This window comes from Calonectris borealis, chromosome Z, assembly GCF_964195595.1.
Source record: "Calonectris borealis chromosome Z, bCalBor7.hap1.2, whole genome shotgun sequence".
Taxonomy (NCBI): Eukaryota; Metazoa; Chordata; class Aves; order Procellariiformes; family Procellariidae; genus Calonectris; species Calonectris borealis.
In genome coordinates this window covers 751,167-891,099 of record NC_134352.1, presented here as the reverse complement: position 1 = coordinate 891,099, position 139,933 = coordinate 751,167, and the positions used below count along the sequence as shown (strand labels likewise).

Genomic DNA, 139,933 nt, shown 5'->3' with positions numbered 1-139,933 from the left:
GCACGGTTGAGACAGGGACGCAGACCACCTCTGAGGATGCCATGCATGAGATAGCGACCCAACCCCCAACTACAGTCGTCACCCCAGTAGTCACAAAGAAGCACTGGGCATGGAGGTGGATGGATCCATACCATCGATTAGTAAGGAAGAGGTGACTCCTTCTGAGCAGCTGTCTTCCCCCTCAGTTTCTGTTTGTGGACTTCCAGCTTAGAGGTGGCTTCACCATCTCACTTCCTCAAGTCCTCCCCCTGGTCATCAGGAAGAACCAGAGGATGGCACCTGGGTGCACCTGGGTCTCCCTTTCCCTCTAGTTAGGAGGAGGAAGGGTCTGATCAGGAATTTGAGATAAAGACAGCAATTGGGAAAGGTAGTGGACAAAACTTGGACTGGACATCGCCAGAGAGTGGCATTGTGGCGAATCTTTTGTTGTTGTAATGTTGTGAGGGGTCAAGTGGTGGAGTTTTATTGTGTGTGTAAATTGTCCACCTTTGTGGTGTTGTGATGATGTTACTTTGATTTTGGTATGAGGAACGTTTTGGTGTGGAGAGAGGCGCCCATGCGGGAGCTGGTTCTCTCTCAGGAACTGTGGCCCGTGGAGAGGAGCCACACTGGTGCGGGTTTATCCTGAAAGTCTGCAGCCCAGGGAAGGGACCCACGCTGGAGCAGGAGGAAAGTGTGAGGAGGAAGGAGTGTCAGAGGGCATGCTATGAACTGACCACAATCCCCATTCCTCATGCCTCCGCACCGCTCGGGTGGGAGGAGGTAGAGGAGTCAGGAATGAAGGAGCGAAGTTGAGTTCAGGATGAAGGGGGGAGGTGTTTTTAGCTTTCCTCTTTGTTTCTAACCGTTCTCCGTTTCTAGTTGGCAATGTTAAATCAATTTCCACCAAGTCACGTCCATTTTGCCCGTGATGATAAATGGTAAGTGATATCCCTGTCTTTTTATAGATCCATGAGGTTTTCCGTCTCATTTCTCCCCTGCCCCATTGAGGAAGGGGAGCGAGAGAGCAGCTGGGTTGGTGTCTGGCAGTCAACCAAGGTCAACCCACCACAATCCTTTTTGGTGCCAGTACTGGGTCTGGCTGGGGTGGAGGTCACTTTCCTCATAGCAGCCTGTATGCTGCTGTGCTTCGCGTTTGGGCTAAACCAGTGTTGGTAACACACCGGTGCTTTGGCTATTGCTGATCAGCGCTCAGACGGCGTCGAGGCTTCTCTATCTCTTCCACCCTGCCCCAAAGCAAGGAGGCTGGGGGTGGGATGGAGGTTGGGAGGGGACAGGGAGATATCCCAGCTGACCAAAGGGATATCCCATGCCATATGACGTCATGCTCAGCAATAAAAGCTCAGGGAAGGGAAGAGGAAGGGGGGACGTTAGTGATTACGTCATTTGTCTTCCCAAGTAGCCATTAACCGAGCCGAGGCTCTGCTTCCCGGGAAGCAGCTGGACATCTGCCTGCTGATGGGACGTAGTGAATGAATTCTTTACTTTGCTTTGCTTACGTGTGCAGCTTTTGCTTTCCTTATTAAACTCCATTATCTCAACCCATGAGGTTTTTTTGCCTTCCTCTGATTTTTTCTCCCCATCCCCCAGGAAAGGGGAGCGAGTGAAAGGCAGGGTGGATGCTTGGCTGCTGGCCGGAGTCAGCCCATTACAATATGCCATTAACATATATAAACGATCACAAAGGTATTGTACATGTTGAGATTTAGGACTTCTAACTTTTAACAGTTAAAGACAGGGGAGCCAAGAAGAGATACAAGACCCCTTCCCTACCTTTACTGTCTCAGCATTGCATGCTGGCGTGTAAGAGAGCTGATCCCTGCAGGCAGTGACCAGTACTCATCCAAGCAGCAAGGAGCTGGGCTGGTGGGGCACCGAGTAAAGTACCCCTAAGCACACACGTCGGGATTACCAACTGAGCATGTCACCTGAGCCCCGCTCTGTGACTTTTTCTTCATATTAAATGCCATGAGGTGACTGCCAGTTATCTGAAGAACTATTTCCTTTATAATTTATAAAAATACCATCTTCAAATGTCACTGGATGATTTATTCTCATCGTGTGTTTGGGGGAAGCCACAAAAGAAGAAGGGTGTATGTCTTAAAAGCAATCTTCCCTAAATCACCTTTCTCATGCCAAACAATCACAGAAATTTCTTGCTCCTGCGTACAAAAGGCATGTTGTGATTTCCCTAACTACCACTGCTGGGTCCAGGAGAGAGCAATCTTCCAGCCTCTCCTCTAAGAAAAGGCAATTCAGGCAGAGCACAGTGCCATGGGATGGGGGAGACAGGAGAGAGGACCAGGGGGGCAAATGAGGCTGATCGTGTAAGCAAAGAAAATTCAGCTCCCAACAAGCTAAACTTAACTCCAGTGACAGCTGAAAACATTAAGCATCTTCCAGGATGACAGTGTGTAGCCACAGGCAAAAATGTGCTTTCTGGGGAATACACTCAACCGAGTATCATTAGAGAGGAGACATAAGAGGTTAGTGAAACCAAAGCAAATGCATAGCAAAATCAAAACAAACGCATTTGAAACTTCAGGCCAATCATCTCGAATAAATGTTTCAGTAGTTGCGCGACAGCCATCAGATTGGGTGTTATTCATAATCAGAACAGCCTAGGCCAAAAGGTGTGCTACCATAACATTGCTGGGAAGCTGCATGGAACTACACGAATAGAAATACTTGTTTTATCTTGAAATTTTATGTAATGTTTAATAAACCTTCTTCCCTGAAATATGCCACTATGGACAGCCCGCTTTTCTAAGCTGCTTTCCATCTCCCTATCTATCTTCTTTGTCTTCTGTCTTCTGTTGTCTGTGATATGTTTGAACAGGACTCCATATAAAGATTTATTTAATCATATTAAAGACAAAGCCTTTTTCAGATACAAGCAAGTGCTTCTAGTTAGTTTCCCACAGATCCAATACTTTGGCTTTGTATTTTATCGTTAGAATCTTCTGAGTTAATAACAATTCCATCTAAGATTAATACCGGCAACATTTCTAGATCAGGTTATCCTAAATAATTTTGTTGGGTATTTTTGCAACAGCAAGAGAATATTTGCAGGTTTCTCTGTATTTTTATATAACCACCATGAAATCCTGTTGCTAAGCAGAAAACAAAATCAATATAGAAGGCAAGCCATACCAGCTCATCTTTGAATTGCTGTAGACATTTCACTTTCTTGTAACCTCTTCTCTTTTAATAGTTTTCTTCCGTAAAAATCTGACATGACTTTGTGACTAGTATTTTGTATTTCACCATATTCTAGAATATATCACACAAAAAGTTGTGCTATTTGACTAAAAGGTACTATTTTGATGAAACTGCTGAGACAGCCTCCACTATTAAATGACCACCTCTGAATAATGAGTGAAACGGGCTGACGGTTAAGTAGAGATTCCTTCCACTAATCTGCCAATATTTGTACGGCTCTTTCCGTTCCAGTCACATCACAGCAACTGAAACTTTGGTGAAATGCTATATTGTAAAAAATTCCTCATGTTCACTGCCGCAAGAACCGTTTAAAAGCTTACTCTTCGTGTAAAGAAAAAGAAGAAATAACATCTCCTGTTACTTGCATTTAATACCGTTTTGTTCTGCGGGAAGGACTCGGGTGGACGATCAATCTCCTGCCTCGCAGCTCAGGACCGGGAGGGGTGACGGTGCCTCGCACGCGCCTGGGAGGGGTGGTGCAGAGGAGCGGGGCTCTTTCTCGGCGCTCATCCTTCCTCCTTGCGGTGGGTCTGGCAGAGGTGCCCTGCTCAGGTCCGCTCAGCATGCACATAGATCTATTTGCCAATACCCCCAGGAGCTTTAGCGGCGTCTCCTTTAGCGGCAAACGTGTTTCTTACAAGCCACTGCACTTCTGGCATTGGATATTTTTTGTGTGCCTTTTCCCCCTCCCCGCAGGCAGAGCAGGCAGTGCATGCGGACCTGTGTCCATGTCGGTGGGCTGAGGTGCACGCCCCTGCCTCCCGCGGTGGGCTTGGCGACGTCCCCTGACATTTAGGCATTAGTCAGACGGCATCGCTGACTTCCCTCTGGCAATTTGGCTGCTGCCCGGGCGCAGTTCGGGAGCAGGAGCCAAACGGGCACATTCACCCAGGGCTCAGAAACCCTGTTGAGGAGGTGTGCACCAACTGCTTATGGCTACGGGGACGTTCAGGTGGCGCTGGCTGTGCCACGTGCGCCTGCCTGGGTCACCCTTACCCACAGCTCTCACTCTGCGCTGTAGACCTGCCTTAAATAACCTGCCAAAATTCACACCAGCACGGCCAACTGCATGGCCCAGCACGGCCAACTGCATGGCCAGAACGGTCAACGGCATCCCAGCGCCTGGGCTGGTACCTGCGTGGCCGTGCTGCTCGCTCTCAGCCACACCAGGAAGGCGACACGATGGAGCACCGGTGCTGACTATCTGGCACGTCCAAACTCTGAGCTGCAGGACACTTGTGCTATTGTGCGTGTGTGCTTCGACGGTGTGTCACGAAGCTCTAAACTAACCCAACCAAACAGAAACAGCCCTGGTCTACCCTCTCCCTAGGAGAACCATTCTGCTAAATCTTCTCTGCACTGCTGACTGCCAATCTGTGCAAAAATCAACTGCTTTTCTTCTTTAAGCTGGAAATTCCTCTTGGCACTTGTGAAAAAAAGAAAACACAAAAATATTCCATCTTGAATACCCAGGACAGAAATAAATAGCTCGTGATTGAGCAGATATAGCACAGCTTTTGCTGGATTAAAAGGATGATTAATTCATACACTTTATACTTATGAAAGTTATTTTGGAAAGAGCGTGAGCAATATATGCCTGGAAATTCCCAATTAGATTCAAGAGCATGTTGGAGTGAGTAAGCGCACACCCACTGAAGCAGATGTTTGTTTGCACTATCGCAGTGCGTGTATCACCTACCCAACTGACTTCAGAGACAAGAGGGGGTGGTTAAAAGATGCTGCTGAATTCAAAGTGACCGTGTCATTCATTTTGTTATTGCACTTCTCCAAGAATAAACAGTTCTTGGAGAAAGTTTCAAAATAAAAGGCAGACAAGAGAGAGCAGACAGCTCTGAAACCATTTCCCTGAGCAGGGGTTTCTGGGCTGGCACCTTCCTCTGAGCTAAAAAAAAGGTAAAAAAAAAAGGGATGGAAACAGCCCTGGATTTTTCCAGCAGCAGGGTGAAGTGTCGGAGACATTCAAGGAATCGAGTAGGGTGTCAGCCACCTGACATTTTTCTTATGAGCTCTGTGGGATTCTCCGTGCTGCTGCTTGAGCAGGTCGGAGATGGTCTCTGCGGCAATTCCCCAGCCTTGCTGCCCTCCTGGCGCCCAGCTCCCCTTCTGGATTTTGGGGCACTTGCGTGGCTGCTCCTCGGTCTGTGCACCGCTTCTTCCCTTGCCTTGCCTTGCCTTCCCCTCCCTTCCCTCCCCTCCTTTTACTGAGGAAATTTAAGAGATTTTGAATCAGAATCTCAATATTTTATCAGGTTGCTTCCTTCAACGAAAATCCATCCTGTTCCCAGAGTAATAAACGTTCCCAGACAGGCAGCTTAGCATCTCGTTTATCCATGCCACGCTCATCAGGCGCTCGCAGGTCCACACCGTGGCTGCAGAGGTTGGTACTGTGCCCGGCCAGCGCCCGTCTGTCCGGGTGCCGCGTCGGCTGCAGACCAGGGCAGGGGATGGTCTTTGGAAAGGCAGGGGTGGGAGAGGTTGTCAGTCTCCGTTTCTAACTGTCCTTTTGGCTTGCGCAAACAACGGAAGGGGACTAAGCACAGGAGAACACAAAGCTGCCACGCAGAAGCCTCACACTGGTGTGCAAGTTAAAAGAAAAAACAAAAAGCCCCAAAATCTATTCAGACCTGAGTTTCCACCAGCATTTCTAACACCGGTTTGCCAGCCCTTGGTTTGGAAAGAAAGCCAAAAATCATAGAGCTGTTTCAGCTGAAGAAAATAATGACACGTGTTCTGATTTTACAGATGCAAAGAAAATCATCAGAAGACATCCCAATTTTTTTTAATCTGTACTCATGCTCTCACATAATTTCCTTTGGGAGAATGGTAAGTTAACAGATCTAGCACTAATACAGCATGATTCATCAGCTTACGTTTTACAATGAGGAACAGAATTGTTATTTCTTTTTTATGCAGAGGGAAACGGGAGGAACAGGGAGATGCAGTGACTTGCCAGGGACCATGCAGCATGGCAGACAAAATCTAGGCACCCCGCGTGCCAGGCCAGTGCTCTATCCAGACATTGAGTTAACATAAAAAATCCAGAGTACTTTTCATTCCTCGTATCCATTGGAAGTCGGTTTTCAAGCACTGAAATAACTTACTTAGAATGTTCTTAATTTTTCCTCTTGGAGCAAGTTGTCTTTATCCCCCAAAGGGAGGAGAAGGTGGGTAAGATAGTTACTGATAAACAACAACCACCATTGTTCAGAGCTTTTAAATCCCATTCTCTTCAGTCCACTTTGCTGATACCCAACAAAAGTGAACATGTGTCCACAAAACAGCAGCAATAAATTCTACTTTGGGCAAAAAAAGCATTAGTACCTACTGGAAGTGATAAGAGATGATTTAATTTGCAGAAAGACACAAAATTTGTTATGATATACAGAACGCTTATACATAACCTGAACGAGTTCTTATTATACCACGTCTTCAGCATAAATTGCACCAACGCCATTGCATTTACCCTGAGCTTTACTTGCGACTGAGGTGAATAATGGACGGGGACCTGGCACACCTTGCCGCCGCGGCGGTAGGCACGGTGTCTCGGCAAGCCGCCTGCCCAGCGCCGCGTGGGGGTTACCCCTCCCGGCACCAGGGAACACGCATTCCTGCCTGGCTTCAGGGCAAAGCTGAACGCCTCAGGTTGGACTCCTGGTGAGACTGCCTGGAGGGAACGCCAGACTTTATATTAACGTGGCCAAGGAGCACTTGTAAGTTCCCCCCGCTGTTTATGCAGGCAAAGCGGCAGAGGAGGGGATGGTAACTTGTACAGCTGTTAATATAGCTTACTTATAGCTACAGCTCCTTGCCCAGGGAGAGCCGGTCAGAGGTCTGAGTCAGCTCACGCTTGAGACGACCACGACTGCCCAGGTCACGAAAACACCCTCTTCCCCGTGCCGCGGTGAACAGACGAACACGGGACCACAGACGCTGCCTGGCTGGTGAGGTACCTAGGGTATGAACATGGGGATTCATTTACTGAGCATAAATCCAGTTTCGATCATTATTTCAGTACATCTGCATCCTAATTTCTATGATTCCTTAAAAATCTTCTTTAAGCTTTATTGAGGGCAGGAGATAAAATATTGTAGTCATGTCAAGTCCCATCTCTGTCTGTGATCATGTCGGCATCATTTCGGGGAAAAAGTAACACTGGATGTGATCTACCCCTCTAAATGCGTATGCCTCTTAAACAAAGGAAAGCGGTCATCTAAAAATGGGAAAATGCATGGCTCTGCCACTTCGACAGCAATCCTGCACGTTTTTTTCTTGGGTGGCCGCAGGCGCTGCCCACGTGGGTGGGTGTGTGCTCCAAGGAGAGGACCGGGACCCCTTCCCCATCCCCTGGGACGCAGCAGCAAGGCTGCCGGTGGGTTTTGAGGAGCGTGTGGCCCCTCAGCTGGCTGCGGTCCCCGACGCCCCCCCGGGTCTGCGCAGCGGCTGCCATAGGGTTGTTCCCTGCATGCGACAAGGGGCCGGGGCAGCGCCGGGTTGGGGGTCTCTGCTTGACCCCTACCTGCAGAGCCCACTTTCTGTCTGCTGCGCTCCTCTAACGTAAAGAGGTGCTTGATCCTGGCTTTTTTTTTAAAGGGCACGTTGTGGTCCGTGGACACTGTTGTCTCTTTTTTTCCTCTTCCCTTTGATCTGAAACAGATGAGAATCAAGACTGTTCTCTGGCTCCTTGTCTGTGAGAGGACCCAACACTGCTGTATTAAGGGCTGGAAAACAAGGCTTAAGTAGGAGGGAAGAAAAAAGAATTCTGTTTGAAAAAAACAGAAGCCCTGAATGCAAGTTTTTAATGTCGAAACACTTGTTGGCTCCTTGTTTTGAGGGTTTCAATTTAAACAATATACGAAAGGCAGTGGCCTGAATCCTTCCAGGTGGAGCTTTGGGGAGATGAAGTGCCACAGCTGCTGCTGCACTCTGCTAAGATGCTCTCACGATGCTTTTGTTTGAATTTATTTTTAGAGATGGAAACCTCTGCTTTTCTATGATACTCGGCATTGCTGCACCAGGAAGGCTGTCAGAAGGAATTCAGCTTCTGCTCTCCCTTTTCCTGTGACCTTAACATCTACAGCTCTGAGCTCTGCTCGACATTTCCAGCAAAACCTCCAGATTGTCTTGATTTTTTTTAAGCAGTGACGCCACTCATGAAATTTCAGAAAAATAAGATAATTAGTGCTGCTTGTAAGTAACTTATAGGGAGATGTCAGCTGCTCTGCATTCAGCATATGCTGAAGCAGTATTCTTCAAATGCTTGAAATTTCATCTCCAGCTTCCTGTGGATGAACTGGTCACATCCAAGCTCTGTTACGACTGAAGTGGCATCAGAAAATTATAGGTATCAGCAACCTGCAGACTGTGTTAAATACGGAAGGAAATAAGGACGGTGAAGTGAGGTTTCTGATAAGAGCTTTGTGCAGGGAGGACACCTTCTATCACTGATTTTGGGAAGAGTTTATTTACCAGAAATTTTGGTAATAGCCCTCATCTCAGTTCTCATCTGCCGTGACTAAATAGTTAACACTTGTCGTCCTGCCCTGTTCCCAGGTGTGAGCACGGGGTGAGCAGCACCTCTGAGTCCTTTTCGTTTCCAAGCTGCTTGTCCACTCTTTGAAGGGCGCGGGTGAGGGAAGCAAGCCGGGGATGGCAACCCCCCGCGAGACGTGGGGTCACCGCCAGCATCTCCACTGCCCCGAGAGCAGCCCTGTTGGGACCGCGGGCCTGGGGAGCGGCTGCCTGACCATTAACTTCCACTGCGGGATTCGTAAATATTGTCTCGTCCCTCTCAAATGTTGCAGTGGCCCCATGCTCCTCCATGAATCTTCGAAAATTATAAAAGTAGTCAGAAATGACATTCCCAACATGAAGGTAAGAGAAAAATAACAGTTGTTTATTGCTAAGCAAGGTGCCATATTAATAACACTAATTTATTTTTTCAGTGAGCCTTCATTCCGTTGAAATCAGTCGCGAGCTCGAAGGAGGAGAAGATTTTTGTCTGTATATTGAGTTTTCTGTCTAACTGATACAGCTAGCCCATTTCAGGCAGGCTACCTTCCCCCCCGCCCCCCGCACACTCCCCTTGAGAGAAGCATCAGCTTGTTCTTATGAAGAAGCATTTCTCTTGATCTCTGTAGTGCCTCTCATTCTAATTGCAGCTATCTTGTTTCAAATGTCTCATTGTCTTCCCAATTAGAAATCAGCCCCAGGGTTTGATTCCCATCCTCCTTGCTCCCCGGCAGGAGCTGGAGGCTTGCAATCATGGCTTGAGCCTTGTTCCCCGTCTCCCGAACCGGCAGGCTGGTTCAGAGGGTCTGATGAAGGAGGGAGATATTCTTTGTGCAAGGTTCCTATCAGCAAACCCAAGATGCGACCCGCAGACACCCGCCTGCCAGTGCTACAGCTGACAGGCTGTGGCATAATAGCTGCTCAGTGTTACAGTGCTCTCCAGCTCTCTAATTAAAAAAAAAGAAAAAGAAAAAAAAAAGAAAAAAGAAAGAAGAAGGGACGTTTTCTGCATACTAAACACCCTCCATTTCTCAGTGCGGCTGTTTCTAGCTGCTCCCCAGGGATGGGGAGCAGAAGTGCCGCCAGGCACGGCCGCGGGAGCAGAGCCTTGCGAAGTCGCGGGGAGATCGCTCTTCGGACCTCTGCGGGGCGAAGGGCTTGCCCGTGGGCTCCACCCAGCAGAGCTGCTGGTGCCCACCGCGGGAGGCTTCCCCGGGCAGGGGCGTCAGGCTGCATCCTCGGAGGGGGCTGAGCCAGGGGCACGCGCTGCCACGGTATAAATCCAAGGGGAATGATCCCAGAATGAAATTAGAGGGAGAGTAAGCTCACATAAAGATCAAGGCTCTCAGAAAAAGTCTGTTGGCTTGGTTCTTGTGCTCTTTTCTAACTCTCCATTCATTCTGTGGATTTGCTTCTGATTTACAGCAGTGCAAATGCAGGGAGCCCTGGGCACTCTTATGTTAATGGCAATGCCACTGATAACGGTTAACAGAATTGGATATGAGTGATAGAGACTCGGCACTGTCTTCCGGGAGCTTGAATGTTCTGGCTCCAAGGGCTGGTGGGACAGAGCACACTTCTTTGAGCCTTTAGGCAAGAGATTACACACCCATTTCAGTCCAGAGCTGCCTTTTCTCTTTCTCCCGTATTTCCCCTTGGAGTCTGACTCGCCAGGCCAGTTCTCTCATTGCAAGTCTGGCTAGATTATTTCTTTTAAAAAAAAAAACAGAGCAATTTATTTGAAACATACACGCAAGTGCAAGATTTACATATAACCCCAACTACCAAGAAAAAGAAAAAAACCCAACATTTAAAATCAGCTCTTTTCATTGATGTGAACATGGTGCTTAGTATTCAGGACACTGCATCTGAATACATTAAGTAAATTATATGTGCCAAACTATTCACGCATCGCCTGACTACAAGATTTACTCACACAAACAGCCACAGAAACGACATAATAAAAAACCTTCAGCGTATTTCCAGAATACAGATATCCTAGCTGGGGAGTGAGCCTGACAAGAGGGTTTGCTCTCCAGGGAAGAAGCAATCCACTTCTCCTTTAGGTGCTCAATGGGTCTCCAAAATCTGGAGTCCAAGGCAGCTCTGGTGTGTCCTGCCTGTATGACCCAGGCACTCTCTGCATTCAGAAATACCACTTTTTCCTTTCTCCCACTCTTTTTTTCTGCTCCAACAGGCTCCAGACGGATCTGTCAGGGAGGTCTGAGTGAGTGTACGTACCATTTCCCGCAGAGCTGGTAGAGGTAAGCTGGGCTGGTTGGATGCCTGTACAAACACCCTGTTAGTGCACTTCAAGCCACGGTCATGCAAACAAAAAACTCCATGCAGTTTTTTGGAAAGGAAGGTGAGAAAGAGCAGCGTTTTCAAGTAGCTTTCACCAAAAATAGCCGGGATAACCCTGCCTGAAAGGTTCAGTTGCATTTATGGTTAGAGCTCATACTCTGCTTTGAAGTGTTTTACGACCTCGCGGGTTTGCAGGCGCACGTGCGGATTTGCTGTCTCTGATGAGCGTCCCACACAAGTGACAAACAGAGATTGAGGCTTGCTTTGAAGTGGGTAGTCTTTTTAAACTGAAATGAAACTGAACACGGGGCTGAATCTCTTCCCTCGCTGGTTCACGGTGATGATGACCTGAACCAGCCTCTACAGGCACATCGCCTACCAGAGGTGTGACGTGGGAGAGGTGGCTTTACCAGAAACTCCACAGGGATGGCAGCTCTGGTTTCATACTCACCCATGTTCCACATACTCTGGTAAACCGCATTTCCCCTTCTGTACCATTGCACCTGCGTGTAGCTGTGGAGAAGGCTCAAAACCTGGATGAGAAGATGAACTGAGCTGGATTGAAGCGGACTGGCCAGCCTGCGTCTGCCGTCTGAGCTCGTTGCCTCCTGCCGCCCATCCACCAGCACCAGGGAGCTCGAGAGGAGCCCAGCGACAGCGAGCGGCCGGGAGGTGGGTGCCAACAGGATCAAAAGAGCAAGTGGACGGGCATCTACCTTAGTAGATGCGTTACGGTTCAGAGGGAAGGTCCAGGCAGAGGACCAGGGTGCGTGAAGCACCACGTCTTTGCTGTAAAAAGTGGCACAACGGAGGGGATTCAGAAGGAAGGAGCTGGGTTGCGAGTCCGTTGTGTGGTGTGGCTCACAGCATCCAGGACGCATCGTCTCACCCGTATGAAAAACGTACAAAGGATGGTGGGAAAGAAGGTGGCACAGAAATGGGGATAAACACCCCTGGGCAGAGCAGAGCGGGGTTTGTATCACAGGAGATGTCAAGTCTGCATCTTTGTTTTGCCTCAGGCGGGTGAAGCTACAGAGCATTCAGTCCGGTCTCAGGTAACGGGGAAGAAGAATAACCACCTTCACTCCATACATGCACTCTGCATAGCTGCCTGTCACACTTCTTGCATTTATTGAAGCATGATTTTGGTGAAATTTGCTGCCCTGCAGGGAAGCAAAGACTAAACCTCAGATCATTAATCCTTAATACTAAGTAGATGCAGCTTGTTAGTTTGCATTTCACCATGTAATTATCGCTGCTGTGAAATGCTCTCAGAAATGCTGGGCTGCGATTCTTCTGCACATCAACCCAGAAAGTCTGCGAGAGGGTGTCTAGAGGGGACAGAGGCTCCTGTGGGACGCTGGGAGCAATGCTCCCCAGTTTGCAGGGCAAAAGCTCACCCATAAACATTTCCTTCAGAAGCCTCTTTCCTGTCTGTGTCCAGGAGGGTGAAGATGCACTGTCAGCAACTCTGAAAACCAATAGCAGGTTGGGGCAATTAATTCAAATTTAAATACAATATGTTCAAGAATTTCATAAGTAATTTACGATCCTAAATCTGATCTTCCCTAATGCAGTCCCAGTCAACCCCTTTGGGATCCCCAGCCATAACCTCCCTTTGCTGGGTCCATGACTGCAGCACCTGGGTTTGACGCTGTTGATCTTTTTCTACCAACGTGTTTGCTCCTGAATTCATCACACCCACCCCGGGAACCCTCGTGAAGCATATGACACTTAACATGATATGCGGGCTACCCTCCCCCCCTTCATCTTCTTAATTGCTGTATTTAAAGCAGTAATTCAGTTTAGAGTTAAAATGCTTTGTGCAGGTATTTATTAAAATCCCTGTCTTGAAAGACGGTGACAGTTCCACCCGGAGGATGGATCCCCCCCCTGAACAGACACATCCCCGGCAACTTGTGCTGTCTGCTTATGGAAGCGTGAAGACGTGTTCACTCCTGCGGGAAAGTGAGAGTCACCCGGCTGGGCGGGTGAACAGCCCCGGTGCCATGAGCTGGTCACCAGCCAACATTGTCTTTAGCCACAAAGGTCTTTGCTAAACTACCCCGCGGCTCTGCACAAAATCGGTGAACGTGCTCGGAGTCTCTGCTCGGTCCCCGGGCAGAAGCAGGACCCCGGGATGACGGCTGGAGTAGTCGCTGGTGGGCGCAGGGGTGGGAAGGCGGCTGACAGGGTTGCAGACAGCTTTGGAAAGAGGTAGCACATTGACGGGAGCGCAGAGGATCGCAGGGACGAGCGCAAAGCCTGGCACAACCGTCGGTTCGGGCCGGTCAGACCGCGGGTGACCAAACCCACCGGCCCTGGCTGCGGGGCCACTTGCTTCGCTCTCTGGCTGTGGGCGCTTCCCGAGGAGCAGCCGGCCGCCCGCTGGGGCCCCCACATAGGGCAAGATGAAACCCCCAAACTGGAGCCTGCTCCCAGCCGTTCTGGCAACGTAAGGTGCTGGAGGCAGTGGCACGGGCGGCAGAGGGAAGGTAACAAGTCATGAGCAGCCTGCAAGCGGCGTGTGCCACGCCGAGTACACCTGAGAAAGCTGCGGTATGAAAACAGGCGTGGACTCGGTCAGTCCTTGCGAACCGCACACGGGCTGCGTGACCCCGTCGCACCGGAGGGGGAAATTACCGCCTCATCGCTTCTGCAGAGCATCCTCGGTTTTTTCAAAAGCTGTGTTAGCAGCACACTGTCCGTGAGCGCAGGCTCGCTGACGGCTGTGGTGAACACGCATCACCCTGCCCGCCTCCGTTCATCGGCACGTTCTGCTACTACAGAGCATGTATACAAAGCTGCACTTAGTTAATAGGAAATGTAATAGAAGGAGGATAAAAATTATCTCTTTTTAAGAGATCTGTCTGCTTGCCCTGCTCTGTGAAATGAAAACATCAAAGAAAGAAATCTTCTGCTGAACGACTCGGGGGCGATCTGTCAGCATGTTTGTCCCTCTCTGCCCGCCACGTCCACACCAGCCCTCTCACAAAGGCTACCTGCTGCTGGCTGCCGCGTGATGTTCTGGTGAGCTTGCTGGTCACCATCGTGATATAATCTCCTTCCACAGCAATTTAATTAGCACAGTGAAAGAACTGACCTTTCTCAAGATTTTATTTTTTCAACTATGCTAAAAATATCCCGCTGAATATGTCAATAGTATCCTTGATGCACACAGCACTCTAATGCCCTGTTGTAAGGAAAGAAGCATTATGAAAGGACAATTTTATGTAGAACGAGAAAAAGAAGCTTTTAAATGTCCTTTAAAATAGGCAACATTATTTGGAATGCAAAATTACTGCGAATGTCCTAGGTAAAAAAAGGACCACAGATAACAATACACCATGCTTCTCACAGAGCGTTTTATAGTAATGGGTATTACTAGTAATGGATATTACAAGGCATTCTACAAAAGAACTATATTTTTTTATCCATCATGTATGGATAAAGAGGCAGAGAAAATTGAACTGATTTGCCAAAGCCCTTCCCCCAAGCTGTCCATCTTGCAGATTCTGCCCACCAGGACACACCTGAAATCTGCTTCTTCATCATTTATTAATGCCGTCTTTGCCTGGACTGCAAAAGCATCAGCTGATGCTGAACAGCGTGCTCGCTCTCTTTGCGGAGCAGCTATAACATGCAGCGAGCACTCGCCAGCTAAACCCGCCAGCACTCCCCATCCTTCCTGCTCACCCACTCCCACAGAAAAATAAAACCCAGGGTCCTTGGAGACCCCCTGCTGCTGCTGAATGATGGTGTGGGTCAAAGATGACGCACCCCAGCAGATGGAAAGGAATGGCTCTCCTCTCTGTGTCCGTCCTCCCCGTCCGCGCTTGAGTGCAGGGAGAAGTGGGGCTCACACACAAGCAGAAGGAAACGAAGCTTCCCTGGTCAGTGCGTGGGGTGTGATTCTCTCAGGGAGAATGCCCCTTCCTAAAACCATTTAAAAAATGAGAGGCGAGCGCTTGTTTTAAAGCAATATACACTCCAGGCACAGGCTACCCATCAAGCACTGCCTCATGACCAGTGATGTTTTCTTGTTGGAAAGGTTAGTCTTCAAGGCTGACAAGGTAAGTGAAATATTCTGTATTTCCACATGCAGTAAAAACCTGCTATCCTCTTCAGTTGCCTCTTTCTCTGTTTCCTTCTGAAGGAGCAGCAGCTGGGTGCTCTGGCTGGGCTGGGACCCTCCTCTGCCCCCGCAGCCGGTAGCAGGAAGGTAATTCCGAGCTCTTCATCTCTTTGACAGTAAGTAAACACCTCTCTGGAAAAGTAAAGACACTTACAAATGGGGGAAATGCGTTTTCTATAGGGAGGTAAGGGTCCTCAAAGGACACAAGAACGCGGCTCACAGTCCCAAGCCTGCTGAGCCCCCCCAGGCCGGTGCATACAGCGGCCGGCGCTCCGCTGAAGCGGGGGGTTACGTGTCCGGAGGGTGCTGTTCCCAGCGCCTCCGTGTCACTTGTCCCCCCAGCCTCACTGCCTCTTGTTTCTGCGCGGCTGGGGTAGCAGCCCAGGACGCTGGGGGCCGAACAGCCAAAGGCAGCTGGAGCCGCGGGGAGGACGCGGCCGCACGGCACCGGCAGCGCCCGGGGGCGAGTGCCGGCAGCAGGGCCGGAGCCCTGGGCTGTGCCTGCGCGGAGGGAGAGGACAAAGCTCCGCGGCGCCTTCGGGTGGGGTTCGTTCTGCATCCGCCCGCTCCTCTCCTCCCCCAGGACACCTCTGCCTCCGTGCGGGACAGCGGCGTTGCTGGCAGAGGCGCCCACGTTTTAGCTCCCGACACATCCTGCCAGTCTGCCAAATGTTGCCCGCACATCTGCAAGGGATGACCCTGTGTACCACTGTAAAAATACGTATGTTTGTCTGTGTGCGCGCGCATGCGTGCACAGGTATACATGTACACCTGTAGAGAGAAAGAAGAAATACCCTAGCACGTATCTTTTTTGTGAGGGTTTGTATAAAAAGAAGGATGAGGTTAAAAAAAAAAAGGAAGAATGCAAAATATTTTTCCTTGCTTGTGCTTCGGTCTGTTTGAAGTGGCCATTATAATAAAATCAGGCAGTGCTATTTGTAAGACATAACATACTGTTTAGAAAAGTTAGCAAGCCTTAGGGACAGGATGGGGTCTGCTTTATAGGTAAAATAAGCCCAACTTTTCTCCTCCACCCTGTTTTTGAAATCTATGGTTCTTTCCAAGCAGCGTGGGTTAAAAAGGAAGTTGAGCTTAAGCACGGACTTGATCCCGCAGCCAAAATACAATATACACCTACTCTGATCTTGCTACTGGTTGTGCCGTATAGTGTCTATGTGACTGTGACCTGCGGCATTGACTCTCTGGGTCTTAATTGCCAAGGACAATATGAGATATGGACTGAACAAAATCTATAAATCCTGCGAGCACTCAGCTACAAGAGCAATAAGGGCCAGAAAAGTGCCCAGATGGACTACGCGCATTGGAAAAATGGCAAAGTGCCAAACATAAAGGGACTAAATGGTAGGAAAAGAAAGCGGATCCAAGCTTTCAAGGGGTAATTATAACTTTTGGTAAGTGAAAAAGAAAATATTGAATGTCAAAAGTCTGTGTCATGCCCATGTAAGTTATAGGAGTGACTCACACCAGCTTCACCTCGGCATCATAAAACTGGCATGGAGCACAGCAGCCTTCTCCTCTGCCTGCAGCTATTTATAACGCCCTTTTCCCCCCTTTGGCATGACTCAGGGAATAAACCAGCAGTATTTTGACTTTATGTCTTACGTTCTTGCTTCGGATCTTGCAGAGCTTTCGAAACCTGAATGTGCGTGAGACAGAGAGACAGGCAGCGCTCTTTACCGAGAGACAATAAAAGCACTTTCCGTCCCTGGGAGAGCAGCGAGGCCACAGGCACCAGGAGCTGTCACCGGGCTGCTTGGGGAACGCTTCCCCTTGCAGGCTTCAGGCCACGCAGGAGCGAACCACCACCCCAAACCCGCCTCCTTCTCGGGGTTTGCGCTTTCCTGAGCCAGGCAGGAGTTCCGCAGATCGGATGCAAAGTTCCCGCCTGCCTGGTCCTGGTGTCAGCAGTCGTCCCTTGCAGGGGCACAGCCTCTCAGAAGGTTTTACGCTGATCGGCCCCCAGAGTTGCCGCTCTCTTGGCTGGTAAAACAGCCCAGGCAATTGTGCTTTTTTTGCTGCCCAGGCTCCTCTGCCTCCTGAAGTAATACAAGAAAAGTAAATGTTTGTATTTTCAATGCATCCAAAATGGATAACATTCTTTTGATTTTTGTGGCTATTTCATCAAGGTTACATAGCAGTATATAGCAAGGTTATACGGCAGTATATAACGAGTCTTGGTGAAATTACAGCATCAAACTAAATAAGGATTTTAGCAGCTATAAAACAAATGAAGGATTAATTTGCATATGAAGGATTAATCCACACTGAAGGATTTGCACTTCTCTTTATGCACCATCTGAGTTGTTATGGCAGCCTGAAGACACACTAGCCGTAAGTGTTAATGACAGAGTGATAAAATATGTTACATGCATAAACCATAACATCACATTTTTTGATATGTTTTGGAGGGGATATGGAAGAGTCTATTTCTGAAGGTACTCCCATTTTTCCTGGTTGACTGAGACCTCAGTGGCCCAGTGGGGCTACAAAAAACCCAAGACGGTGTACAAGTGAGCCCACCTCAACGGGAACACTGTACACCGAAAATAAGAGGCTTCCTCCCTAAAGCGAGGGAGGATTTGCAGGTGACGGGTGCCGTGGAGGCGCCCAGCTGCGGCGTTACCAGAAGCGCCTGGCGAGGCTCGCGGGGCTGGCGCGTGCATTCGGCGCCCTGCGGCTCGCTCCCCGGTGCACCCCGCGCTCCCTCGGGACGGGCACGGGCTGTGCAACGCCTGGCTGGCTTCATCCGCGGGGACGAGGGACCCGGCAGCAGAGAGAGAATCACAGAATCATTTAGGTTGGAAAAGACCTTTAAGATCACCGAGTCCAACCGTCACCCTAACGCTGCCAAGCGCAGCACTCAACCATGTCCCAAAGCACCACGTCTGGAGGTCTTTTAAATACTTCCAGGGATGGTGGCTCAACCCTTCCCTGGGCAGCCTGTTCCAGTGCTTGACAACCCTTTCGGTGAAGAAATTTTTCCTAATAACGTGCCAGATTAAAGACGTGCCAGAAGAGCCTGCTGCTGGATACCAGCGGGCGGGGAGAGCCTTCGCTCGGGCGAGGAGACGCCTGCTCCATCCACCTGAAGCCAGGAGCACCCCCGTGTTCAACGGTTGCATCACACCGAGCAGTACGCGGCGGACCCCCGGGAGACGGTCAACTCTTCGGCACTGACTTTGGCCGGCTCCTGGTGCAGGTGCAGGATAAATGATGGTAGGACCAACACGAAATGGAAACAACAGGGTATTTGACAGGAAATTATGGAGGCTCATTTGGTGTGCCGTTGTGATACTTTTAATTTAAAATTAAAATGGGAACTGATTTTTAATTTACCCTTCAGTGCTTTCCCTGAGGATTGATAGCACCCTGCAGGCTTGAAAGACCTGCGAAAGCAATTCGTAACAATAACTGTCACCCAACAGCCATAATTTCCAGGGTAACGTTGCAACTCAAAATGTAGCCTATCCAAAAATAGAAATATATGGTTACCTTAGCAAGGTACACCTGACCACAGTTTCATTTATTTCCTGGGCTGTTTCTCAAACTTTTGCTTGAAGGCAGAATTTGATACAAGAGTATGTAAAGTACAGAAAATCTTCATAAGCAGGAAAAGTAAGTGTCATGTAATGAGGATAAGTAAAGGAGACTGACGTAATGATGATTAGTCATTTTTCAGCTGTCCTTTGCATCGCCATTTTTTCAATAATACCTTTATTGTGTTACAGATTGGAAACTTTCACAAACTATGGAAAAAGATGGCTAAAACCATCTTAAAGTCATTTTCAAGAACGTTTAAAGAACAATTCACAAGACAGAGCATTGAGCGGGGATGGCTTGCTGTCCCTGCAGCAGTGGTTGACGTCCTGCAGCACTCCCTGACCTGCTGCCATTTGCAGACCCGTATGTTAAGTAGAATAAAAAAGGGTTCTTGCTTACTTCAAAATGAATAGAAAATGCAGTGTTTCCCAAGCAGTTTCACAGACAGCTTAGCCATCTCTGTATCTGGCTCAAGTGAATGTGGGCTGTAGCCTTCTCACCTGTGGGATGGGATGGGATGGGATGGGATGGGATGGGATGGGATGGGATGGGATGGGATGGGGTGGGGTGGGGTGGGATGGGAGCCCTCATGCAGGCTCTGGTGACGTCTTACTGGGAGCACAGCAGTGCCATGTACATCCAAAGGGACAAAGCCCCGTCTCCTGAGGAAGCTCCACCTGTTACAGAAACCCTGGAACAATCCAGGTGACCGTGAGTACGTCAGATGTGTCCACCCTTGGGGGAACTGCGTGTGCAAGGAGACTACTGCAGCCGATGTGGGTGGAGGAGCTGATGCACCGTCGCTGCAGGTTGATGCCAGCTGCAGCTCAGATCCCTCCTTTACCCCTGTAGGGCACAAACGTGAGCGCACACGTGGACAGCCAAAGAAAGAACAGATAAAGCCAAGCTCCTGACACCCGTGAGCAGAACCGGTCTCTGGGTGAGCTGGCTTCCTCCAGGCTGGGAGGCAGGTTGTGGACAACCAGACCTCAAAGGAGCTGTAGCTGGAAGGTGTCATTTCAGGAAAATGTCTTTTCACCAATTTTTCCTGCACGACCTCCATAGCTCTCATTTAACCGGCTAAGTCAAAAGGTAAAGCTAATGCTTGGTATTATTTTCAAACCTTCCTGCAGTTAACCAAATATGATAAATTTGCTATAGGCCACTGAATCAATGAGAACAAATTCCAGAAAAATGTGAGCATAAACAGAAGTCAATTAAATTGCACCAGAAGAACACAGGAATGGCTGTACGTTGCACAAAGTGTTTAACGAGCAATCAATTATTTAAATGTGTGATCACTTTTTATTTCTTATTTCCGTCCATGATATCATGGTTAAAGCTCTTGAAAGCTGAAATAAATTACTCCTACTGTTTTTATCATTATTTTACTGCTGAAGTGATTTGTGCTACTTTAGAGTACACAAGTTGTGCTTGTTTTCTCACAAATACTCTAGGTGATGGTACAAGAAATACTTTTTTCTATCGCACAAGATTTTTTAAATTAAATGTATTTCTGTTTCCTGAATGGCTATGAGCACACTGTCTGGTTTAAGTCTGTGGGTTGCACTTGTGAAACCACGTGCCTAGAAGGCAGGCAGTCTGGCACTTGAGCATCAACGGCAAAGCGCCCTGCAGGGTCAGCCGCTAACTATGAAGACAGCTCGAACCTACGGTGCTCTGACCTATATGCATTTATCTAATGAAAATGGCAGACTAGAAAGAAGTCACACGTCGTCTTGTTCTTTTTCTATGCCAGAACTGGAGGGTTCGGTTGCTGCTGTGGAGGAAAAAAGTTTTAAAAATCACAAAGCCTTGCGTGCAAAGAACAAACTGATTGCGCAGGTTGCTCCAGAGCTGTAGCGGGGAGGCACCGGCTGCCCGGTGCACACCGCCGCGGCGCGGCTAGCCACCTGCTCGAGCCAGGATGCGACCCACAAGCTCACACGGGATCCATCCTCAGATGATTTAATCAGCACCAGTAGCCCTCTCCCACTGCGACGCCAGAGCTGCCTAGTCACTCATCTCTGATTAAGAAACAGTGAGTCACTTTCTGACTCTTCCCTGGTGCTTTTGTCTGCAGAATAATTTGAATTAAATATTTATGAAGAGCTCTGCATAGTCACAAAGTTATTATAAAGATCAAACATGTTGGAAAAACTGTACAACGTGGTGAGGGCTCTGATGCTGTGGTTGTGTAATGTCAGGTAGTCCTATTGAAAAAGGGTATTCTTAAAGAACAAATTGTTTTAATTCCCCATATCCAAGAGGATGGTTGGTAATCCATTTAGATGGTCATCACACTCCCTGGCTACCCAAAAATTCAAAGATCAAGACATACGCTTTCTCACATGATGCGTAATAAAGAATCGCTTTCTCTTAAGCCAAAGTTATATTTGATTTGACTCCCAAAAAGCCCCCCCGTGAATGTTGCTTTCACAGCAAGGCTGCTGATGCAGATCCCGTGCCCGGGACTGTACACGTGCATAGCCTGGTGACAGGTTGCCGAATGAGACTGCCCATAACCGCCTGCTAACCTCAGAATTCAAAAGTGGATTTTTGCTTTGTTTTCTTTGTAGCCCTCCTCTGTTTCTGGATTACAGACTTTATTTCTGGATTATAGACTTTATTGGCTAAAATATCTTAGAGTACAAAGATTTTTTGCACTTATTGGAGACTATACTCTTCTCTGTCATTTTACTTTATTGCTAGGATTATAATCTGCTATATTGTGGGTTTCCAGGATCTTTGGAGAAATTCTTCATCTGTCGGATATATAACACCAGCTTTTTCTGTCACCGCGGCTGCTAGATGCACCCTGTACTTTCCTTTTTAGGATTATTTGTGGGGAATGGTTTTTTCCCCCTAGTAACTTTTTTATTATTTTAATACTAAACTACTGAGACTTGTATTTCTTATGAGGTGTGAGAGCATTCAAGACCACCTGAGAGCACAATTAAGGTTTTTTTCAACTATTTTGAAGCTGTTCCCAAAAAAAGCCCTGAGGTTATTCTGTTTCTTCTACTGTGCACTCTGGAGAAAAAATGAAGAGTAAAAGACAAGTTATGCTTTAACAAGGAGCGTTTTTGCTGTATGCACACTTCAAATTAATATCAGGTAAATGAGCAGTACTCATTTTGCTCTGCAGGTTAATTTCACCTTGGTACAAGATTTTATTAGAATAAATCTAAATCTCTTCATTTTCCTGGTGGACACAAATTCAGTAACGCTCAACAAGCATAAAGTTCCTTGATGAGCAGGAAATCAAACGAGCGAACTGATCTCATTACGTACACCCTACTGGGTGTACACCCTGACGCAGAATAGACTCTGTTGCACTAATTATTTTTATCAAAGTATACAACAGAATCAGGCATTTTCCCAAGGCAGAATGCAATGAATGCAAATCACACATTTACATGATTTAGGAGATGCACGTAGAGAATTAAATTTCCTTTAATTGCCCTCAAACTATGAGTCTGTATCTCCACAGATACACAAATGGAGTCATGAGAGGTCGCAATCAACGTGGGGAGATGTTTTGTTATCATGACTGTTCTCTGGACCCTTGTAGGACCATCTAAAAGCGTCTGCTACGTGGCCCACCAGGAAGGCTGGCTGCCCTCACTGTTAAGAGCGATAAGGGATTTGGTGCCATCATGTCCAACCAGTAACCATTTTTGTATGAAATGGATTTTATCTTATTAAGGGGTGGGTTTGCCCTTGATAAGAAGGGGTTGGTTTCTGTTCTGAACATAAGAACGGCAGAGAGATGGCTGTGGCTCCTCTACAGCCATCGACTTTTGTTGCTGATGATGTGTCTTGTATCTCGTGACATGAGGGCAAATGCTGTATTTCAGTACACGGCCTTTATTAACCAGATTATTCAGGGTAGGTTTGTTTATGCTAAAGTGAAAGGAATTGTTGTGCCTTGGGCGTGGGGGTCAGCAGAAGAGTTTTGTGTTGCACTTGGCCACGCGTGCCTACTTGGTATGTGTGTGGAGTGAAGACGGGGGGAGCGGGAGCAGGAAAGGGTGACTGCCAGTCCTAAGAAAAAAGGTATAATGAAAAACTTTAGAATGCCGACATTGACATATGTGTTCATTTTCATTAATATTAATAGAAGGAAAGGAAGGTATACGGTTACCTTCATTGATGTTAATGGCAACAGAGGGCTAGGTGGATATCCTAGCTTCCCTATGAATATTAAATAGAGCAGCTTTTTTAACTCCCATGAAGACCCCAGGTAAAATGCAGGCGGGAGGACACCGATGATACCGCTCTCAAACAAATGTAAAAGATAGTAACATTTTAGCTTGCTAAGCATGTCTATTGCTTTCCCAATATTACATCAATAAAATTCCCATTTGCCTGATGTAGAACATTCATTTCCTCATGGGTTGTTGCCAATTATGGGAAAGAACTGATCAATAAAGTAAAGTGATGGGATTCATGAATGTTAAAAAGTCATGCATAATTTACAGACCATGTTTAATTCCAGCATGCTGGAAGGGAGGCTGCTGTAAAACAGCGTAACTACCATGTACTGCAGATGGGAAAAACAAGTCAAATTACTGCATTTGGTCAAGGTATAGAAAGTATTGTCCTGATATTTTTAAAGCAATCAGGAGATACGGACATGGACAAAGATTTATGACTGTGATTATCTTTTTGCTTGCTGACGTAAATTAGCCTTCTGGGAAACCTAAGTTATTTCTCAATATGCTCTTAATGGTCTGAGTCAGAACTGCAGATGATCTCTCTCCTACAAGGGATTTATAGTAAAAACAAAGGTGAGAGCTTCCGTTGCAAAGGACAATGGAAGTGGGAACAGAAATATTTCATGGGTGTGAGCTCATCCTCCAGTCTGTCGCAGGTGCTGCTGCTCAGCAAACACGGCTCTAGCCATGAAAATAAAGTGTTTACTTTTCCAGCTGGATCAGGTCGATGATTATTCCAATCATTGACATTATTTCTGCACACAAGGAATTATGCCTCAGACTGGCAGTTCAGGGTTTTCAAGGTAATGGAAGCTGCTTTTGTCTGAGATCGTCCCTGCGTTCCCGACCCCGTGTCAAGGGGGTGGAATGACTGATATACCCCCGCATCTCTTCTTCTGGTTAACGGGCTTATCCTCCCAGCTCTGCAGCTGGTATCAGCCCAGCGTCCCACCCCACGCAGCCCAGCCTGGCGGCAGATGCTGCTTAGTGCAGAGGTGCCGATTTCGGCAGCCAGGACAAAGCTAGGAAAGGAGGGAGCCGTAACGCCTGGGCAGTCCCATGCTCTGGACAAGACCAAGAGGTTTCCCTGCTGTTTCTGCTTCTTCATGCTCTAACTAGTCTATGTATAAGTACAGTAAGTACAGCTGCAGCTGTGGCTGCACAAACAGGCTTGTAAGGCCACCCGTAAATAAACTGAATAAAAAGGAAAGCCCCCAGAAAGCATTTAGATATGCTTATCTTTTTGCCAGTGGACATTTGCTCTCACAACAAAGTTCCTGGATGGTTTGCATAGTATATAGCCTCGGCGTAAAAAGGAATAGCAAAGGTGATAACCAGATGCTGGAGCAGGATGATACCTGGGAACATGGGTAATTTCTATCTGACCCCAGATGTTGCTGTTATTTGCCTGCTCGAAAGCAATTTTTTTAAAAAGAAACAGTGCCAGGGTACTTCTGCAAAGTTCTTCTGTTGCTCTGAAATGTCATAAATGGGCTAGAAGAGACGAATGAACTTCAGATTTTCATGTTTTGGCTTAAAACCAGACAATCTGACAGCCCACACTCTCACTCATTGGTGCAAGAGGGCTGACTTGAGCTTTGGTGCAAGAGATCTCCAAAGGCAATCAATGCCCCGCACCTTCTCTTGTCTCCTCAGGTGGCTCCCACAGATCCTGGTGAAGCTGTGCTGCCTACACACCACGCGGCCCGTGCATAGCTGCCACGTCCATAGCTTTTACAGTGAACGGCCAGCACGCACATCATGAATATTCACACCAACAGAGGTGCTCCTGACATTGGCTACTAGACTCTAACAAACAATTATCTGTGTTTACGAATATTGGGTTCTCCGTTGGTGCCTTCAGATGAGCTCTTTGCTAGTCAGAACTTTCCCCTTCGCTCCTTCTGTTTGCTGCCTGCCTTGCAGAGCCAGTGGAGGTTGCCCACAGACACTCTGCTTGCAGCACTGCCCAAGGGTAGTGCCATGCATGCGCTCAGATTGAATTAACCGGTTCTCATTTATGCAATAACTTCATGAGGTCTTTTCTGTGGCATAACATGTTATTAACTCCTCTCGCAGCTATTTTCATGTGAAGAAACCCTGTTTGGGCAAGAAATACATTTGCTTGGACTCTTAATGTGTTTTCATGCATTCAGACAGCAAGTTTACATCCTGTCCCTGCAGAAAGTACTAGGTGTTTTAAAAGCCTGCACTACAAGGAATGGCGACAAATTCAGCTCTCAAGAATTTTTCTTTTCCTGAATTATTTATTTTCACTTATTTCTCAGGAAAAGAAATGGAGATGTGCTCTGCCCACCACCTACAGAGTCGCTTCAAACAGAACTCCTCCTCCTCTCTCCTTCTGCTGAAGCTGCAGCTGAGCAAAGTCACAGAGCCGTCCACTCGCCTGCCAGACGTTTCCCGACAGCACCCACCTGCCCTGCGAGAGGTAACGGTGATGACACCTCTCCCAGGTTATCCCAGCCTTTGTGCAATAAGCCCAGTGCATCCCGTTATGGAGCTGGGTCCTGCGATGGCACTGCATAGGGCTGGGAGAGAAAATGAGGCCCAAAAATACTTATATAAATTCTTAAAATAGAAATTAAAAAAAATATATAAATTCTTACTGATCGTACTAATTGTTTCTATTCTGGAATAATTTCTTCCTTTTCCTGTCTCATTTTTCCTTATCTTATATAAATTATGCCTCCTCCAAATCCCCATAAAGCACGTGACAAAGCTTTCACAGACTTTGATGGACTCGGAAATGGAGCAATTTTGAACACAGGAGCACTAATTAACCCATTATTCAAATGAGGCAGGAATGCTTCCACTGCAACTGGGAGCACAGCGACGCTCCCGGGTGCAGCCAGGAGCCAGGTTTGCAGCCCCTTCCCCAGGCTGGGAGAGAAGGGTCGGGGCTGCGGCTGGAGAGCGGCCGTACAGCTCCTCGGCTGCTGCTCTTCCCGCTCCGGAGAGAGTCCGGGGAGGAAAGTCGGCTCCGACAGCTTGTCTGTGCTGCTGAGGCACGAGTCAGGAAAACGAGTGACTGTAGAACAATTCAGTCCCTTCTGGCCAGGTTCTTCAAAGTGCTGCAGCGGTATCTTCACAAACAGAGCGTACAGAGAATAAACCATCTCATGGGGAAGAAGAGCTTTCCTAACCTAATTTTCTATAGATATTTTTAGAAAACACTAAAAACTGTTTTTCAGTACCAAGCCTCAGAGGCAATGTTGAGAAAACATCAGCAGAAATGCAGCAGTGATACCTGTCGGGTCCTCCTGGTCTTCCTAGAGGCAATGGGATGTGCGGTATGGATTTGGCAGAGCCAGTTTTACTCAAGGTTTGCAACCCAGCGGTAAGCACTGAGCATCCTTTTCATGGCACAAGCGCAATTTGGCCGTACTCTGTAAGATTGTGTAGCTTTGTCTGAAACGTGCCTGGAAAGGGTAGGAAAGGACACGGATGTTTTTGAGATGTTTGCAGCTTGACAGAACAGAGAATAGAGTTGGACAAGCCGGCAGACATCTGATTGCTGCTTTGCAGAAGATCATGGGAGATCCGAGGCGACATAAATCAAACAGGCATGGAAGGGATTATGAAATAGGATTACTGGGCAGAAACATTTTCTGCACAGAGAGGAACAAACCTTAAATGAAATCGGGATAAAAGGCATATTAACAGAAGAGCAGCAGAGGCGATAGGCAGTGCTGGAAGGCGTATCTCAGTGGCCTGAAGGATGATGTTAATATCCCGCTTCCATGAGTTCAGAAGCAAACCTTTTGCTGGCTTCAGTTGGGCCAGGACTCCCTTTTTGAACTAGGCTTAGCAAGAAGCAAACTGGGCTTGATAAGTCATCCTCAGCATGGAGAAACTGATTTTCACGGTATTTTTATCAGGGCTGGATGCAGCTGTAGCCAGAGGGACTGCTCGGTGCTTATGCTCACACCTACACAGAAGAAGGCAGGACCACCACCCACGTAACTGCACACTGGGCTTCTCCAAGTCCCTCCACGGTGCAGGTGATCCCACTCAGCAGTGCTGTGTCTGCTCATGCGAGGATGAGCCTGGCCCTTAGAGTCTGACTACGACTAGGGCTGTCCCGAGATTATCGACCCTCTGTGCTGGCTGCTGAAACTCCTCTGATCCACCCGATTTATTTTCAGATGTTTGGCTGCCAGTACAACGGGAGGGAAGCCAACGCAACAGCCCGTTTTTAACAGAAAAGTTGTTTGCACATCATCCTGGCTGTATTCAAAGCTGCCGCAATCCGTGTGAAACAGCCACCTCCTTTGACTTGCACACAGCAGAGAAGTTCATCACATAACCTCGGGGGCAGTCGGTGACTCTAATTAACAGCTCTCCCACGGCCGTTTAGGGAAAGGGCTGGAGGAGAAACCACTGCGGCAGGCTGACAGCTTGCAGAGAGGCAGCCAGAGCTCTGCTAACAAGCCATGAAGGTACCCACTGATTAAAAAAAGACTGGTGAGTAGAACAGATTATTCTTGCTCCTACTTAGCAAAATGATCGTCTTTCCAAAGATATGACAGCAGGGAGGTAATAGCTTCAATCTTCCAGGATAATATCTTCTACAAAAAAACATGAATTGTTTAAGGTTTTATCTCCAACAACAGTCTGGAGCATTTGCAAAGATCCGGGGCATGATGAAGAAAAATTTTTACAGTTTGGCATCAGGCACTCAAAATAGTAATATATCATGGGAGATATTAAAAGTGGAGGAGAAGTTGGAAAGGAAATACAGCATAATATCAGCTAGGATTGCTCAATAAAATATTTGGTACTGAAGGAGATAAATTACCATTAACCGTGGGGAGCCCTGAGGAAAGGATTCAGGATAAAATTTATTCTGCACTACTGTCCCGATAGCTGCAAAATACAAATGACTTGCAGACCCAGTGATGAAATTCCCTTACTCTCCAGTTGTGTTGCTTCTGTAAGATGCAAATGATCAGTGAAGCTTCACAACAAAACCTGCAATGGTGAATAATGCAAAGCTGACACAGAGTTAGGCACAGCAGTTATTTACACAGTCAGTAGGAATGTCACATCATTTGGGAAAGCCTCTGCTTTTCAGGGGAAGGCATGATGAGAATCGATACCAGATTTATCATCATGATTTGAGCAAAATCTCTCAAAAATTAGGTTTATGCAAGGGAAGGCGGTGCCACATATTGATGCTCTTTTTCTGTCAGAAAGACCTCTGTATTTCTGCAAATGATAGAAATAGGCAACATCATTCAGCTGTAGCTCCAGGACAGAGTTCTGAGAGATCAGCAGCTCTGCTTCATCACCATCCAGCCGCAGCAGCTCGGGGTCTTTTTCTCACAAGGATGCTGAGAAGTAGCGTGGCCCCTTTCGGGGGACACACGCTGTCTGTACTCTCAGGGTTAGGGGGGATGCTGAATTTGCAGATGTAACACCAACACCTTTGGTCACAGAAGCCACGCTCTATGACCTGCTTTGTTTAAAGATGCAGAGAGTTCACGTATGGCGAAAATGCTGGTTTAAGCCTCCTCTAAAAGACAGACAGCCAATACCCAAAGCAATGCTGGAAACCATCTGAATCTTGTCCAAGACACTAATCATTACTAAATATATCAGTTTTCTGGGCTATTATTTTCCTAAAGCAAATGCTAGCTCATGTTTTCAGCATAGATTCCTAAAGAGCTTTGAATCATGTGAAACTCTCTTTTGAGGGTTTTTTCTAGTCGTATAGAAAGTACAACAGATGCAGTGACAGAAGGCCACGTAGACTGTCCATACTAGGAATAACACCCGGCTGTTTTCAGTCATTGTAACTGGTATTAGTGGAAAGGAAAACTTCTTTCAGAGTTCGTGAGATGTTAGGCACTAGAGGACCCTCTGCTTAGTTTCTCTCCTAATTTTTTTTTGATGCTCAGAAAGGCATTTTGGTATCTAAAAGGCTGAAGCCTCTCCAGATGTGTCTCATGGTATCTTCAGCATATACAGCTTTTAATATCTAGCAAGGTGTGTCCTTCTGCTGAAACCGTATTATAAGGCAGTAGGAAAGAATCAACTAGAAGGCACAAATTTGTAGCGGACGAGGCACCTTCCACTCCCAGAACCATGAGCAACTTGTTTTACTGGATTTCATTTGGGAAAATTTGTCTTAAATTTTAAAATTCTTTTTTCTGTTCCTCAAGAGAACATGCACTCTTGCTAAAATGAGCAGAGCATGTGCTTTGGTCAGTGCGTTGCCTTCTCCCTTGCTGTGGGACTTCCCTTGTTCCTGCTGAAGTGCTGACCCTGGGTAGTCACAGACACCGGGAGGAGGACATTCGCCTGGCCCTGAACCACAGTGACCAAAGTCCATCCTTTGTGGATTTGTAACCATCCTGACCAGCCAGGAGATACGAGCCAAACAAAAAAAACCCTGTACTTCTCCTAGATTATCACAGAGTGTCACCCTTGCTCCATGTGTTACTCTGCTAGGTTGCATTTGTAAGGAGCTAGAAAGGGCTATGAACCAGCTGCGTAGCTGCATGAGTAGTTTTCATGTTGGAATCTGACCTTCCTCATCGCTGGCTGGCTTGCTCTCGTTCAGCTGTTCTCTCCAGGAGAATGTGCAAACACTGGAATAAGAGCTCAAAAGTCCTTACATGTCTACTGACACTTCCTTGACCTCAAAGCATCCAACTAATTGCAATAAAGATAAGATATCATTATAGATTGCAAGAAAGGGACAAACATAGAAAAGGTTGGCATGTAACCAGGACCCAATACAGCTGCCGTGCGTCCACTGGAATCCAGGTGTCTCACCTGCACGTTGGTGCTTGCAGTGCAACCACAAAACCAGAGTGAAAGAATCTGTTTCATGACTGCACACAAATTGTTTCATGCAAATTAGATGCAAATTTAGCTTCAATGCATTGACAAGCGGGATGAGGAGAACTGTGATGATAGCCTGAGTTACAGCCACTCTGGGGGAACAGCCTGTGTGGTAGGACGATGTGTTGGTATCACCTAGTATTGACAATGTATGTGGCTGTTCATCACTGCAGCTGTTTTCTCTTTTGTTCACCAAGAAAAGATACCTGAGAAATTATCTCATTTTAATTACTTTGAACTATTCACAAAACAAGCATCTTATAAGGTTTTAGTTTAGGAGATAATTTGATTTTTATATTAAGGACCAATGTTGATTGGCATAGTGTTTGTACCCACTGAGCTCAAATGCCTCTGAGGGAAAATGTCAGCTTTCATCTGATTTTTGAACACCGATCTTTGAAATTGAATCAATATACTCGCACTGGAAACATGGTTATGATTTCCTCCCCTTTGCTATTGCATAGCAGTGAGCAGATATATCTCTTAATGGTCACTAAATAGAAGTAATGCCACAGAAAGTCTAGGAGTGTAAAGGAAATTACTGTTAAAATATGAAAAGGATCAAGCTCACTGATGATTTAAAAAAAAAAGAAGTTATTCTATGCTAAGTAGAGACTAGACTTAATTTCCTGGCATGCTATAGTTACAAAATGTTTTTACACTGCTGCACGCCTCTGGTGACTACAGCCACAGATATATGGTAGTTCACAAGATACAAACAGAGCCAAAGCAGAAGGCACACGCCTCTTCTGCTCTATGTGGTGGCACTGATAATCTGACCACAGACTCCTCTCTTTAGAATAATATAACATCATCTTATGGATTGCTATCTGTTTTACAAGTGTCATCTCTTTTTCAGTCCAGTCTCCCCTTCCCCTCTCCACTGTCGTTACAAACGTGAATCTGGAGATGAGCCTTTTTTCAGGGATGTCGTATCAGCAGAAACAGAGCTTGGTATGAAACCCAGGGGCAGGTACTTACGCACAGAAGTATCAGTACTGCAGACTGTGAGCAACGCAGATCTGAGGCTCCTGCGCAGCCTTTTTTTGGCTTACGGAAATGGCTGCACTGCAGGCGCGGCATTGCCTCTTCCAGCAAAGCCGGAACGGCTCCCCAGGGAGCAATGTGGAGACTGGAGCTGCGGCTCCTGATTACGGTGATGCTTTCGGGTAGCAGGAGATGAACTGCAGGAGGGGTGCGGCAGGAACAGAGCCATGCCTCCCACCAGGCTGCTCCCGCACCCGCTGGGGTTGGGATGTCCCTGTGATTTCCACCCATCACCTCAGGTCCCCTCGAGCCCTAAAAAGGTGCTGTCGGATCAAGAGAGCGTGGGAATTTGCTTTTCCCTTACATCCTCTGTTTCCTCAGGCCCTCAGGACGAGGACTCCTCAAGGCAACAAAAGGAGAGGGTCTGGGCTGCCCATATGAATGAAGAAGATAAACCTATTGGAAACCTTAAGTAATGGTTTTCATTAAGAAATCTTCATTAAGAAATTTTCACTAGGGAAGGTTGCTTCCATAATGAGAAGGTGTCTTAAAGGACAACCTGAGTAGTGCAGGGTATAACAAATGTCTGTAATAACAAACAACTGCAAAACGCCTAGGAGCAAAATCACAGGCTGCATGACTCCATCCCTTTAACGCCTTTAAGCTTGCTGCTGGAGCAGGATCAAATACCTTTTTCATCCCAGAATATACATCTTAACATGAGACTTTCTGAGACAGAGAGGATATGCACTGTGGCACAGGGCTGCTTGTGACAGCAGCAAGCCCAAATGTTGATACGGCCCTTCCGAGGGGAACGCTCCCATTCCCCGCCTCAAATTTAACTTGGCGTCTTGTTCAGCATCTCTGGCCCCACAAGCGGGTGTGGGAGCAGCCCATGAGAAGATGCTGCAGCCACACATGAGGGGATGCTGCAGCCCACGCGGGGATGCTGCAGCCCACGCACGCGGGGATGCTGCAGCCCACGAGGGGATGCTGCAGCCCACGAGGGGATGCTGCAGCCCACACACACGGGGATGCTGCAGCCCACGAGGGGATGCTGCAGCCCACGCACGCGGGGATGCTGCAGCCCACGAGGGGATGCTGCAGCCCACGAGGGGATGCTGCCTCTCGGCGCGGGAGGGAAGCCGCAGGCAGCGCCAGCTCCGGGGCCTGCCTGCGCCTGGCAGCGGGTTGCCATGGCTACAAGGTAAGCCGCTTTGGGGGAAAAAAGGGAAAGATGAGCTCTGGCAGGGCTGCCCGTCGGCAGCGTGGCCTGCCGGCGAGTCACAGCTTGTGCGGGGCGGACAAGGGCAGGAGAAGCTCCGACCCCTCAGAAAGCTGCTGCCGGCTCCAGGGCTCCCAGCTTGTGCTGTCGAACGCGAATTTCTCCATGCGGAGGGAGCCGTAGGAAAAAATAATTAATTCAGATCTGATTAGTTGGTTTTCCCATTCCTTCACATGCACTCCTTAGCCCTTCAAATTTAGTTAAAAAGGGAAGAAGAAAGGTTATGTCGTCAATAGGGCATAACACGGTCTTCCTCACAGCAAACATGAGAATTTGTGCTACAAATAGGGAAAAACAGCCCCTGTGTCACAAGGCAGCAAAGACCCTGCTCCTTCCCTGTGCTGGGCGTCCAAGCCTTGTATGCTGCTGACTCTTCAGCAATGCATATGTTCCAGATTGTTGTGGTTGTGGTTTATTTTAATACTGCATTTTTAAGTATTTTGAGTGCCATGAAAACAGCCATGGCATTCACACAGAGTCTTTCAGTACAGAACGGGCACATACAGTCCGTGGGACGGGAGCATCACCAAATGTAAGACACGATCGGTGCCAATGAACGGCAAATGAAAAATGCCACTTTTCCTACTCGTAGCAAAGGTCGGTAAAATCCCTCTAGGTTACCTGGACTGAAAACCGTGCCGTATTTTGCCATTGGGCCCCAAGGGCTACCCTTCCTCTCTCTGCCTCGGCTCCTTCCCTGGGCACCCCAACCTCTCTCATCGAACCCTTTTTGCTACGGGGTTGAACAGGGGGAGCCCTGACCTCCCCACAAAGCAGCACAAATTGACCTGGGGCTCCTGGCAGGAATTTCAACCCCCTGACTGAGTGCGGCAGTGGGAGACCACTGCCACTCCGCTGCAGGCGAGGGGCAGAAAGTGGAGGAGTATGAAGATACAAAGATTACAGCAGTGGGGATTCGAAACTGTTTGAGGGAAAGATTTCAAGACTACCATCCATCAATCAGCAATAAAAAAGAGGTAAAACTCCAGGAAATCTTTTCATCTGATGAAGGAAAAGGCAATGGAAATGGCTATGATACCATAGCAGCTTTTCAATCCTTTTTTCCTTTTTCCTCTCTTTTCCTCCTAACCAGGAGTTATTTGGACCCTGGCTCTCCTAGAGCATCCACCTCCATTCAGGCTGGAAGCAAAGCTCCCTCCGACATGCACAGACATTTATTTTCTTGCTCCTTTACTGATCTTCTGTGAGTGAGAATGCGCTGCCCTTAAATATTCTCTTTGTAAACCCTGAGATTCCCCTCCGAAAACCCCGCTCAGCAGAGCCAGTGCTTCCCTGCATATTTCTTAAGGACTGAGATGGATTACTTCACATCACCCAGAAATAAATCTCACTTTTGTCACTGTCTTATTCATATTTGATAGCATGAATTGCTAACAGGCTTGTATTTGCATATTAGATTAATCAGATGCTGTCTTCCTGGTCTTGCCTGAAAAACTTTATGATGTGTCAAATTAAAGTCTACACAGATTTGTTTCACGCTCGAGACTTTTTGTAACGTGTGTTTAATTTTCATTTTACTAGAAATTAATTAACGCTGAGTACAGAGCAGGCAGGTGACAGACACATTGCTGCGTGCGAAGGGAGGATGGCAAGTGATGCAAAGCACGCATTTCTCACCCAGACCCGCTGTTTCTGCAGGTTGCAAGGCTCACACCGGCTGGGTGGATGCCAATATACCTGTGTAACCTATAGAAAGGTTGTGTGGCTGAAATCACAGCGCTGCCAGCAGTACCCTGGGAGCACTGCCTGCGTCTGGCAGGAGGGTTGCTACAGCTGCATCTCCGCTGCACTGGCTGCCCTTTCCCCAAGACTGGAGGAGCTGGGAGCTGATGCACCCCCGTCTCCCATTCCGTGCTTCCCCAGGCTTGTTTTCACCCAGACCTGCTGACTCCATGGCTCGTACAGTAGCTGACCGAGGGTAAATGTTTCCCTGCATACCAACACACAGAAATAATCCCAAAAATGCAGAAAGCAGGAGAACCATGGAGGTCTGACACTAAGCTAAGACAAGAGGATTTTATCCCCCTAAACAGGCATTTTTCTAGAGAGTTTTTCCACTGTGAATTTGTATTCACATCATGTAGATAGTCGCTGCCACTACTCCTCTAATGGTCAGGCGGGACAAGGTTTGGGCACAGCAGTCTGTCGCTTTTGACAAAGCATCACAACAAAACACTAAGGCTCTGTCTCACACCTTGGTTTGGGCTTGCATTAGTTGACAGTTCAGCTAGCCATCTCTCGGCTTGTTTGTTTCTGGAAATCCTTTGGCCATGCCTTCACTGCAGGACAGCTCGTAGCTACTACTTCTCCCCAGAAGTCCTTCCTGGGGGGCAGGTCCTGGGGTGGCCAGTTTCCCCCCAACCTATTGATAAAGAATGTCGGAGAAACTCTGATTATTGCATTGCAAAGAGTCTGGGGAACGTAACCCCAGAAGTCCTCCAGGCACACAGAGAGGAAGGACAACGTGGTCAGAGGGTTTCCAGTGCTGCTGGTCACCTTGGGCAAATGCTCAAAATGGGCTGCAGATTACATGAGAAGGCATGGCGCTGAAAAAGTATTCCTTATTGCCATACTGCCTAGGAGTCCACACATCTAAAGCAAACTATAATCTGTACGTATTTTTTAATGGATTGAAAAGAACCTTTTTTCAGTTTTAGGCTTTTAATAAACCTTTTACCTTTAAGGATATGGTGTAAGCACAGGCTCTTTAGAAAAGACCACACTCTGTTGTGATGCTCAACCTGACACAGAATATCAACTGCTAATAATAATAATAATAATTCACAAGGTCTTCTCTTCATTGATTACATGGGGCAGATACTAGCAGACCCCATCACTTAACCACCGTTTGAAGCGGTGAGTAGTTTAAAAAAAGGATCAAGAGAGGACCAAGACTATAATGCCACATTTCTAATACAGTAACTGAGAATGGTCAGGCCTGTATGAAAAGGTCTGTCTGGTGGTCCAGGGATTGCTTTTTCTTGGATGGGGGGACCAGCACATCCTCCTTCCAGAAGCCTTTTGCTATGTCTTAGCTGCCATTCTGAAGGAAATACAGGTTTTAATGGAAGTCCTCCAGGGCTGTTACACAAAGAGAGAAAACCACATGGTCTTCAGAGGGCTCGTGTCCCACAGTCATCCAAACCAGCCGGTGCCCTGGCCAGCGCCTGGCACTGAAGGAGCGGTGCCTGTCCCCAATCTCCCGGGCACCACAAGAGCAGAAGCACAGCGAGGGTCTCCTTGGGCCCCAGCCAGAGCTCTGCCTCGCTCCCCAGAACTGCTCAGCAGGATCAGCGCTCCCCTCACTCCAGAGCGCACTTCTGCCTAAATGCTTTTCTTGGCTCTCTTCAGCAAGAAACTGAAAGCATCGCGTCAGGGATGAAGTGTGTGCACACGCATAGCTACACGTAGGAATCTGTTGGTCATGGATTACTTTTTAGCTGTTTGTTCTGCCTCCAAAAGGAAAGAAAAAGAAAAAGGAAAAGAGAAAGAAAAAGGAAAAGAGAAGAAAAAAGAGAAAGGAAAAGGAAAAGGAAAAGAAAAAAGAAAAAGGAAAAGAAAAAAGAAAAAAGAAAAAGAAAAAGAAAAAGAAAAAAAAAGAAAAAGAAAAAGAAAAAGAAAAAGAAAAAGAAAAAGAAAAAGAAAAAGAAAAAGAAAAAGAAAAAGAAAAAGAAAAAGAAAAAGAAGAAAAAAGCAAACAAAAGCCATGACCTCACCAGATGGCACATGTTTCAGTGTTTCAGGAGAAAATAAGGAATGAACCAACAGACTCTGCCAACATGACTTAATGTGTCTTCTGCCAGTTCGGCTCCTGTTTATAATTAGTAGTAAATGCATTAAAAAAAATGAAACGGGCTCTGCATTACTGGCATTTCAGCTGTGTCCTCTCATGTATAGTAGGAGAACTGCCTCCCTCTGTGCATCAGATTTTAATTGCAATCAGTCTTGAAGTTGGAACCCTGCAGATAAATACGTTAGCACAAACATCCCCTCCAAAGAGTTTTCAACCTTGAGAACCACTCCTCAAGGCACCTTGCAAGTCTGATCGATTTATTTGGAGGATTCCTAAAGAAGTGAGGCACCCCATGTTCCAACTGGAAAGTTTTAATTCTCCCAGGCAGCACAAAATTACACAAATGCACACACGCTGAAGCACAGTATGGCAGCTCACACTGCTTCAGCCTCACATCTGATCACATCTCTGGTGTTTTTATTTGTAGCAGTGAACCATCACTGCTACAGTGCCACATGTCTCATCTATTAAAACTGAATTGAAGGCTGGGAAAAAATAGGATGCATCTGATAAGAGTCAGCAGCAGTTTGTTGTTTCTCAACTATAAGGACTGCAAATCCATAGGACAGGTAGTTTCCAAATGTGTCTCTTTCCACACGACCCAAGATCAGCCTGGGCACTGACTTTGCAGCCCGACTTCCATTTCTGTACCCTTTCACAATCCTGCTGCGTTGTGCATTAGGCCCAACATGAAGCAGTCCTTCAATTCCAGCCGCAGTATCCATGAGTGCATCTCTTTGGATGTGGCAAGGTCTAATGACTCTTCACAGAAGCACAAAAAACCATTGGCACATCACCAGAGGGCTACTCAAATAGATGAAGAATTGAAAAAAATCCACCCAAGAAATCCGTATTTTCCCCTATAGTGGTAGGAAGCCAAATCCCAGAATTTAGTTATGCTAAACAGCGATTGCATAATTTTAAGATTCCTACCACTCAGTTTTCTTTGCCTTCTGTCCTAAAATTGACTCAATAAATAATGACACAAACTGTATCTGAGTGACAGGTTGTCCTGGTTCCGGCTGGGACAGGGTTAACTTTCTTCCCAGTAGCCTGGGGGGTGTGCTGTGTTTTGGGTTCGGTGTGAAAGGAGCGTTGATGTCCCATTGATGCTTTGGCTGTTGCTGGGTGGTGCTTGCACCGGGAGGGGGGAGCACAGCCGGGGTGGTGGACCCAGCTGGCCAATGGGGTATTCTATACCATGTGACGTCATGCTCAGTATAAAAACCAGGGGTGTGGGGGGGCTCGCCCCCCGTTCGTGACACGCGGTCGGCAGTCTGTGAGCAGTTGCATTGCGCATCGTCAGCTTTTTGTATTCTGTTATTGTTGTTGTTCTCATTGTTATTATTACTGTTCTACTTAGTTTTATTTCAATTATTAAACTGTTTTTATCTCAACCCGGGAGCTTTCCTACTTGTGCCCTCCCGAGTCTCTCCCCCATCCCACCGGGGGGGGGGGTGGTGAGCAAGCGGCTGCGTGGGGTTTATTTGCTGGCTGGGGTTAAACCACGACACAGGTGAAAATTAATCTAAGAAAGGGAGGAGGATAACTAAATCCCAGAAAGGATTGTTTCTTTGGCAAAGAAAGGATCACATATCTTTAAAAATATGAAGACCGGATTTCTGCTTGTGCTGTGCATGTATGAGGGAATCGTCTCTCACGCAGAGAACAGGAAAATGTGCCCCCCAACCCCTGCCAGTTCGCTTTCGGGAAGCGCAGCCCTCACTGCCAGGACCCCAGCAGGCAGCACTGCCAAGCCAGAGATGTCTGCCCTTACTCGCCACTTAAGACGTTAATTTATATGAAGATTTTGATACTGAAGTTTGAGGCTACTTTACTTTCTGAGTTATTAGAGCCAGTGCATCTCTGCATGTTTGCACAACAGGAATATAAAGTGGCTCTGTATGCAGATAACTGGATTTTTTGCCCACTTTTCCTTACACATCAGACTGTATACGAAGCCTCACCAAGGTGCCCACAGACAAGGCTGTCTGCGTACTGTAGAAAAAAAGGCAGGATTTCCAACAACGTGATAGCTTCACTTGTTTTTGTAACAAGTTTTGCTGCTGCAGAGGGGAAGAGCAAGCCATGAGCTTGGGCAGCAGACAGGAGGAGATGAGCCATACGAGGAAATGAGTCACGGCCCGAGGCAGGCGAAGGGAGTTCCCGAGAGAAGAGGCAGCAAAAATCAAAGCCTGTCCCCTGACCGGGGCATCCTGAAGAGGAGGAGTGGCCAGCCGGGGCCAAACATACCAAACCCGGGGCCATCATGCCACTGATGTGCGGAGCCATTTTAAGCAATGTCTATGTCTTACAGCTTAAATTCCTCAGATTCTGTCTTTCTGCCACAACTTAGAATATTTCTCAGGACAGGGGTGCTTGAGACTGCCAGATGTCATCAGAGTATCAGTAAAAAACGTTGAATAATATTATTTAACCAAATCAATAAATGATGCGTAGTTGACGCTGTTTTGATTCCCAGTGGTACTGCGGTACTGCGGAGGTACTTCACAGACCACTTCTGAAGGACCTAAGGGATGCAGAGCAGCATGCCTATGTACAGCAAACACTAACCTACGTATGCATCACCTTGGAAGAACCTGCACTGCTGTAGGACATTTTTAAGCATCCATCAGTCCAAACAGAGGTGAAAAGCACTGTGGTAAAGTTTATTTGGCAAAGTCTAGAAGGGTCTTAACAGACAGCTGCGACTGTGAAAGTCAAGGGTATAAAACCTGGTACCTCAGGTGGGGATGTCCTGGGTAAGTTGCGTAGCTGATGGCTTTTCGGGCGGTTTGCAGAGCCCTGGTGCACGTGGCGGGGAGGCAGCACAGCCCCTCCGACGGGCCCGAGATCCCTCCCCAACAGCGTGAGCACAGCAGTGTCCGACTCGCCCCAAACATGCTGTTGCTCTACGCTCATAAATCCAGAGCCAACCCAAAATGACTCTTGCGAACCTTTCCGTACAAGATTTCTGGGAAGACAAACAAGAAAAACAAGGAGTACAATCGCAGGTCTGTGCAGAGGGACCCAGCTCACCAGCAGCGTCAGGGCACGGAAGGGAAGGTTTCGGGTTTAACAACCCAGCACTGCGATGGTCTCTGCACCGCCGCGGGTGAGTCATGCTTTGTGCATCTCTTCAAGATCTGGTCTGCAGCCCTGCCGTCAGTAAACACGCCAGAGCACAGACAGAGAGGAGCAGAGGAGAACGGCAGCATTGCGCTCAGAGGGAAGAAAATCAACTGGCAGCCACGCACCAACTCCGGCAAACCCTGGAAACGGGGCACAAACAAACTTCTCCCCAGAGACATGTCATCGTCCTGAAAGAGCGGGGCTGGGTCGAGCAAAGGGCGATGCTGCTCCCCACTGTCACGATTTCTCCCAGCCCTTCCGTGCTTTGGGAGCCCAGCTTTATGGGTGTATTTAGTTCCCCCCCACCCAGCCCGGGGTGTCCCCAGGGACAGGGGATTCTCTGGCACGTGAAGCATGTCCCTGCCTTTAGCTGCAAGCCACGTGCTTTGGCAGCAGAGGCAGAGGATGTGGAGGAAATGTCTGCCCTGGCTTCACCGCACAGATACAGGCACACTGGCACTTAACTATTTGTTCACCACAAATACCAGCTTGCCAGCAAGCTGCTGACAGCGGGTTTGCGTGTAGTAGTCTATTAAAAAGGGTCCAGTATCTTCTGACAGCAGTATGCAATGCTGGCAGAACTTTCTGGAGTTTTGTTTAAAAGGATAATGGACTTTGGTGTCCTGATTTGTACACTTTCTTCCTATTTCTCCCCTACAGGGGGAAAAGGGATTTTCACACATGCAGATTTCTGGACCTGGCTCATGTAAAGTACTGTTACCATACTTCAATGTTGCAGCACTGTTGCAGAAATAATGTTTTTGGACTTGGTCTAAAACTCACTTGGGGCAGTGGGAAGCCATTACTTGCAGTGAGGTTTGAAGCAGGTCCCTGGCAAGCGCAAATGACCACATTTCCTCTAGTTATGCCAGATTCTGAGCAGTGGAGGAGGATTTTCATTTCCCCAGGAGGTGGGCACTTGTGCTTATATACCGTTTGCAAAAATCTCGTCTGAGTTTTCAGGGTCTTACAGCAGGGAGCATTTGTTTTCTCATTCCAGGCCATTATTTTTGCCACATTTAATAGTTACACATTAATTCTTTAGCTTATTACTCCACCACGAAGCTACTGTGCAGCTGGCCCGGGGCCTCACGAGAGCCGAGCAGGACGGATTTGTCATTGCGCTCGCCACCGGTGAGTCACAGCAGAGGCATGAGGGGAGCAGCAGGCACGGGTGAGGGTGCGATCCACCTCCCGACACGGGTGCCAGTGGTCTGGCCCCGCTCCCCTGCCAGGGGGCTTTTCTGCCCCTAGACCTGGAAGTTGGGAGGTAGCCGGGGAGCCTGGGGTTTTGGAAATGGGAAGGGGGTGCTGGGGAGGGTGCTGGGAGCAGTCAGAGCACACCGCCGCCGTGAGCCGGGGCGGCCAAGCTGGTTTTGGTTTTGGCAGGACAAGCCTGGGCACGGCACGGCTGTCCTGGGCAGTGTCATCGCAAGTCGCTCCACGCCAAACAAACATATTTCCTCAAGCAGAGTACTTCCCCTCAGGTGTTCCGGCTTTGCTGCCCCATGGTGACTTTGCAGCGTTCGGGGTTGATGCATAGAAAACATAAGTCCCTGCGTATCTCATATCACAGCCGCTGCACACTTGCCATCCACCACTGCTGCAGTCGTCGTGTACGTGAAAATGGAGTTCCTGTTGCCCACACCTGGGGGGCCCGGGGCAGCCTGCGCTGCGCGGCAAGGGGCAGCGTTGGGATGGTCACTGCCCAGAGGAGCCGAGCGTCGCCTCGGCTGACCGAGCTGGCTGGCTCCATCAGCCTGCCTCGGAGAAGCAGCACATTCCTCCGGGTAGAAATGACAGATTTGGAGTTTTGTGGTGTACTCTGGACTCTGTTACCTCTCATAATGATGTGCACATCAGCTGCATTTAAATTGTGCTGGGTTGCTCTGCCAAGCAGTTTCTCTGCAAACCAAGTCCTCCGCACTCCTGCACTGACACGTGGTCCTGCACGGAAACAGGTCTTGCTGCAATCAGGGCTACCCCACCGCACTTCTCAGCAGAAACATGAAACTAATGCATGGCTTAAAATAGAAAGGAGACCTGCTCCCCAGAGAGAGCCGTGCGTGCTGAGAGGAAGTTACCCGCACCTCGGCTCCATTAACGCCGTGTCGCTTTTCAGAAGGGCGTGAGCAGGAAGAGGAGCTGTCGCAAGCAGGGTTGTCCCCGAGCAATGCACTGCAGAGGCTCTCGCCCTGTCACTGCCGCTTGGCCACTCAGGCTGTCCTGGTTTCAGCTGTGATGGAGCTGATTTTCTTCCTATTAACTGGTATAGTGCTGTGTTTTGGATGTAGTGTGAGAATAATGTTGATGACACACTGATGTTTTAATTGTTGCTAGGTAATGTTTATGCTAGTCAAGGACTTTTCATCTTCCGGTGCCCTGCCAGATGTGCCCTCGGGGCTGGGAGGGAGCACGGCCAGGACAGCTGGCCCAGCTGGCCAATGGGCTATTCCATACCATATGACGTCATGCTCAGCATATAAGGCTGGGTGAAGAAGAAGGAGGGGGGGGGCGTTTGGAGTGATGGCGTTTGTCTTCCCAAGTAACCGTTATGCGTGATGGAGCCCTGCTTTCCTGGGGATGGCTGAACACCTGCCTGCCGGTGGGAAGTGGCGAATGAATTCCTTGTTTGGCTTTGCTTGTGCGCAGCTTTTGCTTTCCCTGTTAAACTGTCCTTATCTCAACCCACCAGTTTTCTCACTTTTACTCTTCTGATTTTCTCCCCCATTCCACCGGGGGCAGTGAGCGAGCGGCTGGGTGGTGCTCAGGTGCCAGCTGGGGTTAAACCACGACACAGGCGAATCAATGGTTTATATTATTGTGCTATTTTGCAGCTACAAAATAGCGGCAATCAGTTACCCGGGTGGGAGCAATGCATTTAGCGCACAGTGAAAAAAGCAAAGGGTGAGGGTTTTTTTACTGCTTTGAGCTAAATGTCAAGCCAAGCTGCACCGAGTGCTGTGGTCCTATTTCCAGGTGCTCACTTATCTCTGGTTCTGCTCAATGTTAGTTCAATTTGCTTTCTTTTTTAACTATGAAAAATGTATACTGCATTCAAAGCAGCATATAGCTGTAAAGTATTTTCCATGTTACTCATGTTTCCCTTCAGACCAATCCCAGTTTCTTATTTTCTCACATTTCTGAAACAGGAAAGAATTTCCAGCAAAGCAGTGTTGCAATTTTCCATAAAATGCTTCTGTATCAGTCTGTACTTACTTTGACTTCTGTCCTGGTTTCGGCTGGGATAGAGCTAATTTTCTTCCTAGTAGCTGGTACAGTGCTGTGTTTTGGATTTAGTATGAGAAGAATGTTGATATCACACTGATGTTTTAGTTGTTGCTAAGTAGTGCTTATAACAGTCAAGGACTTTTCAGCTTCCCATGCTCTGCCAGGTGCACGAGAAGCTGGGAGGGAGCACAGCCAGGACAGCTGACCCAACTGGCCAATGGGCTATTCCATACCATATGACGTCATGCTCAGTATATAAGCTGGGGGGAGTTGGCCCAGCAATCACTGCTATGGGACTGGCTGGGTGTCAGTCAGTGGTGGTGAGCAATTGCATCAGGCATCACTTGCTTTCTGCGTTCTTTTTTTATTATTATTACTACTATTATTTTACTTTGTTTTATTTCAATTATTAAACTGTTCTTATCTCAACCCACGAGTTTTCTCACTTTTCCAGTTCTCTCCCCCATCCCACTGGAGGCAGGGAGTGAGCAAGGGGCTGCGTGGTGCTTGGTTGCCGTCTGGGGTTAAACCGCGACAACTTCCTTTCTGTTGCTTTGACTGGAAGTTGCGCTTGTTAAAAGGCACAAAGTATAGTAATAACCTAACAAGAGACCTGTGAGACTCAGTCTTGTAGAGAGCATACAGTCGCCAGTGATGAAGGAGAGCTTGAACTACGCAACTGAGAAAACATCTCAGCGGGGAAGTAATGGCAAAGCAGGAGATGGCTATAATGCATTCAGGGATGCCACACTGTAAGCAGAGCTATTTTTTGAAGACATGGTTATTAATATGAATGCAACTTTTAACATGTTAGTCTCACTTTCAGACGAGGCACTAGTCAACCAAGCTAAGTACAGGATGAACCAGATGCTAACAAGGCTGCTAAATGCACAACATCAACCAACCCTGATCCAGCCAATCTGCAATTACTCAGCAATGCAATGCTCTCCTAAGGAAAGGTATTGTCTGCTCTTATCCCTGTTTCCAGGCATATCATGCAACTGTGATTTGAGTATTTGACAATGTTTTTTTCTAACTCTAGAGTGTAATTAATAAATTATTTGTGTGTGTATATATTTAAAATGTGCATGTGATTGTGTGAATGTGCGTGTCTGCATACAAATATTATGCCATTACGCATGAGTGCACCCTTAGATGAAAGCCAGAGTTAGGTTTCTCATGGCTGGCACACTGGAGAGTACAAGCTATATAATAACTTTTCTTCATTGTTAATACAGCCCTGTTTTTAAGCTCAATAATCAGATTAGAAATGTGGTGTGACTGAAAGGATTATGCATAAAGAAAACTCAGGGTCAATGACTTTATCTGCTACAAGCACCCCATGCAACCCCAGACATCCCTCAGTCCTCCTGAGCCTCAGTTTACCAGCAGCAAAGGCAACAGCCTCCCCAGAAATGCAAACAAAAGCCTGGGGTCCTCAAACCCTGCCGTCGCAGGGGCTGCATCCCTGCAGGAATGGCGGATGTGTTACAACTCACGAGAGCTGCCAGAGCCTAGCACTAGAAGTTCCTTCTCTCTCAACAGGAATTTCTTGTTTGCCAGAAGCTTTTTCATAACGTGTCACAAGTGCAGAGGGAAATGGAAGGACTCTTGTAATTGCTGATGTCTTATTTCATAGGCAAGCTGCTGAAAGTATATGAGAAGAAGCATCACTGCACAGCCAACACAGCATCGGGGAAGAGTTTCCAAAACTCTGTGGGAAGCAAAAAAGATATTTAGCAGTGTTGGCAGAAGAGCATTTAGTGTTGTCTGACAAGCAGTAGTGTCCAGCACTCTCCCAGCAGCATGCTCCCACAAGGCCCCAAGAAACAGCCACAGAAATGACCGTCTTCCGTGGTATTAAAAGTCATGGCCACTGTGTGCTGCTTGTGTCACTAGTAGCTACAGGTGACATGCAACTAAAGGTCATGCTGTGGCTGCCCCTTACGAAGGCTGAGCGGAGGCAGGTGGAAGAGATATTTTTCTCCCTTTCCTGGCCCTAGGGATTCTCGGAGGTTTCTATCAAAATTCTGTCTCAAGCTTAATATTACACAACTTAAGCTTAAGTTGTGTAAGTTCAGTGTAAATTAATTCTATCTTTCAGTGGTCTTTTGCTTTAAATTATTGTGCTTTAATCTTTAGTCATTAGTCTTTTATTTTACCTGGGAATCATGGGAATACTGAGTAGTGATACAGTGCATTACATCACATACTTGTACCAAACAGCTGTGAGACAGACATACAAGTATGTATGTATGTATGAATGTATATACACACTATATATAAAGTAGTCGAGCGTTGGTTTTGTTTTTCTTTTGGATTAGCTGTAAACTGTACTTTGATCTGTCTTGGGCTTCTTCAGCCCTAATTGCATTTGTATCTATGCATGGGTAAGACACTGAGAAAAAGCAAACATAAAACAAAATAGAAAAAGAGATGTGGTATCACACAAAACCTTTTCTTCGTTACCCTGGGACGACTCATTGAAAGTCACCCACATAAATGATTTACTGCATCTTTGCAAACGAACACAAACAATTTTTAGCTTGTTTTACAGGATGTATTTTAGAAAAACCACAGCTATTTTTCATAACCCTTCCTCTGTGAAGCCTCTGTTAATACCAAGAATCTCAGGATTAATTTCATCTGAAGGTGACTGGGGGTAAATGCAGCATCGCACTGGAGGGAATACTCTTACTCTCAAGGAAATCATTGGTTCTGTGGCAAATGGAGATTAAGTGAGAAAATGTCCAAGAAGTACACAAAAGTTTTAATCTCGTGCATGGCTTCCATGCCATAAGTTACTAGACACAGCATTGACACAAATAAAAACATTTTGCTAACTTCTGCATGTTGAAAATTTAAACTGTGCTTAAAAGGTATGTATTTTATTTTATTAGTATGATTTTCTATTGATTCTGAAACTTTCTAATGTATGAAGACTTTAAAATTTACTTCTAAACAGATAATTTTTTTTTGTCTCACCTCACACAGAGCTCTCCAAAGTTTTCTTTATCTGCAGTTTCCAGTTACAGACTAATCTAAGCCTACAGTTTGAGAATCTGAGAGAGACGGTATTGTCATTTTCATACGTATAAACCTTGCATTCAGCAGAGTTCTTCCAGGTTTATAAAAATCAGAAATGTCTAAGACATACATTTTGCTGTAATTTCATAATTTAGTGTATACTTCAGAGAATATACCTCATCTCAGGGAAGTTCTTTTTAGACAACACCAGCAGACAGAAATGAGCGGCAGGTTAGCCACTCCTACATAGCCGCAATGTTTGACATTCACTGGGGTAACGCCTAGCTCATCATGCTGTACTTCCTTTTGGACCTCACTTTGGAGTCATAACCTCGCACTGTTTGTATCTGTATCCAGTCCAGAGAAATGCCAGTGATTTGCTAAAAGCTGAATTTATATTGAAACAAAACAATGATTTGAAGCACACATTCCTAAACTGTTTCCAAACCAACAGCTAGGGCTATTCAAGGGATACAGTGGTCTCACCTTAGCTGCCTTGAGTTTCTGCTAACTCCCAAAACTGACAGCACTGTTTGGCTTCCCCAGTAGAAACTGGCTGTGGAGAAAAGAGAGGAGGAGGAAAAAAGCCCTGTATGATGAAGGCTACAACATACGTTTTTCTCACTGATGGTTTTATGTGACAGATCCTGCTGAAGCTTTGGGATTTGCTATATTTCAGTGTAATGAAATAGAACATCTGGATAAATAACAACTTTTGTACATATCACCCAAATTCAGCTCCAGTAATTATTCAAAGTTAATTTCAAAGTTAATTTTTTTAATTAAAGCCCAGCTCAGTATTTAGGGATTTACAAAATAACAAAACCCAAGGAAAACTCTAATTTCCTTGGTTGGTGTCAAAGCTTGGAATTTCTTTCTGTGGAAAGGAAACTTCCATTCAGCAGAGGGATGGAGTCCAGCAGGAAATATTCAAACCACACCAAACAAGCAGAGGACATACTATTTATATGATAAAAGAGAACATGTTTATAACATGTACAAAAATATGGGTATCAATATATACAGAAATAAACCTTTCTTTTCAATAGCGAGGATTTGAATTATTGCTTTATAGAGCAAGCATGTTATCAAACTATTAGCTCTTATCAACAAATAGGATATTTCCATAACTGAAAATTTCCATTTCCTGAACACTTTGTGAACAAAAACAGTGGAAGAAGAAATGAAATGTACTTGTCCGTCTTTGTTACTGTTGGTGTGTTCAAACAGGGTGGGACTGCATGCATCACATTTAAAAAAAAAGTAAATCCTGATGGGTTTGATTTTGGGAGGAAGAGAACAGAATGAAAACTTGTGACAAGCTTCTTGGTAAACCAGGAGAAGAGGAGGAAACAGATTAAACAACCAACCTATTTGACTACTTTTTATACTTGCTTTTAGACTTTTTTCAAACTACTCTAGATAAAAATCCAATTACACAAGAGATTTTGTACTTTATTTTGTAAATTTGGTGAATGACTCATAAGCTTGTAGTAGTACTATTATGCAAGTTATAATAAAAAATATGTATGCTTGGCAAAAATTTCATCCAAACCTGCCAGAATTTTGAGCACCTTTTTATTCAGAGGCATTTGACATCAACTAGTGCCCTTTGGAGACAGAGACCTACCGTCTTTTTCCCTCCAGAAGAAGGAGTCTCTGATTCTGGATTCCAATTTTAGGCCCGCAATACCTTGAATTACATATGATTGTATCCATGAAATGTATCTCTAAACTACTATTAAAAGCATACAAAACATTTTAAAATACTTGTTTACATTACACATTATCACAGTAAAGAACCTGCGTTCCTGACGTGGCCACCGTTGGTGGCTGTTGCTCCAACATTGATACATTGAACAAATCGTATGTCTGGACTATCCATCATCTCCTGCATTTGTTTCTGATCAGTCCTGTCCAGAACTCCACTAGCAATGCCACATAAAATCTCAGCAGGCTTTAGTGCATTTATTCACTTGCAGATGCTGTGAAGGAGTAAGTAGAAAACACAACAGAAAACACAATGTGGCTTTGAAATTACATACCTGTACGCTACTGAAAGCTGCAAGAAAAACTTATTTTTTCCTGATTAAAGATAGTAGTGACAGACTGACTTGGATAATTACTAGCAACTCCTCCACTCAAATACCCAAATGTTTACCCAAATGAGCAAACTGTTGGAGTGGTGCTTTGGCCTGCAGTAGTTCAAGAGCTGACTCAGGCACCCGTCAGCTGAGATCACTTCTGTTAGTGCAACAAGCGCCTGCTTTTCAATCCCATGGTAAATGTGTGCTGTCGACATCCTTTACATATAAATGTAATCTGAACTAGCTAAGAATAAATTTGTGCAGAAATTGCCAATAAACAATGCTTTCCTAAAGCAGTGGCAAACTAGAGGAACCTTCTAATACAAACAACAGTGCCAACCCCTTCGCCCAAAGCAAGATTTCCTTGCAAGGCTGGAGCCCAGTCAGTTTCCAAAATACTGCAGAAGCATGCAGCGGCTGCGGGAGCTGGACGGCTCTCCTCCTTCCTGCAGCTATCCAGTGCTCAAATCTCACCGATATACCTAACTTCTTACTAGGAGAGCTTAGAATTGATGATGTGCTTCTGGATCAGCAGAACCCTTAATGCCCAGCATGATACAGACTGACATCACCAAGGACTTCATGTATTACTGCCTCATTACTGTGCAACTCCACAATCTCAATTACTGTCAGCTCCGGTTGCTTGTCATCAGCAGTGAGGGGGGTGAAGCGCACTGAAGGCTTCCTGGAGCGCTGTGTCAGCAGGGAGGGTCCACTGCCTGCAGCCAAGGAATGCAGTACGAGCTGCTAAACCTGTCAGAGTGACCCCAGCTAAAACAGCACACGAGAGCCTTGTGTAAAAGTCATGCATTAAGCACGTCCCCTTGCTTCGGCTCCTCCAGAGCACCTTGCCTAGATGCACAGTCTTATAAGCTGGTCCCATGTAACTGCTTTACACTTCCATGGCCAGATGCAATACAGAGCTTGGGTAAAGGCTGGGTATTTAACATTTTAGGCAGGTCACCCGTCGAGTGCAATGCAAAACCCATACATGGCACAGGCTGAAACACTTCAAAGGCCAGCCATAGATCTGCACGGAGCTAATCAGACAGGGAGAGCAGGGATGGCTTTAGGCAGGCAACGTCTGAACCATCCGTCCTCTCTGGAGGTAAAAGCCATGCCCCAAGGCCTCAAGGGGTTCACTCTTGCCCACTCGTCTCCTTCTCTCTGCCTGACAGGACAGGGCATGAGCACTAATCGGGTTTACAGACTTCCCACTAAGTGACATAGTCTTACTGCCTCTTCCCCGGAGAAAGCAGGGAACAGCTGCTTAGCTAGCACTCCCTAAAGACTCAGACACTTTTGCTTCCTCCTGCTGATAGACACGGCCTCCTCGCATGTGCTTGTGTCCGGGAATCGCTGCTGCTGGGACCTCTTTGGAGTAATACAACTCATCCAACGGCTGTTCCATACAGCCAGCCTAAACCTGGGATCCCCTAGCACAGAACACCCCAAACGCCTGCCTCTTTCATTTAAGCTGTGCACAAAGAAGACCTGGGTGAGACAAAGCCGCTCAGCCATGCCAATCCCTGCACGCAACCCCTGTGTATGAGTGTGTGTGCACCTACACACAGCTAGGTAACTATGGCATTTTGAAGCCCTTTCACTGGAGGTTGACTTCATGTTACTAATCACATCGTTCTTGCCATAATGCCTCAAGAATATTTGCTGCACCACTTCAGTCGCAGTGCATTTCTTTACCGAGGTGGCCTCGGAGAACTGCTCCTGCTAAATGATGAATTTTTCATTCCAGTTACACATCCGCACGAACAGGAGACTTGCCCAAACCGGGCTCACGATTGCACCATTCCTATTCACGGAGGATTTTCCAGCTGTTGATCAGGGTGATTTGGCTGTGCTTAATCTTCCTCCAGCTTTGACTGACCACTACCTGGTCCTGCGGCGTTTTGGAAGAGCCGTCAGTGCATCCTGGGCAGCTCATTTGTGTAAAGACTCACACGGACGGGGACATTCGGGACTTGCTCTTAAAAAAACATCAGACCTTGAAAGCTTTCCCATTTAATCACCCGAGCTCCAGTGAACCCTCTAGACGCGAGCGTTACCACCACACCGGCCCACAGGATACGTGACCGACTTCAACACCGAGGGCATTCTCGTGGCGGGAAGGCGTCCCTTGCCTCTCCCGCCGGTTCAGGCCGGGGTGCCAGCCAAGGCCGGCGGCTGGCGGAGGAGCTGGGGCTCCGGAGCGGGGTGCGGAGCAGCCGCAGGCATCTTCCACCTCGGGGAGGCCGTGACGGGGCAGGACCCCCGGCGGCAGCTGCCTTGGCGCCAACCTCCAGCTGCGCGTCGGGTGTCCAAACCCAACGCTTTTCCAAGGGGAAAAGCTGAGGGACCGACTTTCACGAGGAAAAGAAAGTGTCTGTGCGGGTTTTTTTTTCCCCCAAAACCTCTTCTTTTTAAGGAAAGCCACTCTCGTTTCGGGCAAGCGCCGTCCTGCCACTGGCGCTGGCAAGGCGAGGGGCGCTGGTGGCTGCCGCCTCACGCCCAGCACCCGCCCGGCCGCCTCAGCCCGGGCCCGCGTCACAGCCGCCGGCTACCGCCCGCTTCCCCCGCGGGCCCCCTCGGCCCGGCCCCGGCCCTGCCCCGGCAGGAAGGGGAGGGCCCGGCCGCCGCGCGGGACGGCTGTGGCGCTGGGACCGCTGCGCGCCGCCACCGGCCGCCCCCCGCTTCCCCGGGGCCCGCAGCAGCGTCGGGAGCAGGCGGCAGGGAGCCTCGCCGCCATGTCGCAGCCCGGGACGGGGAGGCAGCCGCCCCCCACGGCGGTAAGGTGGGGCGGGACGGCGGGGGCCGAGGCCCGGCGGCGGGGGGGGGGCAGTGGCAGGCTGCGCCAGAGCCGCGGCGGGCCCGCGGGCGCTGCCCTGCTGCGGGGCCCGGCGGTGGGAGGCCGCTGCCGCGGCGGGTGCCGCCCTGGGGCGGAGGCGGCTGCCGGGGCGCGGCCCGGGCCGTGCCGTGCCGGGCGGTGAGGAGCGGCGGGCAGCGCCATGGCCTTCGCGCGGTGGTGGTACGCCATGGTAAATACGGGGCTGCGGCCGCGGGGCCGGGCGGGCGGTGAGCCGGGGCCCCCCTCGGCGGCCGGGGCAGCGGCCCGGAGCCCGGCGGGGGCGGGGAGGGCTCCCGCGGCGGGGTGCCCCGAAGGCTCCCTCCCCTCTCTGGCATTAAGGCTTAAGAAGGGATAAGGAAAGGATTTAGTGGTGCCTGGCGGCGAATCAGCGCTTTTTTTAAACGCTCGTGTAGTGTATTTCAGGTCAGGTGAGAGCTTGGTGTTCTCTGGATGTACTGCCGTAATCCCGCCACAGTCTTTTACAAGCGACACTGAAAAACGGGCTTTTTCGTGCTGTTAGCTGTTTTCGTAATCTTCTGAATAATGCCAGCTCGCTAGCTGACGAAACGGTACCTTGCAGTCAAAACACAGTGGTTTGCAACGTAAGGCAGAATTTATATGGGATTGTTTCTCCTTTGCAGCGTACCTTTTTTCAGAAACATGTTCTTAACTGCAGGTAGGTGGTGGAGTTGCCAGGAATAGTCGTCGCTTGCCAGATACTCCCTAAGTAAACCACAGCTCTCTGATGTCTCCGTGTGGTTTGGCTGGACTTAGGTCGCTACTCATTACTGTGACGAACCTGCAATTGCCTTGAAAAGTCTTCTTTATAATTTATTAGTCATATGAGGAAACAGTCGGTCTCTATGGAGTAGTAAAAAAAAGGTTGCATCCTGTTGAAGTTTTACAGAAAGTATGCATCGTGTAAGGTGGCTTTCAGAGAAAACGTTACTTTAGTGTGTTTCCTAAATATATAATCATGTAGATGAAATCTGTTGAATTTATAACTGTACTTTTAAGTTGCCCTAAGTAGCTTGGATAGGTGTTCAGTAACGTTTTCAAGTACCGTTCATTGTGTCAAGTCAAATCAGTGATACAGCGTGGTGGAGGTGACACAAAGTCACAAGGAGGAAAGTTTGGGAATTGCTGCACTATGTGATGAATGTTAAAGGCCTCAGTAGTCCTGGGTCACTGAATCCAGGGTAAGAAGAGACACTAAGACAACGTGGCTGCCTGTGATCAGGTAAGGAAACTGCTCCTCCTCGTGCTCCGTTGTAAACCTGTCGTTACAGTTGCTGGCACCAGAGCAGCACCTGCAGGCCTCCACGTGAGGCTGGGGTCCTCTCTTGTCCCGTGCACGTGTATCACACAGGTCAGCTTCTGCCTGGAAGATCTTATGGCCTAAAGGACGAGTAAGCAAAGCAAAAAAGGTGGGAGAGAGGAACAGACGCAAAAGAGATTTGCTGGTTGCTCAACCAAGGTTTTTACTGGCTGGTGTATTTGAGGCAGAATGGGATGGCTGTAAGAAGAATCTGGTTTTCACCTGTCTATTCCTTACATTGCTTGATTGTAGTTCCTCTGACACCTTTCCATCTGGCAGTTTTCTGACCAGCATCAAAGATCGCTGTGTTCTTCCCAATTTCAACTGAAAACAAAGTTTCCTATCTGCATAAAATGATACGTCTCCTTTAATATCTGTAATGCAGAGTTGGTTGCCTTCAACTGAGAATCTTGCAAGGAGACTTCCCTTCTCACCCAGTTACTGGCATGTCGTCACTGCAGTCCTCTGAGATGCTGCGCAATGGCTTTGAACCAAAGGCTCATAAGTGCTAATGGGGCTCCCGAGGTTTAGAAGGAATTTCTGGAAGCAAGACCTTTAGCTGAGGTCTGATTTTTGGAAGCGTGGGCTGAGAATGCAGTTGTGTGTTCAGTTGTTAGTATTTTGCTCTGTGCTTTTCACCTAGGCAAGTTACTTTCTAATTTATGAATGCTCTTTGAATCAGAAGTTAAAGGTGTGTCTATAAAACAATAGTGTCGTGACATTTTGTGTGCTGTAGAAGAGGATGAAGATCTCAGGATAAACTTTCTTGTTCATGATTCTTCTTTGTGTGTTTTGTGAAGATGTGATTATGGGTGAGTTTGCGTGTTTTGTTTTTAGTTAGTAAAGTTAGAAAATATTTTGGGCCAACTTAACAACTATAAGGAATTGTTGTTAGCTTGTTAGTTGAACTAGAAATGTAACACCAACTGTATGTCCACTCCTGGTGTGACAGAGCTGGAGCTGCTCCTGTCCACTGGCTTGGTTATGGGTATGTTTGGCATTGTAAAGAAAGAAGAGCAGAAAAAGGAAAGACTGCCCAAAGGAAGAGTCAACTCTGTCATTCACTTGAGCATGTAAAGGAGCGACGCATGCATACTGTTCCAGAAAACCTGTGCTTAGTCTCTTGCTAAGCAGATTGATTTATTGGCTTTGTTTTATTTATATATTTATTTTTTTACTAGACGGTTCAAAGCTCACAAATATAGAGCAGAAAAGAGCTGTTGAAGGGCATTTTTGAAACAGGATCCCTTCTCATATCTTAAGCATCAGCTGTTCAGGGAACCAGCATGGTCTTCTCAGAAGGTGTGTTAGAAGTTGTGCTTTCCAAGGTTACCTCCTCAGGATGGCAGACTTTCAAGTGAGGTAGTACTTTCATAGGCTGTTTTATTATCTGAGGCCAGAGAGTGTCAGCGCTTAATGTGTACACAGTGCGTGACTCCAACTTACTGGATAAAAAATTACTTTGGTCGGGCCATACGTGCTTTGTTCCCACGGTTAAAATAAATGGTATTTGGCCTTTAAGTCAAAGTCTCTTTATTATAGGTGCTGTTTGATATAGCTCTCTTGAGGGAAGATGGCACGCGTTTAATCTCTCTCAGACTTGAGTTTAGGGGTGGCAAAGTTGTGGTCCTTGTCCTGGTCCATTCCTTGTCCTCCCTGGCCAGTGAAGCTGCCCTGCGGTCCCTCAGGGACGTGGAGTTGATACTCTGCTTGAAGGGTGGTTGAGGGAATCCTGGCAGCCCCCTTGTCCTGCACTCTACAGGCAGCACAGACCACTCTACATGACTGCCTGGTCTGGGGGTGGGAAAACTGGAGAAGAGTCTGCCGAGGCAGGCAGATGCAGAAGCCTTGACAGCCAGGAGGGGACGCTCCAAGCTCCATCCACCCACTGGGACACACAATCCTGGGACTGGGTGCCCTATTGATGTTGTGTCCTGTCTTGTACGGGTTTCCTTGGTGTGAAGACGAGGAGATGGACTTGGGAAGGAAGGGTAATGCTGGGTTTGGCCCTGGTAAAAGTCTGGCACACTCAGTAGGAACTAAGTAAGCCTCCTGCATTCTGTGACTTAGTTTAATAATGGAAAAAAAAAAAATCTGGGCTTTAATTGGTGTTGCTGCTGTTAAAGCTATATCCAAATTTGAAGAAGCAAATGAATAAAAGCAATAAAATACATGCAATGTACAGAAAGACATGCTTGCTTTATTAGCTGAATTAGCTGGATTTAGGGTAGCACTTGGCTTTTGGAGTGTTGTGATGCTGAGGGTATCCATTTAGGAGGAGAGCCCGCACTACACAACCTACTTTTGCTGGGCAGGAGCTGTACCTCCTGAGCCTTACAGCAGTGCCAGCTCTGGAGTTACTGTTTTGTCAGCAAGAGCACACTCACCGACATTGCTTTTACTGGTATGTATGTGGTGTGCTTTTATTGTAGCAGTAAAAAGCACAGATAACTGGGTTAATTGTGTCTATACTGAAAGTGCTATTACGGGGCAGTGAATCAATTCATCTCTTACCTGAAAAGACAACCTACGGGGCTTGTTTTTCCTCTGAAGAGGCACAATTGGAATATGAGACTAGCATTTTCAATTTTAAAACTTGTCAAGTATCTTAGTCATGCCCAAACCCATTTTAAAAACTTGAATTATTAGAGGTTGTCTAAAACAGTTTTTGAAATTTTTGTCGTGTACCACCATAATGGAATCAGATTAGAGACACGCTATTTTTTTACTTTTAGTTTTATTTGTTCACTCAGCTATAGTATTTTCCCAGCCTGTCTGCTGACTTGCTTTGAAGGCATTCCTGTTGAAGATAATGCAGTGATACATGGATCATTACTTTCTCCCTATAGCCATGTAAAGAAAAATCTCTAGGAACTCATTACTTTAGTGGGTTAGCAAACTTTACCTCCTGCTGCTCAGTCCTCAAAAGAGAAGGGAATAAATGGGTCTCAAATCATCTCCTGTCTTTACTTAACAAAGCAAACCAGACATGAATCCTCATTCCCACATGGCTCAGTTGCTGTGGGAAGTTACACTAGCTGAGGTATTAGATAATAGCTATATTATGTTGCCTTTTATATTAATGGTAAAATTGTTTGCTTTTTACTTTTTTTTTTATTCTAAAGATTAAACAATATGCTTTTGAAAAAGATTTTTTGCGGGACCGTGTTCACCACTCTGCAGAGATGCAGGGAGTAAAATGTGCTGGATGCCAGTGTGCATGCTGAACAAACTGTGTCTTTCTGTGCCTTGCTGCACGTGAGGAGCAAATGGGATTGCACACCAGGTTAGATGGAAGCAAGAGGTTTAAAGTCTTGGAGGGGATGAAAGATGCAGGAGGTTTAGGGAACCTGGAGGAAGGAACTGTATTTCCTAATGTGCACCTGTGCCTTAACTGTTACAGCATTTATTTTTTATATATCAGCAGCAGAACTCTAGAAATTGTAGTAGCAACTTTCGTCCAGGTAAGGAGGGCTGGGCATAATGAGCATTTTAAACTGTCTGAGGAAAGTTCAGGTGTTGGACTGGATGCTCATGACTGCACACATTGTGTTGGTCTCTCTGAGAGCTGTTCAGTTTCTGCTGAAGCCTGTGGGACTGACAGCGTTCCTGAAGCACAAATCGGAGAGTGCTGTGCTGGTGAGGAATGAGTGATAAGCTTACTATCTTCCAGAACTTTTCACAAGAACAGTCCTGTTACATGTACTGCCCTGGAAGTCATGACTTTCCAACTGTGATTTCACTCGAAGTTATCCAGTTATCCAGTTATCCAGGTCATTTAGAAATCCTGTCCATTACTGAGAAGGAAAACTTAAAATGCTCCCTTCTGTCGTGTTGTGGTAGGTGAAAGGAATCATACATGCACTAAGACTTTTGGGAATTTCTCTACATAGAAGGTATAATTTAAGATCTTAATAACTACATATCTATTTTCTCTACTTACAGCATGGTGACAAGAAGGCAAGTGGACCTTCTTCCAAATCGGGAGAGAAAAAAGCAGAAACGGCAGAGGTAAATTCAAGTCTTTGAACATATTAAGAAGAAAAGTTGGTAATGAATTTCCTCCTGTACAGATTTTTGTCTTTTGATAGCAAAGTGGTAGTTTTCAGATAATTAAATGGTGACTGTAGCCACTCATTATTCATTCCAGAAATGTATAGTTTTGTCTTGTGCTGCTGAGCAGCCTACTGAAAATATCTCTTTGCTTTTCTCATCGTTTCATGAATACTTCATGTTAGTATCGGTGGAAATGATCTCAATGGATGTGTCTGTTCTGCAGTGTGGGTATACTGTGGGACACACCTGGTGGTCCTGGTTTTTCGATTGTCCAGAAATATGGATGAAGTGAGTGCACTGAGACGCTTTCTACCTTGGCTGCATTCTGGCTTTTCTTCCAAAGATACAAATCGAAATTCATACATAGATGTTGCATGTCTGGGCCATCTCCTGACACGCTTGCAAATATGTGGTCAGTGCTGAGTTTTAGAAAGAATTCTTATTTTTCAAGATACTGCCTCCTCATGGTATTTACAGTTCAAGAGTCCATGCTGGATTATAACATTGCGTTTACACAGGCAACTTCACAGTCTGAGCATCGCGGCTGTTAACAATCAGAAGCCGTATGGGTTGCGAGCAGTGTTAGGAACAGTACTTTGAAGCGTCACCTCTCCCAGCAGCTGCAAGCCCTGTTAGCCTCTTGGAGGTAGGTGGTTGTGGGCTACTGTGAGTCAGGCTGGTATCCCAACGAAAGGTGTCGTCCCAGCCAGGATGTGAGTGCCAGTATGGTCATTAGTTCCCCAAGAGCCTCTGCTGTTGCAAGCAAAGAGCAGTGCTTCCCCAGGGAAGGCCAACAGCAGATTCAGAAAGAGAAGATTCATAGAAACGTCTGTTACTGGTTGTCTACTTGTTGGCTTCAAATGTCAATCTTTGATATAGGGAAGCCAGAAATAGGCATGCCTGATACTTTGGTCATAGCAGAAGCTATCTGGAAAATAACTTTGCTAAGCTGTGATGTGTTTAACTGCACTGCAAATCAAGGCCAGTGAACGCTTTTATTATCGTCCTCTGAAGTAGATGATTAAAGCAATTACCTTTCTTTCCTGTCCAACTACTAAGGAGGCCTGGGAACACGTTCCTTCTTTCCTCTCTAGGCAGTTTAGTTTTTTGTTAAATAGCATTGTTCTTTTATACGTTCTTAGTTTAATGCCAAATTCTTTGACTGCATGTTGTTGCTCTTAATATAGAAGTTCTGACTTCTTTGTGGGAAGGGTGGGAGTTGAAGCCTGTAGTTTGGGTTATGGAGTTACTGTTTCTGACCTCTCACTGAGAAGATTTGTTTCTAGCTAGCAAAAGAAGGCTGTTACTAAGTTTACTGTCCTGATGCTTTTGCCTTTTGAGCCCTTAGAATATTGTGTGTGTTTCCTCTTGTGAATTTCTTTGTATGTTTGACTTGTTCCACTGAATTTAGAATGCTTAAAAGTGAAAGTAGATCAAAAGGCCAACAAGGCAAATGTCCTGCTGGGAGTCTGTTATAGACCACCTAACCAGGATGAGGAGGCAGATGAAATATTCTACCAGAGGCTGGCAGAAGCCTCACAGTCGCTAGCCCTTGTTCTCGTGGGGGACTTCAGCTTTCCGGACATCTGCTGGAAATACCACACGGCAGAGAGGAAACAGTCGAGGAGGTTCCTGGAGTGTGTGGAAGATAACTTCCTGACGCAGCTGGTAAGCGAGCCCACCAGGGGAGGTGCCTCGCTTGACCTGCTGTTCACGAACAGAGAAGGACTGGTGGGAGATGTGGTGGTCGGAGGCCGGCTTGACGTGATAGAATTCTCGATACTTGGTGAAGTAGAGAGGGGGGCCAGCAAAACCGCTACCATGGACTTCCGGAGGGCAGACTTTGGCCTGCTCAGGACACTGGTCGAGAGGGTCCCTTGGGAGACAGTCCTGAAGGGCAAAGGGGTCCAGGAAGGCTGGACGTTCTTCAAGAAGCAAGTCTTAAAGGCGCAGGAGCGGGCTGTCCCCATGTGCCGCAAGAAGAACGGGCGGGGAAGACGACTGGCCTGGCTGAACGGGGAGCTCTGGCTGGGACTCAGGAAAAAAAGGAGAGTTTATCACCTTTGGAAGAAGGGACACGCAACTCAAGAAGAGTATAGGGATCTCGTTAGGTCATGCAGAGAGGAAATTAGAAAGGCAAAAGCCCGGCTAGAACTCCACCTGGCCACTGTCGTGAGAGACAACAAAAAATGCTTTTACAAGTATATTAATGCCAAAAGGAGAGCCAAGGAGAATCTCCATCCTCTATTGGATGCGGGGGGGAACGTTGCCACCAAGGACGAGGAAAAGGCTGAGGTACTCAACGCCTTCTTTGCCTCAGTCTTTAATAGTCAGAGCAGTTATCCTCAGGGTACTCAGCCCCCTGAGCTGGAAGACAGGGACGGCGAGCAGGATGAACCCCCCATAATCCAAGAGGAAGAAGTTAATGACCTGCTATGCCACCTGGACGTTCACAAGTCTATGGGGCCGGATGGGATCCACCCGAGGGTACTGAGGGAGCTGGCGGAGGAGCTTGCCGAGCCGCTCTCCATCATTTACCAGCAGTCCTGATTAACTGGGGAGGTCCCGGATGACTGGAGGCTTGCCCATGTGATGCCCATCTACAAGAAGGGCTGGAAGGAGGATCCGGGGAACTACAGGCCGGTCAGCCTGACCTCGGTGCTGGGGAAGATCATGGAGCAGTTCGTTTTGAGGACACTCACAAGCCATGTGAGGGACAACCAGGGTATCAGGCTCAGCCAGCACGGGTTCGTGGAAGGCAGGTCCTGCTTGACCAACCTGATCTCCTTCTATGAGCAGGTGACCCGCCTCGTGGATGAGGGAAAGGCTGTGGATGTGTCCACCTGGACTTCAGTAAAGCCTTTGACACTGTCTCCCACAGCATTCTCCTAGAGAAGCTGGCGGCTCACGGCCTAGACAGGTCCACTCTTGGCTGGGTAAAAAGCTGGCTGGACGGCCGAGCCCAGAGAGTTGTGGTGAACGGAGTTAAATCCAGTTGGCGGCCGGTCATGAGCGGTGTTCCCCAGGGCTCAGTGCTGGGGCCGGTCCTGTTCAATATCTTCATCAACGATCTGGACGAGGGGATCGAGTGCTCCCTCAGTCAGTTTGCAGATGACACCAAGTTGGGCGGGAGTGTTGATCTGCTCGAGGGTAGGAAGGCTCTGCAGAGGGACCTGGACAGGCTGGATCAATGGGCCGAGGCCAACTGTATGAGGTTCAACAAGGCCAAGTGCCAGGTCCTGCACTTTGGCCACAACAACCCCAGGCAACGCTACAGGCTGGGGGAAGAGTGGCTGGAAAGCTGCCGAGCACCTGGGGGTGCTGTTGACAGCCAGCTGAACGTGAGCCGGCAGTGTGCCCAGGTGACCAAGAAGGCCAATGGCATCCTGGCCTGTATCAGAACTAGTGTGGCCAGCAGAAGCAGGGAGGTGATCGTGCCCCTGTACTGGGCACTGGTGGGGCCGCACCTCGAATACTGTGTTCAGTTTTGGGCCCCTCACCACAAGAAGGACATGGAGGTGCTGGAGCGTGTCCAGAGGAGGGCAACGAAGCTGGTGAAGGACGTGGAGCACAAGTCTGATGAGGAGCGGCTGAGGGAACTGGGGTTGTTTAGTCTGGAGAAGAGGAGGCTGAGGGGAGACGTCATCGCGCTCTACAACTACCTGAAGGGAGATTGTAGCGAGATGGGGGTTGGTCTCCTCTCCCAAGTAACAGCGATAGGACGAGAGGAAACGGCCTCAAGTTGCGCCAAGGGAGGTTTAGGCTGGACTTTAGGAGAAATTTCTTTACTGAAAGAGTGGTCAGGCCTTGGAACAGGCTGCCCAGGGAAGTGGTGGAGTCCCCATCCCTGGAAGTATTTAAAAGACGTGTAGATGAGGCGCTTAGGGACATGGTGTAGTGGGCATGGTGGTGTTGGGTTGATGGTTGGACTCAATGATCTTAGAGGTCTTTTCCAACCTTAATGATTCTATGATTCTATAAAAACACTTTTCCTTAGGCCCATTGAACGGCATTAGCTCCACCGTGGTTCACATCTACTTCCAAAACACTCTGATTTTTTAAGCAGTTGAGGTAGCAACTTTGTACAGCTTTCCCAAGAGTCTGCAATGTTATATTTTTGTTTAAAAGTCAGAGGTTATTCCTGTAGTCTTCAATTTTTGAAGCAGAAATTTATAATCTATCTGTAGATACCTGTGGACAACCTTGTCTAGAATATTGAGTTTGTTCACCTCACTATTAGAAAAGGTTTCGTAATGCATTATAAAAATGACAAGGAGTACAAAGGTCTTTGAAGAGTTCATACTCATCTTGAAGGGAAAATTGTAGAAGTCCATATGCTCATTATTTAGGTAAAAATAACAATAAATGACTTTGTCTCTCTGATTCTTTGGATATATAGTCCTGAAGGAGTGAGAGAAGAAGAGTAAAGCTTTGAAGACTAAAGGTAGGAAATGTCTGATGCAGGTTTGAGTAGGAGGTGCTAATTAGCCACAACATCAAGGAGAACTCAAAGCGGGTACTGTTAAGATGTAGAATAGGCTTCTTAAGCCTTTCCTTCTTGGAGACTGAAAAGTAGATTGAAAAAAACACAGCAGGTTTACTGTAAATAGAAAGACATGCACTTGCACAGAGGTGCTGAGGAGATTAAATGGCTCCATAAGATTTTTCCATTTCTAGTGTCATAATACAATAAAAAAAAATAATGCTTTGAGAGAGTTAGGAGTTACCAATGTGAGGATGATCTATTTAGTAACGCTATAGTTTTAGACTTACATACACTCATAGCAGGGAGTATGTGCACTTTATCTATGATGTACCAACAGACGTTAGTTCATAAGATTGTTTCTTCAGGAAGTATTTACTTTTTAATTTTCCAGTGACTTAGTGCTTAACTATCACACAGTACTTTCATCCTTAGATTTTAAAGCATTGTATAAAGGAGACTAGACACGCTCTCTGAGTGACATAGGTAAAATGTGGGGAAGGGGAGGTACTGAAGCACAGAGCTGGAATTGCCTTACTTAAGGTCATCCACCTGCTCAGGAGAAGAGAAGAGGAACCAGGTCACCAAGTACCAGTCTGGTCCACGCAGCTGTGTGATAAATAGCATCCTCAAAGTTCAGAGGGGAAGCCGTGAACTCGCTGAAGGCAGTGAGCCTTTCCCTCTGAATCATTGAGCAGGCTTCCCTTCCTGCATGGTATCGGTAGCATAGCTGGCAGCTGCAGCTTGTGTCTGCTCCTCACTTAAAAATGAAGCTTCTAAAGTCCATTGTGTTTTACTACACTGGAGTGGCTGACACTGAAGTCACACAGCTAGAGCTTGGTGACTGGCTGGAAGAGACAGACAGCAGGTGAGTTCAGTAGCTGTTTCCAGCAACCTCCGTTCTGCTTGATGGCTGTCCAGCTTGGAGAGTAAAGGATGCACACAGTCCTTCCCTGCTTCTCTTCCCAAGGATCCGCTCTTCTGCTCGGTGGCCAGAAACATAAAGCTTACCGCAGTACTAAGGTTGCAACTCTTCATTCTAGAATACTGAATTTAGTCTGTCCAATTTCTGAAAACAAAAACTAAGATGTGGCCTTAAGGCTATATACCCATTTTACTTTAACCCTGATCCTTCAGAGTAGCCGGTGGTAGTTATGAGGAAGCCCTTTGGTTGCACTAATATTCAGTGCCATTGCATCTAGCACAGGATAGGGGTATTGTGGAAGGGTTTTGGAAGGGATAGGACTGTGATATCCTGCTTCACAGGGCTCTTCGAAAGATTGATCTCCTCCACTTCATGACCTAATGTATGTCAGCAAAGGAAAGATACCGTCATACTGGTTTGCCTCATTTCAGCAGTGCTACTCAAGCTTTAAGTCTAGATAGACTGGGGGATCTACTTGCAACAGGAATGGTCAGCTTCAGGTTGAGATGCATATAATCTGTCAATCTAATGATGAGCCACTGAATGTGTATGTGTACATGGTGTCTTGTAGAAATAGGCAAAAGATTTGGGACAGAGTTGGAAACTGCAGGTGTGTTAGAATATGTAATCAAAAGAAGATATAGGCAGTTCATTATCAGCTTAGTTGACAGTGAAAGTGTGCATGTGTTACGGTTGTATTGAGCACTGCTCAAGGACAAAGGTTCAAGTCACAGGGATGTACCTTAACGCTTTATGTTTGGGCTTTCTGAACCTTACATTTGTTGAATTCACATTCTAAGGAGAATCAGACACTTCTTGAGAATGTAAATCAGCTTTAATGAAATGTTTTCGTTCCTTGTGGAAGTGTGTATGGTAGATGTTAACAGAAAAGAAGTGATCGTTGTTGGAATTGGCGGTTGCTCATGCTCTTGAAGCTGTTGCATATGTTTGCAGCTGGGATGCACCTGCTACCCAGTAAAAGTGAGGGATGTGCTGCTGTTTTCCTCTATCTGTCCCTCTGTTTTCTCACTGCATTTTGACATCATGGTCCTGAGTCAACATGTTTGTAGCATGCCATTGCAAAGGGTATGAAATAGGAAATTTCCTTTCTTTTCCTTCCCTCCTGATGTTCCAAGGCTTTTAGCAATTTGGCATGTAAAGTGTTAGCATGTGAGAGACAGCTGGTGTGGTTTTGCTTTACCCCTCATCTTGACATCATCTTCAGCTTATGTGTGCCCTTCCACCACTTTCAGATCACTTCAGACTTTGTATGCCATTGAGGCGTTAGTGCTCTAGCAGCTTTTGGATGGTAAAATGTAAATACTTTCGAGGGGAGATGGGACAAAATCATTGAAGAGAAACCCAGGACAGTTTATAAAATACACTGAAATTCAGAAGCCCCTGCGCCACAAATTGTTTGAATCTGTGAGAGTATTTGGAAGGAGTATCAACATGAACCTGACCTATTTCTACACCACTCTCTGTTTTCTTTTACATCTGCCGTTGGCTACTGCTAGAGACAGGGAAATAAGGTATGTGAAACTTGGCCTGCACTCAGGAAGGCAGGTCCTGTGTTGTAAGGAGTTGCAGGTCCTGCTGTCCTGGTCTTGAACACCGTCTTCAGCATCGCCCCTTCAGAGGGCTGCCCTTGGGTGCACTGTGCTTTAGTACATAATCGCGTCTGTAATGCACAAGATCGGTGCAAACCAAACTCTCCCATTGTGTGTGATTGTGCTCTGAACCACCCCTCCTACTGTTTTGAATGGGTTCATTGTGTTATTAACTGCACATAATCTGGAAAGACCTATTCTCTTTTTACTGTTTTAGAGGGAAGTACCAAGAAGAACAACTGTATCAGTCTAAAAATCTAGCCTGTGCATTGCTGGTGTCTGAATGTAAAAATGTGGTATTAAAAGGAAGACGGAGCCATATATTCTAGGAATTTGAAACCCAAGCTTAGACTGGGGCCATGTTTTACCAGATACGGTATGAAACAAGACCCTCCCTAGTGCATCCTGCCATTTCAAGTCATGCTTTGCAGCAGTGTAGACAAAATATGTGCTGCTTGCTTAGTTCATTATTCTTTACTTAACAGGAAATACATTCTTTACTTTGAAAGGATGACAGTGATAATTGGCGCTGAAACATTACTATCCTTTTAGAATTGATTCTTTGCTCTAACATCAGGATTTCTGTGATAGCTTTTAATCCTGATGTGTGCTGTGCAGGATTCGTTATCCAGAAAAAGCATTAGAGTTACTCACCAGTCTAGGGGCATTATGCTGAGTAAAGACATTATGACTGGTAAAAATCCGTTGGGGTGACCACTACTGGTCTGAATTGTGGAGGTGGATAAGTACCTTTGATTGGAGTGTTTGTGAGGTTTCTTTCTACTTTGGTAACAAATTATTTATTTTAAACTGCATTGTTTGTTCGGCTTTTTTCCCCCTGCACTGCATGCTGGGGGGCTGGTGGGGGTGTCCCGGTGGCCGCAGGGCAGTGTGGCCCCGATCCGTCCTCAGTGGAGGAGCGGAGGGGTTCTGAGGAGTACAGCACTGGCTTGTGTGCCCGTCTTCCTGTGCTGTTTTGGTTCTTCTTTGGCTAAGATGCGAAAGGTAGTTGAAAAATAACATTATTTCAATTAAATTTTGGTACTCACTGGGAGCTGTTGTGATGTGAGGCTCTTTCCACCATAGGAAGCAATAAAGTGTGATTGCTGTTCAAGCAATTCTTGAATGAAAGATTGAAAGGTGGAGGCTGACATGCTGCTTATGGTTGTGAAAAGCATTTCTAGAACAGAGATTGCACGTTCTTTCCTTGTGATTTTTTTTTTTCTTAAAACAACTGTACCATATGCATTCTCATTGCAATATTGTAATCAACACTTGAATGTTATAGTCCAAAATGAACATTTAATCCATATTTCTAGACACCAGTCGTAATGCATGTCTTCACTTCGAAAATCTGCATATCAAAGGGACATGTATTTTATCTCCCCTTTATTAAACATGGGGGAATTAATATTTCACTCTGAAACAGTGTTTTTGCTTTTTGTTTTGAAGGCACTGCTAATAATGAAGGGTAGATTATAAGTACCTGTATGCCACAGCTTTTATTCCTTCACACACAATTCTGCAGAGGCTCTTGATTCTTCTAATTCATTTCATAAAGAAGCTATGCTTTGATAATTCATTAGCTCTGTTAGTATCAGGTTGGGAAGCGAGGTGTGAGTAGAGCTGCAAGGTGATTCTTCAGCTGGTTGTGTCTGAGACTGTCACAGAAAAAAAATACTCCTTCACTTGGAGAGCGAGGAGATGGGAACAGCTCTGATGGATTTGTTGATAAAGGGTGTCAGAGCTGGTTTGCCTGGAGGGAGCATTGTGGGGAGGATGCTGGGAAGCACATAACATCATTATTTTAATAAGCATGAAAGAAGGATGAACCTAATAGCATGATGTGGCCAATTTTTCTGCTTTTACAAATGTATTAAGGGGTAGATACCAAACAAGTTACTGTTGAAGGATGACCCTGGGAACTGAAATGTGTTACTCAGCCTATCGTGGTCAGTGTTCAGTAAAGAATACTGATTTGATGTTGTGGCTTAACTTTCCACATAGCTTATCTCCAGGTAGCCTTTCTCGACTCCAGAGGAGAAGTTACTTGCTTTTTTTCCTTTCCTCTCTCCTACCTGTACCTTATTGCTGTTCCAGTTACCAGGAAACAGAGAAATGTTTGCATTAACAATTTTTTCTTTATACTGTTTAATTGATTAACATCAGTTCATGCTCAGAACAAGGATTTATTTCGCTTTATTAGTTTTCTTCTGGTTCAGACTCGGGGGGGGGGGGGGTTGAAGGCTAGCCTCATGCCTGAAATTTTTGAATATGGTGGTAGATGTCATAAGAACTCCTTCTGCAAAACAGTACTTTATTTGTGGATATTCAGAGCATTACAGCTACATTAGGCATAGTCTTAGGTACCAAAGGTAACACCATGAGGTCCTGGTTCTGCTGAGCTTGAGGTGAAAACCGACAGCTAAGATACTGAAGGCATATCCTGAATACCAGTTGCTCTTCAGAGGTCTGCTCTTTTTTGATGATTTTTTTTTCTTTTCTTTTTGAAAATGGAAAGGTAGCACTTAAAATTTTGTGTTCCTTCAACAACTTAATAACTTTTTTAAAAGTTGAAGCATTTGTGGATAATGCTTATTACTGAGTCTTTAATGCACTGCATCAGAGATAAAAGCCAAGGCATTCTCTATCGTGTAATGCATCACACCGCTGTCACCTGCCTTCAGGAGCATTGTCCCCTAGGGCTGACCACTCACCTGGTCAGTAGTGGATGGGCTCTCGGGAAACTGCCACAACCCGGGACTTTGCAGCAGGTGAGGCTGGAAGCCCGAGGGTCCGGGATGTCGGAGGGGGTCGGTGGGACCGTGCCAACTGATGGGGCGACGTGCAGGGGTCACAGCCCAGTGCCTGGTGCCGGCTGCTGGGGGGGCGAGTGTCTGCGTCCTTCCCAAACCGGGTGTGCGTGGGGTGTGGGTGTGTATTCACCAGCAAACGTCAGGCTTGGACCAGTGGATGAGTAGGAGCCCCCGGGTCTGGGCGGAAGGTCCGTGCTGGTTTTGGGGGGACTGCGAGCGTGGGGTGCCCATGGGACATATGTGCGAGTGCTGCCTGTTTGCAGCGAGCACCGAGCTGGATCAGCCGGCGAGCAGGGGACCCGAGGGGGGGTCAGAGCGCCGGGGTCCGGGCAGAGGTGCGGGGGGACAGAGGGGCCGTGCTGGTGCTCGTGGCTGTGCATCTGCTCATGAGCCCAGAGGCTGCCGAGGGTGTGCTTGCACGAGCGACCTCCTGCCTCTGCCAGCCCCAGAGGAGGGGATGTGGCTGGGGGTGCTGGTGTGTGGCTGCTGCTGACAGCAGTGTAGCGGGCCGTGTCAGTGTCCTCTGTGTCTCTGTGTCTCTGGGATATGTGCTCTGCTTTGCTGCTGGTTGAACTTGCAACCACATTCCCCAGCTGGGGAAGAGACGCCGCGTCCCCGGGCGCTGAGCTGGGCTCCAGGAGCTGGGCAGGTCTGTACTGGGTAGTACTGGTCTATACTGGGCAGCACTGGACTTCAGCAGCCATGCAGGAGGGTCCTGGGCTGGAGCATCTGGAGGCAGCCACACTCCTAACATCCCTTTACCAGGAAAAATCACTATTACACTTGGTTTTTGCAACATATTGTGAAGTCTAACTTGGATGTCATTGTTTCCAGTGTGGCCAATACTAAGTGTGAAATCCTTGATGTAAATACCCCGCTTTGTGTCAGCCTGTACCACCCTTGGGCCACGTTTTTGTGATGTTAACCTTATGTAAATGGCCACAGATGGTGGTATGCTGCCCCAGGCTCTGACTGGAGGTTGACTGTTCAACGTGCAGCTTTCTTTATTCGAGGTGATCTCCTGGTTTTGCAGAAATCAGAAAGAGAACAGGAGGTGGAATTACCTTAATGACAGAGGTCTCTGAGACTGCCGGTATGTTACAGTACCTTCTGTCCCATCAACTGAAAACTGGTGCTTCTGAGTTTGCATACAAGTTTGCTGCTTGAATCTCTGGTCATTCTGCAGACTTCCCTGCTTGTAGAGAGGAATTAAAGTGTGAACGCTGTAGTTGTGTTGTGAATCTTGAGAAAATTAATAGGTCTTACCTATCTGCTGCCCCCAAAAATCTGATGCTTTTTGCTGTGTTCATTACTAATGGCTTATTTTCCCAGTCTTCATTAGATGTGATTTCAGCAATCGCTGAGTTTTTGCAGCGGTACTTAGTGGTATTTGCAGTGGTTGAAAACTGGAGGTTCAAAGGGAATGTCATGGTTTTGTTCCAGTTGCAAGAATATTGATTAATTAGAAAAGCCGTCATTTTGCCCTTAGCTTTGTATCTTTACTTCCCTGCCTGAGGTGTAATGTTACCTTCTGTGCTGTCATTCAAGTTATGGCTTTATAGCAGTAGCTTACCCATCTTATTTTCATTGGTACTTTTCATTAACGTATATGTGGTTACTGTTTCTTTAACTGTTAATGAAAACAGAGTCGCTCTGCCACAGGAAATAGCACAGATTTATATATTGTCCATAAAACAGTACAAGAGAACTCAGCCTATTTTGGGCTGGGCAAAACTATCTGAAATGAGTCTGCGTGAATTAAAGTTACATAGGAGAATTTATTTTTGGATGACTTGCCTTGCATAAAATGTTCTAATGGACATTTTTTCAGTGCACTTTTTTTTTAATACTTTTTTTTTGTTTACAGTTTTACTTGGCTTTTCTTTTTCTTCATCAACATTTCTGACGTTTATTAATGTCTGTCTTTTATTTTGTAGACGAAACCAGCAAGTGCTGATGTCAGCCAACCCCCCAAAACACAGACAAGTGGAGCACCTGCTGTTAAGGTAATGCATACTTAAGGAAGAGGTCTCTTTTAAAAGTGAAAAGGATATGATATGACTTCATCCCCTGCAATGGGATAGAAAACAGTTTGTTTGCCAGCATTCAGCAACACTAAGATGCTCTTCATGTCTTGCTAGAAACTGTAGTGAATTGAAATGAAAGAGGAACACAAGTCAGCAGAATGTCAGCGTTGACTTCTTGAGGAAATAGACTGGGTAACATTCTCCCCTTTCACTGTGTTCTTTGTCAGTCGCCTAGTTACTTTAAAAAATCCCGGTCTCATTGATACCGGTGGCAAACTTCGTTTGACTTATGGGGCTGTGGCTCTTTTTTCACCCTTAGATACTGTTCATGTGTTTGGATCCTGTTTACTCAGCAGGACCTGCTGAGATTGAAGCACTGGTAACTGTCTTTGCTTTCGTAGCCCCTGGAGCAGTTCAGTCGTTAAGGAAGTTAGTGTAAGAGACATTATAAAGATGACTTGCGTGTTGGAGTGCAGCTGATATCCATGAAGAGAAGCAGGGATCACATTAAGCGTGCTCAGGTCTTGCAAAGTATTGAAACAGTGTTGAAAATACACTTTCTGATGGTGGTCAGACGTGAACTGATGGCTGTAGTTGGTAATCACTGTTGGTGCGTATTTGTCATGGATGAGTGGAATGCACTTCACTCAAAAGGGTGAAGCAGCAATATGTTTTATCGAGGTAAAATAATAATTGGACAGTTCAGTAAGTCTGATGGAATTTAACGAAGTTCAACAGTAGTTTGACAATGTTCAGTAAGTTTGATGGCAAGGTTCACCTTATTAATTACTGCATGGAAGAAATATACAAAGGAAAATTGAGTTAGAATCGAGTTAGAATGATTCACAGAACCAGAGATGCAAAGAGCAAAAAGGGCCCTCCCATTGAGTCATGAGCTTCAGAGTGTACCCCCTTGCTTTCTAAACTCCTTTTGGAGCCTAGGGGCTGCTGGGTCCAACCTTAGTCTCAGACTTGAACAACAGTTTATGCCTAATAGAATTATCCATGCAATAATATTGAGTAAAATAAATATAACGATATTGAGTAACTGTATGGATTAGTAATGTTTCATAGCATTAATTCACCATGCTGTCAGTCAGTTACCGAGGTTCTGTCGCGGGTAGGGGATCTCTCTGCCTTGGGTAAGGAAGGATCTCTTAGTCTCAGGTAAGGGATTCAAACCTTGAGGCATCCCTGCCCCAGGGCAGAGTCACCTGTGTGCAGTCCAGCTGCAGCTCAGGGAGAGCTCAGACGGGGCCCATCCTGCTGGTAATACTGGTGGAGTGAAGCAGTGGGCAGCTAGTCAGTATTACAGACAAGATAGATTTCTTCGGTTTAGCTCTGGTATCTTGCTCTGTACTTCGGTTATCTTGCACTTTTGGGTTTTGAAACCACCTTCCGAAATATTTTTCCAGACACCTTCACTCCCTTGTACTTGAGCCAGGGGCTTTCCAGCTCGCCAGTTCACCACAGGGCGTGAGGCAGCTTAGTCAGCCTGAACCAAAGTATGGCGATCAGTCAGTTGAATCCGCCACAGTACTCCATATCTGGAGGTACCCCATCGCTTGAAAGATCCTATTGGCAGGAAATGTTTCTGCTTTTGAATGGGATTTTTTATTTTCTTAATCAATGCTTTTGTAAAATAATACTCCTAAAGATACCTCTATGCTACCTAAGTAATTATTTTTCCTTTCTACTCAGTGAAAGGGGACACAAAGATATAAATCCTGCTGTCCCTTTCTTTCAATGCTTTTGTCTATCACTAACGACAGCCCAGCGTTTTTGTTGCTTTTCTTTCTATTCCTAGCAGTTTGCCAGGGCCTTCTCCTGCTAGCTGAGCTGGATGTAGTCGTCCATATGTAGCTCCCATGACAGCTGTGCCAGGTGGGACGGTCTCGAGTATAATCTTTCCACGTGTCAGTTGCCAGTTGCATAGTCCATGGAAGCTCACATCTAATTTGCTGACTAACACATCTTTAAGTCTTTTTTCCTGTATGTGTTCTTTCTATTATAAGCGTATCTTTTACGTTAAGTATGCAAGGTGCAATTTCCGGTGATGCTGTTAAGCATAAGAACTGGAAGGTAGTGTCATGAAAAAAATGCGACATGATGTAATTGCCAGGAATTGCTTTATATTAGGTTATGACAACTTAGGCTATGTATTTTGGTGCTTGGTGCTTCTCTTGTTGCTGTGACATGCCAAAATATTTATTGGTAAAGATTATGTACTTACCTCATGCTGTCTAATATTGACTCTTAATCAATAGCTATTTTAAGTTTATTTTAACCTTTTTGGTTCCCGCTCAGCCATGACTACCTTCTTTTAATTGTATCTTTTAATTTTAAATATCTACTATATACTAGATAATATATAACTACATACTGCGATCCTGTAGTGTTACTTAAAATGGAGCAAAACTCAGAGATTTATTGTTCTGTTTGTGCCACCCATACTTTTTTTAAGCCATTTGGCTAGCTGTGTTCTTTTCTGCCCCTCTTTTTCTCCTTGTGTCTAAAAATACCTATTCAAAGAAAAATTTTGCAGGAATTTTTTTTTTTAACAGGAATTTTACGGGAAAGGAAGTATTTCTTGAAAAGGCAAGGCAGTCTTTTCTCTTTTGCTGCAAAAATAGATCGAATCTTTTAACGCAATCAAAAATGTTCCACCAGTTTTTAGCCAACTTTGGGACTGCTGTTTCTTCCTTTAATTTTTTCTCTGCTGTAGCTTTAATGTATGCTGTGTGCAAAATCTCTTTTGATTCCTTAATAATTTTGTTGGTCAATAAGACTTTTCATTGAAGTACTTTATCCCAGATAAATTTCTAACTTCTTTGAAGAGGTGGGTGAGGTGAGGCAGTTAAGTTGCTCCAGCTAGAGCTGTTCATTTTTTTAACCTACTCTTAAGAATGAACTTACTCTAAATTGAATAGCCAGAGGGGTTTTTGCTGCCTCTATATTATGGCCTAAGTGATTTTTCCTTCAGTTAGTAAGTAATAATAATTGATGGCTTGTGTTCTGCTTGAGTCGCCTGTATTGCTGAGTTTAAGACACAGGAACTTGTGTGTGATGAATGCTTGTCTTTGCTTAATGCCTGGCTGATATGTGGGTAGTTTAATTTTCCTGGGATGGTATTCTGTAATGTGGACTGCTCCTAAGAGCAAGCGCTTACCTGTCTGGCTTCGTTTTCATTGCACTGCACTGAACTGCCATTCTTTGTGTCTTACTGTTATCCCTGTGCTCTTTATTGTTTCACTCTTAAGTTCCTGGCATTGCAGCCAGTATTTACTCACTGCTTCTGCTCAGTGTCATCTTACAGGGGTTTTATTCAGATGCGTATGTGTCTGTGTGGTATAAGGAATAAGTGCGGCCTCTCTTGTCTCCTCTCTTTTATATCTGTATGGCTTTTTCTTCCCTGTGTTAAAGGCACCTAAAAAGTTGAATCAGCAGCCTCGATAGGCCCAGTATCTGTATGACTCGCATCTAAACAAATGATTTAAAGATATTTAACTGAAACAGACGGTATGACTTTTTTTCTGTCTATTGCAGGCCTTCCTTTCATTTTTGACGTGAATTCCTGTTTGACTCTTATTTTGTACCAGGGTCTCTTCAGTAAGCACATGCCTTGTCGTACTTTGTTGGATAAATGGAGTGAAAAGTTAAGGTTCAGCTAAGGTTATGATCATCAGGAATATTGACTGGTTGCTCATGAGCAGCCTCTTCCATGTATACATTAACTGCCAAGGTGCACAAACCAGGAGGTCATCGCTACTGTGATTAGCAGGCAGCAGTGAAGAGGAAAAACTGAACTAACCTCCTTCCTCTGCAGAAGATACCCTACCAGCATTGCTGTGTTTTCTTTTACAGACTTTTAAATTTTTTTGCCAGCTCCATCACCAACAGGAAAGGCAGTTTCTAGCTCAGTGTTCAATCATAGCTATTAATAGAAGGCAGTAATATTTGAACACAGCTGGATCCAGCTATCTTTCTTGGATCTTTGTGTTCTTATATGGTAATTCTATTGATATCAAATGAAGTTTTGCTGCTTTTTATGTAACAGGTTTTTGGCATTGCTCTTAATGAGTTCTTAATGAGTAATAATTTTCTTTTTGTTTCTGGCCACTATAGCTTAGTGAAGTGAGAATGTTTGTCCATATTACTGTCATGGACAATTTATTGAAGTGGTGCTGGAAGAATTCAACAACAGTGGAAATTCAGTAAGAATTATGTTTATTTCAGACTTGACTGATCTTGAATATTTTCAGAGGAAACTTCTTGATCTTAATGATTTAAGAAATTTAAGGTTAGGTACTTTCAACTGGCATCCAAATTAACACTGTTTTAAAGGGGGATTTGATCTGCTTGTGCAACAGAGAGGAAAAAAAGAAGGAGAAAAAGAGCAATTATTAAGTATCTTTGAGTAAAGTCCCTACTATTTCTGCAGCAGACTGGAAATTCTGTCACAAGTTTATCTAGATTATCATCAAGAGTGATTTCTACTGTCAGTATGTTTCCTGGGATTTTTTTTTCTGCTACATACCTTACTTAGCTGTCACCAAATTTTTATTTTGTGAGCTTTGCATAGACACCTTATTGTGAAGAAAAGCATTTTTGAGTAGAAGGTATCTGAAGTCACAGTACTAATTGGGAACGTCCACGGAAATGTGTAAATTTATTCCTGTCGTATTGTGAGAGCTGGAAAGGCTATTTCTAAATTTTGAGGTTATTCAGAAAAATATTTAAATGGGCTATCTGAGAACTTCCTTTCCACGTTCTCCTTAGAGTAGGTGTGTGTCATGGCACACAGATCCTCAATTTACAGGCGTTCTGCAGCAAGACCATGGCAAATCGTGGGGCTGTTCCTGCAAGTTGCCCTCAGAGCTGTTGCCAGCACGTAGCCCTGCACATGAAAATCAGAACTGTGTCCATGTGGAGAACAGTGCTGGTTTTCTTGGTAGCAGAGGCATGCTAAAAGTAGACCAAAACATTAAAAATCGGAAGCTGTAGGAGTAGAAAAGCTGCCTCCTGCATGAAAGAGCTGGCTTTATGTAATGTTATGGGGTGCAGCATCCATCACCCGAGGTCATCTTTGCATTTGAAAAGTAGGGCTGTAAATGAAGCTCTGATCTGGAGACCGCTGCAGAAGCTGCAACTTGTAAAACTGTGCAATGATCAAAATAATACGATCATGCCACAAAAAATACTCCATACTTCACTCAACAATGGGATATTTTCCTCATCAGTCTGTGTCGTATCTTCGGGCATTTTCCCCTTTCTACTTCCCTTCTAGGGCTGACTTTTCTTTCTTGTTCCCTTAAGATAAAGGGTGGCATAGAGGCTATTATGAAAAAGTGGTTGCAGGGTTTGTGAGTGCTGTTTTTCTTTAACAATAAACATACGAAAATCTCCTCCCATACTACAGGTATTGAGAATTTGATTCTATAGCAAAAAAAAAAAAAAAATTCAAGAGCAGGTCACTATTGATATTGCAAGAAGCACCTTCTAGCTTCTAAATTAATACAAATTATTTGGATTTGTTATGCTTAAAAATAGTCCTAATCAGTCACGTTCCAGTCACGTTCCTGGTCCAACCATCTCTCTTTCTTTTGGTTAATAACAGTTATGTACTCAGGGAGTCCAGATAATCCATCTGAATTTAGGGAGGGGGTGTCCCATAAACTTCTAATAAAAATATCAGTCTTGTTGAGGGGAAACGAGTACGTTCCTTCCCTCAGCACCAGTGCTACTAGTGCAGAAGGTGGAAGATAAATACTGCTTTCTGAAAGCTAAAAGTAGCTCCGTCCCCGAGTTGCACCATCCTGGCAGGCGTCTCGTCCCTGCTTTTGCTGCGTGGCTCTCCGTGCCGTCAGCTTGCTGGCAGCCGTGTCCCCCCCAGGTGGGGGAACCTGGTCAACCCACGTCCAGAAGTGACCTCGGAAGCAGGAGATGGGGTTTGCTCACCGTCGCTTCTTGCCGAATGCGAAGAGGCGCTGCGGTGCAGAGCGCAGAGCTCCCGCACGCGCCTCCGCATCAGCACTTTCTCGGCCTGAACCTGCTTATTTCGGTTCCCTCCCCGGGCGCAGGCACTGGCGTGCCGTGCCGTGCCGTGCCGTGCCGGAGGTGGGGCGGCCGTGCCTGCTGGGTGGGGAGCGCGCCGCTCGGCACACCGGCTCACCGAGGGCTTGGCCAGCACCTCCTGAACACCAAAACCACAGCTGCTCTGGCGCTGGGGCAAAAACAGCCGTATCCTGGCATTCCTGCTGGAAACAGAAGGCACGCGTGTACGACGTAAGTTAGCTATTCATACTGGCTTTGCTTTCCTACTGCCTCTGCCCTGGGCTAATTTATGTTCGCGTTGCAGTTCTCCCCCCCTCCCCTTCCCCCTCCCTTCGGGAATTTTGTGGGCTGAAATAGCACAAGCTGCTGACTTCCAGGGTTGTGACATGATCTGTCATCGGCAGGCTTGAAGCACTCCAGAGCTAGCTGTGTGTAGTGAATTGGTTTTTAAAATTATTTTAGCATTTATTTAGCATGTATTTTGTTGGGAACAGTCTTTTTAGACACTGTGTAAGACTGCATTTTTTAAACATTACACAACAAGTGGTTTACATGACATAAACAGTCTTGAAGAAGAGAGGGACCAGGAAGAGCAGACTTTTAAAGTAGTGTCTGAGTTGTTCTGTATTTATATTTTTGGTTTGGGGTTGTTTGGGTTTTTTTTCTCCCCATTGCTCACAGCCCACGCTGTTATTGCTTCAAAAACTCGTATAATTTTTTTGGAATACAAATGCAGAGCATAGTATGCCTGCGGCACATACAGGATATTGCGTAGTCAGGGTGTGGGGATCTGTAAGAGCAACTTCTTGCTTGAAGTGTGCTTATGTATTGATAACGTGTTGACAACGAGTTTATTATACTTGATACCTAAAAGATGCTAAAGTATCAGGTACAACAAACATACGGGAAAAATAATACTTTTCAATAAATTGTATATTACTGTTGGTTTTGTAGTAGGAAAAATTAGATAGGTAGGTGTTGCCTAGGTTATGCCACTATTTGATTATAGTTACTGTAAACTAAAACTGCTGACCCCATAATCATGGGTGTTTTCAGTTTGGTCAAAAAACAAACTGAGAAAACAAAATTTATCTTCATGTGACAAGTGGCAGTATCAGTATCATGCCTCCTTCTCTGTTCTTCTTTGGAGAAAGTGAAAATAGTGTGTTAAATAACACAGAGTTCTTCAACATTGCAGAGACCTCTGTTGAGCTCTTGATCTGTTATCTTTTTTTGACTACTAGTTTTCTCAATGTTGTATTTTTTTTAATTGACATAAAAAAAAGTCCCTGCCCACAGCAGGAGGGTTGGACTAGATGACCTTTAAAGGTCCCTTCCAACCCAACTATTCTGTGATTCTATGATAAAACATACTGGATAATAATTTCTTCTACGTAAGACATTTTCTTTTCTAGACTAACGTATTTGTTACCCTCAGCCTCTTGTAGAAAACAGTGCTTTTTTGGGTTTTTTTACGGGAGTGGGGTATGTAGAGCTTGCAGAAAATTCTGTTCCTGATCTTGGAGTCTCGCGGATGAGTCCCTTGGCCAGTATTTCTCGCAGCTGTAGTTCTGGAGCTTTGCACCTTAAGCAGACACTCCCAATTTGAAATCTAGGTAAAGTTGTGTTGCACTGAAGGTAGTGGCTCTTGGAGGACTGGGAATGGGGGTAGAGGAGAAACCTCTATCTCTAGAAAGTAAAGGAACCGCTTTTTTCAGTGAGTTGGTCTCCAGCGTGTTCGTTCTCGTCGTTTCTGCTCTTGTTTTCCTGAGGGAGGAAAACCTGCACTCACAAAAGCTTGGACTTTGTAGAGTCTCTTCTGCCAAAGGGAGAACTTCGTAGGGAGGCAGGGAGGTTGTGAGCTCCTCAGGAGCTCTTTACGGCTCAGAAACCTTCCTGGTTCTGGAAGAAGTCAGCTCCGTGCCTGCCTTCATGCCTTGCTTAGTAGAAGTACTTGAATTGACGAGAAAACCAGCGTTTTTGATCTCCAGGAAGGAAGCCTCTGTGAGGCAGGACAAGGCCTCATGAAGGTGGATATTATATTTTTTAATGGAACAATAATGTGCTTATTCTCCAGAGCATGCAGAGGGCCCTTCTGAAGCAATTTTGAGAAATACTGAGTTAAGAGCCAATGCTGATGCAAGAAATGCCCCAGTCTGGCTCTTTTTAAGTGGGAATAGTAAACAATGTTGAGTTTTTCTGAAATGATCTAAGAAAAAAACCCGACACCCCCCCAATGGTTGTGCAGTGTTATCCTTCAATTATATTTTAAAACCAAAATTCTATTAAAATTGATTTGGTGATTTTTGTTTATCCTCCTGTCTTATTTTCCATTCATTTTGGTAGCCAACACCATTGTGACAATATGTGTATCAGGTCATATGGCTTCATTAATAATACTGTGTTTCTGCATCCTGGGGGTGAAGAATCCAATTTCTAATTCAGAGTATCACTCACTAGCTCTTGTGATTGCCAGCTGCCCATTTTGAGTATTGCCTAGTTTGATTATTGTGATAAAAATATCGGAGCTCATAACCTCAGAGATCTTCAGTCTTAAGATGAAGTCGTCTTTTAGATAACATTTCTATCTTTTTAAACCCCTCTTTAAAGAATACTGGTTCTGTTTGTAATTCCCCGTTTCTGTTCCAGCTCTGCTGAGAAGGGCTTTGCATGCTGTCCCTCGGTGATGCTGCAGACCAAGTGACACAAATCCTAGCTGAGCTCAGCAGCTCTGTGTGGCACGTGGCTGGCACCTAATCGCGTGTTTTCCTGGTGTTTTCCTATCAGCTTGCAGTTTGCTGCTGCAGATAGCTTTGGAACATTCTGGTGTCTAACACACACGCAGAAATGGAAAGAATTAGCTGTCGTAATTACAGTTAAATGCTAACCTTCTGCAGGACGTGGAACTGAAAAGAGGATTTTTGAGCTGACTACAAAAAAGGAGAGCTCTGCTACAGTGACCAGCTCATACGTTACTGCAATGCTCTGTTGTGCTGAGTGGGAACCTGAGAAGAGCGGTGACAGTGCTGGTGCGTTGCTTCTAATATTTGAATATGACTGAATGAAAATGAAACTTAAGTGCGTGCCAACTTGTAGAATTTATTGTGATGGAAACAGGAAGTTTCCAAAAGGAGGTAATTAAAGAGCATATTTTAGAAGAAATAAGAATGGGGAGTTTAAAACAAATTATTGATGTCAGAACTCTTTTCATGACTCTTTTACATGCCCAGTGAGGAGTTTTACCTGATGCTCAAAAGTATAGTTTTTCTGAGTATTTCTCCATGCATAGCTGAGGGAAGTTTCAAGTTAGGTAACCCATTCTGTGATCAAGTGGAAATAATGAGATCACTCTTCATCAAAATGGCAATAAAATGAGCATCTCTGACAATGAAAAGCAAGTTTGAAAATAAAATGCTTTTACTTGCCTGATGCTGTGAGTTGAAAAACTTTTTTTTCCGTGAAATAAAGCCTCTGTTTGATGCTGGAGATACCTAATCTGGATACAAAACCAGAGCTTCCTTGCAGTCTTTGGTTTTAACTCAATTTAAAAGGAAGGAGGAGTGTTTAGCCTGTGCTATTACAGTGGTGATCTGTTTGCATACACGCAGAATCTGAAGGCAGCAGATGAACTCTGTTACTTTGCTCGGCATATACTGGCTTTCTTTCCAGATCACTTGCAATAATCATGAAAGGCCATTAAATAGAAGTTGCTCTTGTGTAGTAAAGGTTATAGACCAGTAGCCATGCTACATACTTGAATCTAAATAATTTCTTCTGCCCACAAATTGAACTGTGTGTTTGTAAAGGTTCTTCGTGTTTAGGTACTGTGCATGCTCTGTGACCAACTAGCAAACTCTTTTCCTCTGCTTCCAAACGAAGTAACCAAACAAAAAAAAATGTGAAAGCATTAGGCACAGTAGGATATAGTAACAAATGAATGCATAGTGCTCCTTACCATCAGCTGTGGGATAGTTCTAAATTTTTCTGCATATCCCTAACTTTCTGCGTATAAGTAAGCATAAACTGAGGTGTTGGAAGTTTAAGGAAAGAGTCAAACAGTGCAAAAATTATTTAAAGTCAATTGTGAATCACTGCCCTCAGTTCTTTTTTGTCCAAACATAAAGCTGTTTCAGAGTCTTAATAGTGACTTAATAGTTATTAAAATAAAGAAAAACAAACATACCAGTATTAGGCTTTGGACTTGAGATAGGTTGCTGAAATCCAGAAATCTTAAACCAGACATCTATCCTAAAGGTGGTTTGGCACATCAGTTAGTTTCTAGGTGGTATGAAGCCTTGTTCTACACTGTGGTAAATACAATACTGATCTTATTCACAGATTGTGCTTGATAACACTTGATTTAGTGTGGCAAAATTCAAATGCCAGTAGGTTACTTCAAAAACCACTGCTTAAAAACCTACTACTTTAAATTTGAGTGGTGTGGTTAATCAGCTTTACCTGATACATAAAATTCAGTGATTAAATATTGCCAAGTTCCTTTTCTGCGCCAAAATAGCAAAAGTTTTATGTTAGTAATGAAAATAGAAGAAAATGATACGTGTGAGTCTGTGTTATGGAAGTTGTCTGTGTCAATGTACCGCGATCATCAATAAATTTAGCAGCACTTGAGGCTGTAAAAATGCTTCATGAGCTAATCACTTTTCAATTTATTCGTTCAAACCAGTCTCTTTAAAAAATTTGTCATGTTTTTGTTCCATGAGAAAATAGGTTTATTTCCTATGTGCTCTTTCAGCATCTCTAAATGATGGTTGATCTTGTTCCTGGGTATAGATTAATATTTGTTGCAAAGACTTATTCTGTGTGATAAGAAAATTGCAGAAGAATAAAATTTCAGGGTTAATCTTTTCCACAATAGTAACCCGGATCATCTTCTAAATGGAGTTTTGCAGAGAGGCGTGGTCCTGTGTTACCAGTGGTCTTTGGGTTTTGTCTCTGATTTATTAAGGTCGACTTTCTGATCTGGAAGAGAAGCGCCAACATAATCCTACTATTTGTTATTAGTTCTAGTGTCGTTTAGGAGGAGAGTGTCCGTGGAGTTTGAAGGCTGTCAGATGGCAAATCCACTTCTGGAGCGCTCCTAAGATCGCAGTTCAGACAGGAATGTCCCAATGGGGCTCTCCTGACGGTTGTTTCATGCGTAGTCCTCCCCCCACGCATCTCCCTGGGCACAGCCCTTCCCCAGGCAGCGCTTTACCGAGAGTCTCGATGCAGTTTCACTTGGATGCCTAGCAGGCTTATCTGTCGGGGTTTGTCTGTCCTCTGCAGATGACTCTGCTTTACCTCTGCTTCAGTTTATTCTCCACGTTTGCTCTGAACTGTGAGTGCATATTTGAAGAGAGCAAATGTATTTCTAAGTTTCTTAGCTCTAAGGGGGAGTCAGTTCATCTCTAAAATTACTTTTCTTTTTATCTTTGTCAAGTTTTGGAAATGTAAACTATAATAATAGTAATAGTTTTTACGTATTTTTAGGTTATATTCACATCAGCTGAGTTTATGAACGTTAAAAGCACAGGAAGCATCCCTAGAGATAGGGGGTTTTTTGTTGTTGGTTTTTTTTAAGGTGGGTATTTAAAACCATGTGTATTGAAGAATTGAACCGCAAAAGCATAAATTCAACGAACTGCCTATTCAAATGAATCTCCCATGTTTACATATTAAATCCGGTTTGGTTTGGTTTGCTTTATGGTAACCAGTGCAAAATTGGGGGGCTTTGCTGAGTCAGGGCTGTAATGAGCTCAGTGGCATCACAGTAACAACATTAGCAAAGAATTTTAGATTGAATTAGAACTTAGCTACACGACAAGTAACTGTCCTCCCAGGATTTCTTTCCCACCCCACCTCAGTAGCTGGCACGGGCAGTAGACTTTGTTTTTAACGTGCGGCGTTTGTGAATTTCGGCAATGATAATAGGCTTTAGAAATGAAAGAAGCATGACGGTAGTCACATGTGGCAAAGTCAGTCATTAGAAATTGCAATGTAAATTGTTTAGAAAAGAAATCATGCTGATTACTTCTACAAAGAAACTCATCACAACAGGACGACGGCATATATAGTAGGAGTGTTTTATGTAAATTACCAGACTGAATAATATACAGGTACTAACTGGAAACCTATATCCTGCTATTCCATTTCATTAAGTTTTTAATATTAAACCTCCACAAAATTAACTGAGAGCCTGAAATCTTGGAAAAAATACTGTACTCTTGGTTGTGTGGGGTTTTTTAATCTTCCTTTTAAAAAGGTGATGTTTTTCTTAACAACTTAATAGCAGAACTATGTATAAGAACAGTAATTACAAAATAATAGGACATTTCCAGAATTACTTGGGATGGAAAATGGCACAGAAGCACTCAAATTTGTAATTTTAAACTCGGCTATTATAGATACTGTAACAATAAAATTTATATAAAGCAGTAGTATCAGTGCTACATTTCTTTCCAGTTTTAAATCACTGCATATCTTAGCTGCTCTGTGGCTTTAAACATATATGTTTATATATTCTTGCAACTCTGCTTGGGTTAATGGAAAATTAATGGGATTGTGTTTACGCCACAGATTGCAGTATTGATTCTTCATTGCGAATGTCTTTGGAAGACTGTGCATTGCTTTGGTCGCGGTGTTACGAAGTGCGTTGTGCCGTCCTTGGCCTGCCTTCTGCCTGCGGACAGCCCTTCTGTTGCGTAGCCCTTACCACATGCCGTCACAGCAAGTGAGAGATTTAACCTGGAACAGCTCAAGTGGTATTTTACACTTAAGTGAAACAGCCCATTATTTTTCACAGTAGTTCTCTAAAGAGCATTTGCTGCCCACATCTTACAAACACTGTTAATTAAAGCTTAGTAGCAGAACCATTCAGGTAAAGAAGCAACCATTTGTAGTCAGGTAGATTAGGTTTTGCCTTGCATTACACAGCTGTATTGAAGTAAGTCTCTAAGTTAGTAATATTGAAATAATAAAGCTGATGTTAGCTTTAAGCCTGAGAGGCAGTCCCAACTCATTCATATGTAAGGTGTGTAAGCCCAAGAGTACTCAGGTAGCTCCTCAGTCCTCTGCCCTAGACTGAGTACAGCCAGATCACTCGGAAAATATTTATGTAAGCTGGCCCAAAGGCTGCCAGGGCTGGAAGTGCCTGGTTCATCTAGGTAGCCTCTGCCATGGAGCGACTTTTCTCCTGGGAAAGAAGATCTTTGAGCTCTGACTTCAGAGATTCTGTGATATAGAATAAGCCAGTTTCTTCTTTTCCCGTTTTCTTGGCTCCCTGATCAGAGGACAAAATACCAGGTGCTGACTTGCTTTTCCTGTCACTAAGTCCCTTGTACATACTTCTTCTCCTTTTTTTTTTTTTTCCTAAACCTGTTGTCAGATCTTTCTGTATTCATCTGTACTGCAGTGTGCTGGCCAAAGCTGTCCTAGCACTTGACCTGGAGAAGCTCAAGCCAAAAAGGTGGAAAGTTATTCCCATATTTTACATGTATATTTATTTTGTTACGGTAACAGATTTTTATCTCGGATTCCTCTTCCCTTGGTTGTTTTTGGCAAGAGTATCTCAGCCTGTAGCATTGTAACCTTAGGTATTTTTGTCAGTATTGCTGCCGGCCTAGCTTTTGGGGTTTTGTGTTGGTGCGTCTGGTCTCCTTCAACCTTCCACCAGCCTGTCCAAGATCCCTTCGGGGACTCCCTGCAATGTTCAGGCTGAAGCTGGCTGAAAGCAAGCTTGTAACCCAGTGTTACACAATAACTTCCCTGTTTCATTCGAGAAAAGGTCACCTCAAGTACTGTGAGAAGTTGCAGTGACAGCATGTCCTCCCCTGGAGGTTCGGTTGTTCTATCCACCAGGCTTATGTCCGTGTTTGAGTATATTAAGTGTAACGTTGTCTTCATCTGCTTTATTGTTGACCAATCTGTTGATTCTAATTTATTCTCTTGTTATCATCTAAGTGTTTCTGTATTGGTTGCTTGGTAAACATTTTCAGCATCTCTTCTCCTTTTGAAGGTAGATCATTACCCGGCTGCTCCTTTCTAAGGGTGGGCATGACCTCCTGCAGTCTGATGAATCTTCTCCATGAATTTCCAAAATTTATAGTTTTAGTTGACGATAGCTCTCGCTACATTGTGTATGGGGTAGTTCCAATGATTTCCAGCTTTCCGCAACTGAGAGCTCTCATGGAGGTCTTTACCTGCCATTTTCTTTTTCCAAATAGGCATTTGCATCCAGTTCCCTGAATAGTTAAAATTATGTTCTTTTGATGTTTGTCACCTTTACTTTCTCTGTTTTCTTCTTCTCTTGCACCTTCCCTTTTACTTCCAGATTTCTGAGGTACACACAGTGAGACCAGACAACCCATTTTTGGTAGGTTTTTTTGTTTTGTTTTACTAACCCACTTTTTCGCTGTTGTGACTGTGCAGCTAATTTGACTAATGAGTTTCTAAGGGTATTCCTTCTCTTATCAAATCAGAACCCCAGTTTCTTCATCAGCCCTTCCTGGAAAGCCATCCTCTAGCTCACGGCCAAGAGCATCTGAGGTCCGTTGGTCAGTTCCTGTGCTTGTCTGTCTGTCCGTGCCTGTCCTGCCTGCCAGGCGGGCTGGTGAGAGCACAGGCTGTGACCCCGCAGCCAGCCCTTTGCCTGGCAGGGCGGGGTAATTAACAGGTAGCAGTCTTCGCTTAATCAGTGTTAACCTGTAGCCTATTCCCTGTCTCTTGAGCCTCTTCTGTGGTGGTTGTGGGGCCTCGGGCTGCCGGTGGGTTCCTCTGCAGGGAGCGTGTCCTCGTGCTCCCTGCTGGTGAACCCCCTGTGGTCCTGGATGCTTTGCCGTGGCGTTTGCCTCCTCTCCCAACTCGCAGAGGTGCCTTCTGAAGAGCCGTGCGGCAGCCATCCCCCGGGCCAGGACCCCCGGCTGCCCCCTCGCTCGCAGGGGACCTTCCCCGCGGGCCAGGACCGGGGCGGCACAGCACCCTCCAGCACCCGTACCCCTGTCCGAGCAGGGCCAGGGGGTGCAGCCGCAGGAGGAACAGCCTCAGCACTGATGACGCTCATTTTTCCGTCCGCTGTCAGCTCTGCCCTCCGGGGCATCCCTAGCAACACGACAAAAACTTTCCTCTCCCAGCGGGAGCACCTGGCTTTCTCTGCCTGGCCCCAGCCTCCGGGGCAAGTCGAACGCTCCTCGTTCTCGCTTTTCTGTTTGGCAGCGTAACCTTTTTGCGAGGGGGTGTTTGGCCCAGGCCGCGGCGGGGGTTTGCCACCCCTGGGCGCGAGCAGGATGTGCCTGCCCGGGCTGCAGCCGCTGCGGCAGCTGTGCGTCAGGCGATTATTATGCCAGTTGCTAGGCAGCGTTTTAATATTTACCTCCACGCCTGACACGCGTCTATGTGTTGCTTCACCCCTTCTGCAGTCCGACTGTCGGGCTGCAGCAAATGCAGCCGGTTAACAGCTGGGCACGGCTGGCAAGCGGCACACAGCCCTCGGAAGAGGAAAAGCGGCACAACCCACAGTAAAAAGTAGTCCCCCAGCATCAGGCTGGTGTTGACCGGCTGCGTGGTGGCTACCAAACGAGGGGTTGGGCCTTGGCAGCTTCTTGCGTTGCCAATCTGCAAGGCTCAGCGTAGTTGCAGACGCTGAGCACTAAAGGGCTGGGAAGCACAAGGACCCCCTTCCTCCTTGTAGTGGCTCTTTTCGGGGAGAGACTGGAAAATTGGAGGCCCTGAGTAGCGGGCAATTCAGGCAAAAAGCGCTGTAAATGAAGCGAGACACACCGTGCCCCCCGAGGGAGCCAGAAGATCGTGGTGGCAGGGCACTGCGGTGGTCTGTGGGAGGGTGCCCTCTGCTCTCCGCCATCCTTCCCGCTTCCCCCCTCTGGCTCCCCAGGACAGGGTTTTAGTTCCTCAAATCAACCCTGAGTGTTTTCGGGGAGGATGGCTTGGCATTCTCCGTAGCTGCTGATCAGCAGCCACGCATTAAACTGTTTTCTATCCCCAGACTACTCTTCTTCCTCCATGAGCATTTAAATTCCTCATCTCTTAGTTGCTGCTACTTGCTGCCGACCAGGACGGGGCAGAAAGAAGCAGCAGCTGGTTTCTTTCAGAGGTTTTCACTAATCTCTGCAGGTTGTAGTGGTGCTGCTGTGCTGGAACTTGGGAAAGAATTTTTTGGTGTATTGCAAGAAGAAGGCTTGGTAGGAGTTTTCAGAGGGGAGGAAGGAAGAAAGGCCCAGATAAATGTGTTTTTATTAAATGGACACGGACTAGTGTGACTAATACGAAGGTGTAGAACAGATACCTACTTGATAGTCATATAGAAGGAATTCAGATTAACTTCATGGAGAAGAAAGAAAAGGAAGGGAAAAACCATTAAAGGGCAAATTAAGAAAAATATGGTGTTGCCTACAGTAGTGGAAATACATAAAAAGGTTGTTTAAAAACTTTTGTTCCCTGTCCTGATGTAGGAGGCTCTATACATTCCCGTGTACATCCCCACCCATACAAAAGTTCCCATCTGTTATGTAGTCAATCTATATGTATATGGAAGCAAATATTATTTGCTTACATTTTTGTTACATGACAATTGCAAATTCTCTCTAGTATATATGTAGAGTAGTCAGACCTCTTACTAAGGTTTGCAAGGTACCAGATACGCTGGCAGGGAGAGCACACTGTCATCGCCATAGTGTACCTTTTACATGCTGTACAACTTTTGTGTTATTTTTGAGAAATGTTTGTACTATGAAAAGTTCTGGAAATTAGAAAATTTTCCGCGTGGAAGTAAGAAGTCACCCCAGGTATGGAATAGTAATATGGCTTCTCAGTTCATTCAGACAGTGCATGTTTTCATACAGCAAGTGGCACGGTACACGTGAAGAAAAAATGTAGAAAAATCCACAACTTGTGCTGTTCATTTAAATGTAAACTATGGATGTGTTGCTGGGATTGAGATGGCAAATACACCTTTAAGCAGAGGAACATAAAGCAGGAATAGAGAGGTTGTATTACATCTGTATAAAGTATTGATGAGACAATTAGAATATTCATTTCTGGGCTTTGAAGTTTGATACAGTCACAGCAGAATTAAAACGTGCTGTTCTCAGATTAACATCACTGAAGCTAGGAGAACAGCTGTCATTTGCAGCTTTTCCAAAAGGATTGTATGATATGTAGAAACACTTGTGTGTGTGTGTGTGTTACATATAGACTAATTATTCCTTTTTATCTCAAAATATTTGAGTTTGCTAATTTAGTATTAAATATTTTGTGTGACAAACTAGTAAATCCAAAAGTACGATTTTAAAAAAAAAAAAAAAAAAAAAAAAAAGAAACGTGGAAGAATCCTGCATATGAGGATGAAGTATGAGTGTATATGACAGCAGGATTTCAGTTTGTTTTGATACTTGATATGAAATTTGCTTTCAGTACGTCAGAGAAAAAAAGTGTTGTGAGAAGATCTATGGGCATCACGTTGTTGAAATCCTACATACATGTATTGCAGAAATACAGACAAGACACGAGATCTAAAATGTTAACTCTAATTTTTAATAATAATTTATTCTTAATTTTTAGCTGGGTATGTAATGAATTCAGGTTGCTTATGCTTGCTTAATAGTAATATGTGTAACAAAGGTGAAGGTAATGAATTTGCTTTTTTTTTCCCCTCAGAAGCAGTCCCCCTCTGCAGATGCATCAAAAACACAAATTATGAAGCCATCTGAAACAAAGGTATGAATTCCTGAGAAACGGATGCTTGCAGTTAAGCACAAATATGTGAAGCAATGGAATTTCTTTTTTAATACTTTGATGCCGAGTAACTTTACTTTGTGTATTTCTTCTCTGCAGCTTAGTTTCCTCTTCAAAAAAAATCTAAAAAATGCTGTACAAGGTACTCAGAGGATTTTATGACAGCAATACTAATCTTAATTTTAGCTTAGTCACACTTTATGACATATATATAGCTCCCCCCAGTGTAATTACAGGGTTATTTACCTAATGATAATTTTCACATATTCAAAGAATTCAGGACAAGTTTCAGCTTTTAGTGTATGTACAATTGCATCTCTTGTTAATCTCGTATCTTTGTCTGCCTGACAGCCTCCTTGCCTGTGTCCTTTATGCTTGTTCTGTCTTGCCTTATGACTAGAACTTCTTCAGTGTCGAATCTGTGTCATCAACCATGTACTTTACTTGTTAGAAGAGAGTCATAATCCTCCTGCTGTTGCCTAACAGAATTTACGTGTATTATTTAAATAAATGATTAATGATTCCCTCATTCCTTCATTTTCCATGATCGTAACAGTGAGACCAACAAAAGTATTGAATACCAAACTAGACCAGCAGGGACTTGTGCGGTGTGGAACTCAGGACTGCCTGCACCGTGCGTAAGTCGGAGTGAAGGCACGCTGGGAGCAGTGAGGTTAGAAGAGGCCTCCGGAGGCCGTCTGGTCCAGCCCTCCGGCCCAGGCAGCGCCGGCTCTGCCGGTCGGTCAGACTGCTCCGGGCCTTGCCAGGCCGGCTCTGAACACCTGCGGGTGCAGACTGTCACTGTAGCGTGCATCTCTGAGGAGAGACCAGCTCCACCGCGAAGTTAGCCATTACGTTCCCCTCAGCCTTTTAAAGCCCTTTTCCTCCATGCACACGTGAAGACTTAGACTAGTAGCAGTGAGCTGGACGGCAATTAAACCATTTCCATTTATGTGATCGTCATTACTCGTAAATGGAGGTATCTGCAAGTCTCCAGTTTCATCTTCCTGTTACGTTTGTGAGCAAACTCGTTTGTATCATGTTCGTTACTGATGCTGTTCTCCATTTGGTTTAACCCAGCCAGCTATCTAAAAATAGTTCTGGTCTTTCCCTGCTTGAAATCTGAAATAACTCTTGAAGAATGTGGTAAATTTCTAATCAGATCTTTAAAACTGGTGTTTGCAAGATGAGACAAAAGTAGAGTAGCAGAGGCATACTGTACTTCGGTACTGTGAGACTGGTAAACACAAATCCCTTTTAAATGTCTTGCATTTGCATGTGTAAGACAATTCACGTTTGCTTTTAATGTCTGTTGCATTTTTAACACGTTCCTTCTGCTGGACTAAGCAAGTCATCTGCATTTTGATAGTAGACTTTGAAAAGCAATACAGTTGCTGAGTCACTTCCATTTCTAGTCCTAAATTTCTTATGAATTAACAACTCTTTCCCAATTGTCTGCTATAACCACGTCTCGTTTGTCTTTCCTAGAGTCTCTCTAGTGTGCAACTACTCTTACACGTGCTCTGGACCCCTCTTTAGCTTTCAGTTCTGTGTATGTGAATCCTTTGTCTCAAATTAACCCTCAGCATTGTGCCTCTCTGAGAAAGCGGTGAGTTACTGCAGCAGAGGAAGGAATGTGGAACAACTTGTTCTGTAGGCGAAGCCCAGGGGGTTAGGTGGAAAGGTTGGAGAAGCAGGGTGGAGCACAGCAGCCTGTGGCTTTTGCTGGAGAAATGGAGGAAGCAGGGTGCTGCTGCTGGCACCGAGAAAAACACATCCCATTCAGCTTTCTTCCTTTTGCACCCATTTGTGCAACTGCACTGTAAACTAGGGAACTAGCTAAAAACTACTATTTTTATTTTCCAGGCTTTTTTCAGTTTCCTGAGTCAGTTTGAAATGCGGCCTCGGATACTGGCACAGTGCAGGTGGAAGCAGGCAGTAGAAGGGGAGGTGGGAGGTGGAACATCTGTTTCTCCGTAGGAGCTCAGGGTACACTGTAGGCTGATGCTATGGCTTCAGGCTGTGACTGCTCACAGCTGACTCTGTTTAAAGGATGACTGAACAGTGGCCTCTGAATGCATAGTCTTGTACTAAAATTGTTGGTTTGACTTGCCGGGTAATAATTTTTTTTTTATTGAATTTGAACTTCATTGCTAAAAGTGTATCTAAATAGATGTGTCTGTGTGAGTTAGCATGTATGTGTTCATGATCATGTGTTTTAATGTGGCCTTAGCATCTTCGTGTGTGTGTAAATCTTGAATCAAAGCATTGCCCATGTAAGTCCATATATTCTTCAGCGTTGTCATAGATAAATTTATAGTATGAGCAATTCTGCACATTTTAAAAGATACAGAAGAAGAATGAATAATGGATACCCTACACAAAAAATAAATTATTTAGTAAAATAATATTTACAATATAAAAGAAAAAAAGGCATGCAGTTGCTAATAACTGGTTTGGCAGGCTGATAATTTGAATTTATGTTCTGTACTGCTGTTGTCAGGTGTTGAGAGAAATGCAAGTAAATATATTTTATTGTCCTGCAAAAAAGGTGTGTTTACTTTTCGTCTGAAAAGCATATAAGGAAAACCTGAATTTGTGCTCTAACAGCAGGGTCCTTAACGTCCTGAGCAGGCAGCAGTCCCACAAGAGGAAAAGTCAAACTCTGTGTTTCTTGAACCTCGTGCTTACATTTCTATTATATTTCTTTGCAGCCTTGCTGCCGAAGGACGTCTCATGTCTGATTGAGTCTTTGCTTTAGATGTTACATAAACACGCCCAACCTTTTTTAGCTTAAAAACTGTGAAAATTTAGGTTTACCTTTTCAATATAGGATTATTTAATGTACAGGTACATAAATGGATGTGTGTGTCTTTGAGTTAACTGTATGGTAGTCAGGTAACGAGGAGGTACAAATGGAAACATATAAAGTATGACTGAACCTGAGAAGTACTATGTTTTAATCAGATGTCAAGAGACAATCCAAAAAGCGGAATCTGAGAGGTTAAGTGATTTTTTTTTATTATTTTTTATTTTTTTAATTTTATTTTAAATTTTTCCCCACTTTGGAGTTTGGGAAATTTTTGTCCTCCGGCTCTATCAATATTTTACCACTCTATCAATGTTGTGACTTACTTGCGTGTGGTATGTTGTTCTTTACTGTGGTCCACAGCTTCGAGACCTTTGCCAGACTTAGGCCTGGGCATCTACTTTTTTATGCATATTCAGGATTTCCCAACCAAGTGTTTGTGGTTCACTGTGTGTGAATATTTGCATAACAAATGGTGAATAAATTTAGCAAATTTCTCTCTGTGGTCAGCTAGAAAACAGAAGCTGGATATATCTAAATGGTAATTAATGTTTGACAGCTGAAATGAAAACATTACAAAGCAATGAAAAAATTTAAATTATTGCCTAGTAGATTTTGTTGTTGTTCTTCTTGTTCACTGACTTTCAATAGGCTACTGGGGAAAAACCCTATTATTTGTCTCTTAGTAACTTTAAATATGCTCAGTATATTAGTAGGATAGAGTGGATAAGGAAGGCTTCTGTCTGTGGCCCCTTATCTCCTAAGTAGAGTTCAAAACGTCTCTGCTGCAGGTGGACAGAGTGCAACAAGACACGATGCCGGTGTCCCCGCCAGCTTCCGAGGAAGCGTGGGGATGCCAGCCCCAACGGGGGAAGGGGCCCAGGCTTCAGGGTCTGCACCTCCTGCTGTGTGTGCTCTGCGCCCAGTGCTCTTCCTGGCAGAGCAGGTCGCGCTCCCCTGGCTGGGTCCGTGTGCTCCCCGGCCGTTCAGCGGCCAGAGCTTCTCGTTTGGCATTCTAGATGACTTTCCAGTAGCCACATTGGCCCTCTTCATGTTAATCGTAGCGCAGCTGAAGTAGCAAAGGAAAGAAAAAATAGTGAGAAAAGTATGGTGAGGAGGCTGGCATTTTCATTTTTCTTTATTCTTACCAGATATAACCAGTCTTCAGTTTTTCAGTGTTTGTTCTTAAGTGTTTCTGCTAGTAGTAATTTATTGCTTGCTGTACTTTGACTTGAGGTGAATCACAGGAATCAATTTTGTGGCATGGCTGCAGAAAATTTTCAGATGTAAATCAAACTTTTCATTGTATTTGTTTAATATCTTCTTTCCCTCTCTTTTCAATCCTTTGTATGAGGAGTGTGTCTGTGTATTTGCACACATTTGAGTGCTCTTAGATCTCTGGAGTGGAGGTGTGTGCCAGGATGTTGTAAATTGCAAGACCAAAGCACTGTGTATTAGTTATGTAGCATGTGTGCTCACGAGTGTGAACCTGTCTGATATTCTTCTTTATATAAGCCGACACCTTAGAAATAACTAAGCATATTAATCTCTGTCTGAATGTATGTTGCTTGTATTTCAGTCCGCAACAACCAAAACAGAATCTGGAAAAAACACTCAGTCAACCAAGGTAAATACTTACCTTTCACCTTTGGCAAGTTGTTGTACTTTGGTCTTTGACTAACTTTGAAAAAAGAGGCTAAACTCTTTGGTACTACTGTGCCACATGAAACTCCTGTGTGATTAGTAACATACCTGGGTGCAAAAGAGCTAGGAGCTGACAGGCGTGGAAATGCAGTGTTTGGGGGGAGCGGTCAGGATGCTTTATTGCTTCACAGCAGCTTAAGAAGTGTTCTGTTAACCACCTTTAAATCTGTCTTGTGCTTATTTGAACTAGTGTAGATCATGTTCCATAGCATTGAATGGTGGCAAGGGTAAATAATCTCAACTTTTTATTTTATGACAGCCAACAGACTCTCAAAATAAACAGCCATCCGAAGAGAGGCAAAAGGAACCCAGTGGTGTAAGTTGTATAATTTTTCTCTCTCTCTCCTTTTTTTTTTTTAAATGAGGGCTTCTTTCTTTTTTTGTTTTAAAAAAAAAAAATTAAAAACCCAAACCAAACAAAGCCAGCCTATAAGTATTTCCGTATCTAATGATAATAGTTTATCTCTACACAGGCAAAAAGCCAAACCTCACCTTCTGTGACAACAACTTCTAAGCCAAACAATACAGGAAAAGTAACTACAACTCAAGCTGACCAGCCCCCACAAACAGCCTCCGTAGAGACAGCAAAGGTATAATAGAAGTAGCAATCCAATTTTTATTATTTATGTTATTGTAGGGGTTAGAAACCCACATCAAGGTGGATTCTTGAATATTGTAAAGTGAGACTGGGCCCCCAAAAATCACAATATAGAAAAGCTCAAAAGCTGTCCTGTGTTTAAAGGTGTGTATGACAAACCTCCTTGTGCTGCTTTAAAATCTGGGACTTAGAAACTTTATGCTTTACCCACTAATTAACTTAAACAACACCCTGAATAGACCACTTGCAGCTAACCCATGTGTCGCAGATGAGTGATTTAGATCGCTTAAAAAATCACTGTCAAAGGTATTAGCAAAAAGAGGTTTTAATAGGAATTTATAAAAGTGCGACTTAACAAAGTTCGATGGCAAGGTTCACTCTATCACTTACTATATGCATGAAACACACAAAGGAAAATTGAGTTGGAATTGAGCTAGAATGATTTATACAGAGACCAAAGATGCAAAAGGGTAAGGGAGACACCCGTTGAATCACGAGGTTCAGAGTAGACCCCCTTGCTTTCTAAACTCCTGATGGAGTTTAAGTGCGGCTGGATCCACTCCTGGTCCCAGACTTGGTCAGCGGTTTATGTCCAAGGGATTATATGTTTCTAATAGCAGTTCTAAGTTTCATTCACAGTTTAAGGTGGATCACAAGATTATAGCAACACTTAATCATTGACTCATTTAACATTTACAAAGTGAGTCAATAGAATTTACTACAATCACAACAGTGACTTAATTACAGATTTGAGATGGCAGTATTTGTACTATACTTGCTATCGGATACTGTCGTGGTTTAACCTGGCAGGCAGCCAAATACCACGCAGCCGCTCACTCACTCCCCACGCCCCCCCAGTGGGACGGGGAGAGAATCGGAAGGGTAAGAGTGAGAAAAACTCGTGGGTTGAGATAAAGACAGTTTAATAGAACAGAAAAGGGAGAATAATGATAATAAATAATGATAGAATATACAAAATGAGTGATGTACAATGCAATTGCTCACCACCCGCGCTGACCGATAACCAAGTAGCGATCGGCACTTCCTGGATCACGCCTACCCTTCATATACTGAGCATGACGTCACATGGTATGGAATACCCCATTGGCCAGCTGGGCTGGCTGTCCTGATTATGTTCCCTCCCATCTTGTGTACCTAGCTCAGTCAGTAGGCATGGGAGCTGTCCTTGGACTAGGAGGGCACTTAGCAACAACTGAAAACATCAGTGTGTTATCACCATTCTCCTCATACTAAATCCAAAACACAGCACTAGGAAGAAATTTAACCCTATCCCAGCCGAAACCAGGACAGTATCCACCCCTTATTCCATACCATTTACGTTATGCTTAGGTCTCACATTTTTCGATACCTTTCAATTAATCACCACTATCTTTTTTATATATATACATATATAATACATATACATACATATATACATATAATACATATACATACATATATATACATAAATATATATAAATGTCCATTGAGTTCTTTTAGTCCACAACTTTGGGCTCCATCTGCCGTAACAGTCTTTCAGGGCCAGAAGGATGGTGTGTGGTGTTGAGCTGTTGCATCCTGAAGCCAGTTCTCATTTCAGTACTGCTGCGCTCGTTCAGTTCTATCATCGTTGCACTTTGCTCGGTTTCATCGGAGTTAGTTCATTCTTCATTAATCTGGGTGATTTTCACTGCTACACCATTGATAGCAACCATAGAAATAATGATATACAATATCATATAACAATTGACATCATAAAATTCAGTTCATTGGCTATTTTCACCCAAAATCAAATCCCCTTGAGGTACACACCGGACTTGCCCATCCTTTCGCATCACCCACCAAGTGTACCCAGGTCCTTGAGCAAAAGCAATCCCACGGATGGGTTTTCCCTTGCCAGAGGCAGGAGTAACCCAGACTGTCTTCCCCAGCATATTTCTTATGTGCACGACAGGGACTTTATCTCCATCTACAGTACGTAAAAGTCTTGATTGGGCAGGGCCAGCTCGATTAACAGACCCCCTAGTGTTGACTAACCAGGTGGCTTTTGCTAAATGTGTATCCCAATGCTTGAATGTCCCACCACCCATTGCCTTCAGTGTTGTCTTTAACAGCCCGTTGTATCGTTCGATTTTCCCGGAGGCTGGTGCGTGGTAGGGGATGTGATAGACCCACTCAATGCCATGCTCTTTGGCCCAGGTGTCTATGAGGGTGTTTCGGAAATGAGTCCCGTTGTCTGACTCAATTCTTTCTGGGGTGCCATGTCGCCATAGGACTTGCTTTTCAAGACCCAGGATGGTGTTCCGGGCAGTGGCATGAGGCACAGGGTATGTTTCTAGCCAGCCGGTGGTTGCTTCCACCATGGTGAGCACATAGCGTTTGCCGTGGCGGGTTTGTGGGAGTGTGATATAATCAATCTGCCAGGCCTCCCCATATTTGTATTTCAACCATCGTCCCCCATACCAAAGAGGCTTTACTCGCTTGGCTTGTTTGATTGCAGCGCACGTTTCACATTCATGGATAACTTGTGCAATAGCGTCCATGGTTAAGTCCACCCCTCGATCACGAGCCCATCTATATGTTGCATCTCTTCCTTGATGGCCTGAGGCATCATGGGCCCACCGAGCTATAAATAATTCACCCTTATGTTGCCAGTCCAGATCCACCTGAGCCACTTCAATCTTAGCAGCCCGGTCCACCTGCTGGTTGTTTTGATGTTCTTCACTGGCCCGACTCTTGGGTACGTGAGCATCTACGTGACGTACTTTTACAACCAGGTTCTCTACTCGGGCAGCAATATCTTGCCACAATGCGGCAGCCCAGATGGGCTTACCTCTGCGCTGCCAGTTGTTCTGCTTCCACTGATGCAACCACCCCCACAGGGCATTTGCCACCATCCATGAGTCAGTATAGAGATAGAGTACTGGCCATTCTTCTCGTTCAGCAATGTCCAAGGCCAGCTGGATGGCTTTCACCTCTGCAAACTGGCTCGATTCACCTTCTCCTTCAGCAGTTTCTGCAACTTGGCGTATAGGACTCCATACAGCAGCTTTCCACCTCCGATGCTTTCCCACAAGGCGACAGGACCCATCAGTGAACAGGGCATATTGCTTCTCATTTTCTGGTAGTTTATTATACAGTGGGGCTTCTTCAGCACGTGTCACCTCCTCCTCTGGGGATATTCCAAAATCTTTGCCTTCTGGCCAGTTCGTGATCACCTCCAAGATTCCTGGGCGACTGGGGTTTCCTATTCGGGCCCGTTGTGTGATCAGTGCGACCCACTTACTCCACGTAGCATCGGTTGCATGATGTGTAGAGGGGACCCTCCCTTTGAACATCCAGCCCAGCACCGGCAGTCGGGGTGCCAGGAGGAGCTGTGCTTCAGTACCAACCACTTCCGAAGCAGCTTGAACCCCTTCATATGCTGCCAATATCTCCTTCTCAGTTGGAGTGTAGCGGGCCTCGGATCCTCTGTATCCCCGACTCCAGAACCCTAAGGGTCGACCTCGAGTCTCCCCTGGTGCTTTCTGCCAGAGGCTCCAGGTAGGACCATTCTCCCCGGCTGCGGTGTAGAGCACATTCTTCACATCTTGTCCTGCCCGGACTGGCTCAAGGGCTACTGCATGAACTATCTCCTGTTTAATTTGTTCAAAGGCTTGTTGTTGCTCAGGGCCCCATCTAAAGTCGTTCTTCTTCCTGGTCACTTGATAGAGAGGGCTTACGATCTGACTGTAATTTGGAATATGCATTCTCCAAAAGCCCACAACGCCTAAGAAAGCTTGTGTTTCCCTTTTGCTAGTCGGTGGGGACATGGCTGTTATTTTGTTGATCACATCCATTGGGATCTGACGACGTCCATCTTGCCATTTTATTCCTAAAAACTGGATCTCCTGTGCAGGTCCCTTGACCTTACTTTGTTTTATGGCAAAACCAGCTTTCAGAAGGATTTGAATTATTCTCTCCCCTTTCTCAAAAACTTCTTCTGCTGTGTTGCCCCACACGATGATGTCATCAATGTATTGCAAGTGTTCTGGAGCCTCACCCTGTTCCAGTGCGGTGTGGATCAGTCCATGGCAAATGGTAGGGCTGTGTTTCCACCCCTGGGGCAGTCGGTTCCAGGTGTACTGGACGCCCCTCCAAGTGAAAGCAAACTGTGGCCTGCACTCTGCAGCCAAAGGGATGGAGAAGAAGGCATTAGCAATGTCAATGGTGGCGTACCACTTGGCTGCCTTTGACTCCAGTTCGTATTGAAGTTCTAGCATGTCCGGCACGGCAGCACTCAGTGGCGGCGTGACTTCGTTCAGGCCACGGTAGTCTACTGTTAGTCTCCACTCTCCATTAGACTTTCGCACTGGCCATATGGGACTGTTGAAGGGTGAGCGAGTCTTGCTGATCACTCCTTGGCTCTCCAGTCGACGAATCAGCTCATGGATAGGGATCAGGGAATCTCGGTTGGTGCGGTATTGTCGCCGATGCACTGTTGTGGTAGCGATTGGTACTTGTTGTTCTTCAACCCTCAACAACCCCACAACAGAAGGGTCCTCTGAGAGACCAGGCAAGGTGGACAGCTGTTTAATTTCCTCCGTCTCCAGGGCAGCTATACCAAAAGCCCACCGGTACCCTTTTGGGTCCTTGAAATACCCTCTCCTGAGGTAGTCTATGCCAAGGATGCACGGAGCCTCTGGGCCAGTCACAATGGGGTGCTTCTGCCACTCGTTCCCGGTTAGGCTCACTTCGGCCTCCAAAACAGTTAACTCTTGGGATCCCCCTGTCACTCCAGAAATACAGATGGGTTCTGCCCCTTTATAGCCTGATGGCATCAGGGTACACTGTGCACCGGTGTCTACGAGAGCCTTACACTCCTGTGGCTCTGATGTGCCAGGCCATCGAATCCACACAGTCCAGTAAACCCGGTTGTCCCTTTCCTCCACCTGGCCGGAGGCAGGGCCCCTCGAGTTCTGGTCATAGTATCCGCTTCTCACTTCTTGCAAACGTGAGTCAAGAATTCCTTCATTACAGTCCAGAGTAAGATCAGCCCTTCTACTCTGTCTGGGGAACTGTTCACTGGAAACTGGACCGTCGTGAGACAGGGTTTTCCTGAAAACTGGAGCAGCATTTTTCCTGAGAGAACCCCCTTGTGTGATTGTTTTTCCTTGCAACTCACGTACACGTGCCTCTAGGGTCAAGGTAGGTTTTCCATCCCACTGCCTCATGTCCTCTCCGTGGTCACGCAGGTAAAACCACAGGGTGCCCCGTGGTGTGTACTTTCTATATCCTCTCTCTTCAGGAGAAAAACGCTGACTCCTAATGGCTGAGATACTGGTCTGTACAGGTGGAGAATAGGACCTATTGTCTTTGAGTTGCTGGACCTCTCGGGACAGCTTCTCTACAGCCGAGACAAGGGAGGAGGAGATAGTTTCTTCAAAATCCCGAAGTCTGCTAACCACCTCATCCACCGTTGGTGCTTCTTCCTCTTTCCAGCACAGTACTGCCAACGAACTGGCGTACGATGCTGGTGCGCTCCGTACCAACTTCCGCCACATGGGTCGCGTGCACTGGACGTCATCTGGATCTTTGGGCGTTTGGTTGTCGTTCAGGTCACTATAAACCACCTCCAGCACGCCTAGTTCTCTCAGGTACTGGATACCTCTCTCCATAGTGGTCCATTTGCTTGGGCGATATATAACATCTTCCTTGAAGGGATACCTTTCCTTCACGCCTGACAGCAGTCGCCTCCAGAGGCTGAGGACCTGTGTCCCTTTTCCAATTGCTTTGTCAATGCCTCCTTCCCTAGCAAGGGATCCCAGCTGTTTGGCTTCCCGAGGTACAGAAATGATGGCAGTGCCGAGTACAGATACCAGATTAGACTTACGACCAATGATTTTATCACCTCATAAAACAGCAACAAAATGATAATCTTGGTCCAGTTCCGCCTGATGATAAACAGCACAAAAGGGAACACATACTGCAAGCAAGGTATTACATGACCCAACATTGAAAGCCAGCCCCACAACTTTGACAGCCAATACATCAACATTGTGACCAATCAATATAATGGATGCTTATAACAATTTTGCCTTAACACACTTTGGTCAGATCTATCGTTATCTCAACCCTTCGAGCCCCACGTTGGGCGCCAAAAAGGACTGTCGTGGTTTAACCTGGCAGGCAGCCAAATACCACGCAGCCGCTCACTCACTCCCCACGCCCCCCCAGTGGGACGGGGAGAGAATCGGAAGGGTAAGAGTGAGAAAAACTCATAGGTTGAGATAAAGACAGTTTAATAGAACAGAAAAGGGAGAATAATGATAATAAATAATGATAGAATATACAAAATGAGTGATGTACAATGCAATTGCTCACCACCCGCGCTGACCGATAACCAAGTAGCGATCGGCACTTCCTGGATCACGCCTACCCTTCATATACTGAGCATGACGTCACATGGTATGGAATACCCCATTGGCCAGCTGGGCTGGCTGTCCTGATTATGTTCCCTCCCATCTTGTGTACCTAGCTCAGTCAGTAGGCACGGGAGCTGTCCTTGGACTAGGAGGGCACTTAGCAACAACTGAAAACATCAGTGTGTTATCAACATTCTCCTCATACTAAATCCAAAACACAGCACTAGGAAGAAATTTAACCCTATCCCAGCCGAAACCAGGACAGATACCTAAGTCAGTTCACGTGCATACACACAGACACAAAGATATATAAATGTACAAAGGTATACCTGTTAAAAATTCCCCTTGAGTTCAGTGAAATATTCACTTCAAATGTCTCAGCATTTCTTAACGGGTGAGAGTTGAGCCTTGAGGAGTGAAGGTCCCATTGTCAGCCCAGGTCCCATTGTCAGCTTTCCGCAACGGTCCTTCAAACTTCAGAAACTTGACAGCTCGCGAGCTCTGAGAGGCGTCGCACTCAGAGGGAGGTGCTGATAGCAGCCTGCTGATAGCAGCCTGCTGCGGTCCAGCAGAGCTCAAAGGGTCTCACTTAAGACTGCCGTTTATAGGGTCACAAGATGATTGGCTTCAGTCATCCGTAAATTTCCATCCTGAACAGCCTGAGTCAGTAGTTGCTAGAATTGTCAAGATTCCAGTAACAACGGTACTGTTCCACTGGAGTTACAATCCAGATAAGGGATGTTCCAAGGCTGTCGGGGGATGACAAATTATCCCCGCCCTCTTTCCCCACCTTGGCCAGGCAACAGGAATTCCTGGTTTGGTCAGTGCCGCTCCCCACCTCAGCCATACAAGAGTTCCTGGTACGGTCAAGGGACGCTCAACTGCTCAACACATGACCAAAGGCCAAAGCCTAATGGAACTCCTGAGACCGTAGAGTGGCCCAGGAGAGGCGGGGGAACGCACCACCACACCATGACGGCATTAATGGATAAGCATCAGCTGCAGATAGAGCAGATGGTGTTGGTAGTTTGTGCTGGTTGTTTGGTGCATCCGCCTTTTGTTGTCCTCTTCCTACATCTGTTTCATTGTCCAACCACTTTGGCTGTTAGCCAAGCAAGCGTCATTTAAGATTATCTGTAAGCCTTTTCCCGTGTGTTACGTCTTTGGGGCTCCTCTGTCATTCATGCAAGCTTTCTGCAAGTTCCTTGCAGCTACGTGGGTGTAATTGTTTTTTTGTCAGTCTCTTTCCTTGCCCCTTCACTACTGAAGGTGAACAGAAGGGACCGTCTGGTCAGTCAAGCAAATGCTTTGTTTGTATGAGCATTGCCATCATGTTGCTCCTTCACCTGTGGACTTTCAGGCATGTTTCTAGTAGCAGTGTTGGCTCCAAATGCAGCAGGTCAGCAGGTTATCCGTTTGCAGTAGGGCAGCCCATACACCCTAACTGCAAGATTCTGAAAAAAACTAGAAAGAGAAAGGTTGGGGAAAAAATTGGGGAGGGGTCACTTCAGAGGGACAAGCAGGGAAAAAGCTGGAGCAAAAGTGTGTAGTAGAGTCAGGAACTAGGTCCTTTCTGGTTTGCATGTGTCTGAGTGATGAGGCTAGAGTGACATGAAGGACTCCTGCAGCTCTACTACAACCCACTTTTTTTGCAGTAAATGAGAATGTCAGTAATGCAGAAGTCTGCGTTTTGTGTTAGTGCACCTAACTCCCTGAAGCAGTTTTCATCCTACCTATTTGAGCAGTATTTGGTGCTGGTGTTAATGGTGTATTGAGAACTATCAGGTGTAAATGAAAGCTTTCAAAAGAGACTTGGAAGGGGCCTCATAGTCTTTCTGCACTGCAGATTTCTTTTACTGGCAAAGAAAAAGAAAGAGGTAGAGTACTTAAAATTGCATGCTTTCGTTCTCGCAGCAAAATCACACTGGAAAGAGAGTATGTCTCCGTAGTATTGCAGGTAGATGGTAGCTTGCTCTGCCTAAACATCTGGATGCTGTGCAGGTGCATTAGCCAGTTGCTGAGTCCAAAAAAATATGCGCAGCCTCAGAGTTGGATGTTTTAGGCTGGGCTCAGTATCATGTAAGCTGCAACTATTTAACTTCAAACCACTCAGCCAGTACGTAGACCCAGCTTATCTTTTTTATTCAAAGTGTAGATGAAGAGGGACAATAGATATGCATGCCTGAGTAGAACATCTGTGTTTTACTTAATTTTGTCTCTAGAATTTTTAAGACAGGGCCATATAATAAAACCGTCTCTTAATTTTTCTGTTATTTCTCCAGCCCAAGTCTGAGAAGATGTCCGTAGCGGCTGGCACAGCTGGTGCAGGTGCAGCCGGTGCAGATGCAGCCGGTGCAAGTGTGGTTACTGCAGCTGATAAGTCAAGTACTGAGGTTGGTAAACACAGTCCCAGGCAAATGCTTCCCTTGTAAAAATGTCTCAGAGAGTGTTTCTCTCTCTGAAACACTTCAGTTTCAGAAAAAATAAATTGGTAATTGCTAAAGTATTGCTATGTAGTAGATATGTATGGTGGTGAAGGACTATCTGAAAGAATAGGTAATAAACTAGTGGCGTGTCATTTGTGTTTTTTCAAATAGGACTTATTTAGAATCACTTTTACCACAACTAGCATAAAATTAATTAGTCTTCAGTTATGTTTATGTGTGTATGCATGTATATCAGCTGGTATATAAATACAAACGATCTTGTTACTGACATTGGGGAATGAGTTTAAGAACAGTTCTCACTGAAAAAGTGGCAAGTACAGGACCTACTGAAAGAAAGCTTTTGATTTGGTTTCCAAGAGTTTCTACGGATTCGCTAGATGATTCAGATTTTTTTTTTCTTTGTACAGTATGATAACTTCTATAATTGTGTGCTTATTTTTTAGCTTGGTATGGATGAGTCGGCACTAGATAGCCTAATAGATACCCTAGGTGGACCTGAAGATGATGTGCCTACTAGTCCTGTTTACACTGGTCCGGAAGTTACGGTATTTTACATTTTTTATTTTTATTTTTTAGAAGATTCATCTCTAAAATATGTTTGTAGTTGCTCACTACTACATTAATCCAGTATTTGTCACTTTGATCTGCTAAGAGGTAAAATAGAGTTTGCACAGTCGCATTTTAGTGTTGTTTTCAGTAATACAGAAATGATACAGTTATGTATGTATTGCAGTAGAAAACAGTAAAGTCTCAATAAAGAAAGTTTGTTACTTTTTCAACTGACTTCCAAGCATGGTTTCCAGTGGATTTACAGAAGGCAGTGGTGGAGGTATAAGACAATGTAAACAACCTAGGAGATTTCATTTCTACTTCAGAAAGCGTAAAACATGGAGAATTTGGGGAAGAATGCATACTTTTTCTGAGTTGGAATGGAAGAGTAACACAAGAAGGATTAAGATTACAAGCTCAGTGCAGTACTCTGCCATGATAAAGATTTCGGAATTTATAAATACTTAAAATTCAGTCTAGGTACAGCAATATATTCTATGGTCTGAGACACTGAAATGGCTTACGTTAATGCAGACAGAATCTGGCAGTGGAGATGCGGAGTTTTGCTAGATGACGTGCACTCTTAAAGCTAGTCGAGATGCATGTGCCTGATACTGGGTTCTAAAAGACCCTCTATGGTCGCTGTCCAGGATTGGCCCTCTGACCTAGCCAACCCTCATATTTTCCTTCCAGAATTGTCACTGTAGATAGCTCTACGTTAGAAATTTATTTCAATACAGGAGAGTACAAAAACATTAATGTGTGCATTCTTTTCATAGGAAGATATATCTTCAAGATACTTGGAAGAAATGGGTAAACGGGAAGGTAGTCTCCCTCCAGAGTATGTTAAATTGTTGAAGGTTAGTGAGTTAAAAAAAAATATTCTTGAGGCATGCTTTCTTTCATATTGTATGTTTTTGCTTCACATTTACTACAAAATTAATTCTCGTTTTAGAGCAAAGGGGATAGCAAAGATGGAGTCCCACCAAAAGTAGATGAACGAGATGAAGTAAGGCGCTTTTTTTTTATATTGGAAGGTGAAAATAACCCAATTATTGGATTCCTAGGAAAATTTAAGTGTTGCCTGTCTTCCAAAAATCCCAGGAAGTGGGAGAGGGCTGTGGGGTGCCAGATAACGTAGATACGGATAAAACGAAATAGAATTTGGCACAGATGTTTTTAATAAAGAAGTAGGAATTTTCAGGACACTGACTGAAACTGAAACAAGTCAAATAAATGCTCACAGAGATTTTGGGCATAATAATAACAACGGGAAGAAATAGTAGCTGTGCATGCAGGAGTCTCTTGGTAACATCTTTAGCAAAGATTACTTGAATGTCTATACTTAGCAAGAGAATTCTGTAAGCCAGCTTAATTTTACTGTTTATAAGTTTAACATCTAAAAATAAAAGCTTATCTAAAAAATGAATCAACTAAAAATAAAATCTTATCTAAAAAATGAATCAACCAGTGAGGGGAAGTATCTTTGTTTTTTCTGTGACAGCAACATGTGCTTATGAGGTCATTGTATGAGCAAGCATGGAGCACACTCAGATTTTAAACCCAGTTTGACAGCATTGATATCTGAACTTCAATAATCATAACCTAATTTACAATTTCTTGCTCAGAAGCCGATGACAGATGATGAGCTTGCAGAGGCCCTGTCGTCTGACTTTACCTGTAGTGCTGCTTCTGCTGAAGAAAAGAAGAGTCTGACAGAGGTGTTGATATTTTTCTTGCCATTGCATGCCTTTATTGTAATGAAATATTGCCATTATTATCGTAATATTTTGCTTTAAAATTACCTTGACAATTTCATCTTCTTTTTATTTTTGCGAATTTGCCTGTAATTTCATATCTCTCGTTTTGTCCTTATGTAAAAGAAACCAAGCAAGGAAGGAGAAATTGTGCAAGCACAAGCAGCAAGTTCAGTCAAGACCTCAGTTCTTCCGAAGGAGAAGACGACAAAATCAGAAGAGGTATACATAGTCATTCTTTGACTAGTTAACTTCTAATTAAAATTTACAAGCACATGTTGTATTTTATGTGTGCCTGATTCTGTAAAGATGGTCATCATCCTAATTTTCAGTTGTAAATCCTGTTTATCACAGAAAATATAGGAATAATAGGAATTGCCATTGCTCAGGCTCTTAACTGTACCTTAAAGATCCAGCCTTAATGGGCCAGATGATTTTTTCCTTCTGGATTCTTCTGCAGAATAACTGTAGTTCTTCTGACTAGAGGCAATAGAGTAGAAGAATGTATGTGTTTTGTTAGTTAAGTGAGGTGTGTTTAAAACTTGGATATGATGTAATTTTCTCATGTTTTACAAACCTTTCTTTTTTCCTCTGTAGAGAGCAAGTGTGACCTTACACTTTCTGGGTTTGCAATTTCAAAGCATATGGCAATTGTGTTATGTGATGCTGTGCTCGGTTTTTTTTGCTTTGTCTTTTCCCCTCTCCATAAGAGGAGATATGCCTTGATTAGACTGTGCTAATCTTATCATGTAATTTGCCATATCCTGCAATGTGATGTTAAGGAAATCGGGTAAAGCCAAACAGAAATGACTACTCTGGTGCTGGCTGTTTGCTTCATCTACAGCATAAAAGATACGTAAGTTAAAACCTGTATCAATTTAAAGAAGTAAGGAAATTATTTGCCTGTTTTTTTAAATACAGGAAGTTAAGGATGATGCAGTGGAAGCTCTTCTTGATACTCTCAGTGGACCTGAACCTCAACCTGAAGAAGATCTTAGCCCTGTTGTAGAGGTGTCAGAGGTATAATCTTACTTCTTTTTACAGCAGCTCTCAGACACTACCATGGAATCCCAAATCCTCTTTGTTAGATACAGTACAAATGTGTAGAATAATAACAAAGTGACTTTCATATCAAAAGCCTAAGGAATATCTGAGTCTTATGTGATTAAGAAAATTCACAAATGAAGAAATCCCGAGTGGATACAGGTAGAATAGAATATAGTAACATGGTCTGGAAAATGATAAGCATTTCGTTCGGCTATACAAGCACACATACATACATACACCTTTCCCTGTGTTAGCTATAGTTGCTCTGTTCTTTTCCCCAAGCACTGGGTACAATTTATAGCAAGCTTTTGTTTTGCACATATTTGCTGTTTGATTTTTAATTAACTTTTTGGGGTTTTAGTGCATACTCTTTTTCTATCAGACCCCCAAGGAAGGGTCTTGCCTTTTGCTGTGTCTTCTAAGATTTTTGTTTTTTCTTCAACAGTTAGATTTTAAAAGTAGCCCTGTGTTTACATGTTAACTTTGACTTTTTAGTTCAGTTTTGCAAACTCTGCCTGTAACCCTACTAATACCAGTTATTTTCCCCTGTCTTCTCTTACAGCTCAGAGCAAACAAATGACAGGGAAATAGTAGAAAATCATTTGTTGCCAAGAGAAATTGTTGGAGCTCAATTCTGACAAAAAAGAGCATGTTGTGTTGCAGATTCCGTCAGTCTGGGCCTTCAGATAACTTAGTAGATGCATTGCTTCATGAAGGAGGTTCAGAGAATTAAAAGCTGTGCTTCAGTAGGAGTGATGGAAAAAGATATGGAATTATGGCTTGTATTATCAGAGTGATGAAATCCAAGGAAACCTGAGGATTTTGTACACCCCAAAAATTCTAAAAGTACCTGCCACAAAGTTACAGCTCTGAATAGTGATTGAAGTTTTTTAGAATTTAAAATAACATAGTCGTATTCACATATGACATTGATTCTTAAGCCATGACGATTTTACCACAGAAATTTCATAGGAATAAATTGAGGAATTTTAGTATCTTGGAATATATGGAATAATTTTATCTGATGCTAGTACTTCAAACAGTAGGCTGAAGAATCTTGATAGTGGAGTGTACTTTGAGTTTTTATTTTAATTTCTCTAAGTGATTTTTTTTGTTCTTTCTTTTTAAGGCAAAAGCTAAAGAGAAAAAAGAAGAAAAGGCTGGAGAACGTGATGATACGATACCTCCAGAATACAGGTTAACACCGGAGTTGGTAAGTTTTTTCTATCTCGATTGCTTCGTAAATAGGGCACTGCATCTGACGGTTTCTTTCGTCACAGAGAGGGAAGGAACGTGCGGAAAACTAGCAAAACTAGTATTTAATCAATGGCTATCTCCTATTGGTGATTTCTGTATTTCTGGTTTCCTTCCCTTCCTTTGTGGGCATGACTGGGTTTTTCAGGCATTCTGAGCAAAGACCTGATCTTCCCAGGTCACACATTCCTTCTCCAAGAGTGGTGTTATTGTTTCTGATATTAAACTCAGTGTTGTAAAATCCATCTCTTCACATAAATGCTCTTCGGTATCACTTTGTAATGTAACCTTGAAACACTATTGTAAAATGATATGATTGTCACTTCAAGTGATCGAGGTTTGTCCAAGGTTAAGTAAAACAACAATAGAACTGAGATGTGTTTTCCATAAAGTTCAGAATTGAAAGTTCTTGCAATGGTTGTTAGCACAACTGATGTTGACAAGGTTGCTATGTAAACTGGCCTTGCTGGAGCTGAATGTTAACATTCTCTTTTGAAAGGAGCAGTTTTACCCCTTGTTTTAGAGATTTCAAGACTGCGTGACTATAGACCTGGGATTTAACTTCCTATTTGTTCAAGTGCAGAAGTTTGGTTTTTGCACTCAAAGCTTGTTTTACTACTGGATGAATTCCTGCTGTTTTGCTATGGAATTAATTCCTGCTGCATATTGATACTGATAGGAATGAATACTTTTTGGTCTCTTGACCCATTTGTGTTGTGCTGACATTACATTTGCTTATTTTATCCACTTAACTCGCCATGTTAGAATTTGCCCTGTTTAGGGGAATTCCTGTTCGCTGTGTCACTGATTTCATCTTGTCTATGCTTTATTTTATATTATTTTGCTGGTGATTATGGAGTATGGCACTTCTTATAACAATGGAAAAATGTCAATAATGCTTAATTTACTTTTAGGATAAAGATGGAAAACCAATACTGCCAAAGCCTGAAGAAAAACCTAAGGTTAGGAAACAGACAATATTGTCGAAATGTGAATAGATACCCTGTTTTCTCCCTCTCTGTCATCACTTCTCTCTATGCCGTTATGTAAGTCTCTTGGTCTGCTTCCTTGCACAAAACCTGCTGATCTGAAGTGTGAAGTGAAAGTTGGTTTTTCTGAAATTCACTGGCTATGAAAGCAGAGCTCATGGTAAGAAAAAGGTTTAGAGATTACGAAGGTAGGAGAGAGTTACAGAAATGGTTGCCGACACAAAGAAAAGCTGTATGGGGAGTTACTGTAAAGTATTATGTAGAAGTCTGTTGGAGCTGTTGAAGGACAGAGAGAGGCGAGGCAGAAAAATCTTTTGTTTTCTTGACAGTTTCCTCTCATTAGTCATCAAATATAAAGGAACACGACTGGAAAGAAGGAAAAAGCTGCCATAGGCGTTCTCCTAATCACAAAGAACAGCTTGGACTTTGCAAAAAGTATCCATCGTGGCCTAGAAAGTGCAAGATATATTGAAAGATTGAAAGAGAAAGTTACAAAGGTTAATTGAAAATGCACAGGAAGAAATCAAATATTAGGAAAAGCAAAGGAATTGTGCACTGAAGAAACTGAGGGCTTCACTTTGGAAATACTGTGAGTTGAGGAGTGCTGCCGAAATTGGAAAAGTACAGGTAACCTCCGTTCTTCTGAAATGAGTGTGAAGGTCAGGACTAATCTGAGCGAGAATGACACTGTGCCTTTTTAGCAGAAATGTGAAGTCATTTGTATTATTCAAGCTTGAAATATGGAGGAATGCAAAGGCAGTGATGAAAAGACTTTACGTCTCTAAATTTTCGTGTCAGGTCTTAGACATGCAGACGTCCTGAGTGGGTGATGTATGAGAGCTGCACAGAAGGAACACCTGCCAAGCATGTCATAAGGAGCAAAGAGCAGCTATGTTAGGAGACAAGCCTTCCTGTTTCACAGGGAGCACAAAAGAGATGGCACACAAAAAAAGAAAAGCTCCGGAAGAGGCACGTGGCATGAGTTAAGGGAGGTTGGTTCCTAGTTTGACTGAAGTCTAGTACAAAACCGAGGCAGAAGATGAGCTCAGAATCATGAGGTCTTATGCCAGAAAAATTAAGTGGTTAGTAGAAGAGTAAGTATTCCTATGGTCTTCCACCCCTATCAATCAGAGACACAAATACAATTGAATAGTTGTTCTGTAAGTGAATCACAGGGCTATCGAAGTCATATGTTGCAGTATTTTTCTCAGCACTATTTCACTATTTATAATTTGAAGAAGGCGATTTTGAACAAGATGTGTTCGCCAGTATTTCCTGTGGTGTCATCAGTAATTTAGATCTGTGAAACCAAAACCAGCAAAAAAGTTATGTCAATAACTAAAAAACCTTCAGTCATTTACAGTTCTTCCTTGGTTCCTGGTTGGTGTGGTTAACTCTATCCCAGCCGAAACCAGGTAAATGCAAAGTTCTTCTTCCTTCGTGATTTCAACTAGAGCTTCTATTACTTTGGGCCTCCATTCTGCATACCCTTAAGCACATGCAGTGGCATTACTTTTGTGAAAAAAGTTGTTATTGCCGTAATGCTTTTTTGATTTAGTGGAGGAACTCAGCCTGTATGACAAGCGGGGCCTTATGCGATGAGACATTTTACAAAGACTTAGGGGCACTGATCGACGAAGGAAGGAAAGTGGGAGGGAAAATAAGAGACTCTCCTTTAGAAATGTCATTTTACGTATTATGAATTTGACCAAATGAGCCCTAACCAATTAAGTTCCCCGTAGCAAGTGAATGGCGATCACTGCTAGCGAAGATTTAAACATTTAGGTGTAAACAGTAGTTTGAAGGATCCCAGGAGCATTAGTAATAGATTACAGAAGTATATAGATCACATAGTCCTAGATCACATAGTATCAACAGATTGTAATAGACCACACAGTAGGGAACTAAAATTGCAGTTTATTCGGTTTTCCCTAAAACATGCGCAGTGAAAACCACTGAGTGTCAGCAGTCAGTGCACAAGCTAAGAGAACTTCCAGCTGACACTGCCTCTGAGGGGACTCTTACTTCTGCTGGAAAAAAGAAAAAAAATTAAAATGGGAGAATCATAATCTGATGGTGTTGCTTTCCACTACCTGTATGTAATTTATACTTGAAGTATTCTAACAACATGATGCTGTTTATAGTAAATACTATCTAGTAAATACGAGCATTCTTTTTTTTTCTAATTGAGAGGTTGCATTTTCCGTTTCAGTAGCCCTGTAAACAGTATTGAACATATGTTCTCTACATTATATTGACTTTTGATAACAAAGCAACTGACTCATTCTGACAAGTGGTTTTCCTAATTTTATGCATTGCAAAATTCATGCTGTTCTGTTGCATGTAAATGTAGGTTTATTTCGGTGTAGGCTACAAAAGTTTTCCTGCTTTCTGAGTAGTTGAAATATAATTCTTGAAAAAATAAATTAAAAACAGGCAGTGAGTCACCTGTACTACATATGTCTTTTTTGCAGCCTTTGAGTGAATCTGATCTTGTTGATGAATTTTCAAAAGACTTTGCCTGCCCTGCACAGCCTGCAGTACAATGCAAACCATCGAAACCCAGCAGCACATTCAAAGTATGTCTTTCTAGTTCACTGAAGATGCTGACATGGATAGTTTTGCTAAGACTGGATAATGCTACTATTTCAAGAAAAATATTTTCTTCTGTTTCCACATTGCCTTCAGTGGAACATGCAGTGTTGACAGTCCTTAATTGAGGGGCTTCTACCCTTAAATTTAGACTTTTCTTTCCTGTTTCGTACTGTATTAAAAAAAAAAAGCCACTTACCAGGTACATTTTGGGTTTCTGAGCATATTCAGTAAAATGCAGTGTAATTGTTCTGTTTCAGAAGCCTTCAGATCCTGTGTCTGCAAAAACTACTGAGGATGAAGTAGTCCCTCGTGCCACAGCTTGCACTGTGCAGTCTTCAGCTCCATCAGCTGTGTCCTCAGTGAGTAGTCTTAGCTGGAGCTAAAGCAAAACTTAGTGCTCCATTTATGCAATGGTATAGCAATATGCAGTATTGCATATTCTTCCTCTGTAGAGGTAAGCCACAAAGACTGAGTGCTTTCCAAAAAAGTCACGTCAAGCACAAACTGAATGGGGAAGGTCAGTGACCTTCTTAAGAGAGGAAGTCAAACTGCAGTTCTTGTGGCCTCTTAATGCTCTAAAAGGGATGCTGTTTGTGAACTTAATTGATACTGCAGGAAAAGACAAATTCTACAAAAAAATCATAATTGTCCTACTGAATATTTTGGAAGATTGCATTAATGGCTGACATTCTTGCATCTCTTCTCAGAATATATATGCTTCTATTAAAAAACAAAACAAACAAACAAAAAGCCTCCTTGTGGAACATTTTAGCTGTGAGTAAGTCTTTGGAAAAGAGAAGCCTGTTTACAGAGCAACTCCTGTCAAAGTTTCCTTATGCCTTGAACTCAGCAGATTCCAGTATGTGAAGACAATTAGGGAGAGCAGGATACGGTTTTTTAGTTTACTTCTCAATTTTTACCTTAACTAATGTGTGGCTGGCGGTGGTAGTATATCAACAGTATATGGTTTCTTCAGCTGCAGCTGAACTCCAAACTAAGAATTGTTTTTTACTGTATTAATACCTTTACAGGTTGGTCACGTGGCAGATGAAGCACTGGAAGCCTTGTCCAGAAGCCTAGGAAAGAGGGAGCCTGATCCAGACGAAAAGAAACCTGCTGTGGACAAAGTTAAGGTAGAGAAACAATAAGACCTCAAAAAATAGACTTCTGATGTAATTATCTTCAGTGTTACTGTATTTTCTCAGGCTAGAAAAAATTTAGAGATAATATTTTCTTTTTTTTAAAAAACAAAATTTACTTGTGAAACCAGTTGTGTTCTTCTTAGGAAGTACTAGTAGGACTTCAACACAGCGAGTACATTTTCTTAATCGTTTTACCTATAACAGTACAGTAGTTCCCTCAGTTTCTGAAAACTGCTTTTGCTTAGTGTCTTACTGCTGAACCAAAGCAGAATTAACATGCACCTCAGAGGTAGTATACAGTATGGTCCTTTTTCAAAAGGAATTTTATGAGAATTAGGAATGATACATAAAACTTTGGGTTTTTTCACTGATCTTGTTATTTTAACAGGGAACCTTAAGTAAGTCACTGAAATATGTGTATTCAGTCTAAGGGAATGCTGTCATAGTCACAGTCTGAATGCTCCCGTTTGCCACCCCAAACCATGGGCCAGATGGTATTGACTGGAGCCAAAAATAGAGGACAGCTCTTCTGGTGGGCTGGAACTCTATCAAACGAAAGTTCCCAAAGTTGTCTTTACTACCTTTTCTTAGTTTTCCTCTTCCAACATAACTTGTATGGAGAGTGGTCCTTTTTGAAGTTGGCTACCCATTTCTCTGTTCAGCCTTCCTTTGCATGCAGCCTGGATAGCTGTTGAGTGGATTTCAAAAAAAGTCAAGAATTAAGACTCAGAGGTATAGTGCCATTTTGTTATTGGTCCATGCTCGTCTATTTACTTAACTCTGTTGATCTTCATTGAAATAGGTAGAGCTACTTCTGATATACACAGGAAGAAACAGGCAGAGAAATGAAGGCTTTCTCAAGAGCAAAGGGGTTTTTTTAATTTGCATGAAATTTTTACCTGGTAGTTGGATTGAAAGACTAATTTGAATCAGTAGACTGAAGGCTTTGAAAGCTTGCTCATATGCATGTCTGTTGGCATATAGTTATTTGGTTTTATTGATACTGTTTTTATTTTGCCTTCGTAGGAGAAAACCAAACAGGAAGAATGCAAAAAACTGGGTGAAAATGAAGAAACTATTCCTCCAGAGTACAGATTAACAGAGGCAAAAGTAACTTATTTAATGTGCTGTTTTAATCTGACTTTCCTTTCATTCTCCAGAATATATGGGTGAAACTGAAACTCCGTTTCATTTTGAAATGTTGATGTTTAGTTTGGCCATTTTTGTAGTATGTAAAAATTCCAGTTTGTAGTTCCTGAATATCTGACATCTATCATCAGATGCCTGTGTAGGCACAGAAGTGGTTTAGATGCACGTACATACACGTGAATAATTTTGGCTGAGATTAGTGCACTGGAGTCTTTCATTAGCTTTTAGTATTTTAGAATTTAATAAATTGTGATTGGTCAAAGCTGTTAAAAAAGCCAACGCTTCAGGTGCTATTTTCACAAACATCACCACACATCTCATTTGACATAAATGGGTTGCTTAGGCATAGCCAAGACTTGCACACCACCTGCGAGAGCTGCCAGTGTGAAAAGATATGGCCTTTCTGGACTCTGCATCCAGGAATATTGTTACCAATCTGGAAGTTGGGGGTTTATTTATTAATTGTGCTATTTCCATGGAAATTGAAACACAACGTAGGGAAGCCCAGAATCCCACACACTGAAGCAGTTTTCAGCACTTAGATGTTTTGAAGTTACAGGAGCTGGATTTTTTAAATGACACCTTGAGTAACAGCAGTAGATGCTAGAGGTTACTTTTCTAGTGTAATACAATCTGTCGTTCAGTGAATGCTCTCAGAGTACTTGTATGGTCATTTAAGGACTGCTTGGTTTAATATAAGGGCCTTTTTGTTTTGTAGGATAAAGATGGAAAACCACTCTTACCAAAACCTGAAGAAAAGTCCCAGGTAAAAAAGTGAATATTCAGATAAATGTTTCATTCATGAATTACTTACTCAAATGTCAGTAAGGTTTCCCAGTCTTCAGTTTAAAAATGGAGATAGGCTATGTTACCTGCTCACCTTTTAATAGATGAAAAGGTTTAAAAGCCTCTTTTTTTTTTTTCTTTTTCATGGTAGCCTATGAGTGAAAACGATCTTTTAAAGGGTTTGACGGAAGGATTTTCCTGTTCTCCATCCCCATCTGCACCATTACCTACACCAACTGTAGTAAAGGTGAGTATATTTCATTTATGAAAATCTGTTTTATTTCCAAATTGTTTCAATAATCTTGGTGTTTTATTTGTTTCCTTTAAAGTTTATGTAAACTTTCTTAAATAAAATTCAGTAAATAAAAATTTTAAATATTTTTTGCAGTAACTTAATAGAAGAGAGAGCAGGACTTTAATAATTAGAAAAAACTAGATAAATTAGTTGTCATATCTTTTTACTAGTTGCTTGCATAAGAAATGCTTTGCAGTTGAGACTTTTAAAGTTGTTACTTAGGAATATAGATGGGCTTGATGAAATCTTAGCTCCTCTGAAGTCACATAAAACCTGCCTCTGACTTAAGCTATGCCAGGGTTTAATGCAGTAGTTGAGATGGAGGATTGAACGTGAACAAACTGAGATGCAAAACAGTTGCACAGTGCTTCTCAGGAAGGGGTTTCAACCTGAATAAGTAGAGCTTCTAAGAAAAATAAAGTCCTAGAAATAAGCTGTATGGGCATTGCATTTTAGATGCATGGAATTTGATGCATATTTTTCTCTTAGTCTTCTGTGTTAGTAATGATGCTGTGTCTTGTTTCAGAAAACCAAGGAGAGTAAAAAGCCTGCGGGTTCCTCAGATGTTATCTCTGCTACTACAGTTTCTTCAGTGCACTCAGCAGCTCCTCTAGCTTCTACCTCAGTAAGCAACCTCTTCTGTAGATCCTTAACTAGGACCTACATTTCTTTACCGAGAAGGTGGTCAAACCCTGGAACAGGCTTGCTAGAGAGGTGGTCAATGTCCCAAGGCTGTTGGAATTTAAGAGACATTTGGACAATACCCTTAATACCATGCTTTAACTTCGTAAAGTTAAAGTGGTCAGCCCTGAGGTGGTCAGGCAGGTGGACCAGATGGTCATTGTAGGTCCCTTCCAACTGAAATATTCTATTCTATTGTATCTCAGACCAAGAACTGACTAATGAAGAGAGATGGGAGCATGACCCAGCCAGTTTTACAGTATAGACTGTTGCAAAGTTAAATAATTTATTGCTAATACTGGCTATTGGGGGGAAAGAAAATGTTCCCTCTGGGAAAAAAAAAGTGTGACTTTCTGGACACTTCATGTCGAACTGACTGTGAAAACTGGTCTGCCCGTTTTGTCGTATTTCAGCCTGCCTTTGTAACCCCCTCACCTGCGCTTGGGGAAGGAAGCGCCCAGTCCTGTGCTGATTCCTCCAGAGTTACTGAGGACATCAGAGGATGTGTGCATTTCCTTTCCATGGGTCGGTGCGGGTAGTGAGCTATCTGCAAATGGTTTCATTTTTAGGCTTGGGCCTTTAGCCAAATGACACCTTTCTTTTCCTGGTCAGGTAATGAGAACATGTAAAACAATAATAGTGTAGTCATTCCATAGCGGCAAAGTCATCTGTTAAGCCTATAAAAGGAGGAGTTCAAGGTTAATGGAGGGACAGGCAGCGCCATGACCTCCTTTCAATACCAGGAGAACTTTTCGTTGTGGCATTTGGTGGTAGTGTGGCATGCCTCCCTCTTCCTCCATTTTGATACGCGCAGTGGGAGCTCCCTCTAGTGTTTCCAGCCTAATCTGAAAGGGGACTATAAAGCTCCTCCCACTTGGGTTTTAGTTGGTTTTAAGGTCTTTTTTTCTAACCAGTGTTTGAATAAAACTGGTGTGAATTAGCAAAAGACCATACACATTGTGAAGATAAAATGTTAGTAAGTTTTAATTCAGATTGACTCTTCCTAGCAGCTAATCTGCAGTGATAATGATGTTTGCAGAACGAATGGCAATTACTGAAAAACAATCTTTTCATAGAATGTTCTCATTAGATCAGTTAGGCTTATGTGTAACAAAAAAAGCCATTAAAGTAAATTCCGTAACCCATTCTTGAAATTAGGTTTTCTGTAAGTCTAAATATTCTGTAATTTTTTTCCCCCAGCTATTGCACTACATTATAATTACAAAGGGAGAAGTGATTGCTCGTTGTTCACTGAAGTTGACAGTTCATTAGTCAGTACTTACATTAGCTTGATGAATTAAATTATTTTTACAGCTGATTTATGTTCATGGATGTGTTTATACTATGTTAGGGAGGAAAAGAGATGGACGAAGCCTTGGATCTCCTGTCCGATTTCTTGGGACAGAGGGAGCCCGACCCTGATGAGGACAAACCAGTTGTGGATAAAGTAAAGGTAACAAAAGACATTCTGAAACTTGTGCAGTCTGGGCAGGGGGAAACCCAACCAACCAAACAAAAAAAACCACAAAAACCTGAGATACTTACCTTATTCCTTAGAGATTTTTTTTTTAAATGGTATACTGTAATATTTCTTACATACATACGAGTACATGGCGTATGATTTTCAGATGTAGGAGTAAGGTTACTAGAAAAAACCAACATACTCTTATGTTGTCCTACATGTAGACATGTCAACCAGTTCACTTAAATGTTTTTTGCTTCTAAGCATGCACTCTTCAAGCAGCTGGATTACTTGTGGGTTTTGTGAAAAATGTTGAATTAGTTAATATACTTTAACCACTTTGGAGGTAAGTGTTGAAATACTACAGGAAATGCAATAATTTGATTTCAATGCCTTTTATTGTCATTAGTCTAATTATTTTTCAGGTATCTTCTCTGGTGTCTGTTTCTAAAATTAATTTTGTGGCTTTCTTTTTGTCAAACTTTGACTATTATAACCCCACAAATACCAAGTTCATCAACAGACGTGTTCATTTAATCAGTCCCATTTTTTAACTTGCTTGTTTCTGCGTGTTTTGTCTTCACTCAGTCTTTCTTCATACGATCGTATAAAGACTTTCCTGCTGATAAGAAAATCAGACACATTTCTGCTAAATAGTGGTAGTAATAGTAAATTGTAAACTGAAATACTTAAGGACATTACTGGGGAAAAAAAAAACACCATAAGCTGCCCATGAATAAATTTAGGCTGGAATCTAGAGGGAGATTTCTACTCTCAGAGGTTGCTGGCTGCCTTAGGAACAGGTTTATACAGCCTGGGTAGCGTTGTCCCTTGCCATAGCAAGGGAGCGCATGCTTCATGTGCGAGATCTCAGCAACTCCTGTGCTTCAGTGGAGCTGTAGGAGCCCAGCTTTCTTCGTGTGGTGTTCTTTAGAAGGCCATGAAAAATGCTTACTCTGGATGAAAAAATTTCAAAAAGAATTGTTCCTTAAAAAGTCTGCGTTAACAAATACAAAAATACCCTTCAACAATATGCTTAAAAACCTACTTGTATCTAAACCAGGTGTTGTGTTTGGCATGTTTCTACTACGTTTGCCAGAAATCAAAGCAGCGCAAATTGAAAAATAAACATAGTGGAAGGAATGCTTCCCTCCTTGGTGCAGTTTTCAGGAGCTTGTGGTGCTCTGCCTTCCAGTTGTGTTGGATTTGAAGCTGACTCTGGCTCCTAAGTCTCCTGAGAAGTGTAGGTAGCTCTTGACCAGTTTGGTGTGAGGTGGATAAGTGCCCTGGGTTTTGCTAAAGGTACTCAGATGCATTCACTGGTAAGGTGTTGCAAGAACGTCAGTTTTGTGTTAAAGCTACAGTGCACGGATGAGATTTGATGCAGAAGTGTGGAATGACTCCTTTTAGTCATGTTGTTGAAAAGCAGAACTGAAAGTTGACATAACTTTTTTTATGTTGGGATGCTGCTGTGTATATATATGTTTAACTTATTAAATGTGTACACTTATTGAGAGCTAGTAAATTTAAAACTTTCAGGCATGAAACACACTTCATATTGAAATAAATATATGGGTTTTTTTCTGGTAGTTTTGAAATTTTAAGTTCTGAGCAGGCAGCTGTCCTACATTTAATGATCACTCTGACTTACTGTTTGCTAATGTTTCTAACGTAAGTATTGAAGTTGTTAAAAGATTAAATGCTTTCAGGAAAAGGCTAAATCTGAACACACAGACAAACTTGGAGAAAGAGATGATACTATCCCACCTGACTATCGAAAACTTCTGGAGTCAGGTGAGCAGGTAAGGAAAAGCTTTGTTTTTATTTAGCTGTTTTATTGCAACACCAGAAATTTGTGCATATGAGCCAGTCTATCATCTTTGGTATTACAGGGAGAACAGGGAAGCTGAATAAGTGAGTAAGTGTGTGTACTATATTTATGTATTAGTGTTAAACATCTAAATATCCTATACTTAGAGTAGCGGTGTATATCCTTGCGTGCATATAATTCAAAAAACAAATGGGGAAAAAAAAATTAGGTGTTTTTTTTTTTAAATCTGGCAATCTGAACAAATAAATCACTTTGAACCACCCAGTAGCAATCAATGTCCTGGAGATTTAGCAGTATAGATTCCAGTTACGCTGGCTCAGTGTTTTAGGTGCTCCAGAAAACCAGGTGAAAAAATAGAGTGTCTCCCTTGAAACAGCTTGGCTTTATAGTCTCCTTTCAAATAGGAGATACTTGCAAACTGTGGATAATAACGCTTGTTCATTCCAAGTAGTTTTGTTCCAAGTTTGGGAACAAAGTGTGTGTACAGGTATTACCTTGGTGGTATACCTAAAGCCCTGTGGAACTGCTAGTCACTGGAGCAAGTGACTGCTCTGACAGTGATTTGACATTTTCTGGACCAGGAAGCTGTTTTCCCAGTAGACTACAAGGATAGAAAGATGATATCGCAGATGTAGTCAAAGTAACAGAGCTTGAAAACACATCGTGAACTGGCTTTGAATACATAGTATGAGGAGTAAAGAAATCAGTTCAGAATGGTTCAACTTTTGTGGTAATCTGTAGACTCCCAATGTCATACGTAAGTACTTGTATCTCAAAACTAATCTGACCAGTTCAAAATGATGATGTAATGTTTCTTTTTCCCAAGGGTAAACCAGTAAAGCCAACAGCAAAGGATGATGTGAAACACAAAGAACAAGAGGTAACATTTACGATATTTTTGTTCTGTGTTTGTTTCATGCTGTGTGCTCTCATCTTTTTTTCGAAGTAGTGCCATTGTAGGCTCAAGACGTGACGTTCATTGCAAATTCTCATAAATGCTATTGAATGCAGTAGGTAATGGTAGCCATGTGGACAGTGAGACTTTTGTGAAGAGTAACTCTTCACAATAGATACAGTTCTTAGGCACAACTACACTGTGAATGTTCAGATCCAGTATTCAAAGAAATTGTGTATCTTGGAAACCTCAGATAGATGTCTCTGTTCTAATATATGTGTAGAGTTCAGGTATGTTTTTTTTTTAAGAAAGGGATAATTAAAGCAGACATAAATTCCTGAAACATTAATTGGACTGTGGGAAGTATTGCATATTGTGTGACTTCAGAATTAAAATTATTGCAGAAGCCTACAGATGACTCTGCAGCTATTGATGCCCTATCAGGTGACTTTGATACTTGTGCAAAGGCTCCTGCCACTCCACAGCATTCAAAGGTAGGACATTTTCTGCTAATAATATGCAAAATAAACAGTTTTTCACTACTCTGTGAAAGTTCCTCACTTTTATTTGCAGTAGCTCAGTTTAGGTTTAGAGCTAGCCTCTTTGGAAGATGCCCTCCAGATGTAGTGATTGTCTTACTACTATAATGGAAGTTTGATGTGTCTTGCTGTGTACTAAATATTTGGAAGAAGGAAGGTTTGTGGTATTTGGGCTCTTTTAAAGAGGCAAGATAGGCTTGGAGAAGTGAGTTGAGCAGAGAATTGTGGTAACAGTTTTTATATAGATCAGAGTGTTCAAAAAATGTAGAGAGGCAGAGAAATCTTTGTTCAATGATTGCATGCACTACCTAGCAGTAGTTGTAGTCTGGAACTGAGAAACAGTTCGAGAAGATTTTGCAGAGAGAAATGCTAGGAGTAGGAAAGAGTTTTAGGTGTACAGGCAAAATAGTAGAGCTGACAAGAAAAATAAGGAGGAATGGACTGGAGAGGTCTTGCAATGAGAAATGGAGTGTTTGTTTGTCATAGAATCATCTTAAACACAGCTGACAAACACCTGTTAGACTTTCCCAGCAAAGTGCTGCACGTGCGAGGCTACATGAAATGAACCAGCAGTGGAAGCTGCATAAATCTGGAGGTCACCAACATGAGGATGGTGTTTGAGGAAGGATGGTTGTGCTGGAAAAGAGTGTGAAGGGGACGGAGATTTCATAGAATCATAGAATCATACAGGTTGGAAAAGACCTCTAAGATCATCGTGTCCAACCGTCAACCCAACACACCATGCCCACTACACCATGTCCCTAAGGGCCTCATCTACACGTCTTTTAAATACCTCCAGGAATGGTGACTCCACCACTTCCCTGGGCAGCCTGTTCCAAGGCCTGACCGCTCTTTCAGTAAAGAAATTTCTCCTAATGTTCAATCTAATAGAAATAATTTGGTCCACAAGCGAGAAGAATCACTGTCAGACGTGCTTTCTGCTTGCTCTTAACCCAGCATTTGTTACCTTGAGCTTGGGCAGAGGGAGAGGTCTTGCATGGCTTTGAGACATCCTCTGTGCCACTGGAGTTGCCTTACGTGCTTCCTTGGCAGAGGAGCCCAGGGCCCTCTGGGGCAGCTGGTGGGATATCCGTGCGAAAATCATGGACTCCGTTTGTTTTCTACAAGTGCTCGAACTGGTTAAGAACCAGTAACTCCCTCTTGGTAGCCATTTGCTCTCTTATCCTGTGTGTGACGTGTTCTATCCTTTGCCCTGGTCCCTCACCTACAGGGAGGGGGAATGGTACACATTTTTTTTAACGGTGAATAGTTTTTGTACTTGGCTGGTTAAAGCAGCTCACGTTGTCTCTCACCTGCTATGGACTCCTGCCAGCCCATCCCTGCCTTTTTCCTGCAGTAGTGACCCACCTGCTTCCTGCAAGGAGGAAGAAAAAATCAAAGCTTGAATTTACAAGATCTTTGACCAAACCATATAGTAGTATATTAGCAGTCAAAAATTAAATTGGATAGACACAGCTGTGGAAGCATAACCAGTTCCCAAGTTAAGTTCTGCATTAGCTTCCTTAAGCTTATACTACAAGGCACCCCATTACCAAGAGTGAATTAGAAGTTTTTCCATACTTAAAATGTTGGTTATGATTATCTGCGCTTTTATGCTGTGTTTGTTCCTCTCCTGGGGGGCAGAGAAGAAGCAGCTTTGAAAATGAAGTTCAAATCAGATGTAATTCCTGGGAGGAAATATTTGTGTTTCCAAATAGCTCTTCTGCCTGCTGCAGTGCCTTCCCCAAGTGCTTACCTTGACACCGAATCCTCAGCCGGCTTAAGCCAAACTATTGGTGTTTTTAAGTGCTTGTGTTATTCGGTTATGAACTTCGGAGGTAAATCTTCTCCTGCTTTGTAGGAAATACAAAATCTGCCCAGCTTTTTATCTGTGTATGCTTTCTGGTGCCCCAGTCTCCCCAATATTAAACAAGGCTCCAGATTCCAGCTTGCTGTAGACTAAGGGCAGTAATTATATGCATGCGTCCTGCATTGAGTGCTCTCCCACCTTACCAACCACATGTAAAATAATGTGTAATGGCAGATGTCAGAGTAGGAGCCATCAATTTTCTATTCTGTTTGTAACTGTAATTTTTTTTTTTCTTTGGAGTGTAGGACAAAAGTGGAAAGGAAACCATCACCACTAAACCAACCCCAAAGGACAAAGGAAAACCCAAAGACCCTAAAACGGTAGAAACATACATGTTGTAATACAGACAGTCCTGGTTACTGTACACTATAAACATGAAAGATGGGCAACTGGATTTTGGATTCATATTACGTGGATATTAGTTTGGGGAGAATTTTACATCAGTAGGTTGAACTTGATCCATTTTTGTAAGCATGTACATGGGAGAAAAGCACCTGTCCATTTCAAGGGAAATTTGCAATAAATGGGGGCTAAAATACGTTTCTCTCAGAGAGAGTGTGGTCTTCTCCAGCGGGCTCAGGGCATGCGCCACGGGCTCCTCATTCCCATATTTGCTAATCTAAAAGTCACACTTCACATGCCTATAGCTGCCTCGGGATCACCATCACTTCTCTCTTTTCTTGACAGTTTTAAATTACAACATTCTAGAAGTGATTAGAACATACTCTTTCAACCACACATCCTTTTCTCAAGTTATTATCGTAATTTATTTAAAAAAATGAATGAAAACCTACATATATTCATAAACAAGTATGCAGAATGAATCTGGTGGGAAAAGGAAGGCAGTAGTTTCTATATTTAAAGAAAAAGAAAAAAAAAAAAGAGAAGTTGCGTGGCTTTTGTCATCCAGAAATACAGAAAATGGATTTAGGCAAGGGTGAAACTTTTCCCGTCACGTTATTCTCTCACGGGATACGTGCAGGTGGATGCCTGAACCAGATGGTAACATCTGCTCTGGAAATTTTATGTTTCACATTTCAAGTGGTGCAATTTTTCTTTATTATGAAATTGTCATGTGTGCCTTTTGTGTAACAACAGAACAGTTACACAGTTTTCGATGTAAAACTGGGGGGGTCTTTAAATCCTCTCCAGAAGGATGTATGTTTTAATGTTCTGAATTGTGACTGGATCACTAGCATGAGTAAAAGGATGTTGAGAAATAGGATATGAAGAGGTCAGCCACAGCCGCCTTTATCTGAAACGAAGTAAGTGATGGGGGAAAAATGAAAATACATATACACAACAGAAGTTACAAATACTATTGCTAAACTTTCTCTATTTAAGTGCAGATCATATTTATGTCTGAAGTGTGACTTCTGATGAGTATCTGTCCCTTTTTTATTTCAGATTTTAGCTTAGTTCACAGTTTCTTACTATCTCATGCTTCTCTTGCTTTTTAGGCAAAGGGACAGTCCTCCAGCAGCAAATCTGAGAAGCAGAAAACAAGCTAAACGTTAACATCATTGGGTGAGATTTCTTCCCCTCTATTCTCTGAACTACCACAAAGACAACTCATGCTAGTGTTATTAAAGCTAAGTTTTGTTAACCGTCTTTTAACTGAACCAAGACGTGGTTAGAGATGCTGTTAGACACAACACTTGGAATGACTTTGAACTTCAGTGTTCCTAGGCAGAAAAGGCCTTACTTTTTTTTCACACCCTTTGTCCGTACAGTTTGTATGGGATTACTTCATGTACTAAATTCCTTTAGGTTCGTGTAACTAAGGATTCCAAGGCATCATATACTGCTTCCCTAGTAAGACCTTTTTGCAGAGTAATGAAGACGAAGCACATCTCAACTGGTTGGTTGTATCTTTAGGACAGTGAGCTTATGTCGTTATTTCTGCACCAGGCTAGTTTTGGAGCAGCATCCAGAACAGATGTAAAAAGCCCCACAGCTAAGCTGGCAGGTATAGCAGGTTTCAGTGTTCTGCTCTCGGCTTTCCGGGCACAAATACAGCCTCGTTCTGTGCGCGTGTTCCACTGCCACCATGAACGTCTTTGTACTTAGCTTGGTCACGCCTTAACGTAAGAGTGAGTGGTTGGAGTCTTTCATCATCATCATTAGTTCATGGAAGTATTCACATAACTGCACGTTGCTTGATGCAAGTGCTTCAGGCTGGAGGAGAGAGGCTTCCTGGGCCGTGGAGGAGAGGCAAGGGCGCGTCCACCCGCCCGCCAGCCAGGAGGGTCCGAGTTCTGGCTTTCTGAGGAACCTGCAGAGGAGCCTCCCTCCTCTGACAGCAGGGGCAGTCCTGGCTCCTCTGAGAGTACGAGTAATTATATGGGGCAAAATCCCATGTGAAGATTTAGCAGCCAACTCCAAATGGGCAAGACAAAGATGCATCGTTACTGCGTATCTGCAGCGGACTGTCTGCACCGCAGTATCACGTTCAAACAATACCTAATCTCTTGTGATGCGAAGTCTTCCTGCATTTCTTTCTGTCACTAGAGACTTAGTTTCTGATAAGTCTTCCCAGATTTATTTTGCGAATTTTTTTTCCAGGTTAAAGCAGATAAACTAACTTTTTTTCTTTCTCTCCCCCCCAGGATCTTGGCGCATCATGTAAAACGTTTTCTTTCTGTTGGTGGATAATTATTCCTGAAGAACAAAAACTGATACAAAAAGCATGTGGTTATTCTGAGTGGGTTTTGTACAGTGATACTTGCTGGAGTTTTTTCGTATTTTCTTGTTTCCCAGTAGTAGACTAAGGTGGTGGTTTTTTTTTCCCCCTAGCCATTCATTTTATTATACTCATATACTTTGACTTTTTTGTAATTTTCTTCAGTTTTCAGAGGGAAAGAATGCTTTATATTTGCAAGAAATATATTTCATAAATGAATAGCGATGCCAAAAAAAAAAAAAAGCAGACTTTTGCACATAATCTCCACATAGTGCCTGTAAATCTCAGAGGAATTTGTATGTGCTAGCATTTTTAACATTGCAGTGAATGCATTAAGTATTCTGGAACATAATGAGCTTTAATTATCCTCAGCCCACCTCAGGCTGGCTGTGCAGTCTTTCCTCAGGCCAGTTCCTGGTGGGAAACCATAGGTAAGCTGGGGTAGCTGAAGAATGAGAAACTGGGGATTAACCGCTTCATCAAGCGCATCTAGTAATAAAACAGGTATTTTGGATGCTGCCTTAACTGTAGTTAAAACAACAAAACCACACCAGATAAGGATTTTAGGGTTTTTTTTAAATTTCCAATTGTATCTGTACTGTTATCTCGTAATTTCAGGAGTCTCCTGGACTTGAACAAATACAAATCCTGGTGTAACAATGACACTGTTACCATCACAGAAGAGGAAATAAAGAAGGTACATGAGCCTTAGCAGAGATCAAAAAGAAGTTCAGGTCAACAGGCGGACTTTTTTTTGTTTTATTTTGCACTGTTTCTAATCCTTGCTTCTGTTCCTCGCACTCCAGAAGGGAATGCAGAAATAGGGCAGAAGTTAATGCTGCAAGGAACAATGTCATACTCGCCTGCTCTGCAAGAGAACAGACACAAGTCTGCTGCAGACAGGGCTGTCGCGACGGAGGCGTGCCTCCGTGTGTTTTCCTCTGTCTTCATAACCTGCAGAACATCTTTTTGCACATCCTTACACATGTACTGCTTCACCATTAGCTTGCAGAGGAAGGTCATACCGACGTTTGTACTGATACCAAAATCAGACTCCAGTATGTAGCGTTGCAGACAGAGACAGCCTGGAGATTTAAGTTGGGGATATTTAGACTTGTGACTGTGCTTCGCAGTCTGTACTGAGAACCTGTGTCACACTAATAAAGTTTTTAAGAATGCATTATGATGTTCGTAACTTTTCTTTATTACTGCTGTTACCTGAATACTGTAAGACAAAAGAAACCCTAGAAATAAGTTTAAAACCCCAAACATTGTCATATTAAAACTAAGTATCATGTGTTTAAAAAAATCCCACAAAATACTTGTCAGTGATGCTTCATGAAGGCCCTCACAATCTGATGAAGATCCAGCTACATCCCCTTTCCTTTGGTTTTCAAAGCTGCACCGCAGTTAACTAGGACCAAATTTAACTTGCGGACTCCCATTGTGTAGGGAAGCAGCTAAAAGATTAAGACATAAGCACAAGAGTTTTCAGAAATGAAGTGATTATTTTGCTGAAAAATTCCAGTTAAAATTCTTGTTGAAATGTACGATTTACACTGAATGATGGAGTCATTCTCGGGTGACAGAAACAGCGCTGTGTTTTAATGAGATGTGTGAACCCTGGCCAGCCTCCCTGTACCTGTGCAGATCCTCTCCGGACTGCGCAGACGAGCTCTTCGGTCTCGCGTGCTTCTGGTTTTGTGAGCACACGCCCGACGCAGCACACAGAAGTCTGATGTGTTTATTAGTGTCCGCTCGTACAGCTCCATCAATGAAGTTTACTGTGATGAGATAAATGACGTATTGACGTACCTGTTGGTGATGCTCCTTTTGCTCCATAGAGAGGGCGGCAAGGCATCTGCCCTCTGGCTGATGCTTCAATTAGCCAATGCTGGCTAATTGATGCTTCCTCAATTGAAAAAAAACCAAAAGGTGGGGGGCAAGAAGGGGGCTATGGTATGGGGACAGCAAGGAGGACTACTTAGTATTTCCCCAAAGGTGAGAAACTGAAGAAGCAGCAGTTAAAGCAGAAAACAGCAATGCAAATTACTGCTCACCATAGCCAAAGAAATGAATGTGCAAAATGACACAGATGAAGTACTTTATCTAGAATTGTTCTATTTAACAGAAAATTTTTATTTTTTGTTAAATTCCCTTTTCAGCTCTGAAAACATTCTGAAGCAAACAACAGTCAACAATACCTGAAATACCAGAAAATGGCTGTACACATGATGCGCAGCCTAATCAGAATTCCCATCTCCCTTAATGAGTTAAGAGGTACAAGATGCGTCGTATATAAAAGGATACGGCAAGTGAAAGGAAACAGTATTTTCTACAACATTGTGACACGGCTTTTCGCCCTCAACAGCAGAGCTCAACAGCATTTCTGAACTCTGACGAAGTAGGTCTCAACTTCTCGGGCAGGTGTAATTTCTAGCTGAGAGAAGAGCAAGCAAGGCACAGTCAAAAGCTTATGATTAGTTCCAGATTATGCATTTTTCCCTAAGGCTGCACCTTTGTTAAAGTCTTTGGCTGCTTCAGCGCATCAGTGAGGAAACAGACAAGTCAGAACCACAGAGGAAATAATAAACACTATGGAATCATGTCAAGGGCATGGTTGTAAGAGCAATCAAGTGCATTGAAGCACATGTGGTAATTGGTTGGATTTCTTTTTTTTAAAAAGTTTAGTACAGAAATAAAAGTTCTTTGCAGGTGAACAGAGGCAGCCATTCACAACTGCCTGTTTAAAAAAAAAACCTCCACCAAAAGAAAAAACGCACCTCCAGGATTTCAACTTAGCTTTCTTAAGTAACTGTCCCTTCCAAGCACGTGATATTAATCTCTCTCCCTAGAACAATTAGCTTACCATTATTATTATTATTACCCTCCAGAAAAAGACATAAAGACCATTATGAATGACTGTCCTCTTAAATGTCAATGGGTACATGTGACAACAGTTCAATTAGGTGAAAACGGAATAATTAAAAGCAAAAATTCCTGCTAAAACAAACCGATGGCTAATCATCTAAAGTAAAATTCACCGACGACTTTTTTCCCACACAAAATGTACGTACTCATCTCCTGAATGTTACCTAAAAGCGCATGAGTATTTCCAGTGCAGGCAAAGTATTTACAGCAGCAGCAGTCGGGCAGAGCTCCTGGGAGAGGGCGGCATTAAGGGGACAGAAGTGCAGCAGGGACTCGGCATCGCCCCTGCGCAGCATCCGCACCACCCAATAAAGCTTGCATAGGTAGTCCTTATTGTATTTACTTTGACTGATGCAATTCTAATTACAGTTGATACTTGGGTCTTTTTTTCATTATGTGATGTTTGATCTGAGGTACATTTGTAAAAATTACTCTCCTGGAAACGTAAACTGTAAGGATAAAGGCACATGCAACCATGGCTTTGCTCCAGAGCTTTGGTGCACTGCAGCGTTCAGCGGAGCTGCCAGTCGTACCTCTGCAGGGATGACAGCAGAAGGGTCAGCGTTTGTGCGTGGAAAGCTTCTCTTGGTGGTTTGTCTCCCACTACCTTCTGCTTTTTCAGAAGCAGTGCATTTCAGGTTTCTAGTAGTTAGCCTTCCCTACGCCTTAGCTCACTGTACAACGTTCCTTTTCTCTTAAAAGTGTTACCTTGTGAAAAAGATCAGTGAATGGTGTAGTTCTGTTCCCAGCAAACCACAACCACGAGAGAGAAAAATACTGAGCAGCAGGATTAGACTGCCTTACAGCTCCTTCCAAAGAAACTAATTTATACAATTGAGCTGTCCCTCCAGCCCTGAATTTTCACAGCTTTTCAGTGCTTTTCAGTTATTTCTGACAGATATAAGCAAAAAGTGCCTTAATTCACAGATGGTTGTTTTGCAGCCATGTTTTGACTTCCTCCAAATTTCTATCCATCCATTGTATATTGTCTTCAATGGTTTCAATAGCTTGCTGGACACAGCGAAGTGCTGTGCTTTTTTCCTCCAGAGAACGGAAGAATTCTTTCACCTGTTGACAAAAATGTGAAAGAACAGTTGATGAAGAGGCAGCAATGTCTCTTAGGTGCACAGAAAGACATTTGCAATACTTGAACCCAGCCGTGGGTCTCCCAGCCCCCACCCCAAGAACAGTTTTTTGAAAAGGTTTCACAGTGGCTGGATCTCACAAGCCGAGGAAGATTGCATTTCAAATTAGATTATAAAGAAACGCAGTTGAAGGAGCTGTCACGTCGTGTGGGGGATCCGTCCGGTTCCTGCGCATTCAACAAACCCCTGTGGCCATTTAAGTCGCGGCCCCCGCAGGCAGGACAGCAGCGTTTCAATGTGGACCTCAGCGGGAAGACTGAGCATCCCCTGCTCTGCCTGACGGCTGCTCTGCCTCGTAACACACCTTCACCGGGAGTGCGGCTGATGTCCCAGGCTGTCAGCTGGAACGGGTGTTCCTGCTGATACAGGCAACGGGGTGGGACAGACAGGAGACCTTGCAGCTGTTTTCAGAGTGACTCAATAAAAGTGATCTCCATTTGCCTGCAAGCTACTCCTTCAACCCATTTGGAGGAGCCGCAGTAGCGTAAGTGTTGACGGTAAAATACCCTAAGAAGTTTTCCCTACACAGGGAACTCTGTGCCTCCTTTTAGTTTTCTAAAAAAAACCCCTCCAACTCCCCCCGTGCTTGGGAAGCCACTAGTCTCATCCGTGAAGCGCTTTGGAATGCAGCCACTGGAAACCTGGAGGCTGCTTCTGCTCCTCGAACTCGCGGCATTCCCTGTGGCTGCTGGAAGTGCTGGCAGCTGCCTTCCTCACCTCTTTTTTTCTTTTTTTTTTTTTTTTTTTTAAAGGAGGCACTTCTGGTCACAAGGCTCATTGTGGAAAGTTAATACTACCTCAAACTTGAGTTGGTGTTAATGGCAGACAGATACTTTCAAAAGATACAGTGACTATACATCGTTACATACATCAATACATCATTTTCTGAGAATTTGCTTTGATGAGTATGATACAAGATGCAAATAGTTGTACGAAGCACAAGACAGATGATACCAACAGGATACAAGGAAGGGAATTGCTGGATTTTCTCTCTCAACCTTATACTGACTTTGCCTGTGTTACTCGTACCTAAGTCCCGCTGATCCCCTTGGGAGATGCAGCCACGTTTCTGGGTAGGACACAGAAACGTCCCTGCAGTCCCTGCCACTGGCCAAGACGCTGCTATTAACACAGAGGGTCCACTCAGATTTGAAATGAAGATTGAGAACTATATTCTATATTCTTTCATTTTATATTTAATATGGTTGCATTATTTATGCCTGTGTTTTGCCTTAAAGCAGAATTTAAACTGCCAACAAAAGTAGCAGCTTCTGAAAAGATACTGTCAGGAATGCCATTAAATCTGAACATTGACCAGTCTGGGTTTTTTTTACCATCGACAGAGACTGTGGGATAAGCAGACAAAATGATTATCATATATGATATCCAGGAGCACAGAGAATTTTCCCCAGAATAGAAGACGTAGGACAGTGAGACAGTGAGTATATGAGACAGTATTCTCACTGTCCTTCAGCATTTTTCTTCTGTCTGCTCTGTGAAAAGACCTACTTTTTTTTTCTCACTACTTTCCAGAGTGGGTAGAAAATATTAATAGATGCAAGTAAACCACGAATGCTTTGGCAGACAAATATTCATACTCAGCCTCCAAGCTCACTGCTTAAACAAAGAACATCTTTCTCCTTGCCATTGAATTAGTGCTCTCCCTTGAGTAATCTAACTCATCGCTGCTATAATCTTTTCCAAGGAAAAGCCAGGGTATTTATTACCCTGATGATTAATAACTGGCCATGCTTTTACCATGTTAAGTTTTAATCCGATTTTTCATTTCAGTTACACTACAACTATCTTTTAAAACCAGGATCTGAATGGCTTACCTGTGCAAGCTGTGACCTTGTCGAGTACCAACTTGTCACTCCGGTGACAATGTCTGCTATGGAATTCGAGCCAAGTTCAAATCTGGCAAAAAGAATCACCTATACTCAGAAAATGCCTATTTTTGTAGAAAGTAGAGTTTTAAAGTACAATTGGGTAGAGAGAACAGTAAAACAACTCGTGTTCCTTACTTTTCTACAACTTTCTCCCAATTTTCTTGTAAAAATATCCAAGCTAGATAATAGCCAGATGGGTTTTTGGCAACAAATACAATAATATGTGGAAGATCCTGAGTTCTTATAATGTCACCACGCAGACCTTGATCCATTAACCTGAGAATTAATAACAGAAACGGAAGTTGTTTAGACCAGCAGATAAAGCTGACAAATTATTATTTCCTTAGTATTTGGTACTATGGTTGAGAATTCACATTTCTGAAGGTCCTGACACATCATTTCTGCTGGGTTACTTCCAGCTTTTCACGACGTACTCCTCGGCCATATCCATCTTTCCCATTTCGGTTACTTTCACAATTACAGTTACTTGGTAGACATGTATTCTGAATATTGAGGATGAAAATGAAGCTACATTTTGCTCCTACTCAAAATTTCCAAATTAGTATGAACCTCATTCCTCTCTCTGTAAGAAACTTATTTGTTCTACACTAAGTATCAGTGGAAAATTCAGGCCTTCAGGGGCTGCTCATGACTAAGGTGTCCAAACAGCATTGCAATGCAAAGAGTAAATAATAACATAACGAAACAGCTAAAGTATGTCCCCAGTGATATCTGAACAGTTACATCAGTGTCCCATGCTGACACCCCCATGGTGTCAATGGAAGAAATAAGGTTCACAGAATGCACAGTTTGAAGGGAACACCTGAAAACCTCAGTGGTGCTCAGCTCTCTTAAAAGCAAGAAACCTCAAATTTTTATAAGAAATGTACAGCATGTGTACCTATAATCAAAGTAACTACAAAGGTAAATAAAGAAGTGTCTGTCAAGCAAAGATAAGGTATCTGAGTAGTGTTCTATTGTATTTTGTCCCAAATTGCTACTGCAAATTCTGAGCGCATTGACTCCCAGCACCAGAACTCAGAAATTGAAAAGGTGCAGCCACGTCCTCCCACCGTATTAACTCTGTAAAGTATTTTATACATTATGAAATTCAAAAGCTATGAAACAAGACTCTGAATAATTCTATTTCCTGTTTCAATGTTCGTAAATTTTCCCCAAACACATTTCTGTTCTGTGTAACTACTTACCACTGAAGTTTGTCCTTGCTTCTGCTGAGGCTGAGAGCTAATTCAATGTTCTGTCTCTCTACATTGAACGAGGGCAGCCTGTATTTACGGAGGAGGAAATCCCAGCCTTGGGATGTTTGTGCTCCAACAGCATACACTGCTGTCTTCACATCCGCTGGCAAGCTACAACAAATTGAATACCAAGTTACTATCCATGTCATATTGAGGAATACATGTAGAAATACAACCATGTCACCATCACACATCAACTGGCAGACAATTTACTAAAAAATACCAGTCCCTCAGGGGTATTAGAAAGTGATCCCTGTGGCTGGGAGACAGTTAAATACCTTGGGCTGTATCTCAGTATTGTCCCTGCCTTGGAAATGACTTCCAGAAATTCTGGACTCATCATTCCTTTTTTTTTTTTTCTTCTTTATTTTTGTATATTCCTTTCATAGCTATGCCCAGTCAGATACCGATACGGTCATTTTTGGCCCACCCAGAACAATCTCTCAGAGACATTTTGGAGGGTGTTTCAGGGAGTTCTTATGTCATGACGAGAAACAAAAATAAGGTGGAGTACGTGAACAGTAGTTACCTATTTTTACAACGGGTGTAGGTCAATCTTCAGACACATAAATGAGGGAATACATGTTATTTTCACTTTTCAGAACATCTTTAACAACCCAAGTTGTGGAGTACCACATGACGTATTTGCTAGTTTGGGCACATATTATGCACCGAATGTAAAGGCACTGGGAAGCTCAAGCATAAGATAGATACAAAACTAAGAAGGTTCAACCTCAGATGCAGAAAGGACTGAAGTTTAGCTCTTTTCGTAAATTAACTCTAGTGTAATTAAAGAGAGTATCAGAAAAAACAGTAACAGTGACAGAACAGACCTCAAGGTTCCATTGGATTTCTGCCACTCCGTAAAATATCCTTTGGCTTTGTCCACGCATGGCTGGTACTTGTGCATGCACGCAAACAGCAGGAGCGAGTGCCTGAGCAATCTCTCAGACACCGAGCCTTCATCACTCCAAGACTGCTTGTCAATCAGGTCTTTAAATAGATTGATTATATACTCCTAAAATAAGGTAACAATAAAGATATATTTTAAAGGGCGTTTCACAGAGTTAGAAAGGTCTAGATACTTAAAATATTACCTTTAACTGTTTTTCTGTACCATCCATATCCCTCCTCTCCATCAGCCTGTATATACGAATCAGCTCAGTCATACCTTGGAGTACAGGCATGATTTGTCTTTCATGTTTCAGGTACAAAGTTAAATCAAAAGCTTTGGAAACTGACAATTTTTTTATTCTAAGGAAGTAGAAGAGAGGGGATAAAACAAGTTATAATTAAACTTAAAAGACGAACTTAAGAGCAAAATCCATGACAAATGTTTTTCAGAAAACTATACAAATAGGAAAGTCTTAAAGGTATTTCCAAATCTCTTTTTAACTTTTTGAAGTGAAATGTGGCTGAGCAGCAGTATTTAATCTTTGAGCTAAGAAATGGACTGTAAAAGAATGATTTAGAAAGATCGACTTTTCTCCCTCCACCTCTCACGTGCCAAGGGTATCCCAGCACAGCCTCTCCCTCTTGCTCTCTCCCCACTATCGCTTTTGCTCTACGAACCACACAGGTACAGAAGGAATCCAATGACTAAGGTCACTTCCTCGGCAACACCCTTCTAGCTCAACATGTAGATATTATTTAGCCTGCAGTAAACCTCAAAGCTACAATCCCAACTGTTCCTTCACTGTCTTTACCTGACTTTGCAAACTGTCTTCTACCTCTGCCAGGATATATCTCAATGATTTCTTCCAAGAGCAAACAGAGAAAATGCAAGAGGTCTTTTCTCACGCTCCCTGTTCATTTTTTCATCATGCCACGAAACCTTTTTTCTGCTTCCTTTCCACGTCAGCTCCCTGCACACATTCTCATTTTATCCTTATTCACCTGCCTTTTCTGCCACAAAATACAAGTATGTTCTAGTCACTCATCATAAAACAAACCCTGCTTAACCCAATTTGCATCTCTGATTGTCCCTTCTTCTTTTCCCCTCTAAGCTCCTTGAACATGCTGAGCAATCTTTCTTCACTCTCCTCTTTTCAAACTAGAAAGACCGTTCTTTTGCAGCCCAAATAAAAATCTTGACCAGCCCTGCTGACATCGCCTTGTGAGCTGCCACCTAAATTCATACAATCTTAATTCTCTTCCAGCTCCCCCCACGACCTTCCTTCTTGAACACCGTACACTGAGACGGGCGTTACTTCTGCCGGTTCTTTAGTTCCCTGTGCCAGGCTATGCACAAGCATCTGCAAAGCACCTCTACGACACAGCCTTTTCTAATGCATTCACAGAACTAAGACTAACCACGATCATAATCACGTCACATCTTTATGACTGTAATAGCCTTGTTTGTAACTGACAAATGGTAGCAGTATCTTTCCAGGTGCAAAAATATTATCCTAGTCTGTCACTTCACACCGGCGTCCTTCCATTAGCATGTCTTTATTGAACGCGACATGTTTCACTAAATAGACTTAGATAAATCCACTGCAATCAAGAGAAATCCTGGGTTTACACTGCCGTAAGCAAGAAAAGAATATGCTCTCAGTCTGCTGAACAGATTTAGTGAATACTATATACATTGTCAACACTGCCTTCCTCGGTGGTATATACTCATAAACACGAGTTTGTATTTTTCTCAGACTTGGACAGAAGGCCATACCTCACAAGCTGGAATATGTTGTTAATGAGACTTGCTCTATCATTGCTGCTAATCGCTGTATGGTTCTCTTTCAAAAGGTTAATCAGACGATCCCATCCATCATCTTCATAGTGCACAATGTAATACCCATTCATGTCCACATTGAATTTAACCCACTCCACCTCTTCCGGAAGGATAATGCCATCTGGAAACAAAAACGTAACTCTTTTTTAGTGATTCAAACACATCCTAGTACTATACCCAATAATACTGCTACTCTCATTTCAGTGATTTAAAGAACACAGTAACGCTGTTTCTGAGGATATTAAGAGATCGTTGTAGTGATATTATTGAGCTGACAAAAATTTGCTTCTCTGGTACTAGTAGTTCCAGTTCCCCATTCTGAAAAAAAACCTGCAAAACTAAAAGGCTTGCAAACAAACTTTGAATTTATCGCCTAATTAATCAAATAAATTACCTGCTTTAGTTGTCATCAAAAATCTCTGAACAGTGTCAGATTTACTGGTAATGTAGGTTAGTGGAATGTGCCACAAGTACCTATTGCAAAACAGAAGTGCTTTGTTTAATGAAAGAACTTTACAAAAGTTTCTCCAACTTGTCCCAGTCTATCCGCAGAGCAGTATCTTTTGCCTGCACAATAACAGCAACGCGCTGCACTCACACCTCTGACTTCAGTGCAGAGCCAGATGCATCTAGCTAGCTTCCATTGAGTTTGCTTGGGGGATCACCGACATTGAAGCCGCAACAACAGGAACTTTCCAGCCCAGTTCCACGAGCACATCTCCAGCACAGGCTCACCCAGATGCCCAGCCACTGCAGCTCTGCAGCTACTGGGAGCTTGGACAGGCACACAGCAGTCCAACCACAGCAGTACTACGACAGCTACACAGGGACAGACTCACAATCGAACAGCTCACGGAGCGCTCCTTAAGAAACAACAGCAAAAGCTCTTGTTGTACAACAGCGTTTGCCGTAAGAGAGTACTTCGGCTTGTGTGCTGAGATTTCCCCATTTTGTTTACCCTGTGGATGAAGGAGAATCCCCTCCCTTAAGGTAGCGCTCCTGCTGCAGGTGGACGTTCTTCCCTCTCACCGTGACAGTTACCAGGGGAAAACCTTTTTGCAGTGTCCAAGTGTCCATCATTGCCTTCACATCAAGAGTCTCTCCTTGAGTCCAATGCTGGTTTTTAGCGAGTAAAAAGAAGACACAGAAGAGGAGGAAGATGGGGGTACACTGACAGTGAAACAGAAATGGGTACGTAAGAACTCTAAAAGCTGCTGGGTATTTGTAAGCTCTACATAGGTATGTTTAGACTGGATATCATGACATCTCCAGCTGGTTTTCTTGTGGACATTTTCACACAGATAATGACATCTCTCTACGTACTGCTGTTTTTCAGTCAGCCATGGGCATAGGAGTAGGATTTCTGTCCAATCTCAGAGAAAACAGATTTCCAGTGGAACTGAAGAAACTTACACTCTCCCTAGAACCATGCTCAAGTGGCAAAGAATGCTTTTGGAAGGTGCATGTATCAGTGCCACAGCACGGAATAGTAACGTGAGGGGGCACAGATAGGTGTCAAACTCCTAAATATTGATGGGTAGAAAACTAGATGCTTACTGCGTTTGAAAATGACTGTTGGCTGCTTCTGCAAAAACCACTGCCTTGTAGTTCATTGTTATCACTACCCACTGTTGGGCAAATCTGAAAGGAAAAAAAAAAAGAAAAAAGTTTTGGTCATCTCTCTTTGATGTCATAATCATAAGTACTGATCACAGTCTGCAGTAATATATTAGACACATTATTCATGAGAAGTTACGAAATTTGAAAATATAAGAGAATAAGGAATACTTGCATTTGTCATGCTGTTCCACAAATCTTCATTTTTTGTATTCTGATAGCTGTATTTCTGCAGGTACTGGACAAGTCCAGCTTTAAACACATCAGCAGTCAGGTAGTCCCTCAGCATATTTAATATACAAGATCCCTGAAAAAAAGAGTGATAAAGCGTTTACAAAACTATTCCTTAGCTGGCAAGATGCTTGTTTCAGAAAAATTTCAGCGTACTGCTAATCTACATAACAGTTTACTTTTATATGTCTCTCTTGTTAAAAAAATAATCAGGTTTTATGTATACTGAAACAGTACATTGGTTTTTTGGGATCATTACTCTTAAAAATATCACTGATTGAGTAAGTTATGTTATTGTTTTTTTAATTACTATACAAGCCAGCACCATATAATGCTCCAGTGAAAAATGTTTCTTGGGTTAAGAACCTAAAAAAATGGTTTAAGACTAAACTGATACAGAACAGATAGAAGTAAAGGCTGCCTCATTTTAGAAATGGAAAAGGCAACTGCACACTCCAGGTGTTTTGGATAAGGAATTATTCAAGTCAGAAGACCGTTCATACGATGTGTCAGGGATGTCTCATATGTGGAGGTGAAATCAGTAAAATAGAACTGCATAGTACAAGCAGTACAACTGAAATCAATAGCAGTTATGTATTTTACCTTCTCATAAGAAACATTATCAAACATTTCTAAAATTTGAGCTGGATCTTCCACAGGAGTAGATATAGGATGTGATGAATTTAATGCATCCACTGCCATGGCATCAAAACACCTCCTTAAGAAGTAGTCTTCCTAATAGGAGGCAAAACCAAGTATTACTACTAAATTTTGCTCAGTGTCCACTGAATCCCTATTCTTTCACTTTTCAGTCCATTTCACATGATCTTTAAATCATACAAAGAAAACAAAACCAATCTTTCTTTTTATTCCAGAGCATAAAAAACCCCAAAACAGTAATACAGACAGCCAAAGGAGTTCTAGTGTTCTAAACTAACTTAAATAGTTGAGCTAGTGAGTTGTAAAAGTAACTCCAAAAAGACACCCGCACATTCCAACAGTTTGATGACAGAGTGGTCAGTAACCATAAAACAAACCAAAAAAAAAAAAAAAGAAAAAGGTGAATTTCCCTATTACCTTGTCACTTAGCGCTATGGCAAAATTCTGCCCAAATGCATTGTTCATCTCACTTTGGTAGAAAATTTCATATATCGAACCTCTGGCTAAAGCTAGTGGCAGGATTTTAGTGTTTTCAAGTCTGACCCTAGTTGATGAAATAAGATAAAATAATTTCTTTACATTTTTGGAAGTCTAAATGTCTTTAAAAAAAGAATACACTTTCACTGCAATCATTAACTTCCATCATTGGTTCCTGAAAATATCTACATATAGTTAAATCAACATTCCTACCCTTCACAGTTAACATCAGATAATCCGATCAAACAGAAATTTAAAAGTGGTTCACTGCACAAATCTGCTTGATTTTTATCCTTCCTTTAGAAGGCAGTTATAAAATAAAAATACAGTAACAGCTGCTTACAACTCTCAGTTCTGGATGGGTAACACTGACTGACACGAATTCCATAAACTTCGCAAACCCTTCATTTAACCACAGATCATTCCACCACTCCATGGTAACGAGGTTGCCAAACCACTGGGGAAAAAAAAAAAAGAGCTTCTGAAATTAAATACACTATTTATCACAAAAGCTGCTACTGACCTGTATGAAACTGCATTTATAGTATGTTATTGACCTCTAAGGAACCTTTTTTTTTAGTTATACAGCTTGCTCTGGCCTCTTCCCATTGCATTCTCATTTTAATGCTAATACGCTAAAACACTGGCTTCCACTCACGTTCCAAGAAACCTTGTAAAGAAACCACATTTGGCAGGAGAGCCACATACGAAACAGTTAACCTTTCCAAACTTTTATGTTCCTATTTTGGTGGCAATTAATTTCAAGGGCTGACAATGGTGCAAAGGCCCTGCAGCATTGGAGCTGCTGAACTGAACACATTTCTGTTCTCAGCCCTCCACGTCTACGCAGCCTGCCCGGACTCCTTCACCAGAAACAGTCCTTGTGATTCACGAGTGAGCACCCTCAAGCCGAAGCTGCTATTTTCAGCTTACAGCTCCAAGATCCCCCTGCCCACACAGGATCCATCAACCCCAACCCCTCTGCAGGCCCATTTGAACTCCTTATTGCCCAAATCCCACCTGATGAGCCAGCTCATGGGCTATTATCATAGTAATCCAAAGTTTAGAAGACGCTGAGGACTTTTCAGGGTCATACAACAATGCAGATTCCCGGTACGTGGTCAGTCCCCAGTTCTCCATAGCACCAGACTGAAAATCAGGAATAGCTGCTAAATCTAGGAAAAAAAACATTAAAACAGTACTAGTACCATTTTACTGAATAAAGAACTCGCTCACCTACTCATCCCACTTCATGACTGCTCCCACACAGGCACACGTACCACACATACTTCTAAGGGCTCTCTTAAACATAATCGCAAAAACATACTTTAAAAAAAAGCCCTGTACAGAAGACAAGGATCCTCAGTTCCCCGTGAAGCTTTTCAATCTATCCTTAAGTTCCGTGAAGCAGCCACTTTAAAAGCCTGTGAGCCAAACTCAGCCCTGTCTTAATACTCTAAATTACTGATTTTGTGCTATTTCACTTTCCGTGGTTAATAATGTTCTCAAATACATTAAATTATTTAACACTTACCTTGTTTAGGTAAAGGATATGGAATGCGGAAGTAATCCTCATAGAAGTCTAAAAGTTTCACTGCCGCATCTAACGCGTAATCAGCTTGGTTGATCTTGTCTGGCACCGTGTACACAGAAATCTACAGCAGACAAGCAGGCAGCACTTCAATACCAGTATGAAAAGTTTACAGAAGTTGTTCTTTATCACAGTTACTTGAATGACCATAAAAAGGGACACTAGAGCATACACCTAACACTTCTCACACTAGAGTTATTAAAACACTTGCAGAAAAGTATTATCAGAATTAGGAATACAATTTTTAAAACTTACCCACCAGAACCACTATGCTCCTAGTTCTACTATTAGTAGGAAAGACTTCTACTATTTCTACCCCTACCATGTTAGAGTCGTTCAACTGACACAGGTTTATCTTAGTGCCGATTCTCCATGAAAACTGTATTTCATTTGCCTTTAATTATATAATCTTACATGAAACAAACTATGTTACCAATGCATATAATTACATAAAAAGTAAGCCCATTACCAAAAACTTTTGAATCTAATAAAGCTCAGAAAGCAAACTAATCATCCAACTACAAAACAAATTTATTTCTCTCCTTTCATTCCTGTAAAACAGAGAGATATATAAATCCAACGATTTAACTGAGAAGTAAACCATTATGTACTCATACAGACTTAAATACAAAAAAGCTCTTAGAAAATGAGACAGTTACCTTAACGCCATGACGGGTCATTTTGCTGATGGATTTAAAATCCGAAACGATAAAGGCCACGAGGTACGTACTCATCTTCACAGTGGTATCAAAATGGTCCTCAACGAGCCAGGGAGTTATATTCACAGACTTCACCTAAAAATGAGCACAGCTCATCATGCAGTAGCACTACCTGTGAGGACTTTGGCACTAACAACTGTTGTGTTTCTTCTCAGTTTAAAGGTACTACATTACATTTTAAAGATACTACATTACCTATCAAAGATACACTGGAAAGAATCATCCCCATGCCCACTCTTCCCCATACACAGAACCAAAACACATATATGTATATATACGGGCAGTTTGATTCATAAGCATTACTTACTTCTACATTGGTACAACTAGAAAAATGAAAATACCGTTCACTGCTTCAGTTTTTCTCAGTGTCTGCCAGCTCACTGATCGAATTAATCTCATGCAACTTCACCTAATTAGAAGTTGTATAAATCTCAGCAGCCGTTGTTACACACGAGAGAAATTAACTCCTCCAAATCGTGATTCAGCTACCTCAGATATCTAGTTTAGCATAAAATGAGTCGTGTGTTGGGGTATTCATTTTCCCCTCTTGGTTACAAAGAGCCTTAGCTAACTAACTTAGACCTGGAACATGTTTAGCCACACTGAATTGTAACACTGGCGCCCACTCCTTATTAATTGTTTTATCAATTTCTCTACAAAAGAATTTATTATTTTTTATATCAACTTTCAAAATGTTTCATTTTTGAAAGGTACTTGGCGGGGTGTCTGCTGTTCCCTCATTTATAAGGGTTAGTTTCCTTGCACACCAGCAACTAATAGTACAGAAAAAATTATGAAGAATCTCTTACGCTCAAAGTAAGATCAAAAGTACAAAACGTAGTTAACCCTATATATGCATACATATTTAAAATTGCAAAAAATATTTGTAGCTATTACATGTACGGCACTTTCATTGTGAGATTTTTTTTTAAGTTCAAAGTATTTTTTTTTTCACGGAGAAGGTACTGCTTATCTGACAATTAAGTTAATATACATGAATTGTGTATTTATTCATATGTATTTCATCATCAATCTTAAAATCTAAGATCAACATGGAAAGCATTCTGTGAGTAAAATAAATATTATGGAGTCTACATCATGTTGATCATTCTCACACCTCTGCTGAGAAGCAGGAACCCACACGATGCATTATTTTCTCCATTCCTTTTCAACCTTGTGTCAAGATTACCAGCAATAGCACCACACACTCTCATAAAAGAACTGCGGTAATGGGCAGGTCATCATTCCCATTAATGGCAATTGCCTGGATATTCTGTTCTCCTTTTGCTTTCTTGTTTCAAAGATCATCAATCAACAGCACATCATTAAAAGTATCCACCTACAATTGGCATATTGGACAGCGCAAGGTGCTTTGGTTCCCTCCTAATCTTAATGGAAAACGTGGCTTTGAAGGCTGGTTCGTCGAAACACGGGAAGGCCATTCGCGCAGCTGTCGGCTCAAACTGTGTTGCTGCAAGCACTCTAAGTGGGGGGGAAAAAAGGGTTTTGGTCACACACCTTCACATGCACACTGTTCACCCCCCTGATGTGTGAAAACAGTAATTTCACATTTAGGAAGTAACTGCAGCTACCACCAAAAACTCCCGCGTGTCAGAAAGCACTACCTGAGTTCTCCTTCCCGGGTCCTGTAGGTGCTTTTATAAAAGCCGTGGAAGGACTCGGAGAGGTTGGCGAGGTACTGGACCACGAGAGTGTAGCTGTGCCCGGCCCGCAGCGGCTCGGCGGTGAGGAGTGCCACCTGCTCCAAGGGCTGGTGCTCCAGCACCCGCGCCTCCTGCGCCGAGCGGGCGCTCCCGGCCTCGACGGCAGCCCTGGTGATGTGCAGGCGCTTGCTGTGCAGGACGACCGCGCTGGTCTGCCGGCTGACGGCGACCTCGATGGCGGCGGTCCCAGCGAGGGTCAGGGTGGTGAGGTTAGGGTGGATGAGGAGGTGGTAGCGCAGCGGGATGACGTGCTTGGGGAGCCTCACGGCCTCCCAGGGAAACCGCGTGCTGCCGCCACCGCCGCCCCAGTCGCCGCCGAGAGCCGAGGCCAGGCTCAGCAGTCCCAGCAGCCCCGCCGCCGCGGCCGGAGTCGGGCCCGGAAACGGCCCGGCCCGGCACACCGCCACCATTTTCCACCGGCGGCCGCCGCCGACCGCCTGACGGGGTGCGGAGGGAACGGCCGGAATTCCCGCGCCGGGCAGAGCCCTGCGGCAGGCGGCACCGCGCCGCCGCCCCGGCCGCCCTCACGCGCCCGGTACCTGCTGCCGGCCCGCGGCCCCGCCGGCCCCAGCGATGCCGCCGCCGCCCGTCGCCGAGCGCCGGAGCGAAAGCGAAAGCGAAAGGTGCCTCGGCGGCCGCGCCCGGGCCCGCGCTGAAGGGCGGTCCGCGGGGGGGGGGGCGCGGCTGAGCGCTTCGGGCCGGCGCTGCGCGCCCCGGCCTCCGCCTCGCCCCCCGCGGGTGGGTGGCCCCGGCCCCGGCCCCGGCCCCGGCCCCGTGGAGGGTCTTTTGAGCGGCCTGGGTTAAGCGCTGCGGCTCGGCTACTGAACCGGAGCCGGCTGGGGAGAAGGTCAGAGGTGCTGAATGTGGCAACATCCCTGTGTATGTCGGTTCGGGGGGGATGTCCCCATGGGTTGGCCAACCGTTAGATGGGAGTATGTTTATTAAAACTCCCGTGCTGGAGTGCAGTTCCTTTATTTTAATACAGAAATAAAAGGCAGGTAAGCCTTAACATGTTTTAGGTCTCGGTGTCACCGCTTGTTCTTTTCAGGGCTATAGCAGTAACTCAGGAACACGTTACTGCTCTGAGAAGTTTAAAATATTTGATTCTAGTATATCACAGAAACTTTCACAGCCAGTTTTTCCCTTAATTTGGTTCTTAACATGCAGCATCATTCCTGTTAAGACTTGGATACTGAAGACTGCCACGCCAGGCACAGTGCGTGAACAGGCTTTGAACATGGTGGGATTTGGTGGAATATCTCATCAGATATAAGGCAGTATATTTACATCCAAGTAGTAAATTTTATTATAAACAAGCTCAGTAATAAAATCTACATCTTACAAGTTCATGAGAAAATCCCCGGGGCAGCCATTCTCACTCCCGCGAAGACCGTCCTGTGGGATTTGTGTGGTGTGAGTGGACGGGCAGGGAACAAACCTGGGACTTCGCTTTTCTTTTCTTGTCACCACTCAACACAAATGCTGTTGGGACAAGCAAATGTCAGAAATATCAGTAAACATCTATGTATGTTCAGGTTCCTCAGGAGGTCTCGAGCCTGATCTTCTCCTACGATAGGAGGGACTTCGTTCCCCCAGTCCCTGCCCTGAGGTTCAGGGACTTGAGAGACATGGGAAGAGAGATGGCCAGTGAAAACTGAGGCAAAAAAATTGTTCAGCACCTTAGCCTTCTCCATGTCAGTTGTCGCCAGTTCTCCTGTCTTATTTCTCAGGGGGAGAGGGGTGGGATGGAGGCGTACATTTTCTTCAATCTTCCTTTTCTGGCCAATGTAACTGTAGAAGCCCTTCTTACTGTTCTTCACATCCATTGCCAAATTCAGTTCCAGCTGTGCCTTCCTCATCCCATCCCTATACTCTTCCCAGGATACCTGTCCCTGGTTCCACTGCCTGGGCATTTCCTTCTTTAGCTGGACCAGGAGGTCCTTACTGGTCTCCTGCCTTCCTTGCCCAATTTCTTACACGTGGAATCGAGAACTCTTGTGCTCTAAGAGAATGTCCTTAAAAAGGAATACCCTTAAAGAACTGCCAGCCCTGTTCAGCTCCTTTGTCCCTGAGGGCTGTTTCCCTGGGAGTCCCGTCCATCAATTCCTTAAACAACTGAAAGTTTGCTCTCCTAAAATTCAGTGTCCTGACTCCACTCTTCTCCTGCCCCATATCACTAAAGATTGTGGA

The 139,933-nt window shown here is 44.1% G+C and overlaps 2 protein-coding genes across 38 annotated transcripts; one reads left to right on the top strand and one right to left on the bottom strand.

Annotated features, from left to right (window-relative positions):
* The first annotated feature begins 50,019 nt into the window (after positions 1-50,019).
* Positions 50,020-121,946, top strand: CAST (calpastatin). 37 transcript variants are annotated; one of them, XR_012670967.1, is made up of 31 exons: positions 50,020-50,187; positions 55,510-55,575; positions 67,392-67,460; positions 85,203-85,262; positions 89,669-89,716; positions 90,053-90,109; positions 90,267-90,383; positions 99,078-99,188; positions 99,686-99,787; positions 100,571-100,651; positions 100,747-100,800; positions 101,420-101,512; positions 101,675-101,770; positions 102,470-102,568; positions 103,725-103,808; positions 104,764-104,811; positions 107,313-107,417; positions 107,691-107,792; positions 108,465-108,566; positions 109,602-109,685; positions 110,443-110,490; positions 110,662-110,757; positions 111,332-111,430; positions 112,838-112,939; positions 114,658-114,750; positions 114,841-114,866; positions 115,606-115,659; positions 116,079-116,168; positions 118,329-118,403; positions 119,544-119,610; positions 120,693-121,946. XR_012670967.1 is itself a non-coding variant. In XM_075137267.1 (30 exons), the coding sequence occupies exons 1-29, from the start codon at positions 50,146-50,148 to the stop codon at positions 119,592-119,594; spliced, it is 2,328 nt and encodes a 775-aa protein (XP_074993368.1). In that variant the 5' UTR covers positions 50,020-50,145; the 3' UTR covers positions 119,595-119,610; positions 120,693-121,946. The 37 variants fall into 37 exon arrangements, 29 of the variants coding, with proteins under 29 accessions (XP_074993368.1, XP_074993372.1, XP_074993371.1 ...); XM_075137267.1 differs by lacking the exon at positions 114,841-114,866; XM_075137286.1 differs by lacking the exon at positions 114,841-114,866 and having other exon boundaries at positions 50,109-50,187; positions 118,324-118,403.
* Positions 120,863-138,288, bottom strand: ERAP1 (endoplasmic reticulum aminopeptidase 1). The gene is made up of 18 exons (XM_075137294.1): positions 137,645-138,288; positions 137,363-137,501; positions 135,960-136,094; positions 135,244-135,364; positions 134,730-134,884; positions 134,053-134,166; positions 133,176-133,307; positions 132,517-132,648; positions 132,282-132,365; positions 131,683-131,840; positions 131,119-131,198; positions 130,662-130,845; positions 129,088-129,244; positions 128,824-129,008; positions 127,940-128,101; positions 126,867-127,007; positions 126,678-126,759; positions 120,863-124,765 (listed from the first exon to the last, which is right to left on the bottom strand). The coding sequence occupies exons 1-18, from the start codon at positions 138,151-138,153 to the stop codon at positions 124,619-124,621; spliced, it is 2,817 nt and encodes a 938-aa protein (XP_074993395.1). The 5' UTR covers positions 138,154-138,288; the 3' UTR covers positions 120,863-124,618.
* Positions 138,289-139,933: the final 1,645 nt, after the last annotated feature.

Bases quoted from the DNA above. Each gene is read 5' to 3' on its own strand.
- CAST (XM_075137257.1), top strand. From the start codon at position 73,425: ATGGGGTTTGCTCACCGTCGCTTCTTGCCGAATGCGAAGAGGCGCTGC. The intron at 90,384-99,077 runs GTATAATAGAAG...TTATTTCTCCAG, and splicing joins CCTCCGTAGAGACAGCAAAG to CCCAAGTCTGAGAAGATGTC. The intron at 100,801-101,419 runs GTAAGGCGCTTT...TTTCTTGCTCAG, and splicing joins AAGTAGATGAACGAGATGAA to AAGCCGATGACAGATGATGA.
- ERAP1 (XM_075137294.1), bottom strand. From the start codon at position 138,153: ATGGTGGCGGTGTGCCGGGCCGGGCCGTTTCCGGGCCCGACTCCGGCC. The intron at 128,102-128,823 runs GTCTGTTCTGTC...AATTTGTTGTAG, and splicing joins AAATCCAATGGAACCTTGAG to CTTGCCAGCGGATGTGAAGA. The intron at 127,008-127,939 runs GTAAGTAGTTAC...ATTAATTCTCAG, and splicing joins AGCAAGGACAAACTTCAGTG to GTTAATGGATCAAGGTCTGC.